Genomic DNA, 144,179 nt, shown 5'->3' on the forward strand with positions numbered 1-144,179 from the left:
ATAAACTCTAGGTGCATTAGAACTCCAACCTCATTCGCTGACCTATATTATTTAACCAGAATAAAATCCCATTGTAGTGTTGTCATAAACTTATATAAGTAATAATTTTTAATCTACAATCAGTATCTGTTCAGTAGTGGCAATAAGTGACATTTATACACCAAAATATTGTATCAAATAAAATGATTCTAATATGGATCACTTGTGCCACCGTAGTGTTAGTATAAACCTGTGGAAAACACTGAGTTACGAGTGTTGTATCTGTGTCAGTCCTAAGTCCTGATAAATGGACAGCGTTTCAAAACAACTGTTATGTCTATTCTTAAAAAGCAAAGAAAAGTCAAACATGCCCTTTCACAAATCATAAAGGTTAACCTCAAACTATTTATTGTTCTAAACTTAAATTGGGCACAAAACCTCAGAGGGTTATTTGCAGCCATGTCTTACCTGATTATATGTACACTGCTAAGCAACCCCCACACTCTGCCCCACTCACCGAGGCCTGAGCGGAAACCACTTATTACAGTGAGGAGGGTGGACAGTGTGTTTTAGACCAAATCTGGCTGTGGCTGCTACAAAAATGACATGACTGTTAACAGCACACCTGGCTTACACACTCTGTAACAAATCTGTTTACAAGAAAAAGGGGCTTGTGCAATAGCCCCGGAGTTTCAGAAACAAAAATATTTGGCTGTAATTCTGACACAGCTTGAATAACATAGCAATTTAATTTTTTTTTTACATATAGAGCTCAGAATTGTGTCACAAATAAGATAAACCAAATGGAGATTTTAAAATGCTAAATACAAGAGTAATAGAGATGTATTTACTAATAGTTACAGGGTTGTTCCACTGCTCTTTTAAATGCTGCTTAAGTTAATGCATTTCAAGGTTTTACACTCTTTATAAAAATGGTGGATTCAGTCAATAAAGGTTGCTCTATTGTTCATTTTTATATCCATACAAAAACTTTAAAAAAAAATTGTAAAAAAAAAATGTAAACTGTGACTTCAAAATTGTCTTAAAACATGTATCTGCACTGAAAAGTCAGTGAATACACCATGTGGATCTGTAAGCAACAACAGAGAAATATCATGAAAATAAAGATCCATAAAAGGACTTCCTGCCAAGGTCAGGCCCTTGAGTGTGTCCTGTGGGAGGAGCAGAGAAGAGGGCACTAATGGATGCCACTGCCTGGTAATTGGATCTAAGGCCCGTGGATCCATTGGTAGCCACTAGAGTCCCAACCAAATATCAAATGGACAAACGGTTTGAGTTTCCCTAATAAATAATGTTTATTAAAAGTATTTAAATGTGTTAGTTGTATTTACAAATCATATTACAATGTTGTTGTTGTATAAATATGACATATGTGTGTGAAGAGTGAGTTACTCTTTGTCAGTCTCTGTGAGCAGGCCCATGCTTTTTAGGATGCTCTTCTGCATGTCCAGGGAGGCAGCGTACACCTTCATGGCCTCCTCCTCACTCTCCTCCAGGACTTTAAGTGACTCCTTCAAACAACAAAATGTATATAAAAATAAATTATTACCAATATTATATTGTGTAAGTCTCATGTATAGCCTGAAACATTACATACATTTAACTGGAGACTAGACAAACTAACAGGTCTAACATTATTGGAACTTTCCAAGACTGAAATCATATTACACTGTGTGTGAATAAAACATGATGAGAATTAGACAGTCTGTCCAGTGAACAGTAATCTATTTTAAACTTTTAACTCAATATAATGTAATATATTTTATTACAGAGGCACCTGCTGTCAGAGCATACTGTCAATCAAAGCTATATAATGGGAAATTGCAAGGTAAAACTGTCAAGCACGTTTCTTGACTTTATTCCCCAGGACAGTTTCAAAATGAAATCGTTTGACTTTCTGAAATAACTCATCTTACCGTCTTCTTCTTGGGTTCGTCCCCTCCCATGTGGTGTGTCTCTTCCTTTTTCATCAGATCCTTTATCCTGTTTTGTTCTAACTCAAAGTATTTCCGCATACTCACACTCTGTCAATACATAACAGCTAAAGTGAGGCATTACACTAATCTTTCATTGGCCTCTGTAGAATTCAAACTATGTTATCTGTGGTACAGTGTGTTACCTCGTTCTTTATTGGTACATAGAAAGCCCTTGGGATTTCAAACACACGAATCATTCCCAGGTCGTCACACACTGCCAGGAAGTGCTGTTTAGCTGTGGAGAAAAAAAATAAATGATGAACCCAAAACAAAATAGTTAAACAAGAATTGATGAACAATATGTCCTTCATAGAGTTTGGAGGCACTCAAGCAATAATCAGATAGTTTTAAGCATAGAGTTATACAATTATAGAAGTCTTAAAGCTAGAGCATTTATCCTAAAATAAAAAAAAAAAAAAACATAAAATTTGAGGCAGACACTTTTTCAACAAAACAACAACTAAAAACAAAATAAGAACAAAAACTAGAATTGCACTTGCACACTTTATATAACTTAAAGGTCCTATACTGTACACATTTTTTTCTTGTGAACTTTAAGTCATGTATTAATGCCATTATCTCCTCAAAGTTGTGTTTGTATGTATTTGATGAGAGAACAACATTATAACAGATCAGCAAATATAATATGTATGTGTAATATGGACCCTTTAATTCATATAAGTGAATGGATACTATTGTAGTCTATACAATATCAATGTCCACTCACATCCACCCGCCTTCACTCATACAGAAAATTCTTACTGGCATGACTTATTTCCTTTAAGAGGTTAATGACGTACATGATGCCTTCCAGGGTTTGATGCAGCTGATCTTGGCGTTGATGACATGAGCCAGAATCTGTGTGGGCTCACTGGTCTGCTCCAGCAGGTTCCACAGCTCAATGCTGCCATCATCTCTCCCCAAGAAGAAGACAGCTGGTCGAGACAGAGACCAGCACCCCACTGTGTAAAGCTGTTCTGAACAGGCCGACTCGAAGATAGGCATATCCTGGAGATAAAATAATAATAATGATTTTTAAAAAGGGTTGTAATTTGAATTGGCCCAAATGATCACAAATGTCATAATTAAGGTAATAGAATGTCCTATGCAAACAACACAGTTACATCTATGCCACCCTTTGCTTTGTAGAAAAATATTTAGACTTATTTAAAATATAGTAGTAGTAGTTATGAAACATGTCAAGTGGCACGTGTCCCTACCATGACTCCCTCCTTCCAGATGGCAAAGTTCCAGCCCCCTATCGTCAAAATAATATCCCTGAAGAATGGTGAGCGTTGTACGGTGTTTACCAACCAGTGATGAATGCTCAGGCAGTGAAGCGGCTTACCACCTGGGACGAGAAGAGACATCAGCTCAACACTGATACACATCCTATAATTTAACAGCAATTAAGTGATAAAAATGACTGAATAATTAACATGCTTGCTTGTATTTTTCATCCAATGTTTTTGGTAACAGGTGTTCACAACATAACAACCCAGGAAATAGTGGAAGTCTTGCAATTGGTATCAAGGTCACGAATTGTAGTAATTATTTTCTATATATTTTGGATTCAGTAGACAGTGGTGGAAGAAGTACTCAGTTTTATTACTTAAGTAAAAGTACAGATACAGAGGCAAAACATAAAAGTCAAAGTACTGCATGAAAAAATCTACCTAAGTATTAAAGTACCCATTTAATAAGTATTTCTCACAGATTTCAAAGTGTTGTTAATTTAAAATGTTAAGTTTAAATGTTGTGATATTAATAAAAAATGAATTAATAAATTGTATGAATTAGTAAATTATACAGATTTTGGTCAGCAGTGCCAATATGAATCTGTTTCATAATTATTGTTATGAATTTTGTGTATTCATTTTTATTTGCTCAAAGCCGGAGCTTGAACTCAAAACCTTTAGTCAGGATGTTACAAAAAAAAATAATAAATAAAAATAATATCCATCATGTGAAAAGTACTATTTACTTTTCAGTCCTGTTAAAAAATATGTAGTACAGTAGAAAGTGCAGACACCTGCTCTCAAATACAGTGAAGTAAAAGTAAAAAGTAAAATTTGTAAATGTACTGTGTGTACTGTACTGTAAAATTTATAGTACAACAGATACCTCAAAAATTTTACTCAAGGACAGTACTTTACTACATGTACTTTGTTACCTTCCACCTCTGTTAGTAGAATAGCAGATTTGGTTGAGGTAACTCTAGCTATAAGGTCAGCATGGTGCCTCACAGCAAGAGTGCATTTGTGGTTCATTTATATCACTCCAACTTGTTATTTTGACAGTACTGAGGTTATGAATAATAGATTTAAAGACTGATTTGGACTGACTTTGAAGAAGTTTGGTACAGGCTACAAGGTTATGTGTCTTTCTTGTTTTTACTGAACAAAGTAACTTACTCTGTGGTCGACCTGAGTCATCCTTTTCCATTTTCCAGTCAGTATAAACTATTTCTCCATCCTAGCAATGAGCAAAACAAAATAGAACAAATGTTTATTAATTGGGCAATATATTCTGCGGTATTATCATTTGAAAGCCACAAAGTTCACCTCTGTTCCAACGTAAAGTTTGGTGTTAACATCTTTAAGTGCAGTGAGTGCTTTAGCTGAAGGTATTCTGAGTTCACTGTAGTCTGGAATGACCTTTGAACTTTCATCTTCATCTTCATCTGCGACAGAAAAGCAAAAACAATGCAGGATTTTGCCTGTATTTTGGGTCTACAGTTTGAAGCTTTCATTGGAAAATAATTATAACACAAATTTCCAAATTTTTCCAAAAGTATTTTTATGATGGAGCATATTGTTAGATGAATTTTCCAGTAGATACATGTTTGTATGCAGTTGTCTAATTGTAGCTCTACTGATCTTACTGCCTGCTTGAGAAAAAACTGAACTTATTCCTCAACTTTTCCTTTATGTACCAGATCTTTATTACAAAAAAATAAATTACTGAGAGAAAAGGTGGACATTAGATCAAATTATCAATATAATAGTATGTTTCTCAAAATGCTGCATTTTAAAAATAAAAACCAAACAAACTTTAAAATTAGCATTACTGTACTTTTTGTGTATTTTTTTTGCTGTGCTTCTGTTTTTGCTGTTTAAGTCTGAAACTTAAACCTCAACTAATTCATAACCCTCCCACCCATGCTGCGAAGTGAAGAATACAAATAAAGACTTTGAATTTTAGTAAGTGCGAAGACTGAGGAGAAGAAGCCTTTCCCACACAAAAGGCTGCCCGTCTGACTCTGATAGAGACACTGCAGCTCTATCTGTCCGCAGCCTCTTATCAGCAGGCCGCTCCCATTCAAGCCTGTGTCCCTGTTAAATTAACTTGGAAAGGGCAGTTCACACATCCTGCAACTTTTCCTGTTAAGATGGATGTAAAGATAGCCAACCAAATGGATAACATGGCTTCTTATATGGATTCAGCAAGTGTTAATGATTGGAAAGGATGACCAAAAGTACCGAATTTATCAGAAAGTGTACGTTATGCTATTTGTTGTAAGCTGAATTCTCAACTGATTACAGTGAATAATAAGGTAAGTGAGGAATAACTTTAGACCACTGCAAACTGTTTAAAGTGAACTAGTTCTGTTGTTCACGTTTTTAAGACCATAAAAGTCAAGGTACTGCGCCTTATTGGAAAAAATTAAGATTGGCAATAATAAATTAGCAATATTGGATACTACTCATACACGTATTTTCTTTCACTAGGGTGATAAAGAATAATAAAACAATATAAAAATACAACAGCACTAAAAAATGACAGCACAAAAAAAGACTAGTAATTTCCTCCTCATCAGGACCCACCCATTAGCCGAACCATATTAAACCGCATGGGGACTTCATTAAACCATAATAACAGTGTGCCTATGGGCTAGTGAAAAAAACAAGCAGTGGATTTATTGCCTTAGTTAGCGAGCGTATTAATTCTACAACCCCCAGTGGCCAAAGCTATGTTTACAGAGAGCGCCCTTTCACTGCACAAAGACAGGCTTCTTCTTGACCAGTCAGGACACACGCCGTCATCTTCTGAAGCACAGAGAGAAGGAGCAGCATATTGCAAAGAGCTGACAGTCAGTAAGGCTAATGCGCCGCCACTATGAGGGCCTTGTTTTGGACGTATCACTTAATATAGGCCTATGAAACTGGAGGAGAGATCAGGAAGACACAGGAGAGAGAGTATGTGGGTATGGTATAAAGACATTGAGTGAAGGCCTAATGAAATTAAATGAGCAGTCCACTTGAATAATCACAGCTTAAACTGGACAAACAAAAATAAATAGTGATAAAAAATAAATCGTATTACTATTATGTGTAACCGCTGGTGGGATTAGCAATACAAGAATTAGAATAGCCATTAAAACAAAAACTGACAAAGCAAGATATTAAACATGATAGGTAGTTTTAATTCCTGTTTAAGTTTAGACTTTTTATTTTTATATTACATTGCTTTGCCTGGAGTGTTTCACAGTATGGATTAATCTTTTTTTTTTATCTCCATGGAGACAAGTAGGTGGCACCATCAGGCGAATCTGCAGAGAGACGATTCTGTTCACAATAAGAATGCATGTTTTCAAGGTGTTTCTGTGCAATAAGAACACTTTTAATTGAATAAATGAAGATACAAGTTTAATGTCATACTGTGGAACATTTCAGGCAAAGCTGTAAGATTTAAGGTGGTGAATCTGCACGAGTTTTTGTAATATTTACATTGTTGGTATTATGCAATCATATATTTGGTCATGATTTAAATATTGTAAAATAGTGACCTCTTGATGCTTACTATCATGAAATTTAAATAATAATTTTCTCATTGACTCTCTGAGGCATGGAGGATCTGAGAGCATGAAAACTGCAGCTACAGCTATCTTCAGGTCAGAACTCCTCACCTGCGTTCTTTCCTCTCTTACTGGTACAGGTGTAGTCTTCAAAGCTCAACTTCAAAGGTGCGTATCCTCCAGTGGCTTCGATCTTTGGCACAGACACCTGACACATGACAGAGCAGAGGAAGGGCCGCTATCAAATCTAAAGGCCAGGCAGCTTTTATTAAAAATCTAATTAAGTAACAAGCATCTTTGTGTTGTGGTTTGATATCATAGGCTGTAATCAGGAGGAATTACCCGGAACAGTGGAGTCCATGTCCGGTCCAGGTGTTTGAATGTTTGAGGGGCACTGTAGGGAGACGTCTGATCCACTTTCTGCTTTTTGTCCGTCACAGATTGAGCTGGCAAGGTTGCTACCCTGATGTCCCAGAATAAAATGGAACTGGACAAGTAGAATATAAAGAATCACACTGATAAGCATTTTAACACAATATATGCATTAAAGTGTTTCTACAGAGGGTACCTGTCAGGGGAGCAAGTGACAATCTGAACTGCCATGTTATACTTGTTCTCTATGGGAAGTCCTGCTTTGGTCACCTAATTAGAAAGAAAGAGGGGCACGGAGCGAATAACCTTCCATCAGGTTTAAGGCCGCCACACACTACAAGATTTGCTGGTCTTAAACCATTTTTAAATGTGCAACAAAAAGCGCACACCACAGAAATCTCTGAGAGCAGGCTTCTGCCGGATATGGCTGCATACCACATGCTAGTCTTTGTGAGCTATGAGCGTGATCGCGTCAGCTGTTTCCAGTCTAGAGTAAAACGACTCGCTTTGGGACTCTTAAGTGTTCAAAAGGTCAGAGCACTGCACTTCTAGTTTAGATACAAGTCAGACTGTGTTATTATTATTTGTGAAATGCGGTGCAATACTTCAGACATATGATTTTTAATGCACAGAAGGCTGGTGATAAAGTACACAGGAAGTAGAGTCACTATTACTAATCTGCAGCTTCATCTCAATCTATGCATGTAAACAGACACGTGAGGAACTACTCTCACCTTTTTACTTTAAAAGAACACTTTAAACTATATTAACAGCGCTGTTTTGTGGACTGGGTGTCATTATTTATGGAGGACAAATTCTATTCATAATGTGGATGAGATGCAGCACTTGAAATTTACAATTTCATGAGGGGTGAATAATTTTCACTCTTTACTGAGTTTGTATCTTATGCCTCTGTGTCTGTCACTGTTATTGGCTGTTACCGTAGTGTAGCTGATGTTTGGTGACAAAGCAGCTCAGAGTCACACTGACATCACACACATGAGGAGCACAGCGGCTTCAAAATCATACACAAAGACACAAAGTCGGGTCACATCTCCCTGGACTCAGGGAGAAGCAAATTGCAGCCTAAATCTGGCAAATTCTCCTGTAATGTGTGGCGGCCTTTATCAATACTTAAAATAGAGGCATTTGTTTATGTTATAATAAAAAAAACAGTATTTTCCTAGGAGCACTTTGCTAATTGGCTGAATCTTCTAATTCAAATTCACATTTTGAAAATCATCATGGTAAGTAGCCAAATCAATTCTCTCAAAAAATTTGACATTGACATTATCAAAAGTATGTCGACCTGATGAAAGACTAGATGAAGTGTGCTTCTGTCAATCAATATAAGTAAAGTAAAATCACTATGTAAAGTATCAACTCTATGACACTGGCTCAAGTCACATGTGCAGTAGATCCTTCCTGCAGTCCCTCAGCTTATATCTACCTCAAATGTTGTTGGCAGCCACTGGACATCAGTAATTGGGCCTTTGTATCTCTTCTTTAAGGCAGACATAGCACAGTGCTGCACAGACATCATATTCTCTTTGCTGTCGTCCAGGCCCTGGAGGGAGACACACATACACAGAGTACAGGGAGTTGGATTTTACCATTGAGTTTGGTGCTTTGAGAAAACCTGACATGCTTTTAAAATGTGTTATTATAATCAAAGATGTGATATGAAGAATTTGTAGACATCATTATCATGTTACATAAATGTGAGATCTACACTTCTGCATCATTCATTCAGTTGAATTAGGCCAATTTGCATAAAAAGTTGCATCTGCTGCAAATGTTTTGCAGCAAATATGTCCTTCTGTGAAGTCTCTGGTTGTACAAAACAACCCATTTGTCAAATGTAAGTAATACAATACATAATTTATGTTAAATACAATTATTCAACCTTTAACCAGATATATTTCAACTACTGCTTTAATATTATGACCCACTGTACTCATGTGAACACAGCCCAAATCTGCAGAGAAAGATTGTAATTGCGTGCTTCACTGATAAGCTTGCAACAGGTGCTTGGCGAGCAGGGTTTTCTCAGCTCGATGCATCAATGTAAAAAGCTTTTAGCCGATAGCATTGGCTGATGTTTACAGCGCAAACACAAAGCTGAACTGATTTCCATGTGTGCTATGGAGGGTTTGTGTAACAGCTGGACCGTGTGAGCCCATGCTGTTGACTCTGGAGAATGAAGCGCAAACAAGGACAAAGAGAATAAAGGGAGGTCCGAGGGGTGGGAGAGGAAGAGGCAATAGAGGAGGAAGTATAGAGCAGAGTGGGAGCAGGACAGCTGCTCCACTGTAGAGCCCATAAAACACACAAAGCAAATGAGGGCTGCATGATAGGGGCATATGTGCCCATTTCAATTAGTCAGCCCAGTGGAGGATGTCATGGAGGGTCAGGCTTTATAAGGGGTAATATAACACTAAAGACTGGTGCTCTGGAGATGGGCACTAAAAAGTTTTTAATGTTTTGATTTTAGAACAATGTGTATTTGTACTTGGCCTTGTTGTGAGGTTGTAAATAACATCTACAAAATTAGTTCTGCATCTTCATTAATAAATGGTATTCACCTGGTAAGTTAGGATCATGTTAGACAAATTTCTTTGGGTTAGGAAGTACACTTGTCATATTCAAATGAAATATGTGATTTACTTTTTTTTTTTTTTTTTTTTGCTGTAGCTTTCCTGACACAGAGTGCTTTGATGTGTAATGATCGTGATTGGTAAAGTAAATTCTGGTGCACACTTAACTTTCCCCTTGGTTTGAAAGGGTGGGCAGTAAAACCAAAATGGATGGTAATGGGTAATGTGTTATTCCTTAATGAAAATCATATTTTCAAGTTTGAACTGACAAGTGCCTTTGTTATTATTGCTGTAATGTGTTACCTTTAGCTAGTTCTGCTATTAGGTCTCAACATCTTGCTTTCATATGCGCACTACATTATAAGACCATTTATGGGTTTACATTTGACAGTTTATTACAGCTTGTGGATGATTAAAAAGCAGCATTAGGGTCTCATATTCATATTTAATGACAGAGTAGACATGCAAAAGAATCCAGTGAACATATGATCATCTCTAAATATGCCTGTCTTTTTTGAATGAACCACAGTGACATCATCAGCTGCCCCCAAAGGACTTCAGGAGTAACTGAGAACACATGTACAGTTTAAAATGATACAAAATACTAGACTTTTGTACTTGGATACTTCTACTTACAAAAGCTTTAGTGTTGACAGACTCCTTTCTCCCACCAGGCTGTATTCCTTGTAAATGAGTGACGTACGCAGAGATGTCCCATAAAACTAACTGAAAAGAAAGCGCGTAGTTCAGACAAATACCGGATACATCATGACATAACAGTGTAACATAATAGCGGTTGTAAACTATGACTGCAATGTACATACAAGGGAAAAGTAACAGTTGAATCATTACCTGGCCATTTGCGCAGCCACCCACAATAATGTTAGGATCAGACGGGGAAAATTCAAATACTAAAACGTCATTAGGGCATTTTAGTAACAACTGTAAAACAAAATACAAAACTAAAATGACAACAATTAAAAAACATCTGATTTGTTAAAAATAGAAATGTAATAAAGAACATACTATTACTGTTTCATTAAAGGTGCACTGTGTAACTTTTTGATTGTTTGTCACCTGCTTATTTCTATGAAGATGTCATTTCCCTGCCTGAAATGTTGCACAGTATGACATTAAACACCTCTACTTTACATTTATTCAATTACAGGTGGTTTTTATAGCCTCACAAAATCATTAAAAAAAAACAAGAATTCTGACTGTGAGCAGGGTTGCCTCTCCACAGATCTAGCATCTAACTTGGCCTGGTTTGGTACTGATAAAGATATAATGGTTGAATACCATACTGGGAAACATTCCAGACAAAGCAATCTCCACGGAGAAAAGGATTTGACAAACCCTCGAGCAGAAAAGTTACACAATGCACCTTTAACATTACCTGTGGCTTATGAAGTATATGATATGATCAAATGTTATAAGGTTTTATTCACAATTACAGAAAAAAGGTACATAATCTGGTATCTCGGGGTCTTGTTCACGAGTGAGGGGAGGATGGAGCGTGAGATTGACAGGCGGATCGGTGCGGCGTCTGCAGTGATGCGGTCGCTGTATCGAACCGTTGTGGTGAAGAGGAAGCTGAGTCGAAAGGCAAAGCTCTCGATTTACCGGTCAATCTACGTTCCTACCCTCACCTATGGTCATGAGCTCTGGATAATGACCGAAAGGACAAGATCGCGGATACAAGCGGTCGAAATGAGTTTCCTTCGCAGGTTGGTTGGGTGCTTCCTTAGAGATAGGGTGAGGAGCTCAGTCACACGGTAGGAGCTCGGAGTAGAGCCACTGCTCCTCCACATTAAGAGGACCCAGTTGAAGTGGCTCGGGCATCTGTTTCGGATGCCTCTTGGACGCCTCCCTCGGGAGGTGTTCCGGGCACGTCACATCGGGAGGAGGCCCCGGGGAAGACCCAGGACACGCTGGAGGGACTATGTCTCTCGGTTGGACTGGGAACGCCTCGGGATCCCCCTGGAAGAGCTGGAGCAAGTGTATGTGGAGAGGGAAGTCTGGGAGGCCCTTCTCAGACTGTTGCCCCCGCAACCCGACCCCGGATAAGCGGAAGAAAATGAATGGATGGATGGATGTACATAATCTAAAAACGTTTTATATTTACATTTGTTCATTTTGTTCACCTGCCAATTATCGAATAATAAAGCAAATTGAGCTTCGTACTAGGTTGCCACATCCAACTACTAAAACCAGTTTGTAATATATCTAAAAAGTCTCTCTGTGATATGATATGTCGACCATACATTATAGCTAACGTCATCCCAGGTCACCACTTTGACACCAGTATTTTGCAGCTGTTACTTTTAAGATTTATTGTATTGCTACTAAAATTTCACTAGCGTGCTCTGGATAGTATTTTATTTTGTTAGACGACTCCAGCAGACAGCAGTGAAACCAAAGCATGACTAATAAGCCCTACGTCATTCAGAACTCACGTTACCTCTGGGAGATTTAGAAGATCAGTTTTATTGATTAAGTGTCTGGGTTAAATCAATTCAGTGTCTCAAATTCCTCTTCAGCAAATAGTGCTATCAAATGACAATGCACAATTCTCAGTAAAGATGGATGATAATTAACTTTAGTAATTATAGTAAAATAGTCTTGTATTCCCTCACAAAATCATAACCTTTGGTTCTTAGTTGCTTATGTAGTAAGTGTGCTGCTATATTTTATACTTCCAACACACTTAAATCTTTGTATTGAATTCTATCAAAGGTACATAAAAAGTAACTTCAATCTGATTTGATGTTTAATAATAAAACTGTTAGATGCAGATAGTGACGCAACTTGTCCATAACTATTACAACACTGGTTTTGTCAAACCTAACAGGGTAGAACATTAAAAGTCTTATATTACACAAAATTGACCATGTTATAATGCTTTTTTACCTTATCAAAAACACACAAACGTGTGTTTTATTCACACATTTGAGTAACCCTTTATTATTAGTTTCTCTACATATGTGAAGCGCAAAATTCTCTGTATCCACCTTGTGATGTCATAACAGCTACCTTTTACCTTTAGTTCACCAGAGATGGGTAATTCCAGGACTGAAATCATCCAAATGATTCTAGTGAAGATGCTATGGAATTTAAAAACACGATGGAGCACGTCCTGTATTACCACATGAAATCACATGGTGGAAAAGAGTGTTTTCTGTTTAAGAGAAGAACTCAGCCAAAAAAAGGATTTATGTGATAAACATGTGTGAATGAAACAAAACACAAGTTATGCTTGTGATGAGGAAACAACATTATAAGAGAGATCAGAAAATAGCATAAAATGGGCCCTTTAAACTGTATTTGAATCATCTTTGTACCTGAGGTGTACAAGGATCGGCAAAGCTGTAGAAAAGGATGAAGGAGGGCGTCACTGGTTTTTGGAACTTCTTCTCTGCACTTTTTGTTGTGGAGACAGCTAGAACACCTAAAAAGGAAAAAGTATAGAGTATAGAGTATATCAGCAAAATAAAAAGTAAAAACTAAGCAACTATGAGACAGTTTGCCGTTTACCATAGATAGCTGGGTGCCAGTTTATGCAGCTAATCTTTTTATCTTTAATGTACTTCTGGTCGGTAAAGGTCTGATGTAGCACTAATCCTTCTGTAGCCTTCACGGGGAAGTCACCCTCGTCGTGGTCCGTGCCCTGAGCTTTCCAATCATCACAGAACACATTTGCAATAGTTTCCTGTTGAAGCACATGCATGACCCTGAAAGAACATACAAATTTTACTAGTACTCAAATATACAGTTCTTTAAAGCTAATTATATTTACTCCAACCTACCTTGGAGTGACTAAATCCAAGAAGTTCTTCATACTTTCCGACTGGAGGAGCTGTTTGCTTTCCCCACACTCTAAACGTTCAGGCTCATACTGTATGCACATGTTTTTCTGATGCTTCCTGTAGAAATAAGTAAGGGGGTTTGTTATGAATAAATATTGACCTAGGCACACATTTTAGAACATTACAAATCCATAAATACATTAAATATATGAATAAGAATCTGTATCTATGTGTTTTTGTAGTGTTTATATATACATAAATACAGATAGATATATACATACATACATATATATATGGGGATGTTGTTGCTTTGACTGGAATGATTCATACTAAAGCATTGAACATCGCATTTTTATTTAATTACAGGCACCTTGAAATTTTGCATTCTTACTGTGAATTGGTGCCTCCACACAGACTTGTAACTTGGCCTGGTGGCTCTCTACATGGAGATAAGTAAGTACAATGCCATACTAAGGAAATTTCAGGCACAACAACAATAACATTTCCATAATGTTGTTTGCTTTTCTGGTGGAGGGTGTACCATCTGCTTGTTTTTATGGTAACTGTACTATTCAACAATATTCAGATTGATTGTTGCATTGACGTAACCTCTAACCCTATATTTTATCAATATGTGTCCTGCAGTGTTCTAACAAGCTACTATGCAAACAACAGCTCATACATATTTGAACATTACAACACAAGTTATATTCTCTCTATTATAGCCATACATTGATATAGTTAGCCCCAGGAGACACATTAGCGGTATTTAGCTTGTACATTCTGATCTGGCAGCCTACCACAGTGTCTGAGTGCTGCTGCCGTGGAGCTGGGGCACTGCCTGCATCCCTGCGTCCCTCTGCAGCTGTTTAATGCTGAATCTGCTGTCCTGGTACGAAGCACACTCCAGGAAGCCATCTTTAACATCTGCAGCTCTGCGGTCAGAGAAGCGCACGGCTGCGCCAAACTTGTGTCGCACTCGGGAGAACTTGAAACAGACCTACCAATAAAAAACAGGAAATGTGAATGACAGAGGCCATTTTCTATTATTTAAAGATGCACTATGTAACTTTTCTGGTGGTTTTCTGGTTGCTTGCCTAATGGAGATGTTACAGCTTTGCCTGAATGTTCTAGAGTATGGCATTCAACTTATGTTTCATGAAGACAAGTTACAGGTCAGATCTGTGGAGAGGCAACCCTGCTCACAGTAAGAATGCATATTTTTTAAGGTATTTTTAAGAGATAAAGAGACATGTAACTGAATAAATGCAAGATATATTTAAGAACACACCAGGCAAAGCAATAACATCTCCATGGAGACCAACAGTTAGTGGACCCTCAACAATAGAAGTTACATAGTGCACCTTTAATAATACATGTAAATCGAGGTATGCAGTACCTTTTCTTTCGTATCTCTGACAGACTCTTCTTCTATCTCTAACTCGCTGCCAAGAGAGACCCAGGGCTTAGGTTCTGGGGTTTTACATATTTCAATAACAGACTCCACTGGTGTAGGAGGTTTTGGAGGCTGTAGAGGACAAAAAGGGATGATTCATTTCACATGGTTTATCTTTTTCAGGACAGGATTTGTTTAAAACATGAATGAAAATAAACTTGTACAAAATAAACAAAACACCACAATAAAACAAAAACTCACATTGAGTAATTTGTCCTTGGCTTCTGGTGTGAGAACCAGATAGAAGCTCTGACCGTAGGTGAAGTCTCTGTCATACACCAGCAACAGTTCATCTTCTGGGTAGTCCTAACAACAGAAATAATAGTTTATATGTTGAATGTGACAATATCTTTTGGGTTTATTCCAAAAAGTACTTCCTTCCAGTGGATAGTGATTTGCTTATTGTTTTGTAATGGGTTTTGCATTCCTTCCTGTTACATCCTGTTTACCACTTATAACAAAATTAATTCATTCACTGCTGAAAAAACTTTTGTTTAATCTAAGTCACTGAATCTGAGTTGATATTAAGGATAATACCTCATATTTGACACTCAAGAACACTGGTTTTATTTATTCAAGACAAAATATTAGTAGTTTATTTAATATTATCACATGGTCTTATTCTAGTTTTGATATAGATCACAATCATACAGAACTATTCAAGAGTCTAAATTTGTCCGATTCATGAATTGTTGTTGTTGTTTTTTTTTAATTATTATTATTATTATTATAAAGAATTTGTTGAATGGAAGACTATCAGTAGGCTTTGTTATTGGTTTAACTAGTCACTGTTCCCACAATTAACTCAAAGTGGTGGTCTAAGCAGTGATGTCAGAGTATCCTGAGATCATTGTCTGACAGGTGCACATGACAAAAGCCCACCCTCACCTGAACGCTTTTCTTCACGAGGCTGAAATCAGACAGGGCTGCTCGGTTCTTGATATCCTGCAGGATGTCGTCCTTTAGCAGCAGCTTGTAGGGACTGTCTCCTGTCACATCCTCGTCGGCTACACAGTAAAACAGCTCCTGGGTCACGGAGGTCAGGTCCAGCGGAAAAAAATCTTCAGGGTGTTCTTAGTCAGGAATAGTAGAGTTAGAAGAAATACAATAACAAGGGTTGTGTCTCTTTATTGCAAATAGTGCTACTAAGTTTTTATTATTTAGCAAGGTCATAGCATAGGAGCAATGCATTTAGTACGATAGCAAAAACAACTTAAGAAATGCAAAATGTGCTTTTATATATTATTATACAAAGTTGCTTAAAACCAAAAATTATGCTTAATTAATCTAAAATTTTGTGTTTTTCTGTATTCATTCTAATATGATATAGGTTAAACTTTACCAACATAGCAAGAAAAAATGCTGATGAAAAGTATTGGTAAAAATAAAATAAAAAGTAAAAGTGTTTAAATATGTTATACCAAGTTGTTTTAAACCAAAAATCAAATCTAAAAATATGTGTGTTTCTGTTCTAATAAACATCTCTATTCCACTAGGATACAGGTTTGGCATGAACTGTCAAAGTGAAATTTAGTAAGATTACAAATGTGTGACATACACATATATTGTAAAAAGTATGAAAGGAGGGTAAGAGAGGGGAGAGACATTCAGTAAATTACCAGAGCCAGGTATCAAATTCATAAGATACAGACACAGCGCTCGTCATATTTATTACAGTCTAGACCATTGCTATTAGACAGCATTGTTTATGGTCAGATTGTGTTAAACAAAACTCAGATTAAAGTCTAACTTAAGTATCAGAGCTTCAGACAGAGCAGTGCCTACACTTAGCAACACATGATCAGCTGAAAAGTATCAATACATTTTATTCAATGTTTTTGCTAGCATATCCTATGAGACACAATTATGCCCCCGCTGTCTGATCATCAAACGCAGTGCACCTCTGATCTTTCGAAACCCCTCCCTGAAGTCTGGACCACCCCACATCAGTCTCACAAGATAAAACGCTCTCCCAAAGTACATACTGTCCAAAATGTGCGGAAGTGGCTCTGTTATAGTCTGGCATGCAAAAACACAAATCTAGGATGCTCGGTTACTTGGCATACTGTATTTCTGCCACCCAACCCACAACAACACAACAATGAGTCTATACGCCATAACATAGGTTCTTTCATGAATACTCTTTAGTAAACATTAGCTTGTACATAATGAGTGCTTGTGGTCTAGCTCTTCAAAGCCTCTTCACCAGGTTGCACAGGGGACTGGGCAGACTCAAGTACAGTTTAAGTAATCACTTCCAACTGGGTGTGTCAACGTTCCCTGGTCACACCATTCAGGCCCTATGCCAGTTCATTGTAGTGGAAAATCACACCCTTCATTTAACCCAGGCTATGTGTCAGTGGTACATGCCACTCACATTCAAGTGAAGGATTTGCTTGAGAGACAAATAGTGATGTTCAATGTCCCATAGCCCTCAAGAATGTAATTAGCAGAGAGCGTGCTGAATGACATTTTTATTCTGTGTCGGGATGTTTTCCGTTTGAGAGGGTCTTTAAAGCTTGGCATTTTGACCACTTGTTTATGGTAGATATTTTCAAGCATATTTTATTCTGAAAAAAAAAAAAAAAAAAAAAAAAAAAAACCTCCCACACCATACACCATACCCCTCTCTCTACCTGCAAAACATACACAAACTACATTAAAAAAACACACTAACTAGATACACAAACATCAAATATCAGTCAAGTCCAGTTATGTCAAAAACTTAAAAAAAAAAGGTAGCACTTCAAAATAATAGCAAATTTTGAAATACTGTTTTGAATGTATATATATATATATATATATATATATATATATAATATATATATATATATATATATATATATATATATATATATATATATATATATATAATAAATATATAAGTAGGCTATACTGTTCAGAACAAAAAGTGCTGCAAAAGTGAGCTGAGACTTGATGCAACATTTTAATGGAAAAATACTTAACCAAAACCATTCTTTCTCCTGATGGTTTAACAAAAGATCGTGTTAATATCGTTATCAGGATATATATATATATATATATATATATATATATATATATATATATATATATATATATATATATATATATATATTTTTTTTTTTTTTTGTCAGTATCATCTACCATTGCTACTACTATTTTGTTTTGTTTTTTTGCTGATATGATTATACATTACAGTAAATCATCCTTGTAGTCTAAGAATATGCCTTAACAATCCTGTGTGATCAGTTTCTTTGTCAATGCAACTTTACCATTATATAACAGAGAAGAATTCGGGAAAATAAAGCACTAATCGACTTCACTGCCATTTAAGTAACTCTAAGCGATGCCTGAATAAAACAATGTGTTAACCTACCATGTTTCTCAACTGCTTCTGGCACCTTAGCTTTTTTTCCTAAACGCAAATGCCATTGGGTTAGCTTACCTTCACTACACTCACATGCAGAATCACATTAGCTGAGTGCTTTTATCATCACTAACCTTTCCCTTTCACCTTACTGCCTGCTTTAGCCTTGGCTTTCTTGGGAGACATGCTGAATCAAATCAAGTGGAAAAGGAGAGGAGGAGCTGTCTATGGTAGCCTACCTGAAAACAAATGAGCTTACACAGATCACCGTCAGAGCTGTTCAGAGAAAAACATCGCCTATGCAGGTGGCGACATCTCTTGGACAATTAGAGAAATGCAAGAAATGTATAGTTATTTGCAAACACTTTTACTTCTTATCTGAGGACATTTAAATACGTAAAAAAAAATTTGCATCATATAAAAGTATGCGACAATAACGTTAGCTAGAGAAAAGTGACTAATTGTGCTAACTTAAAGACACCAAACATATTTAAATACAGCATGAAAAATATTTGGGTTGATTTAACCTGTTATTAAGTTAATCTAATGTCAAATCTGCAAAAAACATAATCATATAATGCAGTTTTACCGGTTTCTTCGACCATAGTAGTTTGTTGAACTCCACGCTTCCTACTCCACCAGACGGCAGCACGTTTGTTTGGTTGCCACGGGTTACGAGGGTGGTGTTAAAATTGACTGACAGATTTAACAGCCAATCAGGAGCCAGCAATAAAGTGACGTAGCAATAGTCACCTGCCAGAGCTGTCTCCTGTGTTGAGAAGTTTTCAGAGAGAACAAAACAACGCTGTAAAGTTTTGAAGTGTTGAATTGATAAACGATGCAAGGAAAAATTAGGAGTTAAGGCGTGGGATATGCTTTACAATTAAACTACAGCAATCTGACAGGTAGACAGGTAGTTAGTAACAATTTCATCTACAAGTTGGAGAGTTCATTCTAAGTAAGTGACCTTTTGCTTTTTACTTTGTTTCATCAAAATTGTGAAATCTGTTTATTTAAGTAACTTGAATATGTGATAATCTGCAGTTTTGCTTGCTTTTATGGGAATTTAGGCTATAGGGTTTCAAGATCTTTCAGGTAAATAATTAAACACAATAGTCACACACCTGACTTCCTTGTTCAGCCAAGTCATCATTCTTTAAAACATCTACTGGTTTTAAACATGTTTCCTATAAATCACATAAAACAAGGAAGGCAGTTTCAAATTATAGTGCAGTTATGGAAAAGGCTATGCATATGCTCTGTCAAACCAGGTGCTTAAGAACACACCCAAAGCAAATCCTGTCTGTTGAAAGAGACTACATTTTCCAAATCTTGTGACCACACAGGCTGTTTTGTCATGTTTCCCCTTTTCCACAGTCTGAAAATACAACTTTTTCCATTTGCTCTGGAAAGTATGGGTATAATGCAGTAATGACATTATTATTATTATTATTATTATTATTGAATTTCTCACACAACCTGGCTGTTATGCAAAATCATAACTACTGCAGATAAACCAAACTCACTTGTAAGAAATTGTTAAGGTGTGACTCACAAAAAAACCAAAACAGACCAGCTAACCTGTAGAGTGACATTCTTCTATTTCTAGCAATCTCCAGTTTATGTAATCTTACAGTGTCATAAATAATTTTCTGATGCAGGGAAGTTCACCAGATCATCAGATTTGCTGCTATGGAGGAATCTACAGACCCATATGAAGACTATGGGGTCAACGGTGACGCATTTGTACAAGAGAAGCAACAAAATCTCAGAAGAAAAATCAAATATTATTTCATGAACCCTTGTGAAAAGTTCTACGCTCGTGGACGGAAACCCTGGAAACTGTTGCTACAGCTTATCAAAATTGTCATAATTACAGTTCAGGTCAGTTATCATAAAAATTATTAACAAAATATTATGTTTTAAAGGTTGCTTATCACAGGAAGCTAAAACCAATGAAAGGGTTAGGTTATTGTCACATTAAATTTCTCCAGAGGTTTTTAACAGGCCTTGTTCTTGTTTTCTAGTTGGTCTCATTCGGCCTCAGTAATCAGATGGTTGTTACTTTCAAAGAAGAAAACCTGCAAACGTTCAAGCACCTTTTCCTTAAGAATTATGAAGATGGAAGCATGGACACCTACGCTGTTTACCGACAGGCAGATACATATGAGCACATTGATTATATTATTGAACAGGTATTTCATCTTCATGTAGTTTAAATATAGGGTGTGTTCACACTTGAACTTAGATGACATAAAAACTGTGACTAAACTGAGAGTAAACTCACAACTAAACCTGGACTAGACCAGCAAATAAACCATGACTAGAACAGGATCAAATCAGGTCTACATCAGGACTAAACTGGACTCAGACCAGGACCAATTCAGGATAAGTTTGAACCTATGTACCCCTATGTAAGCATGTGCATTAGCTCTTACTTGAACAGTATATTAAAGTATAATAACTTTGTTTTTGTAGTATAAACTGTTGCATAACACAACAGTTGGAAACCATGAGTATGAGAAAAATGGAACGCAATACACCCCATTGGAATTATGTCAAGCCTATTACAGGAATGGCACTATATACCCTGGGAACGAGACCTTTGAAATAGATGCAGATGTGCAAAACGGTAAGAACATTTCATTTCTTGTACCTGTTGTAATCCAGTCTTCACAGTTGAAGGAGAAATTCAATTCTGTCAACTGGACGACTGAGAGATTACACAAACATCTTCACACTTAGGCATGTTATGATATTATTATGGTATTACAGTTATCATCGTCAAAATAATTGCAATGAACAATAATTTCTCAACAATTATTATAACTGTTGACCGTAAAATGTTAAGGGAATATACTCAAATGACAATATTATAGTTGCATTGCATTTGTAGTGAAGCTTGTTTCCATGGAAATAGTATTGCATTGTCTAGAATGTTCCACAGTAAAGACTGAATCTATGACGAGGGAGACAAGCAGGTTACAGCACTACCCTACATTACAATTCAGATCTGTGGAGAGTCGCCCCATTCACAGAAGGAATTATTGTGTTTTTGAGCAATAAACAACAACAACAACAAAAAAAGCTAGATGCTAGACAGATACATGTAATGTCATATCATGGAACATTCCAGGGAAAGGAAAAACATCTCCATGGAGACAAGTGGGTAGTGGACCGTCACTCAGAAAAGTAGCGCAGTGCTCCTTTAAGTAAAAAAAGCACAAAATTGTATTGAATTGTATTGGATAAGTAGCTTTATCTTCACAGTGTGGTGGTGTAATGAAGTTATAGTTGTTGCAGATTTTTACAATTATACAAAACCACAAATACCATACCCAACTATTTGCTTCCTTTTTTTATTACATTTAGTAATCTTGTTGTTTATTATTCCATTCCTTCTCTCACACCACTGTGAAAAAGGGTAATTGATTCTCATAATGAGTTCATGTTTTTTGTTGCTTTTACAGACTGTCATAACTTTTATCCAATGTATCCAAAATTGCATGACCATCTCCCTAATTTTGAACTGTATTTTAAAAGGTAAGTAAAGCAGCTCTGTAAATATTTAAATTTCATACCCAGAAATATATTTTTGTATGCTATGTTTCTTTCAGAATGCTCACGGTCAGCATAAAATTTGTTCTAAAGGCCATAAATTTACAGACTGTACGACACAGGGAGCTGCCAGACTGCTATGATTTCACTGTTGAGGTAGGTGACATTCTTTTGTTTGTGTGCATGGGAACGTGCTGTTACTGTTATTTTTAATTTAATTTAAAATGTATTTTAATCAATTACATTTTCTCTTTTTCTTATCTTACATAGCCATCTGCATATTTAAATCTTTCCTAGATTCCTAGATTTCCAGATGACATGGCTATTATGCAAAATCATATCTACAACAGATCAACCAAATTCGTTTGTCCCCTTTTTCCCATTTTGCATAGTGGTCTGCATTTAAATCGTAAAAAGTTAAAGTTCTTAAAGATAATAGTTCTTTTCCATTGTCTGAAAGTTAACTTAATATTTTCACTGTAAATACATTATTATTTGCAGATTATTTTTGACAACCAAGCTCACAGTGGAAGGATAAAGATAGATCTTGATACAGATGTAGAAATCAAAGAATGCAAAGACTGGAAAGTCACCGGAGCAAGTAAGTTTGCATCAGGATTTGCTTCTATACTCTTGCTCTATATTCAAAGTTAATGTTATGTTCTTTCCTCAGCCGCAAGAAACATGACCCTGACCGTGCTGTTTGACTGCCTCATTATTATTACATGCCTTACTTCCTTGAGTCTGTGTCTCCGCTCGGTTCTCTCTGGGATTCGACTACAAAAGGTATAAGATCACTTTTTAAAAAATATTGCACTTTAAAATCATAACAATATCACGTTTTCAAACACTGCTAGTGTTACTGTGCAATCATTATTGTCATATTAACACTAAACAAATACATTTGCACATCAGCTAAACTGAAAAGAAAACAATTGTGGTCCATGTAGTTGTATGCAACAATCAAAATTAAAATTGTGATTTCAGTTATTACTGTATTCAATTACAAATGATGGCTAAAATGTGATGCATGTCTCCAAGCAGCAAAACCATGAAAAGCTATGAAAGGAAGTGGACAGAATTTTTCATTTGGAATTATTTAATAATAATATAATTAACATCAGTCTGTAAATCAGATATTTTTTTAGACCAGCCAAGAAGGCCTTGCAGGCCCTGACAGCCCACCACTGAATAAAACATAATTAGGTTTATAATTTCTCTGCAGGTTAATTCTGACAGTGTAGAAGAAATCATTTGAAATAACTTTCAATTATGAGCCAAATAATTAATGTTATTAAATTATTTATATATATATATATATATATATATATATATATATATATATATATATATATATATATATATATATATATATATATATATGTATATGTATATATGTATATGTATATGTATATATATATATATATATATATATATATATATATATATATGTATATATATATATATATATATATATATATATATATATATATATATATATATATATATATATATATATATATATATATATATATATATGTTTTTATTAGTTAATATTATTTATTTTTGCCATTACGAGGCACCCGTTTAGTTGCCTATTCATGTCACCTCTGCAACACTGCGTTTTAAGCCCCTTCCATTACAGTCTTCTTAACCCTCTATCTTAATTTCTTAATACTTACTACTGCTCCTTCTGAATTTACACAGGAGTACAATCAGTACTGCAAGAGCTACACCCTGAGAGAGGTCCCCTGGTCTGAAAAGATGGAGTTTGTAAATGGATGGTACATTCTCATCATTACCAGTGATACGTTGGTGATAATTGGTTCCATTCTTAAAATTGAGATACAAACCAAGGTAAATGGTAAAAACGTAAAAATAATATTGTAAATAATATCGTACATCATGACACCTGATTTTCCATATGTTGTTTTTGTAGGTCCTTACAAGCTATGACGTCTGCAGCATCTTCCTCGGAACAGGAACCATGTTTGTTTGGATCGGTGTGATCCGTTACCTGGGATACTTCAGAAAGTATAATGTAAGCAGCCAAGCACTAATACAGTAGATTAGGTGATGTTATTTAAATCTTTATATTGTTGACGTATGCTTAGGCTGAAACGAGTAGTACTGATTCACTGCATTTGTTTGCATAATTGTTTGATTAACAAATTAGTTGACGATTATTTAAAGTTTTGCTATCTTGTCTATGCAAAACATGCCCTGACTTGAGAGAGGTGCTAAAAGCTTTTATGACACAAAGAACTACTTGTATCAAAATTACACAGGAGCATGCACAAAATAAGCTTTTTTGATGAAAAGCCTATTTTGACTAATCCATTTGCTCTTTATTTATGTCTTTTTCAGATTCTCATCTTGACACTACGGGCAGCCTTTCCTAATGTAATCCGCTTCATCTGTTGCGCTGGCATTATCTATATTAGTTACTGTTTTTGTGGTTGGATTGTCATCGGTCCATATCATGAAAAGGTACTACTTACTTCCAAATTTGTTTTTTTAAATCAAATGTAACTTTTCTGGAGGATAGTCTTCCACTTGTTTGTCTCCATGGAGTTATTCCTTTGCCTGGAATGTTCTACAGTTTTTGACAAACTTCTCCATCATACGCTTCGATTACAGATGTATTGTTGTTAACTGAAATACCTTGAAAAACCTGCATTCTTACTGCAAGCAGGGTCAGCTATCCATAAATCTGATCTGTAAGTTGTCCAGGTGTTTCTCTCCTAGGATATAGCTAGTAGGTTTAATGCTCCAGGCAAAGGAATCACCCCAGAGACAAGCAAATGGCACACCATCCATCAAAAAGTTAACATAGTGCACCTAAAATGCAAAAACTCACTTGTACTTGTACTTTCAGTTTCGTACGTTGAACACGGTATCCGAGTGTCTGTTTTCTTTGATCAATGGAGATGACATGTTCCCCACATTTAAAGACATGGGGCAGAAGAGCAGCCTGGTGTGGGTCTTCAGCAGAGTTTACCTGTATACCTTTGTGTCTCTCTTCATCTACATGGTGCTCAGCCTCTTCATCACCATCATCACCGACACATATGACACCATCAAGGTAGATATATTTACACTGACAACATGTAGTGTGGGCCCACTATGATAATTTGTACCCAAGGCCCAGAGCTCAACAGTAGCACCAACTTTAAAATCTGTTGTGGTTTCTGGAAATTTCCCATAAATTTTTCCTATTAATATATCAGAGTTTAGAGGCATGACACAGGCTTACCAGCTGTGGTAACCAATATCTGTAGCAGAGTTATTTTCTGTCTAAAAATAAATGTAATGCTTAAAATTTGGGGAAATGTTTTAATAACTTGGCAGTTTATAAAGTAAAGAGAATTATTGTGGGGTCTATATGTGGTAGCTGGTTCAGAGCAAACTTCTAAACTTTTAATATTAAATATATTTGTATTTATTTAAAATTTTGGGTGAATTCTATGGGAAAAATGAATGTGGAGCTGCTTCTTGAACAAACCACCATGGCCACTGTTGAGCTCCAGTGGGGCTGTACCACTTTAGTTCAGTTTAGTCTAGAAAATATACTGAACTGAAATAGAAAAAGTAATTTGTTAAATGATAAGATACCGGGGTGACAATTTACACTATACCATATTGTATATACTACCCTTGTCCATTCTAACGCCCTGTAGTAGGCTGTAAGACACAAATGCTTACTATAGATAGAGTCAGATAATTTCCTGTTTAAATTTCTTTCTCTCTAAAACTGTACAAATAAAATTATGCCTGTTATGTAATTTCTATTTTCAGCAACAGCAGAATGGAATTCCAACCTCGGCTCTTCAAAAGTTTTTGTCCGAGTGCAACGATTTACCAAACTCGGGTGTATACAGACTTGAAGAGGACAAAAACTGCTTTGTAAAATGCTGCATTGATCCAAGACTATGGTAATGCATAATTAGATCTTTCTTAGCCATTTTTTTTTTAATAAGTTGTAAATGCGTGGGTTTGATCTGGGTTAAATTTTACAAAATGTTATGCATACTGGGCCCAATAATCTCTTTCACATTGACACTTGAGTATTTTGAATATTTAGTTTTCTCAGCTGCTGAAAAATATATTTATTTGAAAGAATAACATAACTAAAAAAATTTTCTTCCTATTTTCCCCCTTTCTAGGTTCAGAAATCCTGACGAGTCACTGGTGTCAGATGCATGATTTTGTTGCCGTGGAAACAATTTGCACAGTATGTTATGTTGCATAGTGAACCTGATTACCTCAATATGATCATATGTATTACTCAATTTATGTCTCAATAATCTGGAGTTAAAGCAGAATAAAGTAACATGTTTACCTTATTAAACACCTTTGTAAGTCCCAGTGATTGTTAAATATGATGGGACTTATATAGTAGTGTAAATATTTTCTGTGTATTTGGGGGTGCAGAGGGAGTTGTCGGCAATGTTAAATGTTTGTGTTTGCTGTGTTTCAGTATCATACTCAGTCTTATTTGATGAAAAAACAAAAAAAAGTTCTGTTGAGTCTGTATCCTGACAGAATTCTCCCTACAACTCCCTTATGATAATGCACTATTGCTGAAAGTTGCTTAGTACTAATAGTGTTCGATGGTTTGATGCACTGACTTATTTCTTATTGTGTATATAGAATGCTCATGTCACTTAAAATGTTCAGAACACTGTATGTATTTAAATAAATGAAATGTAAACAAATGAGTTTTATTTCTCCAAACTGTGGAGAAGTAATTCAATATAAAAGCTAGAATAAACTCTTTTTAAACACTAGTTGTTCTTTAAAATCTTACATAGAAAAATCCCATCATTGTTGAAGGCATTTACAAATACTATTAAACTGAATATTGAACAGTTTAAAAAGTCCATAGGCAGACAGTTTCACAGGGAGAGTTTCCCACTGACTGTCAACATGAGATGAGTCATATATTTCCAGTCAAAATGTAGCTTGGGTCACTCCTCCATTTGGATGATCCAGTGGAGTATTAAGTATAAAGTGACTATAATTATAAAACAGAAACATCTTTGGTTTGGTTTGGCTCCTGGTCCTGGGTTTTACTGTATGGCTGTGCGCATCACGTACCACCCACAGTCTGAGAGGCTGATTTCCGGAGAAGGCAGACTGCAACCACAGCTACAAAAAGCTATCCATTCTCAGAGGAGATTATGTAAACAAATAAAAATAAATTCAAAAATCTCTGGACTGAACAAAAGGAAAAACTGTCATTGTTTTCTTGTAGCACAGTCAATAAATTGTTCCATTTTGTCCAGTACATCCTGTTATTTTAGGTCCAAAAATAGTGAGTAGTGTTCTTCATACTTTATCCATATGGGGTCAACATGCCACTCCATTCAGTCAGTCTGGTTTTGGTTGTGTGACAGCAGGGGGCGCCATAACACGTTGTTCTTCCATTCGGTTGGACTGAGAGCGCATAATCAGACTGAAAAAGTCCTCATCTGGTACAGTGGGGCCCTTGTTTGAGGAGGAGGGAGCGGCACATCTCTGGTCATTCAGCCTAGATCCCTGAACACAGAATAGTACTGTAAACATTGACTGTACTTTATAAATGTACATTTGAGAAGTTAAGTTGTAGTTGTAGCACATGACCAGAATGACCAAACCGAAATAGATACTGAGACTTGAGAGTTCCTCATATGACTCATTAAAGGCTCCATGTTATGCAATGATATGATCCATGACAAAACATATACAGAAGACACAGAAGTCAAATAATGTTCTTTTATGAATATACTTATTAAAACATACTAACTAGTCCTGCAATCCCTGGACTCATTCAGATCTTAAAATGTATGTAGTGACAAACAGATTTCTTATAGTCCCATTATCCATAATAATAAATCATTTGACACATTTGGCACGTCACACCGTTACCAACAGAGGGTGACAGACTCCAAGTATTGTGTGCACCCAAAAGAAGATAGAGTGTAGAGATGTGTATATTTGGTATTTATAGATATGCAAGATATAATACAAATTAAAGCATGACCATGTATTTTTAAGACATAAAAAGCATGATATAAACATAAATACAGAATATATTTCTTACCTGGCACTTTACTAGCATGTCAAAGAAGACCTCGTCACCCTCCGGCTGATCAGCACTGGCCTCGAGTTGGTCGTAGAGAGAGTGTGTGTGAGGGGGATCTGTACTCGAGGTGGGGACTGAGGAGCACAACAGAACACAGGTCAATAGATGGTTACAAACTTTACATACAAAGGGAAAAACTTGACTAATTTTGATACCACAATAGTAGCATAGTAGCCTATACAGTGTACTCCCACTGTATATCCTTTAACAAGTGCATAATTTTCTCATAACTGTGATTTAGTTTAGTTTTATTTTAGTTGTTTGAGCAATATATTTGTACAAGGAACATAGACAATACATAAAAAGAAAATATGCTGGTACTGAGTAACCCAATAGAAATTCAAAGAGCTTATACAGTCCTAATCCTGTTGCATAGGTACAGTGCTGTGTAGTTAACACAACAATGCATTTTCAAAATAGATAAATAGCAGGCTCATGAATTTAACTTGTTTTATTTAAGATGTAGTTTTGATTGTTGACCAGCTCACTACGTAGAGGTTTGTGTTATAATTAATCACCTTGTGTTGGGGGTGGTTCTGCAGAGGTGTCCGGTGTATGAAGCGGGTTGGAGGTGCTGAGACGTAAGCCAGGAAAATGGCTCAGACTGGCTCGCTGGTCGTCTAGACGACGGGCCTGCGAGCTGGCCAGCAGCTCCAGGAAATGACCAGGATCCTGAGAGGGGGCTTCGCGATCCAAAATAGCTAGAAATATTCATAAGGTGCAACAGTAAGCTAACCTTACAAAACAACATCACATCAAACTAGAAGTGGGAATAGAGACCACAATAGACATGGGCACACTGTATTCACATCATAAAACTGGAGAAACCCAATTATGCAATAAAATGAATAAAACCAACTGATTTTGAATGGTGTGAACACAGACTAAACACAAGGGGGTGCACTCACATTTATTTTCTGCTATAGGTGGGGTGGACAGGGGGGAGGACTGGGCAGGGGGAGGGCTGTGGTCATCCAGGGTGCACCTTTGGTCATCCATTCTGCTGCCCTGGAAACGGTACAGCAGGTCAAAGAAGCCATCCTCACCAATCGTATCCCGTGAGCTCTATAACAGAAGAACTAGTCAGGTGACAACTAAACGCAAGATAATGAAAATAAAAATGAACAAGGATTTTAAATGATTTCTAATTCTTTATGGGGCATCTGGTAAATATTTATCACAGTTTTACATCAGTCAAGTTGCAGTTTGTGGGGAAAAGACCAAAATGAAAATTGAAAACTACAGGAGTCACAAACAAAATTTCATCCAAAATACAGGGACAATTTTTGCACATTTTATGATTGTCTGAACAATCAAGAAGAAAATGAAAAAGAAACTAAAAGATGTAATCCATAATATCTTCCAGACTAGGGAAAAACTAGGTAAGATTTAGAGATATAACTGTGCTAACTATGTTTTAATGAAATTTGTAGTCTACTCTGTCATACGTACAAATACATTAGGAAAATCAGAATACTATATAATAAGATTTTAAAGGTGCATTCTGTACCTTTTCTGGTGGAGGGTCCGTCAAAAGCTTTTTATTCATGGTATGATATTAAATCTATCTATATTTCTATATTCATGGACCTGGATATTTTTGAGCTATAAAACTATAAAATGTAATCATGTAAGTTAGAGCTTTTTAATGTCACACTGTGGTACCTTCTAAGCAAAGTAACGATATACCCACATAAAAAAGCAGGTAACAGACCCTCTACCAGAAAAGTTACATGATGGACCTTTAAGAAATACAAGTAAATGGTGTGTTTAATTTGGCAGGTCTCAAACAGAAACTAGTCCCGTTTTCATACCTTTGTTGTTATGACTGGTGTGTCCGTCTCAGGCGAGTGCTCGGCCCTGATTTCTGGGTGACCTTTAGCGGGAGTTTTGTTGTTTTTCTGCTTTTTGCTTTTTAACCGGTGAAAGAGGAACAGTTTTGTGGATGCTTTAATGGTGTTCGCTTTAGAAGGCTTTGAAAACACATCCTCATCCTGTAAATTTAAAAATTATAAGATGTTAACATGTTGGTAAGAGATTTATAACTATCATGTGAATACAAGATATGTGCCAAAGCAGGGTTGTGAACGCTATGAAGATTTTTAATACTTACGGCCTCCTGCCACAGATTGAAAATCAGGTACCAAAAGTAAACAACATTCATAAATACTTACCGAGTGTACAGATGAGTCCTCAGTTAAAGCTTTTTCAGGAGTATGACAAGAGTTTGAATTTTCCAAGTTGTCTTTACTTTTGTCAGGACTTTTCACCCCTTAAAAAAGGAAAGCATTTCAAGTTCAAATCTGAATGTATGTACTGTATATAATAAAACGGTATGAAATGCTATTTAAACTACTAGAATTGTGTAAAAATTAATAAAAAAGAATGAAATGCATAAATACCTGGAATGTTAGTGTAATCTGGGTAAAGTGGAGGTAGTGCAGAGCTATTTGTATTAGTATTGTGGTAGATGTTTAATCTATTATTGGAATTTGACTTGAGGCCCACAACTAGTCTCAGGTCAGACAAGTTCATTCTAGCCGTCACCTCACTGCTCTTGTCTCCAGTCTGCAAAATGAAATTACACAAAAGACATTAGTATATAGTATATTTTACGTAAGTTAACGTGATTTTGAGAGTTTGAAACAGAGAACTTCCTCGAACTAGGAAGTACGAGCACATAAGTCCTGTGCTCAGGTCTCTGCACTGGCTTCCTGTGCCTCAGAGAATACACTTTAAAGCAGCTCTGCTTGTGTACAAGTCTCTCCATGGCCGAGCACCAAAGTACATCTGTGACATGTTAGTGTCATATGAACCATCTCGCACTCTGAGGACCTCAGGGACCGGCCTCCTGCTGGTGCCCAGAGTCAGGACTAAACAAGGGGAGTCAGCGTTTCAGGTTCATGCAGCTAAAACCTGGAACAGTCTGAACATGTGAGACAGACTCTTCTGTGACGCTGTTTAAATGCAGGCTCAAAACATTTCTGTTTAACTGAGCATATAACTGAAAGGTTTTCATTCTGCACTCTTCTCTCCAATTTATGTCTCTATTTTTTAATTTTAATCTTCATGATTATTTATGTTTTGATTTGTTTTTATTATGATTTTAATGTATTTCTTATTCTGTAAAGCACTTTGAATTACTTTGTGTACAAATTGTCAGAATGAAATAAAACACCACTCTCAGTACATTTTTGATAAGGCTAACGTGGTTAAAAGCTCACAAGAGTAAATTTTGGACCTTTAAAGCTTAATTCTAATGTCAGTGTATGTTTTGCAATTCCTCTTGTGTCCAGTAGATGGCGGTGTCTCCTCATCAAAGTTTAATGTTTGAACATGCAGTCAAAGGTAAACATGTAAACAATCACCTCTTTGGCAATTTCCAAGTGCTTCTCTGCAAAATACATGGCTTGTTCGTGATTCCCCAGGGCCGTGTGGGCATTTCCTAGACTCCAGTAAGCTCTTCCTTCACCCACTCTGCACATACACACAGAAACAGGCTCAGCCGCTTCAGTTAAGACAGTTATGCAAGTGGTACTATCGCATTGAAAATAATACCAACATCTGGTTAGCATGAAACAAAATAGCTGTGAAAATTTTGCAACCCATACCTCATACAGCAGTGGTTCTCAAACTTTCACCCAAAAGTATCTAAGAAAATATTTGTATCGTAATCTAAACCAGGCTCATAACAGGATTGTATTAGGTTTAACATAGTCTAAAGTGGGATTAAATAATGAGCAGTTTTAAACCCTCTATTTGAGCTGTCTGGATAATGATTAATTAATGATTAAATAAAGGGGACGGCTTTAAAGATAGGACCTTTTGACTTTCTGTCATACTCAATCATGCTTCTACGTATTTTACTTATATAAACTTGTATTCATTATGTGAAAAATAAACACATACACTAAACCTGTCTTAACCTCGTATGAATGCAGCAACATGAACTGTAGAAATGTAAATAATATATGGATGTGGTGACTGATACTGAATGGGACTATAGTTTTACTTACTGAGAGACTGGACGAATTACTGCATTAATATACATTTCCAATTTTGCCGTAATGGGGCACATTACCGCCTCATAGTTTTTTGGGTTTTCTTTACATGCATTATCCCTGATAAATAAACAAATAAACTAAACTAAACTAAATACAAAACAGTGATATTCAAATTAGGACCAAAATATAAAATTAAAACATAAAATTAAAAACACTAGACTGGTAATAATGTGTACCACCAGAAGTAGCCCATGTACCACAGTTTGAGAACTACAGCCATGGAGAAAGTATATAAATTACTACGTGTAGTGGACCGTAGTAGTCATTAGTAAAAACAATATCCCTTTTCCTTAGATGCCTTTGTAATTCTGCTGTTCACTTAAGCCTGAGGGCACAAACTGCTAAAAACAGCCAGTCAAGTAATTTGGCTAAGGCCTGCCCCATTACTCCAACACACAAATACACACAGGCACACACACCCTCTCACACACAGGCACTCACACGCGCAAAGACACAAACACACACTTCAAAGCCACTTGAGGAAAAAAAGCTGACAACAAATGGCACATAGGCCAAGTTACCGGTCATTAAGGTCCTGTGCTATAACCAGATGCTTGAGGTGGTAGTCAATGGCTCTCTCATAGTCGTGTAGCAGAGTGTAGGTGTTGCCCAGGCTGTAACAGGCTTGGGCCTCCACAGCTCTGTCCTTCAGAAGTCTGGCCAACTGAAGTGTCCTCCTAGGGGTGAAAGAGCAAAGGAGGGACAGGGTCAAAGGAATAAGTGTCAAAGGACTAAGACTAGCAACATTTTAAAAAGGTGCTATACTGGATTTTTACTGATTTGAAAAGTTACAAAATACAACTAGTTTACAGAGGTTCAAAGTTATTCCTTATTTACCTTACGCATTCTGATCATCCTAATAATTCAATGCAATGAGTAACAGTAAATCTTGCAACAACTAGCATGCTAACGTACACTTGCACTTGCACCGATTATCAGATAAAATGCTTAGTCGACACGCAGCTGACTTATTTTGACCTCAAGAGCTGCTTATACAATATATCTGTACCAGGGCAAGACAAATTTTGCAGAAATAGATGGGAAAAGAAATCAAGCACAGGGCCTTTAATACACAAAGAGATACTTATTTTCAATTTTCTATCTGCATGACCCAGTGAAGCGCTCTACCACCACTTTAATTTGAGGGTCAAAGGAAGATTGTGAATGAATGTAGAACAAAGATAGGACTCTGTTTTCAACTTCTGATGCTATTCCAAAGATCCACGTAGCAGCATTTGAACAGTAATGAATGGTATTGCTTGTTTTTCCATTCCATCATGTGATAATGTACCAGGAGGTCTTAGAAGCCATTATTACTGTATATGTATATGGTAAAATGCTCAAAAGGCAATTTGACAAACACTTTTACAATTAAACGTCTATGATATTGCTACTTATTTTACTTTCAACAAGATAAGTTTCTCATCTTTAGTGAAATAGGGCTTGATCTATAGATGATCAGTCATTAATATACTCATATCAAAAAAGCAAGCAAGCAATTTAAGGTCTGTGTTTTACAAAATCACAAAATAGGCACACTAATACTATGTGATGTCATCAGGAAGTCAGACATTTTTAAAAGCTTCAAGTCAAGAAACATTTTAAATTTCAATTTGCATGTTAGGGCTGTGGGAATTAGTAACTGGATACACAAATAAATAGAGTTCAGTTCATGAGAAACACCAAATTCACAAGATACTTATGCAGTTTCTACAGAGAAGATTGATAATTACTTACTTGTAATGACTAGCTGCCACATCAAACTGGTTGAGAAATATGTGAGCATTGCCAAGATTACAGTGGGCCCTCCTCTCAGCAGACTTGTCTCCAAACTCCTTCGCAATGAGCAATCGCTATAAAAAAAGTAGTCAGAATTAATGGAAAAATTTTCATTGGTGAGTCTGGGTTCAGGAATTACTTTGGTCATTTACCTTTTCGTGTGCTGCTACTGCTGATTTGAAGTCTCCTAACAGATAGTAAGTGTTACCTAGGTTACCATAAGTCCGACCCTGGGCTGGTCGATCACCCAATTCCTTCACCATGGATAAATTTGCCCTGTGTTGAGTAGAGACACAAATTAATTCAGGAAGTACACATATATTTTTAAAAAAGGTATCAGTTTCTTTGTATATATTTTTTAAATATAATTTTTAAAATGTTTGGATCAATATTTAATCAGATTTGTTTTTTTTTATTAATTGTAAAATTCTTTCCCAGCATTTTAGTGTTATCACAAGTACAGTAACTTATTATTGGGTCATCTGCTTTTTTGGGTGCTTATATTTATTTTTACTTATATTTAGATGAAAAAGGGTGATTTATTATTTCAAAACATGTGAGAAACTCCTTATAAGCGGACATTAAAAGTGCACTGTGTAGCTTTTCTGGTGGAGAGTACGTCAAATGCTTTTCTCCATGGAGATGCTATTGCTTTGTCTGGAATGATTCATAGCACAGCATTAAGCCTTCTTCATGGAGACCAAACCAGGCCAAGTTACAGGTCAGATCTGTGAGGAGGCAATCCCGCTCACCATCAGAATGGCTATTTTTTGAGGTATTTCTGAGCTATAAAACCACATGTATTTGAATAAATGTAAGGTAGAGCAGCTTAATGTCACACTGTGGAGCATTCCAGGTAGATATATCTCCATAGAAACAAGCCAGTGACAGACCCGAACCAAAAAGTTACATAGTGCACCTTTCAGTTTCAGATGGTAATCCTAATGGGTAATCTGGGGGCAGGTCGATCCATAATTTACTGATCATGTAAACGGTATTATTGAAGCTAGTAAAACTGAAATTAAGTTATCATATCTATCAATGTGATGAGTGCATGAAAACACAGTGTATAGAAGTGACACTGAAAATGATGAGCTCACTCGTAGTACTGTGCAGCCTTCCTCAGAGCCACACGTGCCTCCTCTGGAAACTCTCCGGGCTCTGCTCCACTCCAGCAGATGCTCTTGCCTTTGGCGTGGTACACATTCCCAAAATTATACAGCGCCCGGGCCTGACCAACCTACGGCACGCACACAGACGGAAACCAGAGTGACCAGTGTGGTAATTATATGCTTAAAATACACTGACAGCAGACTTGTTTTCTTGTGGGCTGGCAAACTATTTCTAATGTTGGTGGTACATCTGTTTAGAACCAACTGCATGTGACCAAAGTGTGGTTTGAGAGCATGCTGTCAATATGTGACTGAAAATGCATTCAACTACAAACAAGAACAGATTATAGCTTTACTATAACGTACCTTGTCGTACATGGCTCTGGTAATGTCCAAATGTCGCTGGCAACAGACCACTGCTTCATCGTACCGCCCTAGAAGCTTTAGAGTGTTACCAAGGTTACCGCTGGCTTTGGCTTCACCGAGTTCATCTCCAATTGTCCTGAAAAGTAAAATAAACAGTACAAGTATAAACCAATGGAAACAAGTGTGCTTCCTCATAAAACACAAAGGATAACTGTGGAGTGCTACCTTGTGAGGGTGAGGTCATGGCGGTGATATTCCAGAGCTTTGTTATATTCCTGAAGGTGAAAGTAAGCGTTGCCCAGCTGACTGTAAATGGCACTGAGTATCTGAAGGTCCTCTGTTCCAACTTCAATGGCAGATTCAAAGAACGACACTCCGGCTCTGTAATCTCCGGATTTGCACAGCCGCTCTCCCTCTAGAGCCAGGTCCAAACACGACGTCTCCATTCTGTAGGAAGATGAATGAATATTAGCAAAACAAATAGGAGTGTGTATAAATCAACAACCCAAAAAGTAAGCACTCTTGTAATGGCAGAAAGCAGAGGTGGCTGAGCGGCTGTCTCATGCTTCACAGACTTTCAGTGCGGACTTTGCATATCCTTCCCGTGTTTGGTTTGCCTGACCAGCCAGTCCCTTCTGCATTCTGTTTAAATCCAGAAGGGACTGGAATCAGACCATAGAGCATAAAAAACCTCTGTCAAAACTTGAAAGACAGCAGCTTATTTGTATAAAATAAATTCTCCTATCATTAAATAACAAAATATCTTATTAGGCAAAAAAAAAAAGTAATATAAGTAATAGTTTGATTTGGGATTTCTGATTTTGTGAAAATCCATGCTGTTTCTCAGTCCTCTGTTTTATTTTTTTTCTCATTTTCTACGTGTAAGCAGAACAGGCCATGGAAACGGACCATGCATCTCTGATTGATTAGTTCGGCTGTCAATCACCCCCTCACAAACTGGGGAGATGGGATATGGCTCCAGATCCACTCATCTTTGTAAAGTTTTGTCAAAGTGTGTGGCTCTAGCTGACCAGACAAATGTTCGGGTGGGTTTCCTCTGAGCACAATGGTTTCCCCCGTCAACCCAAACAAGCACTATAGGTACAATCCGCCTACTAAGTTACTCCTCCTGACCAACAGCAACAGGACCACGGAGATAGGTAACCAGACGCTACACCACGGCACAAAATGTTTCTGATGAGGTGTCCCAGCAGCACTAAGGATGGGTCAAATACAGAGGACAAATTGATTACGGGGTCAACAAAGTGAACCCTTACGTTAAGACAGAGACAGATTTAGAAGAACCCTATGACAGGCCATGCACTGTCACAGCAGGTGCCAATCCAAACTGTGCTATCTTTGGTGTGTACGAGTCAATTAATCTGTGGACTACACCACACTACACTACTAAACTACTCCTCCAAAATGTACAGTCTATACAAGTAGACAAGCAGGTTTTGTATTATTTGTTGCCTGGTAACATGTAGTTTACACTTTAAGTTCTATAGTTCAGTGTACTATAAAAAACATTTTTTAAGGATTCTTTAAGGACACACTTCTATCGTTGCATCCAGCCTCTGCAATACTTCTAGTTTAGAGACATTATTCACAGGATACAAAAGAAAAGAAATTCAAAGTTCAGTAATGAGCAATCATAGAAGTATCCAACTTTGTAAGTTTCCATAGATTTCCAGAGATGTCATTTCTTTTGCCTGGAATGTTCCACAGTACAAAAAAAAAATCTATAACATCTCCGTGGAGACAAGCAGGCAAGCAAGTCATAGGGCCTCCATGAGGAAAAGTTACACAGCGTACCTTTTGAATGCACTGGAATAACATTTCCCAAACTGAAAACTCCCTTTACAAACAAAATGTGGGACCAAGAAAATCTCTCCAATGTGAAAACCCCAAATAAACCCCAGCATTTCCTGCCTGAGCACTGAGCCCTGGAACTCCAAAATTAGTCAGGAATGAAAATGTGTGCTGTGCATTTAACCATGAATACAGGGTTAACTCCTATGTGTCTGTGGTACAGTGGAGGATCTTATGCCACCAACATGCAGCAGTAGTTCATTCTAGACAGTTAATAAAAATTTTAAAAAGTTCTATTCTCTACATTAGTTATATTAAGTCACTGAACTTTAAGATAATAATGGCATGTTGACATTTTAAACTATAGTAACAGGACTCTTAAGAATGTATATTTCTTGTAGTTTCAGAAATAAGGAGGGTACATTTTGAAAAAACTTAACATAAAATAATTGACATGCAGTGGTTATTCCTTAAAAATAAAATACACAATGAAAGTATTTTATTATGTAAGAAACAAAGTAAAAACAGATACGCGTTCTAACCTTGCACTGCCCCCTCAGAGACACTTCTTGTCCCATGTCAGACCTCTCACGCACAGCACACTTCCTCTATCTACGGGCCTTAAACTTCACTAATGAGGAAGAGCTGAGGAGGAGTGGACCACTCCGTGTGCCATCATTACACAGAGGGGGGTCCATGTAATCACTGGACCAGATTTAGCCCAAGTAACTTAACCTGGTCTCTCTTAATTTCAAACAGAATAGTTTAAAAACACTGACATATAAGACACCAGTGCCCAAACTGTCCATGATAACATACCTGTTGCCTCTCCTCATTCGGATGCACTTGAGGCACTTGGACAAGTAGACAGACATTTTGAGCTTGTTGATGATTCTCTGAAGTAAACAGAGCTCCTTTAGCGTGGCAAACTTCACCCTGCGTTCCCTCTTGTACATACACATAACGCACAGTGCCACAGAGTCCAAGCCTGACAGAATAAAACGACGCCTCCTCTCGCGTCCAATGTGCTTTCCCTCACCGCCGCTAACAGCAAAACAAAGGTTTAATCCGCTCTGGTGACCTCGTCCTTAGCAGCCGGTGTCCAGGACGATTGTTCAGCTGAATGCAGCTTTAATCCAAGTGGTTACTGAGCAGAAACAGAGTAAACTCACAACAGAAATGTTGAAGCCCCCTGTTTACCTAATAGCTGCACTTCTATCCTCAGCCATTGGTCAACTATTTCTCTAAGCCACTTGATGGTGTGTCACTTCCAATTAGTCCAGGCCTCAGTGGTAATTATAGCCACTTTAAGTGGCTCCTGTGAAGTCTAAAGCTACTTGCTTAACACTCCATGAAATAATCATTTGGAAGCAGGTTCTATGGATAGCTAGGGTGACCCTTATTGAACCTATAGGAAAATGGACAGAGGCAAGGCATTTGTAACAACGCTTTCAAGTTCTATACTGTTATAATACAATAAAGACAGACACCTCGTTGTCAATATTTGGCCTTTGTGTAATTACTCATTTAGTTTAGTGGCTGATCCAGGCAAATCCACTTGTCTGAAATTAACTAAGAGTGGACTTGTCCCTGGTGAATGAGACACTGGCACAGGTCACATGACTTTAAATCTGCACCCTCTGCTGACCAAATCCCACTCAATAGTCATGAGATTAGCAAAACTAGGTATGCCAGGGACTGTATCTTTTCAGAGAAAGAGGGCAGCAAATTAGTAGCAGTAAATAGTATTTTATAGCTTCCCAGGAATGTCTGCCACATTTGTTAAGTCACATTCTTCACACACACCTGTCGTTTAACTTCCTGCCTGAAACAACAATGGACTGTTTATTGTAGTCTTTCTATGAACTAAGTGAAGACTTGACTGTTGGCTGTCACTGTGTGCACTGAAGACTTTCACCAACTTGAAGAGACTTGTACATGATGCGTCACATTACAATAAAGTGAAGCAATCTGTGCCTCATAATAACAGTATCCAGCAGCCTGCAATCAGCCTTATCCTCACGTGTGTTTTGGTTGTGATGTGAAATATTTACATGGGTGCTTGGACCTCCTGCACAGCATCATTAACCATGGGACAATATGGTTTCACATTACTGTTAGAAAGAGCTAAGGCCCAGTGTCAAGTCGATCATTTAGCAAGACATGTTAAATGCTCACTTATGAGGAAGCACATTGAGGAAGGAAACCGTCCCGTATCATCCCAAAGTTCAGCAAGTTGACTGAACTTAGTCATGTCAACAACAGAAAATGACATTCAGCAAATGAACAGAAATAATAATGCAAAAGAAAACACTGCCAGGAAGTACTGAGTTTTGAATCTTTTGTAGGTGCATAATTTGGACCATTTCTCTAAAATATAGCGATTTTTGTATCTAAGATTTTTGTAAAAACATAATTAAATGGTGCACTGTGTAACTTTTGTGGTGTGCTACCTGCTTGTCTCTATGGAGATGTTATTGCTTTGCCCTACGGTATTGCATAAGACTTGAATATCTTGCATATTACAATTGCTTACAAGTAATTACACTTGCTCAAAAACAGGTATCTGCTGCTTTATATCTTGAACTTCTACTTTCTATCACTATAGATAAAGTTAATATCATACAGGGGTATGTAGGGGTATTCTAGGCAACACAATAGCACTTCTTGGAAACAAGCAGACCAGCAGTAAACCACCATAACAACAATTACCTGCTACTGATTATTTTTGAGAGAACAGTACCACAATGTTCCACTGCAATATCCCATTATCAAATAGGGATATAACGATATCCAAATCCCTCCATAAATTTTCACGACATGCATCTCACGGTATGATATTTATTGTCATATTTTGAGGAGACTTAACAGAATTGTGAATATGCTATGTTTCTGTTGTAGTACAAATAATTCAGATTTAAATGTGCTTAATAACAGTTATTTTGTCATGTAGATTGGACTTAACAAAGCAAAGCATCATGGTATATGTAGTTCTCTCTGTTTTTAGCTGTTGCTGCACCATAACAATGAATTTAAGCAAAGAAACTTGTTATTTGATATATTGTGACAGACTTTTGACGATTTGATGAAACGATGTTCGGTTACTCTTACATCCCTGTTATAAAACATATTAAAATAGCAAGCCCTAACTGACAAATGTATACATGCATTGTGAGCCTACCTGCGTCTTATTCTCACTAAAAGCTCTTTGTCCAACGCACAGTGCAGCAAAACTATCCCAAACATGACTCCTCAGTCTACAGCTCCAGGACCACAGGGGAGAGCCGTTACCTGCCCCAGCCCAGGCAAAGCCAACATTTTCCAATAAGCGATAACTTTATCATCCCTATACGACGTTATCAGGAAACACTAAGCAAAGCCATGCCTGGATTGTGACTAACAATGAAGGAATCCAGCCGTTATGCTATCTGCGCCGCTCTTATCTGTGAAACTGGAGAAGCAGAGGGAGCGTAAACATGGATGCTCACTATCATATGTACACAAGAGGCATCCCATTCTCAGAGGCATAAAGGTGACAGGGAACAGTGCACACTTAAACATAAACCAGCATTTGAGGGTGAATTTTGATGTCAGTCTCAAAAATAAAATGCTTCAAAATCATATTGACAAGTATGAGCGAGGATATACATATTTTTACTGTGTCTGAATTAGGCGTGTCAAATCTTTCAAGAGTATCTAGTTTCGATATTTTGTAGAAGACAAAATTAAATATTGAATCATTTACCATTATTTTGTGTTAAAATGAGTTTATTGTAAAAAAAAAAAAAAAAAAAGAGGTTTGAAATTGAGTTTGATATTAAAGAACCGTAACAAAACTAACTCAAGGGTTTTTACAGATACTCAGGGGTTCAATTTATGATCAGTATTAGGAACTTAAAAATGTATGAGAAAAAACTATTACACACGGTTACCAAATAGTATCACAAGGACTGTAGGGTGGGAAATTTCTGTGGGAAAATCCAGACTTTCCACAGGAACTTTCTGGATTTGACAGCTGCTTGTGAAGTTATAAAACTGAACAGAACACTTCTAAATATAGTGTTATATGTTATGTGTTACTCAAACAAAACAAGAGTGAAAGTGAGTGAAATTAAAAATATTCAAAAACTGCGATTATTCAGATGACAGGTCATAATTTGGGAGAATTAAAATTCAAAGTAAAGCTAAAAGAATGTTGTTAACCTGTTTGTTTGCCACATTATGTCTACGTTATCATTAATACAATTTTACTTCATAAAGCTGGTCACATACTTGAGGAGAATGTTTATTTTTTTAAAGCAACTGTGAAGTGATTTCACTGGTCATGATGTCTATTGTAAATGATCATAAACTTGTTATGTTCCTTCTTGCAGTAATTGCAACTGTAACATTTGGTTTGATTTATTATGACATCCCTAATTTAAACAAATAGGGTGTTTCCTTTAATGAGAAAGTAATATTAGAAACCATTGGTGGGTAGTTGACTTGAATAACTTTTTAATATATGATATGAACTATTTCAGTGAAAAAAGTATGTAAATCAAGTATGAGGGATTTTTTTTTGTTTTGTTTTGTTTTGTTCTTTTCAAATGTTTTACAAATATATTTTTCTTTTTGATTTTGTGCATTATTTAATGTCATTTACTCCTCATTACATCAACCAGAAATTCTGAATTCTGAAGTCTGAAATTATGAATTTGTAATCAGATTACCTCCAGGCAAATTACTCATTTCCTCAAATGCGTTTTCATGGATGACTATATTATACTTCTACTTGAGTAACATGATACTGAAGTTATGCAATGGTGCTAGGGTACAACTTTTGGCTACTATCCACTTCAGTATCAGAACACCTTTCAAAACCTATTCAAATTCCCATGACAATACAGCATCAAAACAAACAGAAGACTTATCTCCTCACCAGATAAGACCGTCATCCCCTCATCCACACCTGCTGGAGCGTGTGTACAAGTCTGTCCTGTGATCTCTCCTTCTCATACCATTGCACTAAGCGGGCTTCCTTGTAAAGTTCACTTGAGTGACTGAGGATGAGGAGGATTTTCCGGTGACCTCACTCATAGCACTGACTAAGGGCCAGTCAGCTCTGTTTGTGTGATGTGGCTGGCTTGCTTCACACCGCATTTTAAAGAACAGAATGAGCACACCCCAAGGGAACAGCTGTTTATCAAGTTAGGACACCATCGTCTAGCAGCAGTCTCATTAACTCTGTACACATAGAACACAATCTAAAAAGGCAAGTTCAAACCACAAAACTTTTACAACCATCTCGGTAAACTGAACCACATTCTGAAGGTGCACTCTGTTTCACTACTGGTTTCTGCTCGTCTCTATAGAGATGTTATTGCTTTGCCTAATATTCCATAGTATTCCACATTTCTTCATGAAGACAAGTAACGTCACCAGGGCAAGCTACAGGTTGGATCTGTGGAGATCCCGCTCACATCATGTTTTTCAAGGTATTTTTATTTCCCAATAAAAACTCTGGTAAATGAATAAGGAGTTAAATTTAGGGCTGGGTGATATGGTGGTATTGAATTGTTATCGTTGTCATCCCTGTGACAATATGCTCGCTTTGTAATATCGTCATATAGTATATAGATATTTTTAAACTTCTTTTTTAAGCCGCTCTGATAGTATACTTATAGATACTTTTCACCATCCACTTCTCCTCCTATTTGTCAACCTTAGTGACAGGTGGATATAACCAATCACAGTGAAATGTAAACTTAAATAAACAGCAGATAGCTTTAGTTGCCTCTTAAAACTGAACAAAAAAACATGAATTGTGATAAAATCTAAATTGTGATGTGGCTGTTAAAAAATTGTAATATATATTTTCTGGCATATACTGGTAGCCTGCCTCTAGCTTAATGTCATACTGTGGAACATTCAAGGTAATCAGTAACATCTCCAGCATACAAGTAAGTAGCAGTACCCTCCTCTAAAGTTACATACTGCACCTTTAAAACTAATCAGGCAAAAAACTGCTAAAAAAGTACAAAAAATACCTGGTAATACACAATATAATGGCAATCCATCAGAACCTGTACATTTCGTGTTTGGAGTAATTATCCTAAAATCCACCTCTAGGCACTTTACAAGTTTAGCACTAATCTCACAATCTACAACTACATGTTCTAATTAGTCCTAATACTTGTGTCCTCAGCCTGAATTAAACCAGGAACATTCTGTCTGCCAGCCAAGCATGCACCATGACACCCACATCACCCACATCACATCACTACCCACATTACCCACAGAGGTGTAAGAAAATAAATCTGTATCCATTACTGAATAATTTAGTAACCTAAACCTATAGTGAAAGTTATACCATAAAACAAAACATAGTAATCTAATATCACTTATATTACTTTGTCTTAAATGCTCCAACCTCAGCTACTATATAAATACACATTCACATAGTTATTCTGAATGCATCCAATTCTAATTTTGTTTTGTTTAGTCTGTTCCCTTTAACATATGTACTGCCAATGTTGGGAAGTGAACTGAATACATACCGAAAATAAAATATATTCTGAATACTAACTGTTCCTCTTACAGTTCCTCTCATTTGGTGGTATATACAGCTATACAGTTACTTTCTAAAACCAAATGAATACTTGGCAGTACACAATTTAGGCTTCAAACTGCACATAATCAGAGAGAAAAATAAACACTGCTCTTGTGGTGAGCGCAGGTGTAATTCTCCCTTCTCTGGTTAGGAAATACATAAAAAATAGTGAAACAAATATAGATCTGTTTATAAACCAATGTCGCGTTTTTACATTATAATTTATATGCAATTCAAAGTATCTTGCAAGTATCACAAGTATTCAGAATTCAGTACAGTGACTGGGCCATGTAAAGGTGTATGTTACAAAATACATGTTAAAGCAGGTATTCAGTATTCTGTAACTAAATACATTTCCAAAGTATTCTTCCCATCATTGTACACCACATACAATCCTACTCTTACCCTGTTAAATAAAACAGATGAAAACAAACCCTTACAATTCTTTTATTATTAACAAAATTCTCAAACTCTCTTTAACAACACTAAATGAACTTGTGAAAAGCATAATTAAAAATCCCCAGCCTCGCCATTCTCTGCAAGAAAAGCGCTTTGAGCAAAAATTACAACATCTGGTCATCATAAAACCCTCGACATGGTGTCTGAACGCAGAGCTAACCCAGAATGTGAACGCCCTGCAGCCTATCCCTCCCAGCCCAATTAAATAATGCTCCAAAGAATCTGCATTTGAAAAGAAATGTCCAAGAAACCACCAAGAATTAAGACTTAATGGGAACACATTTAAAGAGATCTCCATGTGGAAAAACTATAAGAAAATGCAATGAATGAACAGTATTGTTGTCATTATACTCAGTGTCCAGTGTGTCCAGTATTGTGCAAAATACAATCTTGTTTGGGCATTTTGGCTCATTTAACTGAATAATGTAGAGGGGCAAACTATTATATCATTCCTCAGCTATTTCTTGTGACAGTCAAGACCTCACAGTGACCCCTCTCCAAATTGCCTGTAGCTTGGCATATTTCTCTTGCGCTGGCCTAAAATAGTTTACAGTAGGCAAGTTTTAGTTGAAGAAGTAGTCTCTGAAAACATAAAAATACTCTTAAAGCCAGTTAACCAATATCTTCTACGCCTGTTGGAACAACTCATTTTGAAAGAGATCTCAACAATTATTTGGCAACAATAACAAAAGTAATAGTGTTAGGTAATTCTATTCAAATGTCAGTACTTGCTTTCATGAAAGGAGCACTATAACTTTTTCGTTGGGAGTTGTCACCTGCTTCTTTCTATGGATAAGTCATTGCTCTGCCTGGAATGTTCCACAGTATGACATTAAACACTTCTACCTTGCATTTATTAAATACAGGTGGTTTTATAGCTCAAAAATGTCTACAAAAACAGTCATTCTGACTGTGAGCGTCATCGCCTCTGCACCGATCTGACCTGTAACTTGGTCTTCTTTGGTCTCCATGAAGATGGAAAGGTTAAATGCCATACTGTGAAACATTCCAGACAAAGCAATAACATCTCCACAGAGAAAAGCATTTGACAGACCCTCCACAAGAAAAGTTACAGAGTGCACCCTTAAGTAGGATTTAGGTGAACTACTGCTACTACAACTACCATCATTTGTTTTCTAAATTACCCCTTTTCAACATAGATCTCAAAATAGAAGACTTTGCTGTCTTAACGAGAACAGTTAAGTTCAAGAAATGGTCTTTCAACTCCTACTTACAAAACAGAAGAAACACACCTAAAGACAATTAACCCAAAATCTTGCCTTATGATACAAGACACTCTCATTCTGAAAAATACTCAAATAAAATCAACAATATTAGGTAATTATATTCAAATGTCAGTACTTGGTTTCATGAAGTAGGATACAGGTAAATCACTGTAGAAAATTACATCACTTTTTTTTTTTTTTTTTTTGGGATTGCCCGTTTTCAAACATAGATCCTAAAATAGGAGACTTTGTTGTTTTAAAGAGAACAGAGCTGGTGGAAAGTTTCATAACACCATAACAATGACGTTTACAGTAAGTCACTCTAGTCTACACATTTGCAAATGAGTAAAGAGATTGGGGCAAGCCATCACATGTCTTGCTCAACAGGATGCCAGATCCTGATGGGAAATATTAAATCTGTATTGGCACCTTTGTATTGTCGCATAAATAGCGTACACTATGGTCAACGATGCAAAAATCGTAGGAAAAGTGAAGAAAAGTTTATTTGAAATAGGCAAGAAGCGCAAAAAGCTTGGTTTGACAGGGTAGATTTACGCGTAAAATCAAGATCATCCAAAGTGAGGAAAAACAACAACGCGCCTGACAGACAAACTTTTGGGTAATTTTCAAACCTACCTCAAAAAACACGGGAATTCAGTCAATCCACAAACATGTCCGTGCTTTTTAAAATAAAGTAAATCGCTCCTAAAATCTTCCACACCCGTCGTCTTTGTTGCTGTCTTTTCCAGCTGTTGCTTCACGCTCGCTGCAGCTCAGTCGTCCATCTGGGAGGAAGATGAATGCGCCTGGCTCGGGAAGCAAAGAAGCCACTCCTCGCCCCGCTCCAAAAATCTGCCTCTAATTAGGACGCCACGGTTTGTGCCTTCAAAATACTGATATCAAAACTACGTCAGGAAAAGAGTTTTATTTGGTAAATAGAAGAGAAGAGACAGTATACAAATGAAGTTAAGTTTGTCTTGAAGAAGAAGAAATAAATCGTCTGGGAGAAATCTGTAACTTGTCCCGCTAGCCACATGTGCCAAATAGTGGAAAGTAACGCCACGCAACGCCATTAGTCGACCTCTAGCTCCCCCTGTTGGATGTATCACGTAAATGGAAGACTAGACCGATACACATGGGCTACAACTTTTTATTTATTTATCTATCGCTGATTGTTGGGAAAAAGTAGCAGTAGCGTTTTTACGTAGGCTACTCTGTCACCAGATGGAGAAAATAAACAAATTTTGGCATTAGACCTAGGCCTGTGGGTGCAAATTACCGTGGAAGTAGTACCTGATTTTATTAATAAGTATTGGCCTATACATATATTTAAAGTATCGCATGAAAAATCTTCTTAGGTATAAAAGTAATCAGGCATTTCACATGCATTGGCGTTCTTAATGAGTCTTCAAATTTAGTGATTTTGATACAGATTTGTGCTGAATTTTGTTCAGTAGAAACAACTGAATCAATTGTTTTTCTAGCTGTTTTTATTTGTATATTTTTGTTTGTTCAAATTATGAATGTGTTCAAAATAAACCCATCAGCAGGTGTCAAACTATCATAACGAATACTTTACTTTTCAGTCCAGTTCAAAAATGTAATGGAGTAAAGAGTACAGAAATGTGATAGAGTGGAAAGTACAGATATCTGCTCTTAAATGTAGTGAAGTAAAAGTAAAAAAGTACCAATTGTACAATCTACTGAAGTAAAGTACAAATACCTAAAACTTTTACTTAAACTCTGTGCTTTGTTACATTCCACCACTGGAGCTCACCACTCAGTCACATATCTCAATAATGTTTTAAATTTTCAATTGTTCCTTAAAAGGCTAACTTTGATAATATGTAATAAGCAATACAATAGAGGCAAATTGGACGTTTTATTGTGTAATATAAGCACATAAGTATGAGCTCAAGCCCTTTTTCAAGTGCACAAATGATTTCAACCAGCCTGATTTACATTGTTCAGACAATTGGACTACAAACCATTTAGAATCTCTATTATTACATTAGCACCAAGGAGGTAATTTTCTATGAAATCACCTTCCACTGATTAGTGAAGCTACATATTTCCACATGTAACTATTACACTGACTCCTATTAAACTGTGGTGTATCTTGAAGGGCCCGGACAAGAGCGGAAAGGAGAAGAACCATCAGGAAAGTCAGTGAGAAAGACTGGCGTGTGAGTAAATGGAGCCAGATTTAAAGCTTGACGTCTCCTCCTGCGATCATCACGTTTCTTGTACCAAAAGTTATGGGGCGGACGGAGAGCCACAGGACCACCTATCTCTTCAGAGGACGAGGCCATGTACACTGGACCAGCAGGGGGCACTGGAGCAGCGGGAGGTGGGAGTCGCGACACCAGGAATTCATAAGATTCGCTGGAGGAAGAGGTGAGGGGGTCGGAGGGTAGGACTACGGGGGGTACAGGTGGTGCAGGTGGTGCTGGAGGGGCAGGGGGAGCTGGTGGTGCTGGGGGCTCCTGCGTGGCGATGTCGACAGGTGGTAGGTCAATAATTGCGGCAAATGTAGGTTCTGCAGCAGGTTGGTCTTGGTCAGTGATAAAGGGGGCGTCAGAGGGGATTATGGGAAACTCTGGTGCCAGGTCATGACCCTGTGGTTGGACGGGTCTGAGGACGTCCACAGTCTGAAAGTGAAAAACACAAAACAAAGACTCTAAAGATCAATAAATGTTGTTCCATACCACTGTATACAAAATATGCATGACAGTAAAAGAAAAAAATTAAAAATAAAACAATATATACTTCATACTTCATACAACTGCTACTAATACTACTACTATCATTGCTACTTTGCTACTACTACGACTACTGCTGATGCTATTGCTGTTACTTCTAGTGCTACTACTACCGCTACTACTTTATGGGATATAGTTTACTTAAAAAAAAAAAAGTTCCTGCTGGATTTGTTTTTGTTGTTACATTATTAAAACTAGAAAAGCACTCAGAGAGCGCAGACCTCTGCCAAGGACTACCCCCATTTTTTATATAAATTGCGATAAAATCAGTCTTCTGGATCAGATCCGGATCAGCCTTTGGAATATGAAAGAGGATCCCATTGTCCATCCCTGAGTCAAATTTGATGGGGTTTGGTCAATAATTAACCGAGATATTGAGAAACAAAATTTTTGGCCCCATTTACCACAATGTTAACTAAAATTTCAAAGTGTTCCAGAATCCAGGATTTCTTCCGGATCACCCCCAAAATGAAATCAGTTCTTCCTTTTCACATTTCCAACAAATCCTGAAAATTTCATCAAAATCGGTCCATAACTTTTTGAGTTATGTTGTTAACAGACAAACAAACAAACAAACAAACAAACAAACAGACAAACGCCGGCAAAAACATAACCTCCTTGGCGGAGGTAACTAGCATAGAAACTAGATACTCATTTGAAAGTGTTGATACTGATACCATTAATAGGACAATATTTGAGTTTTAGAAGATCACAAGCACTATCAGAACTTGTTTCTTCTGTCAACATTCAGAGTATCAAAATCAAGTATGAATTTTTAATACCATGACAACACTAAGAGCAAAAAAACACACATGCTGTTCTTCTGGCCATGATATCTTTCCCATATTTTGAGTCCATATGTAGACTATTACTGTTCTATAAAAATACAACCAGTCGTGAGACGGTTGACAGCTCTCTCCCAGTCCCCATGTGTCGGCCTGTATTGCAGATGAGATTCAAAACAATATGGTGGCAGTGGCATTTTGTTTTATTCTTGATCTGTTGGCTGTTTCACAATATAGGTCAGGACTAGTTTGACTAGATTTTTATGATTCTTTATTTTTGACTTTGTTGAGTGGGATTATAACTATTGTTAATATAAATGATAGTTTTACACAAATCAAGAAGCAATTTGTGAAGAAAAGCTGAAAAATGTGTTGAAAATTACACTAAGTATAGAGTTCTAAATGCACTAAAAGTATCCACATTTTACACTTAAAAAACTGTTTTTTTCTGATACTGTAAACTTTAATTCAATAAAATAAATGTGTTTTCTTATTTGTATTTGCCAGATAATGATTTCTATGTACAAGAGAGGAGTTTTTCTAGGTAAAAGTAATGGAAGTCCCTAGTGTGATATCAGGATTTTCAACTATGAGGTTCAATTTTAAACCTAAGAAAATGTCAAAATTGGGAAAATGGGTGTGAATGTTTTTACCAAAATCTTAAATATAAATAGGCACTTTAAAGGTGCACTGTGTAACTTTTTGATTGGGGGTCCGTCACCTGCTTGTTTCTATGGAGATGCCATTCCTTTGCCTGAAATGTTCCGCAGTATGACATTAAACAGCTCTAACTTACATTTACTAAGTTACAGGTGATTTTATAGCCCAAAAATAGAAACATAGGCATTCTGATGGTAAGTGGGGTTGCCTCTCCACAGATCTGACCTGTAACTTGGTCTGATTTGGTCTTGAAGATAGAAAGGTTTAATACCATACTGTGAAACATTCCAGACAAAGCAATAACATCTCCACAGAGAAAAGAATTTGATGGACCCTTCACCAGGAAAGTTAGACAATACACCTTTAAGTGTAACTATGAGGATAATATAATCTAAATTTGAAAAAAGCTTGAGACATTTCCCTACACTGAAGAGCACCAAAAGGACAATTTTACACTACCGTATCTTTACATCTCCAAGTAGCACTCCTGCCTCCTATAGTTTTATAATGTAATCTAATATGCATTCTCTCATTACTTTTAATTTGCTCTATTTTCCTGCTGCTGCAAATCGTATCTATGCAACACTCATTTCATCGGTCCAGTACTTTTCCTCGGTCTATGGTTACAAATCCAATCAGCTTTGAGCTAAGAGAATTTCCATGATGTGACATTACACCCCGGATTCACAAAGAGAGAGGAGACAACTTAATTATAGTCATGGGTGAACCAAAAACACAAGCATGCAATTTGGAAAGTGACACATACCTTAGGCATACATAATAGTAATACACTGATGAAAACGCTGGCATGACACATAAAAGTGAAGGAGTAATTATATGAACAGTGACATTTATGCAAAGTGAAATTGTCATCTTAAAGGTCATCGCTTGCAAAATGTGGGAAAACAAAATCTCAAATGTGGATCAAATCAGTAGAAAGGCAAGATCATATTTATATGTTTTGTTTCAAGCTCACACTATATCTGTTGCCACCTGCTTGTCTCCATGGAAATGTTATTGCTTTGCTTGGCATATTCCACAGTATGGCATTGAGCTTAATGTCCAATACTTATTTAATTACAGATGTCTATTGCTCAAATATACCTTGAAATAAATGACATTCTAACTGTGAGTAATGTCACCTCTCCTCAAATCTGGCCTGTAACTTGGAGATATGGACATGGAGATAGATCACTTTAATGCCAAACTGTAGAACATTGCCGACAGAGCAATAACATCTCCACAGAGACAGGAAGATGGCTGACCTTCTATCAGAAAAGTTACATTGTGCAGCTTGAAATTTGGTCTGATTTAAGAGAAGAACAAGTTCTAAGTTTGTATACCACACCTGCACTTTGAACATCTCACAGGACACATGGACCTCAGGATGGACTCTCACATCACCATGCACCGATCCTGAGCAGAAGCCTGTAGTCTGAAAAAACAGGTAAGCATTGTAATTTATTTATTATATTTTGTTAATTTACTACATTTACTACGTTTTCTCAAGTTATTAGTCCACTTTCATTATATTAAATAGCACAGATTAGTTTATCGCCTCAACTAAAACATATATTTATGCAGATTTTGAATGGTATATATTTTCCAGTGCAATTAAATGCCTACTAATTCCTTTACACTCCTTAGTGCTTTATCCTTTTTATTTATTGAATATCTGTCTGGCTGTCTGATCGTCCGTCCCTCCCTCTGTAAGTTTCAAATTGTTGCAGTACTTACTTTAGTAATCATCATACAATTGTGCTGTCCAGATAGACTGCAGTTATTCAGAACACTGTTGCCAGGTGAGCAGTGGGCCTGACAGGTGCTGTATGTACTGTTTACCTCTGTGTCTGAGGCTGCGGTCAGTCTTTGGCAGGTGCCTGTTTCCGTGGTTCCCTCTGGACACTGCTGGACGGTGTACTCCACAAAGCTAGTTTTCACTGGCCTGGTCTAAAACATAACAGAAAGATTGGAATAAAAATGTAAGCATAAATTACGAAGACACTTCGTACGGCAAAATCCTAGTGTAGTTTCAGTTATTACCTGGAGGATGTCAGAGTGTGTAATGTAAGATCTTACATGTGTTAGGATTATAAAAGATAAGAATTTATGATTATTTATGACAGTTGATACCAAGTGGAATCGTTCATTTTCTTATATGTAATATGTTAAACCTCAGAGCTCAAAATGCTGTGTTCCACCATTCTGATGTCATGAAGCAGTTTAAGTTAACAGCTACCTTTTACCTTTTGCTCTGTAGAGATCAGCAATTCCAGGTCTGAAATCATCCAAATGATTCTGGTGAAGGTGTATGGACTTTAAAAACACAGTGGAGTGCTTCTTGTATTACCACATAACATTAGGTGAAGTTTTTTTCAGTTTCAGAGAAGAACTCAGCTTAAATATGGAGGATTCACATGTGTGAATGAAACAAATAACTCTTGGTATTGTTCACAAAAAGAAAAAAGCTACTTGAATGCTGCATGAATGTGTTTTCAAATATGTTTCAGGCTTATGCTTCAGACTTGGTCTCAAAGTCATTGTAAAGTAAAAAAAAAAAAAAGGGTGAGGCACTCTAGGGATTGACAAGTTCATGATCTCAGTTGATACTACACAATCATAAAGATAAAACTGTTCACAAAAAGTGAGTAAAATCTAAACCATCATATAGACAAGGGACCTTTGTTGCTTTCAGGGTATACATTTAGAAGGATTCTCTTTGTAACTGTTGGGGCCAGGCCTCCAGCTCATCCTTTAGCCATATACGTTAAAGTCCCTGCTGCTGACTCTTCTGTTTCTGTGTGCAAGCCTTGGTCTGACTGACCTCTCCCGTGATTGGTGCCTTGGAAGCAATGGAATTCCATGGTCTAAATGATGATTTAGACTTGACTCCTTTTTTGTGAACAGTTTTAAGCTACTATTTGTGGTTGTGTAGTGTGAATTTACATAATGAACATCTTAATTTAATGTATGGCGATTTTGATTTGTTGTTATCTTGTTCACTGTTGACTCTTTGATTCAGTCATGTGATGGACCACATGACTTCCTGTTATAAAAGTGCCCATTTTGTTCTTTAAACATGCCCTGAAGAATGTGCAGTAAGGCCAAAACACTTTGATGTTTTTTCTTCTTTTTTTAAATTAAAAGAAGTTATTAAAAGACCTTATTATTATTTGTTATTCTAGTTTTTATGAAAGCGCAAGGTTAGACCAACATATACCTGCTGGGCTGCTCTCAGTATCTTTTTCACCCCCAGTCCAGCCCCGAGCAGGGATTTCCTCTTATATGACTCTAGTGTGACTTGAGCAGCAGTGATGGCCTGTGGACTGTCTACAGGAAGCAGGAGGGGACAAGTGGGACAGGTCTGCTGCAGCTTCTCTGGTGGATCTAAAAAAATATAAGGTAATAGTTAGGAGGAGTTAGGAACTGCTAAACAACATTAAAGGTGAACTATGTAACTTTCTGATGTGATGTTGACCCCTATTTGTAGTCATGGAGATGATATTGTTGTGTCTGAAATATTTTGCAGTATGGCACTTAATGTATCTATCTCCATGGAGACAATCAGGTTGTCTGCTGCTGAGCCAAGTTACAAATCAAATCTGTGGCGATGTGAATCCACTTACAGTAAGAATACATGTTTATTAGGGCCCATATTACACTGTTTTCTTATCTCTGTTATAGAGTTGTTTCCTCATTTGCATAATTTCATCTCTAATGAACAAAAGGTAAAAAGGTAGCTGTTACCTTGAAAACTACCACTTCATGACCTCACAAGGTGGAACAGAGCATTTTGAGCTTTGAAGATGTAGACCTACTAATAAAACATGTGCGACTGAAACTGAACACCTCCAAGTATGTTTTTGATGAGGTAACAACATTCTAACATGGATTAAAGCTTAACAATTTTGAGTATTATATATCAATACAAACATCCAGACTTGAATAAATGCAAGAGAGACCCTCACCAGAAAAGTTTCACAGTGCACCTAAGTAGAGTAATGTCTAGATGATTGTAAAACTATTAATAATCCCTCTGTTATGGGCAGCGTGGGAGTAAGAGGAAGAGATATTTTGGAAGTTGTAAGTGTGCAGGTGGGACTTGCTGTTATTCATATTCTTGGTGCTTTTATATCATACCAAGCGTAAAGTGTTTATACTGCCAAGAGACGCTAAGCTGTGAGAATACATTTTCTATAGCGCCTTTTTCATCCAACGCTTGTTTAATTCAGTTTAAAAGATAGATTATATATTTATGCTTATTTTTAATGGTTGAATTACAACTTTTGCCTTAAAATCCTTGACTGTTGTACAAGTGGGTTAGGGCTGTGCCATTAATCAACTTTAAATTGTGATTACAATTATTATATTACCTCATTTTAAACCACTTTTAAAAACCTGTACCCATACTGCTTCTTTTATTTACGTGATAACCATTTTGAGTTAGTGGATTAACCTGAACCACAAAGGTTTATTCAAAAAGACAGTACATTTAAATGATCTCAGAATATTATTAGGTACATTTTTACAGTACGTTTATTTTTATATGGCTTATTTGTAATTTCAATTATGAAAAAGAAGAAAGAGATCTGCACTGCAGTTCTTTGAAGCTCCCAAACCTTTATTACAACGACATCACAATGTGACATTTCGGGTCAAGCCCTTCTTCAGACATGGCTTGGCATTGTAATAAAAGTTTGGAAACTTCAAAGGACTGCTGTCGGATTTCTTAAATTCTTTTGCACAATTTTTGACTTTTGACCTAGCGCACAGTCGCAATTTTTGTTGAATGTGCATGTTTCTATCTATCAGTGTAATTTCGATTATGACCCATATAATTTTATTTATTTATTTATTTTTTCAAATTTTTTTTTTTACATTTTGGTTGGAGGGGTCCATGACCTGCTTGTTTCTATGGATCTGCCATTGCTCTGCATGACATTAAACAGCTCTCTTACAGTTATTCAATTACATGTGGTTTTTATATAGCTCAAAAATACTTCGAAAAACAGGCATTCTGACTGTCAGCGGGATTGCATTTAAACCGATTTGACATGTAACTTGGTCTCCATGAAACTTTGGTCTCCATGAAGATAGAAAGGTTTAATACCATACTTTCAAACATTCCAGAAACCAAAGCAATAACCTCTCCATGAAGAAAAGCATTTGATGGACCCTCCACCAGAAAAGTTACACAATGCACAAGTAGTTCTTTAGTTGGCGCAATTGTTCTGTCACATCCAATCTAGACCAGAGTTTAGTTCAAAATTACAGTAGAAGATGCACTAGCAGTCCTGTCTACAGTAAATTAGTAATAATACTGTTGATAGTAATAGTATTATAGCAGTAATTGGAGCTCTGTACTATAGTAGCAATAAAAAATAATAATCATCATCTCTACATTAACTTAACTACAAAACTGAAGTATGTTTTCATTACCTGGGACCAGAGTGCAGTCATAGCTGTACAGGTAGGAGTAACCCTCTTGTGTGTGGAGGATGGTGGTATTGCAGTTTCCAGAGATTTGCTAAACAAGATGTAAACGTTTAAAAGTACTCATGAATAAGTGTTATGTTTTTAGTAAGTCATTAAAATGTTGAAGTAATTAAAGTTGTGTGTATTTTGACCAGGAGGAAGATTGACACACTGTTTCCATGAAGGGCCTGACATCACAGCGTTTCCATGGTTTCGGGCTGCCTGTGTGACATTTGGTCTCGAGGACGTCCAAATCCAGGTAATAGACATTGCCTGCTGGACCCTGAGTACACAACGCAATACACACAATACACACAAACCCAATGAATACATACATTTCAAATCAAGAATGTAGAAGGTTAAAAAAAAACATTTGTTGGCATTTTTACATTTTACTTGATTGAGGATAAATAGTTTTCCTCTACTAGATGAATCGTAGACAATTTTTGCACACTCTATTTCACTATTTAGTTTTTTAAATCTGTTATAATCTTGTTTCCACATCAAAAACATACTTCTTTTTCATTTCATTCACACTTTTAAAACACAAATCCTGCATATTTAGGCTGAGCTCTTTTCTCAAACAGAAAACTCTCTTCCACAGTGATGTCATGTGGTAATACAGGAAATGCTCCACTATGTTTTTAAAGGCCCTACACCTTCACTAGAATCATATGGAAGTCATATGGATAATTTCAACCCTGGAATTGCCTATCTCTACTGAGCTAAAAGGTAAAAAGTAGTTGTTAAATTTAAAAAATACCACTACATGACATCACAAGGTGGAAGCGAGCATTTTGAGCTTTAGAGATGTAGACAGACTAACGATAAAGATTATTCAAACATGTATGAATGAAACAAAGCAGAAAGCAGATATGTTTTTGAGGAAGTAACACCATTCGAACATGATTAAAAGGTCATAATATAGAATCTTTAATGGAACAATTTGGCAGCCAGATATTTCTATGTTGGGTATTAATTTGGCTGGAAGCACTTTGGCTAGAAGCATATGTTGGTGCCACTTTTTCACAGGACTATTTTAAATGCTGATGTATGCCGTGATGGCCTTCATTTAAAGCCACAGAGTTCATAATGTGCATTGTGCAAGTTCTGTCTCTGCAGCCTTGCACTGAAATGACCTGAGCTTTAATAACAGTATCTCTGGTCCTTGTTGGAACATTGATGACTCACGATATAAAGTAATGAGTTTGAGCCTTTATGGTATCATTAATAAGAGTTTATTGATTGTCTAGCTGTCCCATTTATTGCAATTTTTAACTTGCATGTTGTCCAGCTGCTTGCCAAGGGGATTATGAGACAATATTAAGGCACAGCATTATATGAAAAGTAAATTAAACTGGACTAAACCTGGAACTAAACCTGAAACTAGACCTTGATTAGACCAGAACTAAACCAGATTTAAAACAGGACACAACCAAGTTTACATCAGGATTGTACCTTAAGAAGTTAAATAATGATCCACGCATGCAGTGTGTACAGTGTAACTTGAATCTTACAGGCAGTGTTCAAGGGTATGATGTAACCTTTATGATATAGCATTTGGCACCTGCTTCTTTCCATGTATATGTATATTATTCTGTTAGAATATTCCACAATAGCGCATTAAAGTAATCCATTTTACATTTACCCATTTAAGTATTTTTATTGCTGGAAAAATACCTTAAAACCTTAAAACATGGTTTCTTACTGTGAGTGAGCTAGCCTCTCAAAAGACCTGACCTGCAAATTGCTGTGTGATATTAACAGCTTGTCTTCATGAAGATATAGAAGTTTAATGCCATACTGTGGAACATTCTAGGGGAAGCAAAAGCATCTCCATGATAAAGACAACTGGTGGCAGACCCTCCACCAAAAAAGTTATATATTGCACCTTTAACTTTGTATTCTGCCTGTAGAGGCATTTTAGTAAACAAGGCAACCATTTCCAGGCACCTGATAAAATAATAATAATTATTATTATTATTTAATGAATTAATAATAATAACAGCAACAACAACAACAATAATAAACTCTTTCCTCTTTTGAAACAAGATTATTCATTCAGTTTTTTAAAAATAAATAAATATTAAACTTTTCATCCAATTTGTGTGTTTTTTGGTAGCATAATTAACACACAGTACATAGCACATTGTAGTAATTAGCAGTCATACTTTTTCATGTTGTGGCAGTAATCTACTTGAGAAATTTCATAATTATTTTTTCATGGGTAAATCCAATCACCTGTCGTGTCTCACCTTAATATGATTACTATTTCCCAGCAGTTACCAAATTGTGACATTGGTTTTTGATTAGATGATTCTGTGTACACAATCTAAGCCCAAATCTTATCAAACAGATTCCCACTGACAGCAAGATTGGTCACAGCTGGTCAACCTCGCCACTGTGTTTCTCTCCTGCCAGGAATGTTTTGATTTTTCCACAACCACAGATGAGAAAATAAGCTTTCCAGACCACTTCTCCAGTTAATCACAAATAAATCTCCCACCGATACAATATTGCAGTGGTTTCAGTCTGCCTAGAGACCCACCTGGGTACAGGGAAATCACGATATCAGATTTTAGTGTTACGATTATTAAAGGGCTATGTCATAATGTTGCTTCCTTGTGTTTTGTTTCATTCACACATGTAACACTCAAACTGTACATATTTAGACTTAGGTCCTCTCTCAAACAGTAAACACTGTTCCACCTTGTGATGTTATGTGATAATACAGAAAGTACACCACTGTGTTTTTAAACTCCATACACCTTCACTAGAATCATTTTGATGATTTCAGACCTCCATAGCTAATCTTGACTGAACAAAAGGTAAAAGGTAGGTGTTAACGTGAAAACTACCACTGCATGACATCACACATTTGAACAAAACACAACTCCAGGTATGGCTTAAATCTCACAAGAGTTAGTTTAATGATTTACTGTTACTGAAGATTATTGACACTGTGACCAAACAACAGTGAAAATGTCTTTAATTTGCTTTTATCTAACATCTATACAGTATGTGACCTGGTTTATGAAATAACATTTTCAGAAAATTAAGTAAGTTAATGTTAAGTAAAGTTTAAGGGATATAAGAGATTAAGAAAAAGACAACAATATACGTAACTTAGAATAGGCATCACTTATTTTTGCTTCTAAAATGGTCAGATCTTATGGCGTGAATAAACACAATTTGCAAATAACCTAACCTTCTTACCTGAGCATGAAGGTGGACATTGGCGATTCGGTTAAGGGCAAACTTGTACCCGTCCGATCTATCCTCATTGATATAAGTGACAGCCAGCCGGGATAGCTTTTCCACTGCTTTGTCATTACACGGTATAGGGGCAAGTTCAATAGGCATCATATCCAAGGCTTCTCCATATACAAGTAATATATGGGATAATAGCAGTAATAGTGCACTCATTTGTCCGTCCATGTTAGCAGAGGTGTAGGCAGCGGCAGGGGAACTTAGTTGGTTTAAAAGTCAAAGTTTGTTCTTTCTTGTTTGCATACAGGCATGTCAATGACTTTTGGAATCAAAACAGGGCCCAATGTTGAAATGTAGCCAAGGACAAAGTGTTTGATGGGAGAGCGCTGGCTGGCTGCAATATTTGTGAATGAAATTTACTTAGTGAATTGACAAAGGGAGTGCTTATTCACAAACAGAACCAATCACATATTTAAAATTTGAGGTTGCAATGTTGTATCTTTTGCACAAGGTTTCCAGGATATTGCATTAGTTTTATAGATGTAACATGTATAGATGGACACTAGGGGTCACTGTGGCTCTGAGCTGCTCGACTGGAGTCAAGTCAGGTTGCTTCTGGTCCATCAGGCACCGTGAACTGGGTTAATGATTCGTCATAATTACATTGAGATTTCACTTACTTTCCCAGAACACTGAGTTGTTTCATAGATTTCACATTTCTGGCTTGACGCTGTAGAAACAAGTAAAACAGACAAAGGTACATTGGCCTTTCAGAAAAACATTAGCTGATGGTATGGTAATTAGTGGCACAGCTGCTCCACACCAAGGTCTCATTAAAAATAGATGCATAATTTAGAGGTTTTCATCAGAAATGGGGTGTTCCTTTTGATGTGGGGGAGAATAGCGACGTGTCAGCTCTGTGGAAGGGAGGGGCTCTCACTTTTGAAGCAACATCAGTTTCTATTGTTCATGACAGGATCGATTAAGTCCATGGTGGATACTGACTACAACACGGGAACAACTGTGACATAGTGTTCTGAAGTAACTCAGTTTTTGACAAGTCACACATTAAAATCAAACTAGTATTGTACACCATAAGAATAAAAACGGCAAAACAACCACTGCTTTTTAAGGCTATTGTGGGATACACTTTTGTATTTTCGTTGTCGCACCTGCACATTGCACCTGTCAGAACTCCGGTGGTTTCCAGCTAGATTAATTGTAAAATCTGTATCCAAGCGTTTGAGCAGCACTGTCTGCATCTTATCTACTGCTAACCACACCATATGTTCTCATTAGTGTAAGTCACTACCTAATTGAAGGTAACTGGAAAATGGATTTCAGTCTTATTTTATGCCAGTCACTTTTTTATTTATACTTCATGATATGACCGGGAATCACAGGGTCCTTCATGATTCAATACGATACACAATACATGGCTCACAATACGATCTTATCACAATCTAGCAATACATGAAAAAAAATAAAATAAAATATATATATATAGATTATATATTATATATAATAAAAAAATATATTCCACATTATATATTGCTGTTTTTTTAAGAACCAAATACATTTTAGCAACAACATTTCTTTGTTAAACCACTATTGTGTTACTGTGTGCAAAGTTCATATGAAATACATCTCTTTTAATTTATCAAAATAGAGAATATGTAAAATTTCCTTACACTAAATACTGTAAGCAAGAAAATTGTCATGCTTAAAGAACCAAAAAATACTTGGTGAAGTATCGATGCAGTAGCCCACGATAAAGATACTGTCCCACTAAATTTAGTATCATGATATATCAATATTTCAATATTTTTGCACACCATTACGTCACAACTAATAGTTTTGAAATGATGGGCTGTTGGAGAGAAGCATTTATAATTAGGCCTGTCACAATAACACATTTTGAAGAGCTATATTACTGAAGTAAATGTAAAATTATAATACTTAAACAAATTAATGCTACTGACACAACAACCCAAGAGCAGATGTAAAAAAAAAAAAAGTATTCTAAATGCATAATATTGTAAAAAAAAAAAAAAAAAATCATGAGCTGCAATAAATAAATAGCAGAATGAACCACTTTAGTTCTTAGTTTGCATCTGTAATGAGTCATAGTTATTAAGTTATAAGATATTAATTCAACCTTTTACATCTTAAATCTTATCATATAGACAGAAAATAACCAAGGATTTCCCAGTATGGTACTAAGAAAATGTACACACGATAATGATTGACCCCCAAAAATATTTTTCTGGCTTTCATATGTTGAAGTTGATGTAGTAATTATCATGACAGGCCTAATTACAATGGAAATGTTACCTATATAGTGCGTATTATTATTACTTGATTTGATTGATTGAAATTTCTCTCATGTCTACCATTTCTGCCTATACCAGCATGTGACTGCTTTTTCGTTTCCCTTTATTCTGCTAAAAAGGTGCCAAAAACATATGAGTGGTGTCTTCTATTTGCGAGCTTTATTCCAGGGATTATCATTTAATCCATTTCAAATATCCAGTGAGGCAGGTTGAGCTGTCGACAGAGGCTGTGCACACTCTTCTAGCAGAACCAATTCTCCTAATACCTCTCTGTTTGTGTGTCTCCAAACCAGACTCTGTGCTTGTACATTTGACCGCGCGTCGCCTGCTTCCTCTGTGTTAGTGGAGCCAGTGGTGTAGCAGTCTGCTGGGGGAGATAAGAATGGTGAATCTTGCAGCGTTGCCAGGCCCAAGTTAGAAAACCTTCTTTTGATGTGAAGAAGACACAGCTAATCTCCCCTTCTGCCATGCTGTAGCGATGGGCATGCGATAGCTCTGCAACCCGCTGCCATAGGAACTCCCCGCTGTTCACTTTGTACGCTCAGGCTTAATGGGCCCCCTGAAACTAGTGAAAAGAGGTGGATTTCAATGTGCCACACTTATACAACTGTTTCATTGGAGCGTATTGCAATAGGAAGTTAGGGTCTGACATGGTTTAAACTGTGTTGCAGCAAAATTACTATTGTTTTCAAAGCCAAATACGAGTCTCCTCTGTGCCAACATTTTTACGTTTCTGCAAGAAGAGCTGGCAGTAGTTTCCTCCAGTGTCACTTTTGTTGCCAGGGAGTTCGGTGAAATTGCTCAACAATGAAAAATATGTTGAGGAAGGCTATTTCTTGTATTGCTTTTGTGATTGGTGACTATTTTTTATTTTATTTTTTCGCTGTGAGGGTAGTTGGAAGGAATCCAAGAAGAAAATTAAGCTTGTAGTAGGTAAAGAAAGTATGGGATTTTAATAGGGTCTGTATATAGTCCAGCCCAATAGAGAGTTTTTAAAAAGGGTGCATTGTCTAACTTTTGTAGTAGAGACTAAAATACAACTTCCTTTGCTTGATATATCCCACAGTACAGCATTAAATTTATAGTATAGCATTAAATTTATTTAATCTGCATGGAGACAACATCGGTGCCACAGTTTCGGGTCAGGAGATAACACAATAAGAATCCATGGTATTTCTGAGCAATACCTAAATACCTGTAATGAAATGAATGTTACAGAAATGGTTTTAATACCATACTGTGAAATATTCCAAGCAAAGCAAACTCCATGGAAACAAGCTGATGGTGTACACATACCTTTAAGTGTTGTCCATGTTACAGTCTTATTCATGCACTACAGATGCGATTATACCTTGTTGTTCTTATTGTGTATTTACAACTACCTGAGCAGTTGAATCTCTCCATTGTCCGATCCATAAAGTAAACATTTGTGATAGAAAAATACAGCAGACAAAGCAGCAGTTTGACATGATGTTGCAGATATGATCTGAAAATGTAAGTTTTTTTATTTATATCACAGACATTTGTCACAAAGACACTTTACAGAGCATTATTTCATTCACTCTATACTCGGTGGTGGTAGGTTACTATTGTAGCCACAGCTGCCCTGGGGCAGACTGACTGAAGCACGGCTGCTATGCCAATTGGCGCCATCGGTCCCTCTGACTACCACCATCATTCAGACACACACCAATTTCATACTAGGCGATATAGGTGAACTGCCTTGCCTAAGGACACAATGACATTTTTTGTGATTGGCAACTCAATGTGACCCCTGATTTTCTCAGGTCTCCCATCCAAGGCCTAAGGTCTTGGCCTTGCTTAGCTTCTGACATCTTACTAACTTACTTACTTACTGAAAATGTGTAAATTAAGCGGACATACAAGGGGAACTTCTCACATCTGATGTTTGGGGACATTAAGTCAGAGGTGGTTAGAGAAGCCAAAAATTGTGTAATATAAGAGAAATAATATTACTTAAGTAGAAGTACAAAGTAATTCTGGAAAAGGTCAAGGTTACTATTCAAGTATAACTGTCTGTTCGCAACATCTGATTTATAACTTAAAGTTAATGTCACTGGAAGGTCAAACTAATATAAAAGTATTCAGAAAAGTCCAATTTCTTTAAAACGTTACTCAAGTAAAATTAATTGAATGAATGTAACTGAGTACTGCCCACCTTTACACTTAGTGAGACAAGATTTATATGTTTTTTGCATGTATAGAGGAAAGGTGGATGCAGAAGTTAACAAAGCAAAGGATATTGTGGAAAAAATGCATTTGAAGTTAATAGTTGCTGGGGGAGAAGAGGATTCAGAACATAGTTCAGGCATAAAATTGTAGAAGTTCATATAACATTTTTGTATTGAGGTAGTGGCAGACAAACTCTTTTCGCTACCACTATTTCTATTCTATAAGTTACTTTCAAACTTTTTACCATTGTTCCATAGCCCTATTTATCATAGCTCCTCTCTTATTCCCATCATGCTTTGCTGCTTGCTAATGTTACACTCTGGACATTGCAATGAGGTAGATTGGGTCATTCCTTCTTTGTAATTGGTTGCAGAGTTTTGCCCTGATCCTAAAGAGCTCATCACAGTTGTTTCCAAATTATGGACATCGAAGCTAAAGTCCATTAAAGTCCTGCTTGGGCTGGAGTCAGCAGAGGATTCACAGATGATTGACACCTTATGCAAAGCGCTCATAACACTGTGATTCGGTGCACACAAAATGGAAGCTTTAGCCTTCTAATTTGCACATAATCGTCTCAGTGTTGCTTAATGCCACAGACGAGAAATTACCAAGAGTTCCATCCTAGTTTCAAGTTGATGTTGGCCTTTTAAATTTTTGCATAAAACTGTTATTAGGGGTGGAACGAGACAGAACTTATGAATTTATGATAGTTAGGTTACCAGGCTATAACAGTTACTCATTGTCCTCACATGGAAATAGTTCATATGGTTTAATGTTAAACGTCTATTTAGAAGATGGGGGAGGGATGAAATAAGTTTTTCATCTTCCCAGTCCTTTTCGTGTGATTTTTGATGTTGTTCTTGTATCTGTTGCTTTGACTGTGGATGATTCTATGTTTCACTGTAAAAGCACGTAAAATGTTTACTTGCCCAAAATAAATAAAGAAATAAAAATTCCACAAGAAGAGATGATACATGAGATTGTGTTCGCAAGAAGATAAAACGAGATTTTCATTTGTCATTCTAGCATTTTGAATTTTGTAACTATGTCTTCTCAAAATGTTAACTCACCAGCATTTCACCCTTTTTTTTGTCCAAACTAAATGCAAGCTAGAACCAAGATATAGGAGAGATCAATCTTGGCAATTTGATCTCACGAGATTTTGTGGCATGAGATCTTGTCCCATTCATAACTATTATCAAGTTAGTATACTCCAATGACATAGGATATTTGTAGAGTCCTATTACTGCTTCAAACATGCATTATATGGCCAAGACAACAACGCAAAACCTTTTTTTATTATTTACAAAATGAATAAAGCAAACACATTTTTGCCTTCTTGGGACTTTGTTAAAACTGTTATCAGAACCTTATTAACTTTCTTTTACAACACATTAGGGCTGGACGATGTGACAAAAAATTCAAGATATTTTATTCATTTTTTTTTCTTTTTGCAACAATAGTCAAAGCAAATTTAACAATTTTTTCTAATTTCTTTCTCCAAAGTCTGAACTCTGCTCTGACAGAAAATTGGCTGTAGACCTCTCTATTTAAAAAGACCCAAGTGGATTTTTGATTATTAGAAATGACTAAATCTTCTAATATTTGATTAATTTCTGAGCCCTAACATGCATTCACAGTTTAGATAGCTGAAACAAAAGTATTTAGAAGAAAAGAAGACTAAATGAATCTCTTTGGACTAATTTTGTGTAGCCACCCAGCATCCCTCATCTTCCATCAGTGGTGGTCAGATTCTAAAACGTGATGATGTCATACTCCCAGATGGTAACAAGAGACAGATTTTCCATATTGATTACTTTGTACTTTGCCATGAAATATCCAAAAGGTAAATGTACAAATGCTGAATCAAACAATTTCTATCAGTGAGCTAAGAACTCACTGTATTATAACAAAAATCTCCAATTTAACACTTTTAATTTTAGCAGCCCCCGATCTTTATTAAATATTTTTGGCCTATAGAATGCAGTGATATCATCTGAAACCCAGTAATATGTTGTTGTTGAGAAGTTATGAATTTACCACAGAGAGAACTAGGGTATACAGGAGTGGTTGGGAATACTAGACTGCAAATAATATGACATAACATATTTCCATTCCTATATCCTGTAAACATGTCAAGTAAGCCAATGTATCTTGATATTTTACCTTAATGATGTTCAAAACGAGATTATGCTCTGAATCAAAGTATGCGTCTATAGCAATAGCTCTAATGTAAATGCGTTCCATATCGGGCCATGTGGGAGACAGCTAATGCATAGTGCTGCATACATGCATGCAAATGTGACAGCTTATTTATAGCATTTGGATTCTGACGTTCCCGATCCAGGCCCTGTCTCGGATTATAACCGTGTCAGGCCCGGGATGGTATCTACTCAAGTGGAAGAGAATCAGACAGGTAGGAGCCCAGGAGCCAAGCTGACGGCTCACACACACACACAGACACAGACCATATATATATATATACACACACACACACACACCTCTCACACACATACACACACACACATTCACGCACATACTTGTTGGTTTCTTCACTTTTGGGGACATTACATTGGTTCACATTGATTTCCTGGAAAGTGATCCTAACATTAACCATAATAACTACATGATTAAAATTAAAGGTGCGCTTTGTAACTTTTTGGATGTAGGGTCTGTCACCATGGAGATGTTGTTGCTTTGCCTGGATTCACAGTATGATATTAAACTTATCTATTTACTTATCAATTATCAATTTACTTATCCGTTTACAGCTCCAGTTGGTGTCCTGCTTACGGCAGAATGCATACTTTTCAAAATTTTGTTTTGTTAAAAAAAAAAAAAAAACTTACTTGTGATTCCCTGTTTGTTTGTTTGTTTGTTTTTTTTAATGTAGCTCTGTGCTAAAAAACACTTTGCCCCACTCTCACTTGCTATCGGTCAGTCTCCCTCTTGCTCTGAGTGAGTGACCGGTGGATATAACCACAGCGAAGAGTTAAATTTCAGAAACAGCATATAGCTTTAGTTACCTCTTGTATAAAAGACTGTATAAAAGATACTAAGGATATGTGAATTGTGATCTTAAGAAATCATTATATGAATTTGTTGGCGTATCTTTAAATTGCAACCCATATCTAAGGCCTTATCTTGCCCCGTTTTTAGCGCTAGCGTTAACAAGGGGGCAAGGTTGGGCTGTACTTTGCTGCTGAAAGCTGGAGTGGGACGTACAAGTACATATAGGGTGATGACATCTCAACCAGTCTGTGACCGCTGGAGCATTTAAAAGCACTGCCAGTGTGCATAATGTCTGCAATCTTTACCTCATTACCAAGCAGCAAAGAGGGGTGTGGGGAAAACTTATACAGTATAAGAGTGCAATGAAACAGCTCTGGAGCCCCACCATGCAAGTACACACCAGTAGAGGCACCAGGAATATAGAATTTAAGATTTCTGTGACAGAACTGACTGGGCTTGTGTTCCGAACACTCCGCATGCCCCTCTCACCCACGCGCACCCCTGTAAGCCCGTGCATGTGCACACACGTCAACCTTTTTATTTCTCTCTGCGTTCCTCCGTTGGTTTGCCTCCCGTTACCAGCAGACCAGTGTCTATCTCATGCGCTCCCCATCCCCTAGCAGACCTGCTGACCGCTGCTCTCCCCCTGGTCGCACCCGCTCCCTCCTGTCCTGGCAATCCTCTACTGCGTCTCTCACTGCTGCTAATGCTGACTCCTCATATTCTCGTTTCAAGGGTGTCCACTGCATTTGGTCCCACACAGATGGATGTCTCGCCGTTTATGGAATATGTTTATTGTCATATAAATATTTCTGACTTTACCTTTTTGCACACAGACATAGATTAAACCCTTAACACATGAGGAGAGTGACTGCACAACCTGTATTTGCCCCACACAAGTGACTGATATGCACCATGAGCGCACAGGTGTCTGTACAAAGCATGTGCACTATACCTCTCTTGAGCCACTGTACAAAGCTCTACTGTCAAGAGAGCAGCACGTACGAGATGTGCATCTGCTCTGATGTCACAGCCTCGAGCTGTCACAGCGCGCTGATCCCTGACAGAGTCCGACCGCTCCACGGCTCCATGCACAGTTTTCTACGATTCTGATGGTAGCCTGCCTACTGGCAACAAACTTTATAAACTAACCAAAGCGGCACAATGGGAATAAATTGGTCAGTAAATTAAATGGAGCTGATGACAGAAAGGGCATCAAGATGTGAGGAAATCCAACATCACAGCTTTATGACCACAGACAGGGTAAGAAAAACAGTTAAGGACATCGCTGTAAACAGCCTCATGTGAATGAGCAGCTTTTGTACAGATCCAGATCAAACCAAATTATAGAGTAGCGCTGGGCCAATACAGGGAGCAGTTGAGGGGCTGTGCTCTGCTACGAGAGGGCATCCGGATGGCGCACGAACATGTTATGGATGTTAAGCATCCTAATATATTTCCAAATTTAAAAAAAAAAGCCTTTTATTTGGACATATAAAGGACTAGTTTGATATTTATTTTTACGCCACACCACGCCCTCAGTCCGCTCCACTCCATCTGATATTCAGGCACGGCACACCTCTTCTTTAGAACTCCACGCCCCACACTTTTGCTAGCCCTAAGATCAGGGGCAAGGTAGGGCCCCTAATTTTTAAACCATGTTGTTGATCTAATAATAAAGCATTTATGTTAAAGGGATCAGATGTTGTCCTCATATAGGAGGCACATCCCCAAGCGTGTGTGTACAGAGTTGAGTCCCCACAGTGTGATAAATAGCTGCGCACACACACCTGTATGATCGGCTCAATCAGAGGCGTCGCTCCGTCTCTGTTCGTCTGTTTTTGTCAGGCTGTTCCTGGGGTCGCTCACACGGCGCACTGCTCTTCACACCTCCTCCTTCCCCCGCTCTGAACACCACTGATCTGATGTGCGAGAGAGAGAGAGGGAGGGATGGAGGGAGGGAGAGAGGGAAGGGGGTGAGGGGGGAAAGAGGGAGAAAGAGGGATTGACAGAGAAATAGTTACAGAGCTGAAAAGGAGAGAGAGGAGAGACAGAGAATGGGTGAGAGAGGGGTGGTGGATGGAGACAGAAGAGTGATAAAAGGAGGGGGAGGTGGATGAGGAAGAGAGAGCAAGAGGGAGAGGGTGATAAGGGGAAGAGAGAAGAGAGACAGGGAGGGAGAAGGAGGACACAGGGATTGGGGGGGGGGGGGGGGGTATTGACACAGTGAGAAAGAGTAGAGAGAAAGAAAAAGAGCAAGGGGGGCATGGAGGGAGAGTGAAGGGGAGAGACAGGGACCATGAGAGGTAGAAAGCGAAAGAGGGAGGGAGAGAACAAGGAGTGAGAAAGAAAGGAAGAGTAGAGGTGGAGAGAGTGAGTGAGACAGAAAAAGAAAGAGGCCAAGAGAGTGACGGGAGAGATTAGGGAGGACGGGAGAAAAAGATAAATGAAGAAAAGGAAGAGGAGGGAGGGAGAGAAGGATAGACACATGGAGAGAGAGAGTGGGATAAACAAGAGAGGAGTTGCGACAGGAGGAGAGAAGAAGAAGAAGAAGTGGGAGATAAAGAGACAGAATGAGAGACGGAGTAATGGAGAGACCGAGCAATCAGGAGGATAGTAGGTCAGAAGGCAGCCCGGCCCAGACTGGAGAGACAGGCAAAGAGACAGACTGTGTGGGAGTGGAGCTGGAAACTTTATTTTGTCCTGACTGCTTGTAATTCAGCCTTCAAAAGAGCTACGCAGATTCACAAAATTGAGTAGAAAACTTGATAATTGACGTGCACTATTAAACCTTTCTAGTGGAGGGTCCCATATTACACTATTTACTGATCTGTTGTAATGTTTCCTCATCACAAACATATCTGGAGTTGTGTTATGTTTCATTCAGACTCAGATTTAACACATAAATCCTGCATATTTAAGCTGAATTCTTCTCTGAAACAGAAAATATTCCACCCTGTGAAGTGGTCTACTGTTTTTTGTTTTTTGTTTTTAACTTCATACACACTCATTAGAATCATTTAGTTCATTTCAGCCCTGGAATTATCAGTCTCTACTCAACAAAAGGTAAAAGTCACATGACATCACAAGGTGGAGCAGAGCATTTTGTTCTTTGGAGATAAACAGTTACTCAAAGGGTTACAGTTAGGGTTTGTTCATCAATTTATGAATGAAACAAAACACAACACCAAGTATGTTTTTGAGGAGGCAACAAGTTAGATCTCACAAAGTCATTATTGTACAATATAGAACCTTTAAAGTTTACACAGTCTCAGTGATTAGTGTGAGATGAGTCTGGATCTTGATAGTGTCACTAATTATGAGTGAATACACTGCACTTTGGATATAGTAGAGAAACTTGGTTCAAGCACAATTACTTGCGATGATGTCAGTTTTTGCAAAGACTTTGTAAGTTAGTTAGGTATTTTTTGTTATTACTAGTAAATTGCTGTAGATAGGTCTCCTCAAATTACATGCTTGGATGTTTTCATGAAAGAGAAATTGACATTACATTTGTTGTTTTTTTGACTAATGCATCTCTATATATATCATTTTGTGAGATTGGACAAGAAATAAACTTTAAAAAAGACATACTATAGCAAGTTAACTATAGACTGCAACAAATCGCGTATTTCTTGCAAATTGTAGGCCTAGTATCAATTAAATTATAGAGACTCGATGTGATGTTAACAAGTGATAAACGTTCAGGTACAGGTTGGACTCTGTACATTGTGAAATTGCAGCGTTCCAAATGAAGTGGATTTCCTGATCCTTATAGCTTCTTCCATTTAATTAAGCACCTGTAATTAGTAAACTCAATAGTGAAGCCGGTGGAGTGCCTTGAGGTACATACTGACTTCAATCAAATGTTCGTCTTGTTAATCTTATACAACCCTTATATGATTTGTGCTTATTTCTGTACAACTTTTCTTTTGGTTTAGACATTCCCTTTTTCCTCCCCACATTGTATTATACAAGCAATATTTGTGGAAAAAAGAACTGGTAAATGATATTTCCTGTACATTCTGTCTGATACCTATTATAAATCACTGACCTTTTAAAGCTTGTAACATGTTATAGTTGTTTTCTCATCCTATTTACCCTCTTGATACAGTATTGTATTTATAACAATTTGTGCATGTTAATAATAATAATAATCTTTATTCTCCTGTTTTCAAGATGTCATTACTCAGAACACCATTTTCACTGCTACCGCTACATGCCCACTTCTCATTACTGACTTTCCAATTTGATTTTCTTAATTTGTGATACACGTAGAATTTGGCAGCCATTTTTGCACAAATGAAAAAAAAAAAAAAAAACAGCTGCTTGCTCGTGTGATCTGTGGCAATCCATAGGGAAGCAAATACCAAATTAAATGTAACAACTCACAGAAAAAACTGAAAAAGCTCACTACATAATCAAATTTCATATTATTCTATTTTGATATCAACAAGAACCATCTGAAAATGTGCAGGACCAAAACTGTGAGAAAACAACACCAACACTGCCACAGCATCCTGATGATTCACCCATTATCGCACAGCAGGGGGCACAGACAGAACTAGTAGCCTTGCCTTACATTTATACTTCCTACTCCGTCTTTCTCAAGTCTGCCGAAGAGTGGATGCTACAGACCCTGGGGAGAGACGCGTTGTAGCTAAAATGTCAGCCAGACTCAAGGGAAAGGCAAAAAAAACATGGTTGGGTTCAGTGAAGCATCCAGGTCACATGAGCAGCAGACAGAGCCCTCCCGGAGAATACTTCACAGACGGATATTTCAGGCTCTGGCACAAAGCAGCCTGCACAGTTTAAAACGGCTCCTGGCACATCTCACGAGGCAGATGCCAAAAACTTACCACGAGATACCAAGGCTTCAGGAATGCACTAACTAAAAGATTTTTGTATCACTTTCTTGTCTTCTCCTCTGTGACCAAGTATCTAAAAATCCCAGGTCTCAAGAGGCTGTTGTGTACCTCAGACTCAACTCAAAGAATTCAATTGTTTTCCCAAGTTAGCTAACCATTCTGCCACAGATGATCATAGTCAAAACATTTAGTTTGGTGTATTTTTGGAAGATTACATTATATGTTTTAAAGCAGACCTATTATGCAAAATCAACTTTTCAGAGCTTTTGAGTATGTTCATTTACCCTCTCGAGGTTGTAATGGGAGTGACTTGTGCATGTTTGAGCAATCTTTAATCGCATATTTTCAAGATGCCATTTTGCCAATCAACACCCTTTTTTCACCAGCATACACCCACTGCTATATACTAACTTTGATCTCTAATTTAATTTTTTTAAATTGGTGATATGTGTAGGATTCGGCAGTGTTGTCATTTTGATACAAATGAAAAAAAAATCTTTTACCCGCTAGTGTGATCTGGAGCTATCCATTGGCCGACTCTTGGTTTTGATAACATTTACTGTGGCATCTCCTCCCTCATTGTTTTAGATGAATATTGCAATTTAAAATGTGCAAAATATAATATAATGATCTACAGGTGTCATAGATTTTAACTGTATAACAGACTCAAGCACAGTAGGTGCTCTTGAAGACAGGTAGGTTTTATTACCTGACAAAAGTGCCTGACGCACCTCTGCCGGACCCAGGAATGATACATTCAACATTATACATTCCACAAGGACACAGCCCAAAAGTAGTAGACTGAAGCAAAGGCTCTTGTATACCTACCTTTAAATAATATATTTATACATGCTTTTTTTTTTTAAGTACATATTTTAAGTACATATTTTGCTTTTAAATCAAATCAAACACCAGATTTTCTATTGATTATCTACCTGCCTAATATAATTAGGACTTTAAAAATTATGCCTCTTGTAATTGTATGGTGGAAAAAGAGCTGTTTATCCTCCACATAAAGTATTATAAAGAAATTAGATATGACTATTAAGACAAAAAAGTAACCAAACAGCAAATTTCAATGGATTTGATTCTGCCACTTCCTGTTGCACAGACTCAACAGACTTTAAAATGCTAAGTGATTTTCAAAGCCTGGACTGGGACTAAGGTGGATCTCAGTGAGATTAAAAGATTACTCAGGAGAACGTGAAGGCGTGGAATAATTGAAATGGCCCATTGCCAAACCTCTACCAGACATGTGCTACAGCAGTCAATGTAGGAAACAGGGTATAAGCAGAGCAGAGTTAAACCGCACGCTTACACTACATCTGCTCTACATTAAAACAACTCATCGTATTAAACATTCGATTTGCCTATATGAAGAAGGTGAATACAAGCCAAAACCAATATTACACAGTGAAGGGGCTATATTATACAAATTATTTTATCATAGACATACAGGGAGTTGCTTTTGTTCAATTTGTGCATGTTCAGTAACTAATTAAATGTTCTATAATATGCAAATGTGATTATTTTGCCATGTTATAATGTTGTTACCTCAAAAACATACCTGGAGTTGTGTGTAGTTTCACTCACACATTATTGTATAATACATTATTAGTTTGTCTACATCTCCAAAGCTCAAAATGCTCTGTTCCACCTTGTGATCTCAAGAAGCGATAGGTTTTATGTTAACAGCTACTTTTTACCTTTTCAATTATTCATTCAGTCAATTTTTGCAAAACTCAAGGCGCTTTCCAATAAAATCCAATATAAAAGTTTACAACACATTCAAGTGTCACGGTGTTGAAATCCAGTATGAATAAATGTAAGTTTTGAGCTGAGATTTAAAAGGTCAAAGTCTGCGATGGTGTGCATATTGGGGGCAGCTTACTCCTGACTCTGGGGTCGGCAGCAGAAAAGGAGTTTTTTAAGTTTTAGGGAAGAACTGCTTAAAGATGCAGTGTTTTCTGTTAAACATGTATGAATGAAACAAAACACAACTCCAGGAATGTTTGTGATCAAGAAACAACATTATTACACAGATCAGAAAACAGTGTAATATGGGACCATTCATTATATAGCAAATGAAATGGACACAAGTATAAAACCTAAGACATCCCTTAAATTACAATGTTGTCCACTAAAATAGAAACATGGAACCCTCATATATTCACACTCCCAAACTGACTTGAACTGAATCAGGCGTTCCCAGCCACACTCTCACTAGCATGCAGACTGGAGCATCACAGAGTGCCAGGCTGCTCCTCTAGGGTTGGGAGTTAGTGGTGCTTTTAAGTGCCGACATCAAAGGGCCGTATAAAGAGGCTTAGGGGCTGAGGAGGAAAAAAAGTTTGGCTTGTCATGAGTTTGATACCCAGCCGGTTAGACAAGGTCACGCATTGACTCAGTGACTCCTCACTAACCCCTGTCTGCTCCGCTCGCTCACTACAGACACAAAATCAAATCTGCTGCTCAGCCATGGTGCAGCCAAAGATGGTAAAACAGAGATAGATAGAGTTACATGGATACTTGACACCAATGCAACCATCATAACATCTGTCAATTTAATACATGGATTACACATTAGAATGCACTGTGCAGAACTGTGTCTCTTATAAATGAAAATTGGCGAGTTTGCTGTGAAGTTTTAACAGTACTCTAGTTACTCTTTCCTTGTTTATTTTTGTGGGTTTATTACTATATTGACTTAATGTTCAATAATGAAAGCTGTAATATATTTTTAGGGTTAGTATTTATTGTGTTTGTAGTTTCTATGTACTGCTGGGAAATCTTTGATTATTTTTTGGCTATATGATCAGGTTTAGGCTGTATAAGGTTGAATTAATAACTTCTATGATTCATTACAAATACAGAGTAAGTACTAAAGTGTTTCATTCTGCTGTTTTATTTATTTCCACTTGTGTTTTACATTTAGAATTGTTGTAGTGGTTTGAATCTTCTCTTGGGTTTTTGCGTTAGTAGCAGTATTATCATTTTTTGTCCATATTTACTTCATCAATATATCGTACTTCAAAATTTGTTATCATGACAGACCTAGGTCTATTATACCTTATTTCTCTTTATTTATTTATCTCTATCCACTGTTTACTTCTGAATGCTACAAAGCGTCTCCTCCATTTGCATTGGCACTTCTCATCAATTTAAATGAAAAACTAGACAAAAGGTTTGCAGAAAAATATTACATTCATTAGCAAGGACCACGCCACAACAGTAATGAAGATATTTATTGATGATGTCTTGGCTGGGTGGAGACTGGGTGGAAGATGGTGCTCGGTCTCAGGTGGTCAGCCCAGTCGATTCAGGAGCCCACCCCCACTTCCTTTGTAGATGAAGAGGTTTATAGGCTGAAAGAGAGCAGAGACATACGGTGTTGTCGGGATAAGCCTGTATAAATAGGGCTTCTGGGTGATGAGAGGTGTGGCTGAGGTGAGCTGTGGGAGGAGTTTGAGGCGTGGTCCTGCTCTTGAATCTCAGTCAATCATATTAACTCCAGTTAACTTGGTTGATTTGTGTAAATGTTGAGCGTTCATGTCCAACAAAGTGTCCATTCTCTAGTAAGCTTGAATGCCGTATGCAAAATCGTACAACCGGATGACAACAGTTTCAAAAGGCTTCTTCTATATTTTAATCATAAATTCAGTTGGTCCTGGCCTTGTGATACTTTGGAGGCAGTTGACTGGTAGAGAGACACCAGTTGAGTTGTCTATAGTAAAAAATGAGAAGAGGAGTACGTACAGGAGCGGTTCATGTAGCACTTCAATCATAGGCAGTGATTGAAGCTCAGAGTGCGTCATCACCAGCCCTGCTCCATAATATCCTCTGACAGGACCACTCTGATTGTCTCTGAGATCTGAACCCCTACTCCACAGAATCATGAGGAGTTTCCCTGTTTGAGTTTGACACAGTGTTTTTTGGGGTCTTTTGGATGTTAATGTGGAAATTGCACTTCAAGTATGATTTTGTATTTGTGTTTTGAAGTTTATGACAATATTAACAATTGTATGCATGTTATTTCATTGGTATAATAATAATATTTTGTAGGCTTTAAAGGACCCATGTTACACAATTTTCTGATCTAAAGACCCATAGCCCTTCATTTAAAGGTCCTATATTGTGCAAAATTGACTCTTGTGAGGTTTAAGCCACGTTATAATGTTTTTACCTCCTCAAAAACATACCTGGAGTTCTGTTTTGTTTCATTCGTAGATGTTTAAGTGATCCTTTATTATTAGTCTTACATCTCCAAATTTCAAAATGCTCTTTTCCGCCTTGTGATGTCATGAAGCGGTAGTTGGCAATTCCAGGGTTAAAATCAGCCAAATTATTTTAATGAAGGTGTATGGAGTAATAATAGTAATAATATATATAAATGTAGGTATTATGCTATTTTCTGATCTATGTTATGATGTTTCATCTTAAAAAACATACATGGAGTTTCATTCACTCATGTTTAACACACAAAACCTGCATAATGGGTCTACGTTCTTCTCCCAAACTGAAAAAAAAAGCATCCATCTTGTGATATCACGAAGTAGTACTTAACAGTTACTTTTTGCTCAGAGTGTTTTGAGTGTTGCAAATTCCAGGGCTGAAACTGTCCAAATTGTTCTAGTGAAGGTGTATAGACTTCAGAGTTTTACAGTGAAGCACTTCCTGTAACACCACATGACATCACATGGTGGAACAGAGTGTTTTCTGATTCAGAATTCAGCCTAAATATGCAGGGTTTGTGTGTTAAACATGTGAATGAAATAGAACACAACTCCAGGAATGAATCTGATGAGGAAACAACATTATAATATATATCAGAAAATAGTGTAATATGGTTCCTTTAAACACAGATAACACAACAGGCCTAACTAGCACTAAACTATTCTTGGTACACAAGGAAATGTGTGAAAACCATGGCAGACTTTAGATGTTGTTTGCCTCTATTTTTTAATCTTTGCAAATAGCACAATTAATATTTTAAACCATTTGCGCGGTCAATGTTCCTCAAAATTATAATTATACTTTTTGTTCAGCAACAGCAAACTGCAATGATGGCGCCGTCATTCCAGCATGTTCACGGACAGACTTCTCGGCCTTCTGTCAGTGATATTGTGGATTTGTGGATAAGAAAATAAGCCTGCCCAAAACACACACACATGCACACACACGCACAAAGACATACACATATAAACAGGCTTCGGCACATTCTCTGAGGAAGGGCTTTATCAGGCAACAAACACACACACACGTACAAGTACACACACATATACACACACGTACACACACATAAACAGGCTTCAGTGCATTCTCTGAGGAACAGCTTTATCAGAGCACAGATAGGAGACATTCTGCAGTGTTTAGAAGAATTACGTTTGGGGTATGCTGGTCAGGAGATAGTGGGAGTGGTAGAAAAACAAGGGCAGTATCATCCTAATTAACCCTGTGCTTTCAACTTCCAACAGCCCCGTGCTTCAGAGGGTCGGCCCAGGACAGTTTTGGTTGATGTTGTTCCAAGGCTAAAGTGGAGGTGAACATAAAACACCCAGGAGCAAAGCAAAGGAGGCATTGATTGTTTGGCGTTGCTTTATAAATCAACATGAAAAACGCATTCAAACGGTTCATGACAATTGAAGTGCAAGCTCTGAGGCTTGTGTTGCTTGCAAAAATTGGAAATATGCAAGAAATATGGACAAAGCTAGCAAAAGTGAAAATTCATTCTGTCAACTGGACAAAAGTATTACATTTAACTTTTTTATTTATTATTTTGCTATGGGTCTTTCTTTTGCTATATTCCTACCTGGAAGAGTGAGGGATTACACAGACATGGATACTGATGTTGATTTTTACATAGTTTCTACCAACTCTCTGGAGTAGCTACACGTCTATCTACTTGAACTGTAAGTGCTGGGGTTTATGTAGAGCGGATTCAAATCACAGAGAGAGTTCTTTTAGGTTTTTAACAACTTGATTTGAGCCTTGAAACTGACAACCCAAATGAGAGACTCATGTTAGGCTCATTCTGCTTTCTGATTGGATATTCGTCTTGAGAACCAAAGCACCAGATTTGAACAAAAACAACTTGGCCATCGCGTTCAATGTTTTTTGGGCTGAGATGCATATTATCTATAACATAGCTTAGCAAACTTTTCAGGTTTGATTCCCAAAGTCTCATAACAATAGTAATAAGAAGAATGATAATGTAAAGTGTGGTCACAGTAAAACATTAATCCAATAGTATAGTCAGCAGGTAGTTTTCTTTACACCTTAAAGACCCATAGCCCTTCATTTAAAGGTCCTATATTGCGCAAAATTTACTCTTGGGAGCTTTAAGCCATGTTATAATGTTATTAAGTCCTCAAAAACATACCTGGAGTTGTGTTTTGTTTCATTCACACATGTTTGAGTGACCCTTTATTATTAGTCTACATATTATTAGTCTACATCCCTTATTTTTTACCTTTTGTTCAGCAGAGATTGGCAATTCCAGGGTTGAAATCAGCCAAATGATTCTAGTGAAGGCATATGGAGTTTAAAAATACAGTGGAGCACTTTGCATATTACCACATGACAAGTTGGAACAGAGTTTTTTCAGTTTGAAAGAAGAACTCCAGTTGAATATGCAGAGTTTGTGTGTAAATGAAACAAAACCAAACTCCAGGTATGTTTTTGATGAGGATACAACATTTCAACACAACATAGATCAAACATTTGCATAATATTGGCCTTTTGAGTAAGCCAGAAAGACCTCTAACCGTGTTTATTTTTAATCTGGTTATCATTTTCCTTTTCAAAATCATATTAAAAAATCTTCTGAATTTGTGAAGTTTTAAATACATTCTAATGCACCTCATGGCCTCCGCAAACTTTGCTGGCAGAAATTTCTTACAAGTTAGTCACAAATAAATTGATTTAACCACAGGCCCTGGAGACGGTCTGTTGCCATTCTTAAACAAAGTATGACTTTAATTTTCTCACAACCTCACCTGAGATTGCTAGAAGGACATTTTGGAGAATTACTTTTCTGGTAGAAGGCTGAGAGGTATTCCCATTGGATTGCACAAACCAAACCAGACCAAGTTTTACTACTTATTATTCACTGAAGCTAGCAAACTGGAGACTATTATGCTATTTTTGTTGTTAACGGTAAGGTACAAAATGTAATAGGTCTGTATCAGTACATTGCTGTAATGCGCTGTAACCATGTTGTTTGAGTGTTTGTACAAAGGAGAGAATAATGCAGTGAACCTTGTGTGCCCCTCCCACTGGGGGGCAGTGTTGGGCCCCTGGGCTCTTATATAGGAGGGCTTTGAAGTGGCAGGTGTTCCGCTGCTGCTTCACAAAGACAGACACATGTGTCGCTGACATGTGTGGACTCACGCATAATTACTGATTTTGTAAGTGGTAAATTAAAGGTGCACTATGCAACTTTCTGGTGCCTGGGGGGTCCATCTCCTGCTTGTTTTTATGAATATGTATTTTCTTTGCGTAGAATGTTCCACAGTAAGGAATTCAATCTGTCACTCAATGTATTCAATTACTGGTCTTTTTATTGTTAAAACCATATTAAAGAAGTGGACTAAGGGTATGTGATGTCACCCATAGCGTTTGGCTCCAGACAAAAGAAGATCACAATGTTAACTAGCCTGATTCATCAGCCGGTTTCACTACGTAGAAACTGTCTGACCTCACAGCATTAGAATTTGTTGCTCGACAGTAGGCGCATACTTTTTTTCATTTAACCAATCTCTGCTGTTTGGTCGTGACGTATGTAATGCGCCGCTAACAGGGCTAACTGGTATATTAAGCTTTTCCCAAATCCTGTAGGAAGAAGGGCAATAATGTCTTTCCCCTTGGTTAAATTCACCAAACATTCTCTTTGTTCCGGCTTTAAATCCTCGATCTGGGGAATCGTTAGCAACATAGAATATATGGCTCTTCGCTGATTGGCTGGTGCCCAAATTCGCACTTCCAGGGTTTTTGCAAACCGTCTAGTGTATTCTGATTCCTGACCTAGTCGGTGGAGAGAAATGAAATTGAGCGGAGGCACTAGGTGGCACCAGCCTGGCTAAATGTTAACAGCTATAGGGCTGGATTTGGAGTCAGGTCCATATTGAGATTGGGAATTTATTTATGACAAAATAGTGAAGAAAAAAAAAAACATCAGGAGAGCAGGTTAATACAGTACGAACATTTTAAGACCAAAATGACGAGGCTCAATGCAGCTGTTACAGAGGGAGGCATGACAGTCAATTGGAAACAGTCGAAGGGCCCCCATGTTCACTTCGTATTTGGAACGTAACGGCTAGCAGGTTAGCTATGTCTATTTATATCTTGTAAAACAGGTACTATGTGCAGACTCGCCTCCTCCACAGATCTGACTTGGCCTGCAGTGACGTTATCTGCTTGTCTCCATACAGGAAGAAAGGTTTAATACCATACTGTTGAATATTCCAAGGAGACAATCTGAAAGCAGATCACAGAGTGCACATTTAAAAATTACTTTTCGCTACAACTATAAAGCAAATTGCCATCATCATTTGTCAGTGTACACAGAATTTCAGTCATATTTTGAATTGAATATTGAATAGAATAGTCTGAATTCTACATGAAATGCAACAATTTGTCGACATTTTTGGATAATATTTGGGTGATACTAATCCACACCACTGTAGCAGATTATTAGGATTTGTCCTAGTTTTTGGAAATACGACACGACTGAACAAACAGATGTATTCAGGCAGGTCAGTGACAGTTCAAGGGAAATGATTGGTTCTTTATTTGATTTAGAGACACCATCTGTATCCTGCAGCTTTGACACCATTTTGGGATTTTTATTTACGAAATATTCACACAAAGCCTTGATAAAGACCTACAGTAATTACATTATTGGATCTTTTTATACAATTTTGGGTTTTAAGAGTTTTATTTTAGTACTCATTTTCCTTTACTATTGTGCGATCAGGCCAAAATAGGTAAGAGTTTGTTTTTTCCACTGGCCTTGGAAAGATGAAGATACTGCCTTTTTCAGATCAGTTTTATTTTTTCAGTTGCTTCATCTCATTTTATGTGTTGATGCACAAATTTGATCAAAATGGCTACTTTTCATTGTCTATACTGGACCAAAGCATGCTTAAAGGTGCACTGTGTAACCTTTCTGGTGGAGGGTTCACCACCTGATGTTAGATGTTATTGTTTTTTCCTGGAATGTTCTACAGTATTGCATTTAATGTAACTATGTCCATGGAGATAAGCAGGCCACATTACCAGGCCAAGTTACACATCAGATCTGTGGAGAAGTGGGCTCACTCAGTAAAGCATTTTTTGCAGTAGTTTTGAGAAATAAAAACACCCATAATTTAATAAATACAAGATATATATTTGTAATACCATAATGTGGAACAAGTATGGAGGTAAGGCAATGTGAGACTATGTGAGGTAAAGCAAAACACCACCGCTGAGACAAAGAGTGCACCTTTAAAATGATTAAGAATCCCTTTTTGTTGCCTACACACAGCCAATAAGACATTAATAACACCCATTCATTTTTAAAGACCCTAAACCACAGCACACTGACCTTATGTTGTTTATTTACATAATTCATATTAGCAGAACCACACAGCCCATAGATCTTACACTGACCAAAAATAAATACTGTACATTGTAAACATAATTGCTAATCCTGCGTATTGACAGTGGAGTCTTCATTATAGACAGTTTATAGTTATTGGGTTAAAGGTTACTACCAACATATTTTTCCCTTTGGCCTCTCAGTGACCCTATAGCAGATTCTATCAATTATTTATGACTAAACACTAAGGCTGAGAAGAGCTATCTCGATATATTTCAAGCTGAAACATTTTCATACAAGCAGTATTAAAGGGGAGGTTATATGTTTTTAGCCAAGGATACACTTTAAAAAAATATTATTTCTTGTTAAAGCCCTGATCTACTAGACTTTCTATCCCAGCAGCATGTCAGAGCTGCATCTGATATGAAAAGAAAATTTAAACACATTTACGAACCAGAGGAGACAAGCCATCAGTATTTGCTATATCACAAGCTGTTTACAGGAACATTACATCTCTAAAATTGTCTGCTGTATTTTGATAACAAAGGGTGTATGCTTTTTATCTGAGTAATGCACAAATAAAGCATTAAAGGTACTGTATCTGAATTTTTGCTGTTTCAAATGTGAAAAACAGAACTATTTAATTTTGTATGGTATTATTTGAAATATTTGGTGCAGGATTATAATGCAAAAGTAAGGGTAATGTTTTGTTTAATGTGTATGGTAGGGGGTGCTATAGAGTACACTTTTCATGTGCTTTAGAGCAGGGGTGCTCAATACTTCGATTGCGATCTACCAGTCGATCGCGATCTACCAGTCGATCGCCAAGGTCGTGTGGGTAGATCGCTGTGTCTCGTCTCCGACTCGCGTTTGGACTCAGTTTTGTCTCTCACTCAAGGTCTGACACTCAACAAGTGTGATCATATGTCTTTACGGCCGCTGCTGTTGGCAGTGAACTTGTGGAGTGTGTGGGGCGTCTCAGTGCAGCCTGTGTGCTCATTTGAAACCCGCGGAGACTCTACGGCACATCACAAATACACACGCTCCCTATGCACGGCTTGTCTGCCCTCGTGTACCAGCGTGCATCACAGGGCAGGTTAAACTTCCTAAACATCCTACCTGTCCATCTGCCTCACGTCAGCACGCCGTCCCTCACCTTTTCACGCTCTCGCTCCTTCCTGCGTACAGCGAACACAAGCCCCTTCCACAGTGCGTGCTGATTAGAAGAACAAGACCAAACGTGAAGCAAAAACAAGTCTGAATTTTTTTACAGTGTTGGCACAAAGCAGGCCTACAGCATAGAGCAGAACTACAGAACAGACCTACTGTGACTTTTGGCCGAAGTTTGCCTAACAAAAGTGCACAAATGCATCTGTGTTTGTCACGATGTGCGTTTGGTTTGGTAAATGTGCAGAGGCTGGTAAATATCACTGCAAAACCAGAAAAGAATGCAACTCCAGTTTGGAACTTCCTTCACTTTTTTCACAGTTTTGTGTAAAGTGCCAGAGGAAGTTCTCTTAAAGAAGGGATTCTCAAACTGTGGGTGAGGGTCCAAAAAAGGGGCACAGAGTGTTTCAGTGCAGTTTGCTTAGCTTTGTATTAGGTAGATCATTATGACTTGGTCATTTTGTAAGTAGCTCTCATGCTGAAAAAATGTGAGCACCCCTGCTTTAGAGTATATTATATTCAGGCTGAGATTATGCAGTAGTGATTCAAATTTCACCATGACCAGACTAAGCATGTGTGTGTAAGATTTATTAAAATATTTTTGGAGTGTGTCTTTGTGTCCCTGCTGGCCAATAGTGAAAAATGCCCCATATCTGTTATATATATTTTGCTTGTAGTCATGCATAGAATTTAATCTCCAAATTTGGTACAAATCTGATAATGTTTATGTTTCATGTCAATTGTAGTGGGCGATATAGTGTTCAGTTGTATTGGACTTCATGATCTGTTTCAGGCCGGGATCACGCAATTTTTATTTGAATTTGATCTCTCTAGTCTAGACCAGTGCCAGTGACCATGAGAAGGCTTCAAAGAAACAGGAAATTAAGGTGTTTTTCACCTGCCTGCTACAGGCAAACCATAAGGAATATCTACCCAAAAAAAAAGATAATTTTTGTGATCCTATGTGTCTAGATGTGACATGCCAAATCTGAGCTCATTTGGACCAAATATCAGGGACTAGATGCGCTTTACAAACACAGTCAAAGCTGTGGCAAAATTTTTGATCCAATATGGCCGTCTTTCTGTTCATCACAGAGCCATGCGCCAATTCATCTCTTGGCTTGTCTTACTGATCTCTCACTGTTCTGAATTTCACTTGCCTAGGCTAAACTTTGCTTGTCCCCATTCCCATAGGTGTCCACTTCTATTCGGCGCTGTTGAGTTGGGTCACTTTGGGCTTTGTCAAGATGCCTATTTTATTACATTTTTCAATCTCATATTCAGTTGGGGGACTTTTTGTTTATGTTTAGGCCCTCAAAATCTTGATTGTTTGCAAGGAAAAATAATACTAGTTACTTCATTACTGGCTCATGACAATAAAGCATTAAAGGTGCTGTATCTCAGTGTTTGCTTTTTTCTTTTAAAAATGTGAAAAACAGAACTAGTCCATTTTGTGTGCTATTATTTGAAATATTTGGTGCAGGATTGGTAGGAATTAGGTATATTGAGGTATTGATGTATGGTACAATAGACACGACAAAACAAAACATGACTTGTTCAAAATATGTCATGTTTATATATCATTGTCATTTTATTTTGCAGCAGAATTAGTTACAAGCAGTTACATTCACCAACTACGGAAACTTTGAATAGAAGGTTCTCAGCATTATGAATTGGAAGTGAATTTTCAACATTATTAGAAGATTGTAGCAGAATTCCTGTTATCTTTCTCGGTGGCAAGAGATTGTTAGCAGTTGATGGTTTTGAGTTTATTTATTCCAAATGATTTTTGAGCTTTGAAATTACTTTTTTCTCTTCCTCAATTTTGCTCAACAGTGTTGTTCCAGTAAAGAGTATTACAAAAATTCATTTAATTTTATTGGTCATATATTTGACCATAGGTGAGAGTAGGAACGAAGACTGACCGGTAAATCGAGAGCTTCGCCTTTCGACTCAGCTCCCTCTTCACCACAACGGTCCGATACAGCAACCGCATCACTGCCGAAGCTGCACCGATCCGCCTGTCAATCTCACGTTCCGTCCTTCCCTCACTCGTGAACAAGACCCCGAGATACTTGAACTCCTCCACTTGAGGCAGAGACTCCCCACCCACTCGGAGAGGGCAAGCCACCTTTTTCCGGTCGAGAACCATGGCCTCGGACTTGGAAGAGCTGATCTTCATCCCAGCCGCTTCACACTCGACTGCAAACCGCCCCAGTGCACACTGCAGGTCCTGGCTCGATGAAGCCAACAGAACAACATCGTCCGCAAACAGCAGAGATGAAATCCTGTGGTCCCCGAACCGGACCCCCTCCGGCCCCTGACTGCGCCTAGAAATTCTGTCCATAAATACAATGAACAGAACCAGTGACATAGGGCAGCCCTGGCGGAGTCCAACATGCACCGGGAACAGGTCTGACTTACTGCCGGCAATGCGAAGACAGCTCCTGCTCCGGTCATACAGGGACCGGACAGCCCTTAGCAAAGGGCCCCGGACCCCATACTCCCAGAGCACCCCCCACAGGACACCACGAGGGACACGGTCAAATGCCTTCTCCAGATCCACAAAACACATGTGGACTGGTTGGGCAAACTCCCATGAACCCTCGAGCACCCTATGGAGAGTGTAGAGCTGGTCCAGTGTTCCACGGCCAGGACGAAAACCACACTGCTCCTCCTGAATCCGAGGTTCGACTATCGGCCGGATTCTCCTCTCCACTACCCTGGCATAGACCTTACCGGGAAGGCTGAGAAGTGTGATCCCCCTATAGTTGGAACACACCCTCCGGTCCCCCTTCGTATACAGAGGGACCACCACCCCGGTTTGCCAGTCCAGAGGTACTGTCCCCCACGCGATGTTGAAGAGGCGTGTCAGCCAAGACAGCCCCACAACATCCAGAGACTTCAGGTACTCAGGACGGATCTCATCCAACCCCGAAGCCTTGCCACCAAGGAGCTTGCCAACCACCTCAGTGACTTCGGCCAGGGTGATGGATGAGTCCGCCTCCGAGTCCCCAGCCTCGGCCTCCTCCTCGGAGGACGTGACGGTGGGATTGAGGAGATCCTCAAAGTATTCCTTCCACCGCCGGACAACGTCCCCAGTCGAGGTCAGCAGCTCTCCCCCCGCACTGTAAACAGTGTTGGTGAAGAACTGCTTTCCCCTCCTGAGGCGCCACCAGAATCTCTTTGAGGCCGTCCGATAGTCCTTCTCCGGCCTCCCCGAACTCCGCTCCGAGCTGCCTCAGGAGTCCCCCGAGCCAGCAAGGCCCGATAGGACTCCTTCTTCAGCTTGACAGCATCCCTTACTTCCGGTGTCCACCACCGGGTTCTGGGGTTGCCGCCGCGACAGGCACCACAGACCTTACGCCCACAGCTCCGAGCAGCTGCATTGACAATAGAGGCCGAGAATGAAGCCCACTCGGACTCCATATCTCCAGCCTCCCCCGGAATCCGGGAGAAGTCCTCCCGGAGGTGCGAGTTGAAGGTCCCTCTGACAGAGGGCTCCGCCAGACGTTCCCAACAGACCCTCACTACACGCTTGGGCCTGCCAGGTCTTTCCGGCTTCCTCCTCCGCCAGCGAACCCAACTCACAACCAGGTGGTGATCAGTTGACAGCTCAGCCCCTCTCTTCACCCGAGTGTCCAAGACACGCGGCCGGAGATCAGATGACACGACGACAAAGTCGATCATCGACCTCCGGCCTAGGGTGTCCTGGTGCCACGTGCACTTATGGACACCCTTGTGCTCGAACATGGTGTTCGTTATGGACAAACTGTGACTAGCACAGAAGTCCAATAACAAAACACCGCTCGGGTTCAGATGGGGGAGGCCGTTCCTCCCAATCACCCCTCTCCAAGTGTCACTGTCGTTGCCCACGTGGGCGTTGAAGTCCCCCAGGAGAACAACGGAGTCCCCGGTCGGTGCACTGTCTAGTACCCCTCCCAAGGACTCCAAGAAGGCCGGGTACTCTGCACTGCTGTTCGGCCCGTAGGCCGACACCACAGTGAGAGACCTGTCCCCGACCCGAAGGCGCAGGGACGCGACCCTCTCGTTCACCGGGGTGAACTCCAACACACAGCGACTGAGCTGTGGGGCAATGAGCAGGCCCACACCAGCCCGCCGCCGCTCCCCGCGGCCAACGCCAGAGAAATGGAGAGTCCAGCCCCTCTCAAGGAGTTGGGTTCCACAGCCCAAACTGTGCGTGGAGGTGAGGCCGACTATATCTAGTCGGTAACGCTCAACCTCCCGCACAAGCTCAGGCTCCTTCCCCCCCAGCGAGGTGACATTCCATGTCCCCAGAGCTAGTCTCCATGTCCGGAGATCTGGTCGCCGAGGCCCCCGCCGTCGACTGCTGCCCAGATCTCTCTGCACCGGCCCCATATGGATCCTCCTGCGGGTGGTGGGCCCACGTGAGGACGGCCCCACGTCGCTCCTTCGGGCTGAGCCTGGCCGAGCCCCGTGGGGGGAGGCTCGGCCACCAGGCGCTGGCTGTCGAGCACCCACCCCAGGCCTGGCTCCAGGGTGAGGCCCCGGTGACGCCAATCCAAGGCAACAACTGGCCTTGTTGGTGTACTCATCATAGGGGCTTCTATGGTCATGAGCTCTGGGTAGTGACCGAAAGGACGAGATCGCGGATACAAGCGCTCGAAATGAGTTTCCTCCGCAGGGTGGCTGGGCGCTCCCTTAGAGATAGGGTGAGGAGCTCAGTCACACGGGAGGAGCTCGGAGTAGAGCCGCTGCTCCTCCACGTCGAGAGGAGCCAGTTGAGGTGGCTCGGGCATCTGTTCCGGATGCCTCCTGGGCGCCTCCCTCGGGAGGTGTTCCGGGCATGTCCCGCCGGGAGGAGGCCCCGGGGAAGACCCAGGACACGCTGGAGGGACTATGTCTCTCGGCTGGCCTGGGAACGCCTCGGGGTCCCCCCGGAGGAGCTGGAGGACGTGTCTGGGGTGAAGGAAGTCTGGGAGTCCCTGCTTAGGCTGCTCCCCCCGCGACCCGGCCCCGGATAAGCGGACGAAAATGGATGGATGGATGGATGGATGGTCATATATTTGTCAGAGATACACCTATATCACAGTTGGCCAATATTTGCACTTTTTTGTGGCCTTGAATCTCCAACATAGTCCAATATGTTGTTTCAGTTGCCTACCTGACAAAAGGTCAAATCATAAAATTTGGGTAGAAGGAAAACTCCGTCCAAACTTGAGCCAGTCCAACCACGGGGGCTAATTTGTATCCTTCAGAATAAAATATATAACTTCTTTTTCCTAAGATAAATAATAGCTTGGCGCTTCAATTGTTGATTCTGTAAAAATATGTGTTGTTTCTATGTCCTGTGTGTTGTTTCAATTATTATTATTTTTTTTACATGTAAACCACATAAAACCATGTTTAGAACAGACCATGTGTCTCTCTGATTGGTTACTCTGCTTGTCAATCATTCCCTGTAGTCTGAAGACAAACAGATTGAATTGAACTTTGTAAAGTTTTGTCAAACCATGTGATTCGAGCTGACCAGGTAAAGAAATGATCCAAATCTGCCTTATATACTGCCCCAAAAATATTGTCCCAAAATAACAGCAGAGCTTACTGGCCATTGGTTGCTCTGGTTTCTTAACAACCTGTATCTGCATTAGCCATAAAACCACATCAGTCAGTCTGTAATATTTATCATAATGTAGGTAGCTGTTGTTTTGTTCTTTCATTTCATTAACATTCAGTGTGTTGCTCCAAAGCCCTACCAGGACCTCACCAAAATACATTTCTGCTCTGCTTGTGTGATCTTTCCTGACTGGTCCCTGCTTTTATAATACCATATTTGGGTCACAAGTGAAAAACTCCTCCTCTCTATCAGTTTTCTCTCAAGTTTGTGACTAATTGACAAAAACATAATTTGAATGTTGTGCACAGGCAGCGGGAGCCCTCTCTTCTGGACTGTGAATTTGAAGCATCTAAACAACCCCAACAAACAGCGTCCGCAATCACTCCATAGGGGGCGCACATCATTACCCACTCTGTTGTCGGCCAAATCAAAGCATCTTCTGAAGCTTTGATAAAAAGGCTGACGGACCGGGCTGTGGGCGAGAGACTGGGTTACCCCGCGAGGAAATAGGCCAGAGATAAACTACACATGAACCCAGTGGGCAAAAATATCAAAAACAAGAAACTCTATTTGTACATTTTTCAATCTAAGTTATGCAAAAATATCTCATTATCCAAGTGATTTGAAATGTTTGGTGCAGGATTGGTACTTAGTCATTATCATTTTGAGAGTTATTATTTTGAGAGGAAGCAGAGCAAAGCAAAGTGTATCCTTTCAATTGTCGACACTAACCTTGTATACTGTGACTACGGATAAACTCAGTAAGCAAAATTATCAAAAACAAGTAACTCTGAGCTACATTTGGTCATTTTTGAATTTATGCAAAAATACTTTATTGTCCAAGTTATTAGACAAGTTTGGTGCAGGACTGGTAGGAGTTCATCATCATTTTGAGAGAACGCAAAGCAAAGTTTCTCTACGCTAACCTTGCATGCTAATGCTAATGTTTCTTTACTTTAGACTGTCAAAAGTTTATTTACATTTTCTTCAATATATTAGCATGAGCAACATTAGCAACATCTCTGTTACCTTGTGCCTCAAAGTGTCCTTCAGGTTTTGTATATGTTTTAGATTTGTATTTTTGCATGTTTGGTTAGGACAGTATAGTCCAGCTCCTGGGCCACATACGGCCCTTTGGTTGTCTCTGACTGTCCCATTTAAGCTCATCTGGAATTACAAAATAAAGAGGTATTTTTTATAAGGCAGCCTCACTTTTTCATAACATACACTCTTCCCAGTTTGGCCAGCATATCAAAACAATACCATTTACTGCTTTTTATAAAGAAATACAATAATATTATGTAGAATTGCGTTAGGCATTTTGGCCCAACCCTCCACAATATTTCCTGTTTCTCATGTGGCCCCATGGAAAAAAGAATTGCCCACCCATGGTATAGTCAGAAATGGGGGTGAAGAGCAGGGAGGGCATTCGGTAAGCTGTCAAAGTTGGGAATCGATCTCATTTTGAACATTATTTATATCTGCAACCCTTTGTTTAGGAAAACTATAGTGCTTGCCCTGTATCTACTGCCTACTTGAATTTAATTTAATTTCTCTCCATACCCCCATTTCTCCTTATCTGTCTGTGGACCAAAATATCTTGCAGAAATAATTATCTTTTTTCCACCTCAAAATTGGCCCATTACCTGTCTTGCAATTTTCAAACAAACAAACAAAAGCAAAAAAGCTCCCCTTTATGCAGTACTGTGGTTTACAAATCTGGTCTTAGCACAGCCCACCATAGAAAACAGACTGTGCTGGCTCAGATCTGGCTAATCAATAATCAATCAGTCATCCACACGGAGCAGAGCGCAGTGTGCAGCAGCAGCAGCAGGAGGCAGCGCCGAGCTGTCAGCCAGAGGGAAAACAATCATTGTGTTCAATTAAAAATCCCAAAATAAACCCCACCAGGTGAGAGGCGTCATATTCAATTATCATTATTGACTGTAAAATCAATTATCAATAACATCTTCAACAACAGGTGGATTATGGGAGATGAGGAAAGTCAACATTGTAATAAAGTAGTAAATAAGACCATCTTAATTAAACATACAGAGGATTGTCTGTTACCAAAATCAATAACTACTAGCACAGTGTTGAAACTCTTATGTAAATGCGTAGATTCAAGATTTACTTATTTATTCTTTCGTACAACTGCATTAAAAGTGCATTATGTAACTTTTTGGCCGTGGTCCATCACCTGTTTCTTTCTATGGATACATCAGTGCTCTGCCTGGAATGTTCCACAGGTGGTTTTACTGCAAAAAACAAAAAATACTTCAAAAACAGGCATTCTGACTGTGAGCGGGTTTGCCTTTCCACAGATCTGACCTGTAACTTGGTCTGTATTGGGTCTCCAAGAAGATACTGTGAAACATTCCAGACAAAACAATAACATCTCCATGTAAAAAAAGCATTTGATGGACCCTCCACCAGAAAAGTTACACAGTTTGCAGTTTTAAAAATGTATAAAACACAGCTAGTTCATTTTAAACTGTGAGCAGTGGTCCAAAGTGATTCCTAACCGACCTTATTCAGTCCGAGCATCCTAATTATTCACCACAATGAGTTTATAAGCACTTTTCACAACTCCCATAGACCAGAGTGGAGTTTTACAATCACGGGAAAGCTAACAACAACTAGCATTCAAATTTTTTGACCTCAAGAGCTGCTTATATCTGTTTTGGGGCAAGAAAAATTCTGCTCAAATACAAAAAATCTGGTAGTGGGCATTTGAGACAGTTGCCTATCACCTAAAAGAATTTTAAAAAGTAGACATTTATAATTGTTTTTAGTATCACTTTGTCAGACTAGGGCTGTCGCGGTTAGGGAATTTTTGTTGCAGTGCGGTATAGCGGCTCAACAGGTATGGGATGGGATATGGGATGCTATCGCACCCCCTCCCCCACCCCATATCTCCTGGAGTTATATTTTCTGCGGCACTGAAAACTCTCCGATGATGCACTTGTTGCGCAGATGCACATATACCTTGGTTGTCGTGTGGCTATAGCGTGTGTAGCATGGGAGAAGTAACAGTTGGCTTTGGAACAAGTGCTGCTGCTCTCCAGCTCTCACTGCGGCAGCTCGAGTCAGAGTCCTGCACCGGCTCGGGTACCCACAGACTTAAGAGAGAAAGAACCACAAGCACGTGAAGCAGGTGTCCAAAAAGCACAATTGGGCGACGGCCCCACTTAACTCCGTGCGGCGCGGAGCTCTGCACCGGGAACAGGGATAGAACCACCAGCTCTAGTTTGGTGAGTGAATGCTGTACCTGTGTTGGATCTTATTAACCTGGCAGTGGGCAATAGACTATTCTCGCTACAGGAAATTCTATTGCAGTATCTGAATTGGCATATTGAAATCTCATACTCATCAGAAATGAGAATAGAAAAAATGATTAGGCACGCACAGATTCAGACAATTTACTACCACCACATGATCATGACTCATAAGACCACCACGCTGTTGTCATCTGTAATGTCTTTTGTGTGAGAACAGAGCATCAAAACTTGTATTTCCTGGTTATATTCATCATCTTATAATCAGAAATTACAGTAAGAGCGATGGAGTGGTTTGAACAGGGAGAGCTAATTAGATGGACAAGAACAGTGTGTTAAGACCTATTAGACCATTATGTAACTGCACAGATGGAAACAGGCAGATTTGTTTGATCCATGACGCTGTTTATTTCATTTTTATAAACATTGTAGAGGCATAGAGTCATATCATTAGTAGAGTAGAATGTACAAAATATATATACTTTACCTGATTTTTATGCAAATGACTAGGTGCATATTTTAATTACTGTGTCCTCTGCAAATTGTTAAAGGGCCCATATTATGCCATTTTCTGATCTATGTTATAATGTTGTTTACTCATCAAAAACATGCCTGAAGGTGTATGTTGTTGTTGTTTTGTTTTTGTTTGTTTGTCTTGTTTTTTCAATCACACGTGTCTAATACACAAATCCTGCATATTTAAGCTGAGTTCACTGTTCTCTGTTCTATCTTATGGTGTCATGTGGTAATACAGGAAGAGCTCCATTGTGTTTTTAAACTCTGTATACCTTTTCTAGACTCATTTGGATAATTTCAGTCCAAAAATTGCCAATCTCTACTGGACAAAAGGTAAAAGATAGCTGTTAACTCAAACTACCACTACATGACGTGGAACAGAGCAATTTGAGAATCAAGAATCAGTTTTGCGTAATATAGGGATCTAAAGGGCTTAGAGAGCTTGTCTTTGATATGTTATTGTTATGCCTGGAATGTTCCACAGTATGGCATTAAACATTAAACATTAAACATTAAACATATCGCTTGTGCGCTTGTGTCTTTAGCGCTGTTGGCTGCTGCTGCTGTTACCTGAACTCAGAGCTTCTGCTCTGGGCTGAGTTGTAGTGACTTGCGTACAAAGTTCTACATGCTGCTGTTTTACGTGTTCATGGTGATAACTTGAAGATGAGGAAGGCCCACAGTTTTAACGGGGAATATTGATACTTTTCACAATTGTAGGAACATCAGGGACATCGGGCTGACCCTGTCCGGATGCGTATGGGATGGCGTCTGGACTTTTTTTTTTTTTAACCAAAATTTTAGCCCTCTTTTTAGGGGATGTGATGGATTTATCGGCGTATTTCGCACACTGATGACAAGCAAGTGGCCAACTCCCCATTAAAAAAGTTACAGAGTGCAGCTTTAAATGCTGGTATTTAGTTGCACAAAAAAGCAAAATTAACCCAGATTAAACTTTGTGTCTCTATAGCCCACTTCTTTTATATAGTCTCTTTTTAAAATAAGCAGGTCCGTACTCCTTGGGCTTGACTTTGGAAAACTCATTAAAACATTAGAATGGCGTGAAAATGCGAGGTGTCAGTGGGTAAAATGAACAAATCGCGTTCACTTTGTTTGAAATGTAACCTTTTGGACGGCGTGCTTCTGTTGGTGTTTTTGCAGACGATAATCAAACAGAGCTTTTGGTCGGGGACACACTTTCTCATTACTGACTTGGCATTTAGCGTTTAGTCATTTGAACATTCAGATCTGGGCCCGTCTGCTGAGTCAGAGTATGACGGGGGCAATGATTAGGAGACAAATGAGCTGATGGAGCAGTGTGTAAACAGACACATGCTTGTATGGCCATTACTGAGCAGTGGAGTTTTCTATTTAAATAATCACATAACTTGTTGTTTTTATTTGCGAATGATTTAGAGGGTCTATATACAAACTATAACTACTACTGGTATATACAAAATAAATTCTTGTGAGATTTAAGCCATGCTACAATGTTGTTATCGCATCAAAAACTTACTTAGAGTTGTGTTTTTTTCATTTACCCATCTTTAAGTAGTCTGTCAACATCTCTGTGGAAATGAGCACATTCTGGTGCCTTTATTGTCTTGTTTAAAGCTGCTGTGAGGGTCATATGTTTTGGTTTGGTGGTTAAAGTTCCTATATTACACAAAATGGAGGTTGTGAGCTTTATGACATGTTAGCCTCATCAAAAACACACTCAGAATTGTGCTTTGTTTCATCCACACACATGTCTGAATAATCCTGCATTATTAATATGTCTGCATCTCCAAAACTCAAAATGACCAGCTCCACCTTGTGATGTCATGAAGCAGTAGTTTTCAAGTTACTGGCTACTTTTTTACCTTTAGTTCAGTAGAGATTGGCAATCCCAGGTCTGAAATTACCTAATGTTTTTACTGCTCAATAATTCCTTGAAAAACACATATTACTACGGTGAACGATGTTGCCTCTCCATAGACCTGACCTGTAACTCTGCCTAATGTTGCAAACTTATAGTTATGGAGATAGATACATTTAATGCAATACTGTGGAACATTCCAGTCAAAGCAATAAGGCAAGGCAAGGCAAGTTTATTTGTATAGCACAATTCATACACAAAGTAATTCAAAAGCAATAACATCTCCATGGAGACAAGCAGGTGGTTTGTGCTGTACCTGAAATGGACGTACTGTTAATTTTTTTGTAATACTTCACACAGGATTCACAATTACTAGATGAACTGTGTTTGTGATTGTCAAATGCTAGAATTTAACACTGATGAAAAAATGAAAAGTAAAAATAATTGTGGTAAACAAATCCATAACAAAAATTACTCAAAAGTATTTCCAAAAATAGTAAATAAAATAAAAATGTGTTAAAGCGATTGAGGACCAATATTGTGTTTTTGATAAATGAATGAATGACAAATGAAGTAAAGTAAAGTTGACAGTTACAATAATAAACTGTCAACTCAATCAAATCTTCACACCTCCCTTTTGCCCTGCTCCCTGTGAGAAATTAAGTGTCAAGTGGCTTTGCAGCTTTTGTGTTTTCCAATGTCTTTTTACTGAAATCAGACTTGTCAAACTGAAGTGTTAGTATTTTAATTGTCACAAAATAAAAAGCAGTCTTTGAGACTTTGTGAATGCATATACAAATATATGTTTGTTTGTTTTTTATTTGTTTACTGTAGTGTTAGACATTTTATTTTATTTAATGACACATAGGTAGGTAGCTAGGTAAGTAATACTCCCATTTAACACTAATATTTTTTTGACATTTATATAAGCTGACTGTGTTTTGGCATCCACATGTTTGTAAGAGAATTCATATTTTAATAGCGTGTAGCTGGAGCTGGATTACAAGTTGAATCTGGAATGTAATGCCTTGGTGGAAGTCTTAACATCCACCGCTATTATGTTTGACTCTGGACTGTGGAAATTTTTGTCTTTGGACCCAGCACTTGTTATCATGGGCCACATACCAAGACTATATGTTATTTTTTTTACAGTACAGTTTAGTCAATAAATTTTGCGTAATATAACCTTTAGCTCTTGAAGTTGCACCATGTATCTGTGTAAGTCTTGTCTTTATAGAAATTTTAGACAAGTTTGGCATTAATATGAAGTCTCTCTCATTTATTCCAGTACAATCTTTGAACTTAAATTGCTAAAAAGTACCTTCACAAACACATTATTACTGTAAGCAGCGTTGCCTCTCCTAGAACTAACCTGGAACTTGGCCTGGTTTAGTTATTTGACCAAGGATGTCAAGATGAGTGAATTAAGTGATTAATTGATGATATTAATTCCATAACTTAATACAGACATGTCAGACTGAGGCCCATTGTCATTATTTGATATTGTACTTGTTCTAGATTCAATGTTTAAGCAAAACTATTATTGAACATTTATTTTAATAAGAAAAGGTTTAACATTACATATCTGAAAAGAAGAGAAAACATGCAGATGTTGTTGAAATTTTTCAGTTAATATTTAGTTTGGCCCGCAGTTTAGTCCCAGTTTTTAATTTTGGCCCTCTGTGAATTTGACTTTGACACCCCTGATTTAATACATTTGTAAGCAAAACATTTTCATTTTATTGAACTGTATTATTTGCCCCAAAAGTGTATGTATGTGTGTGTGTTTTTTTTAACAAACACTTTTTTCATTCCGACAATTTATCAAAAAGCTGCTCTTGTCCAGAATTCTGAATAATCATGATATTACAATGTTCCTTTCACTATAATCCTAGCATTACAACAATAAATAAAAAATAAATAAATAAATATTATAAAAAAAATATTCTTTGAATCCTTTGTATGGCTGTCACTTTATCACAACTTCCCAAAAAGCTATTAGCAGAACATGTGTGCTCTCCCCTCCCTCTCTCTCTTTGCACATGTCCTGCTGACTTTAAACCAGCCCTTCCTTATCTCAATCTGTGCCTAAAACTCACTGTAGTTAACCCATGCTGCTCCTCTGTGAAATAATTTGCAATCTCACCTTAATAATGCTGTCCGCTTTCAGGTAATGGGACTTTTTAAATGACTGCCTCGCTATACACAAAGCTCTATCTATGTCCACGTAATCCTCTGGCGTTGGTCTGTCCTTATCTCCATACTGCAGTTGGGATTTACTTTTTCCTGCCCGTACCTGTGGGATACCAGTGATGTAACGCTGAATTTGAATAGAATTGGATGCCACGGGTACTGTCACATGTTTTTTTTTGGTTCTTCTTTTTCGCTTTCCTGCCAGGCACATGCAAGTTCATCTGACAAATATTTTCAGAAAAGGTCAAATTTTGTTCTTTTGTGCACCAAAGCCGAGCGACTCAAAGAAATAGCATCACGCAATCAGGAGCAGCTCCAAGAAATCGCAGTATTGTGGCCCCACATCAGGCCCAGCGGGAGTCACTTCCAGTTAATTTCAACGGTTTGTATGTGCTGGCCAAATAAGCAATCACAAACATTCAATTGACTCCTCCAAACCTAATAGTGTGGTAGAATTAGGCGATTTGTCAAGCTGCATGTGTTTTGTCTGAATATGGTGGCGCTGTGTTGCTTTGAGGGGTTCCTTGGCTCCCAAAAGATATCATTATTTCTCACTTGAAATCTCTGATCTCAGCATGGGAGCAGAAGAGGTACTTTTATTATTCTGTGCATGTGTGTGGGTGTGTGCGTGTGTGTGACTCTGTGCATCTATATGTGTGTGTGTGTATTAGTATATCTGTTAGTATGTGTGTGTGTGCATGTGTAGTTCAGTGGAGGGTGAAAAAGGCATTGGTTCATATGGTGCCATCGCTTTTTACAGATACGGCTGGGTAATATTGAGTAAAATTAAACATTATTCAGTTGATATTTTAGTAGTTCATTACAAATGTGCTAAAACATGCAAATGTGGTTGAGGTTTAGTGCCATAAAAATGTACAAGCATGCTGGTAAAAAGACTACAAGACTGCAAAATTGGTGGCACAATCCCTGACATTGTGTCCTTAGGCAAGACTCTTCCCCCACTTCAATATCTGTACTCACTGCTGTATAAATATGTATGTGTATGGACAATCGAACCATGGATGAAAATGGTCCCTATAGGTTATGATCGGCATGTTAAAATGCTTATATCTCTTGTGTATTCATTAACATGCTCTGGCACCACTAAAGTAAACGTCTCATCTGGTTAATATAAAATATTTCATACATGCGTTAACCTACAGTAGCATTTCTCTTTGTCTAGATTTGACAGATTGGTTGCCTAATATTTGACAACAGAACATACTTGGAGCTTGTATGATGAGTTGGCCTTCAGGCTGATGGTATTGCAACACATGATCTGGTTCAATATTTATGTATGTGACTTCAGTGTTGCATCACGGACAGTCAGACTAAAGGGATCAAAGCCACTGAAAAGAATTACTCCCCTCCCTCCACAGACTAGATACAGTTCACTCAGTGTCCCCCAGTCAGACTCTCAAAATCCTGTAAGTACCTGCAAGGTACTTATGTGATTCTCTAGTGTTCTAGTGTTTTAAGGCTATTTGAACCATCTTCCTGGCAAAGCATATAGTAAACAAGATGGTTATGAAGCTTATTATTTAACTCAGTGCTGGAAAATCAGAGCTGGACTATTTCCTATTGCTAAATATTTAGTGAATAAGTAACTGTTTTTGAAGAGAAAAAATACATTTAGAGCATATATGTTAGAAATATTTATCAAGGATGGCAAAAGCCAAGGCATTTTTATTCACTGTACCACATATTTCATACACAAGGTAACTCAAGACAGAATTCAGTTTTAAAACATTACAGCAAGATCAAAGGTTTACATCGGGAATAAAAAAAAAAAAAAGTAAAATTCCAAAATGTATTTGCGTATAAGAACACTGCTTTGTACAACATTGTATCCTTCTTCACTGCTAAAGCTAAAGGTGGTGGAAAAATCACATTTCCTCTTAGATTCCTCCAACAGAAAAGGGAGGCTGCATCAGGTGTCGAGGGAACCGCTTCGAGTCTCTGGCACAAATACAATCTTTTCATCTCCTTCTTGGGCGCTGGCTTTTGAATTAACTGGCCGTGTGACAGGACCAAAGAGGGGCCCTTGGGTGCTGCCGCCTCACCCCGAGAGAAGAGACGTGACACCATCAATTACATCAGCAGAAAGGTTCGGCAAAGGTGCTAACTGGAGCTTTTGTGTGGCACCTGTAGAATGAGGCTCTGTCAGCACCTTGGACAGCTCCGCTCCTCTGCCGCTGCTTTTACCCACGGCGAGTTTAACAGTATGCTAACTCGGCACCAGGCGGCTTTGAGCTACATGGTATGAAATATGTTTTTAATAAATTGTATTTTTTATTTTATTTTATTTTTTTTGTGCAGTAATCTCATCAAAGGACCCATGTTGCACGATTTTCTAAGTTATGTTATAATTTTGTTTCCTATTCAGATACACACCTGAAATTGTGTTTTGTTTCATTTTAACGGCATTCTAACATGGCTTAAAGAAAACGAGAGTCAAATTAGCATAATATAGGACCTTTAATATACAGACAAAAAGAACAAAATGAGAAACACTTAATCCATTCACTTACATAGATACAGAGCTTTTGGTATGAAAAAAGACTTGTGAATATTATTACCAAAGAGTGTGGAATTTGTTTAATCTGGAAAACTGTATAATACCATAGGAATGTATGTCTGTCTGTCCGTTCTGTCTCATTGGAAAATGTCTTTAATCTATATATCTGTAATCCCTTATAGGCCTATATTTTTGCAATTATCCCCTTGATGAGTATTAAAGCCCATGTATAATATATGAAATATATTTTTAAAATGTATCAAATATTTTAAAATTTCTGTCATTTAAAAATGCATTAAAAATTCCTGCCCACTTCAAGCAGTACATTTTCCAGCAGTAGCTCAGTTGGTAAAACATTTGTCCATTGATCCGAAGGTTGGCGGTTGGAATCCCGCTCGCAACATAAAAACATCAATGGTTGAGCAGATTCACTAACCCACAGGTTGGAGGTGAGATTTCACCTTCCACAGATGAATGCTGTTGTTGTGTCCTTGGGCAAGACACATAGCTTGCTCACAGTGTCTGTGTACACTGGTGTGTGAGTGTGTGTGTGTGGTTCCTTGTTGTTAAGCGCTTTGAGTGTTTTGAAGATGGAAAAGCTCTGTATAAAAATGTGACCATTTTACCATTTCTATAAATTTTTTCCTTTTTAAAAATTCAAATATTAAGAGTTCAAAGACATCGTGGAGGCTAACCAGCTACATGCTAACTAATTGTGCTCATTAGTCACCACGTAGCTTATGCCTGAGCAAGCTTTCAAACTTTTAATATTAGTGTTTTTTCAGAATGTTTTTGGGAAAAAATTATGGAAAAAATTTACTTCCAGGGGTGGACCACCACTGTTGAGCTCCATTACTTAGCATATTTAGCAACATGATGCATTCAATTCAGATATCCACTAAAACAACAGTATGTCTTATGACTTTAATGGAATAATATGGTGTTTATGACAGGTCTGAATGATTCTCTAATCTTGACTTAATTTGGTGGAATAATACCTGTTGTAAATACAAATTATAGTTCAATAATATGCTTCTCTAATCAAGAAGCATATTGATGACGTCACACTAGTTTACACTAGGAAGAATTCTGTTCAAAAACTAGGCACAATTTATACTCAAGAAACACATTTTTTGATACTTTAAACATCATTTCAACAAAATAAAGGTGCTTTCTTAGATTTCCATTCATAAAATATGACTTTCTGTGTACATTAGAGGAGCTTTGGCCTACTGTACAGCATGGTTGCTATAGATAACAGGAATTCCCTAGTGTGATGTCATGATTTCCAACCAGGAAGTCTTTGAAAAACATGTCTTAAAACATGTCCAAACTGCACTTATGAGGTAAAAAAAAATAATAAAAAATAGCTGTATAAATGTAATAATCGTACGTGTCTTAATGAGTAGCAAAATTCTAAATGAGTAGTCTAACCTGTCATTGGCACTTTCAAAGAATCCACCACCCCCAAACAAGCCTTAAATGCCTTCAGACCCCTGTGAGCGCTCCACATGCCTGTGCTGTTATCTGGAGGCTTATACTGTAAAGCAGCAGTTTCAGCTCTTTGTTGTAGCATTGATCGGACGCCGGTTGACTGTGGAGCGTTTCCTGTTGTACGACCAGAGCAGTGGAACATATCCATCCAGTCTGAGCTCAATATTGATCTAAAATACTGGACTACTGTACCACGCACAATACAAAGGGATCTATGATTGAAAGACTCCTAGGGCTGGTATATTGTCCACTGTGGAGACACATAACACAAGACTTTGAGGAGTGAGGAATCATTTTAGAATGTAGGGTCATATAAGGTCTTGGGTATTATATATAAACAACATTAAAACACTTCTGGAATTATTGACATCTCATATAAAACATTCACAATCTTTGGAGTCAAAGGCCAGTGGAAACTACATAGACTGTAATCTCTTGCTCTGTTTTGTTGTGAACAACATGAAGAAATATTAAAAGTAACTTTTAGTGGAGAATCTGCTTGTCCTTTGGAAATGTTAATGCTTTACTCAGAATGTTCCACACACAAGTGATGTCACCAAGCCAAGTTACAAGTCAGATCAGTGGAGAGGCAACCCCAGAGATGCATATTTTTTGTCATTTTGAATTTAAAGGGCCCATAATACAATATTTTCTGATCAATGGTATACTGCTGTTTCCTTAAAAACATACCTGGAGTTGTGTTTTGTTTCATTCACACACATTTAACACCCAATTCCTGCTTATGTAGGCTGAGTTGTTCTTTCAAACAGAAAACACATGTAATACAGGAAGTGCTCCACACAGATTGCCAGTTGCCAATCTCCACCAAACAAAAAGTAAAATGTTTGTTGTCTATTTGACCAGTACATGACATCATAAGGTGAAAAAGAGCATTTTGGGCTTTGAAGATGTAGACAGACTAATAATAAAGGGTTAAGAAAACGTGTGAATGAAACAAAACACAGCTCCAGGTATATTTTTGATGAGGTAACTGCATTATAACATGGCCAAAACCATACAAGTCCGTTTTGCACAGTATAGAACTTTTAATAACACACAGTGGAACATTCCAGGAAAAGCAACATTCCCATGGAGACAAGTAACCCTCAACAGTTAAAAAGTGCCCTTTTACTGTTGAGATAAAACCTTCCTTACTTGTTTGTTGTATTATTTTATGTGTTTGAAAAGTCTTCTCTTGATAAAACTCTTCCTCCTTAATTGAACCCTTACCTCATTTTCTACTTTCGTAAAATACTGCATATTTATCTGAACCAAAGTCAAATCAGCTTCATTAGCGTCCTTGTTATTCCAATGGCTGAGAGGTAGGCTACAATCAGAGTGTTTTCATTGTTTTTTATAGAAAGGTGCTTCATTAGGCTGGATTATTACTGTGTTGTTTCCCAGGGCGCAGACAGGGGAGTTAACATTATTTCTTAGAGGAAGTTATTTTAAAACAGCTGATTAGGGGCACGAACCACTTTTTATTTGGTTTTCGAACACAACTTTTGGGAGAAATCGCACCCCCATTTGGAACAATAACAGTTGGAGTCACAGTGTGGAACAGGATTAGTATTCCTGGCCCATGGCGAGAAGGTCACTTGTCCGACTGTAAGGCTGGGACTTTCTATGTTGGTTTGCATATTCTCCTCGTGTCCCTGCCGTTGTCAAATTCTAGACTGTGCACACAAAACATGCACTATTGATACTTTCCATTCAACATCTACTGTGGAATATTCAGCCGTTACCATTTGCAAACGCTGTCAAACAAGATTTAAGATAGTCAGAAAACCATGAACAAATCTTCAGTTAGCATCATACCAAGGCGATGTTGATAATCAGCTGCAAATTATCAGTAGCCCAATAAACAATGAAGAATGGATCAAATGCGGGGACGACCTTAAAGACAATAAAAAGTACCTCCTATTTGCTACGCTAGCAAATCTGACCATCTCGAGCTTTTCACTGCAAAGGCTAAATTACTTGCTCACTTCAAAATATTCTTAAATCAAGTTTTTTTTTATATCTCAGATCCAGTCCATCCACTTTCTTTTTCGTCTTCAAAGCATCTCTCTCAAGTGCGCCCCGAGTCAGAAAGATGTGACGCTGGCGGGCTTGAGATCAGATGAAAAAGAGCCAGGAGAAAGGTACAAAGTTAGACAAAACCCAGGGAAAAGAGAGTGGATAATGAACAGAGAAAGAGCCGGACTCCTCACGCCTCATATTTCATCTCACTGTGAGATTGAAACCCTGGGCACGGACTGGCAGGCTCAGTATCAGGCATGTTTTCCTGGTCGGCTCCACTGTATACCTCACACTAAATGACTGCAATAAATCCTCTCTAAATCTTCAGCCTTCCTGCCAAACTGGACTTGACAACCGATTATTTGTGTGACTACAATGTATTAATCCACACTGCATAATCAGATCAGTGGATCTATTAGTCCTCTGTGGTCTGGTGTTTAAGTAAAGGGGACTGTGGCACAATTCAGGTCCTATGAGAGAGGAATTAGCCTAGCATTGTGTTTAAATTTGAGGCGCTCAATTTATAGTTTAAGTTCCCCCCTCTTTGCCCATGCAGGCTCTCTTGCTGTGAGGTTGTGCTAACCAATTACTGAATGAATTAAGTGAACTAAAGTAGCAAATGAGGAATCTGTTCACAAAGGAAACCAACAAACCCAGACATATCTCCATGGATATGCGTTTGGGTTTGCTTAGAATGTACCTTAGTATGGCATTAAACTCCCCATGGGCTCAGAGTTGGGAATATTAAACATAATTTAATTGTAAATCATGTTACTAAATAGATAATTGATCACAAAAAGTATGGCATTAAGCATATCTGTGTGTATTCAATTTCAGGTGATATGATTCCTAAACTTATGCTTTGTAAAACATGCATTTGTCACGTTTAGAGTAGAAGTAGAACCCAACTAGAAAGCAACCAGGAAGGTCCAGAGGCCATGAAGGCAGTACCAGTAAAGTCAGGAAAAAAATAAAAAATCCAACATTGGCAGGGGCTGGTTGGAAGCACCCAGAGACACCAGATGTAGAGGTGACATGTCAGAAGACTGCAGTGATGAGTCCGGAGAATTAGGGAACATGGAGGACCCCAACAAAGGCAAGACAGGGTGTAGTGAGGATCTCAGGTGAGGAGCAAAAAACTGCTTAATGGAGTCCAGGCGATGAGCAGGAAGCAGCTGTCTCTTGACATCACAGGGATTCTTGAGGAACAGGTAACCACCTCTGATGGAGAACTATGTCTAGCGGTGGCACGTAGGACATAGGATGGAGTCACTCTTGTGACAAACCAGGTGCAGGAGATGGTCTGAGAGTAAGATCCAGGTGTCAGAGGTGCAGTCTGCTGAGTCCAGTTTAGGTTGGTTCATTCTGTCACGTTTGGAGTAGAAGTAGGACCCAAAATGCAAGACTACATCTCCGAAGTTGTTTAATAAAACAAAGAATGACCAAACACAAAAATCGTAACAGACATGAAACTGATAATGATAGTGGGCAAAGGAGTTTACAAGGTATATATGCACACAAATGAATGAGATATATGTGAGACACATTAGGGCGGGGCAAACAGTAAAAAAAAAGAAGTAAAACTCAACACACACACACAGTTAGAGAAATCCAAAATAAAACCGAGTCAAGAATAGTAAAAATCTTCAGTGAATTATAACACCATGGCAGCATTGTTATAGTGGGGTCACCTCTCCACAGATCTGTACCTTGGCTTGGTTGCATCATCTGCTTGTCTACATGGAGATACATTAAAGATTAGAAAGAAAGAAAGAAAGAAAGAGAGCAAAATCAGTTTTAAACAGTTTGCAGAAGTCCAAAGTTATTCCTCACTTACCTTATGCATTTATCCTAATTATTCACCTCGATGAGCGCTTTTCACAACTTTCACGGAGCAGAGCATAGTTTAAAATAATGGTAAAAGCAACTAGCATGCTCACCCATACTTCCTGATTATCTGACAATAAAACACTAGCACATAGTGAATTATTTAGACCTCAAGATACAATATATCTGTACATGGGAAAATATGGTTACAGGGTCTTTGAATGCCATACTGTGGAAACATCCAAGGAGCCATAGCATTAAATGTTTAATCTAATCAGTTTTAGGTGGCCAGGCTCATTAAACTCATGTCTCCAAACCTGTAGATAAAAATCATCTCCATTTAGACATGTTCTAGGACTGTCAAAGTTAAATGTTAGCCCAATTGTTTCCTTATCGTTTTATATCTTCAGATTAATAGACTAGATGAATGAGATGCAAAAATGACTCAGAATCCTCACATTTCTAAACCATGATCATTAATAACAGTGCAGTGATTATGATGATGAGACCAGACCCACTGTAAGACCTTTGACCTCTGCTGTGCCGATCAGCTCCCCGGAGTCTTCATTAGACTTCACCGCAGCAGCACCTTTATGGACAAATGCCTCTTACACACTGCGCAGCTTTGTGTCTGCCACCGACCCTGTTTGGTTCACTCTTATGCAAACTAGGCTACGACATGATTTACAGTGGTCTGACTTTGCTTGTAAATAAGTTTGTAACATAGTTGAAATTAATGGTCCTCTGTTTTTGCTGGTGTGATAAGAATTATTTGTGTCCTTATAGCAGGTCTTCCTTGAATCCTCAAGGGCATATAAGTAAATATAGTTTGAGGTTTCACAGTCACTACATTTGTATTCATCCATCGTCCAGGAACATATAAATCCATCTTATATTCAAGGATATTATTATAGAGCCAAAATAAGTTCAAAATCATTTAAACTGAAAACTTAAATTGAGTGCAAAAAAACAAAACAAAACAAAAACCCCTCACACAAATCAGTCTCTAATGGTATTTTTCGAGCTTTAGTTTCCCCTAAAGTTCCTAAATTAATAAAAAAAAATATGGATCTTTTTGGTTACATATTTTGTAATAGTTTATCAGTAAGTAAGTTAATTTTGTGTTGAGATTTGACGAAAACTACATTTTAGGTAGAGTACGCTGAATATAATGTAGTGTAGTAAGCATAAGTAACTGTATTTTCTGGGCTGTAGGTTATGATTTCTTCTGTAATAATAAGACTGTCATTAATGTTATCCTTAATCAACCCTGCGTCTCATAAACCAATGCAGCCAAATCTATAACACAATACAACGTGTCATATAATAGAGGGGTGTTACTGCACTGTGTAATTATTCTCTCATCTCCTTCACTTCAGACAATCAACCACTAAGAAGCCATTTTCCATCTGTCTCTCCTCCTCCATCTGCTTTTGTCACAGTCAGTCTGGGCCAATCCTTCTCTCTCTGTTTAATGTCAAAAGCAGAATGTAAAGACCAAAAGACACTCCCCAGTGTTATGAGCTTACCTGTGTACAGTTTATCAGACTTTTTATCCATTTTAATTCTTTAGATTTGGATTTAACTGATGCCTGCCACTAACTTGTTCAAACAGGGGAAGCGTTGCACAGTTTACTACCATTCATTGATACACAAACATTATCTCTATTGCTTTTATAGACACTATCCTGTGGTCTTTTGCCATTGTCAGACTGTTCTCAGTTTTATATGGTAAAATGTGAAAGCAAGAACATTGTGGTTTTAATCTTTAAAGGTCCTATATTACTATATTTTCTGGACTATAAGTCGCTCCAGAGTATAAGTTACACCAACCAAAAAATGCGTAATGAAGAAGAAAAAAACATATATAAGTTGCACCAGACTACACTATGAATAGGCGTTAATATGTTAACGTAACATATCAACAGTTATTCAGATAATTACAGCATAAACAACATAACATAAATTTACCAAACTCATGATTTCACTCCAAATCACTAAATCCTTTGAATTCTTCATCCTCCGTGTCACTTCTGCACGACCTCCGGAGATAAACCGTAGATCCATGAGGTAAACAGCTTCCTCTCCTGTGTAGCTGTCGTCAGACTAAGCATCAATTCCAGTTAGAATTATTCCGGCCTTTCTGAATCCCAGCAGGGTTGGTTCGATTGTCACTGTTCAGGCTTTGTCGACCCATCCATTGACTTCCAGGAAAGTTGCATGGCACACCGGTCCGGTTGCCGTGAAGCTGTGTTCTCCATCTCCGCTTTACACCAGTCCCTCACAAGTTTCTCGCTCACTCCAAACTTTCTTTCTGCTGCTCGATTACCATTTTCGGCTGCATATTTCACTATTTGCAGCAGGGCATATGCAGGAGACATGTGCAGTAAGCCAGGTGACAGCGGTACAGGAATAATAGGAGTAGCAGATGACACACAAGCCTAGAGCGTCCTCTCGAGGCTGTCAGTGTGAAAATTTTAATATATAAGTCGCACTGGAGTATAAGTCGCAGGACCACCCAAACCATGAAAAAAAGTGTGACTTATAGTCCGAAAAATACGGCACACGCAATTGACTCTTGTGAGCTTTAAGTCATGTTACAATGGTGTTGCATGATCAGAAACATACCTGGAGATGTGTTTTATTTCATTTGTTTCATTCATTTTGTTTCATTTGAGTAATCCTGCACTGCCTGTCTACGTTTCCAAAGCTCAAAATGGTCTGTTCCATCTTGTGATGTCATGAAGCAGTAATATTCAATTTAACAGCTACCTTTTACCTTTACTTCAGCAGGTTTTGGAAATTCCAGTGCTGAAATTGAGATTGAGATTCTAGTGAAGTGGTTCACAAGGTGGAACAGAGTGTTTTCAGTTTGAGACAAGAACTCCAGCTAAATATGTGCAGTTTATGTTGTAGACAAAACAGTGTTTGAATGACAGAACACAACTCCAAGTATGTTTTAGAGGAGGAAACAACATTATAACATAGATCAGAAAATAGTGTAATATGCACCCTTTAATCTGTAATAAAATGTTTAATGTGTTTCTTCAATAAGTATTGGTTTTGGTGGTATTCAGAAGCAGAGATATTTTTCTTTGATTGTAGTTGGTGACTGTGAAAACTTTGAGCGCCAAAATATGCAATCACTGATGGATGGACCCGACCTGATGCGCTCATCTGGATTTGAAATGTTAGCCAGTTTAGGAATAAGAACTGTGGAACTTTTGAGCAAGTGGTTATAGAGAGAGAGAAAGAGAGTGAGGGAGAGAGGCTCTGCTTAGCGTCTGGCAGCCGCTCACACCTGGAGAAAGACCAGGGAGAACAAAGCAGGATGAGGATGGAATGAAGAGGAATGCCAAAAAACTCTGCCAAATTAGCACAACAAACACTAAATAGATAATGCAAAATGTATCTCACTTTGTATCTTATTTTACTCAAGTGTATTATTATATTCAAGTGTAATACAATATGCTTTTGAATTCAACATTGTATTGGATTTATTGAATTTATTTTTATGAATTCATTAAGAGGAGACCTATTGTGCAATGCAAACATCACTTTTATGAGCTGTAAAGCATGTTATAATGGTTTCTCCTCTGCATTATCTCACTCAGAGCTATTCAATTGGTTGATGTATGTTGACTAATCCTGTACTGCCCTGCATTTGAGACTTGAGTGTTCAGAAAATTTTATGTTTGATTGCAGTATATTTGAATCCTCGCTCAGGGGAGAAAAAAAAAAAGAAAACTGAAATAATTTAAAGGTCCTACATTATGCAAAATTGAGTCTTGTGAGCTTTATGCCATGTTAGAATGTTGTTATCTCATCATAAACATACCTGGAGTTGTGTTTTCTTTCATTCACACATGTTTGAGTGATCCTGTTTACACGAGAACGCTTGCGGATAAAAATGTCAAAATTGTTTATTGGAAATGCCTTTCATTTAGACAGGTGATGGTGTTTTCGGGACTTAAAAACGCAAAAATCTCAAACCACCCTCCAGAGTGGAAAAGTTGAACACGGTCCGCTGTAGCGTTTCCGTCTACACTGCCCAAGATGCAAAACTCTGGTCAGATCTGCTCACGTCGCATACGTGTTTACGTCACATACAAACATGTCAGATGGCTTGCATACCCAGTCGAATTCCACACACTTTTGCGTCACCATATGCACGCAGATTTTCTCCCAAAAACCGTGATCTAAATGTGGAATAAAAGGTGAAGACACGACACCACTTTTGCATCTTCTGTTCAGACCGTCATCATATAAACGTAGCCTTAGTCTGTTTACATCTCAAACTCAAAATGCTCTGTTCCACCTTCTGATGTCATGAAGCAGCACTTTTCAGGTTACAGGTTTACCTTTTGTTCAGTAGAGATTAGAAATTCCAGGCTTTAAAGTATTCAAATGATTCTAGTGAAGGTGTATGGGGTTTAAAAACACAGTGGAGCATGCCCTGTATTACCGCATGAAATCACAAGGAGTGTTTTCAGTTTGAGATAAAAACTCAACCTAAATATGCAGTGTTTGTTTGTTAAATGAATGAAACAAAACACAACTCCACGAATGTTTTTGATAAGGAAACAACATTATAACAGATCAGAACACAGGGTAATATGGGCACTTTAATGTATTTGCAGTGTTTCCAGATGGCCAGATACAATTGAATACTTTTAGATTCAAGATGAAACACACTAATCAAAGTATCAAAGGGCAAAACAGGCTCAGGTTATGACAATAATTTTGTGCATTATTATAACAACCTCCCATTACAGTTGCTTTTCTACCTAATTCCCATGTACTTAGTGGCTAGTTATGTGTGGCATTACTCAAAGTGTTGCTCCACACTTTCATTCCTTAATGTTGCCAGGGAGACTATTGTGTGATTTTATTGCAACTAATTTGTGCGACGTTTATTATTTTCGCATGGCAATGAGATGCGGAGAATCAGGCGCCGGGCGATGGGAGAGCTCCAGTCCAATCAGAGGAGCGTGCAGCTGACTGGTTAGTATGGAGATTGGGAGAAGGCTCCACTTTGTGCCTTGGCTTCGAACCATGTCAAATATTAATACGAATGAGGGCTGCATATGGCTTCCTGGATTACGCTGGTTTATATGAAATGGGAAGTATTTGATGTATGCTTTTCCTCTCCTCACATTTTTGTTTTTGTTTTGGGTATGTAAGTTGTTTGTTGTTGTTTGTTTGCACAATTTTCTAAGGTGAATAAATATTGTAAATGCCAAACTTGGTGAATTTAGGGAAGACAATAATATCAGCGAAAATTGAGCCATTATCCAATCTAAGCCGACATTTAACATTTGTAAGTACTTTCACCCCCTTATATTTGTTATTGATTTCTTGCCTGCACATACATAGTACCAATTGGATTACATAATTAAATTATTGACCCAAAATTGTCACCCTTTCCTGGGTTAAGGACCTAAAATATCATAAATTCCGGACTACTGAGTGCAGCTGAATATAAGCCTCACCAACAAAATTTTAAGAGAAAAAAACGTGTACATTTATAGGGCCCACTTATCTGTAAGCCGCAGGTGTTCACGTTGTAACTTGAGATATTTACACAGAAAGATGGTACACAGACAGATTTTTTAAATCTTTAATTAAATACCAGTACATGTCGTCTCTTTGCATTGAGTCAGTTCGTCACGCTGCCTTCGCCAACGTCTCACCATCGACTCATTGAGGCCGAGCATCATTGATGCAGCAGCTCTATTTCCTTCTTCTACAGCATGATCAATTGCCTTGAACTTAAAAGCTGCATCATGTGCATGAAGCACAAAATAACTGTTCAAAACACAATCATAAACTAGCATATTCCTCAGCACATCATCTCTTCCACCTGTCTGTCTTGCTCTTGCATCTCTCCGGGGGCCTTAGCCCATAAAAATCTATAGAGGGATTATCAGACTATGTCACTTGGTGCTTTACTGCACATGTCTCCTGCAGAAAGAGCTGCTGTCCTGTCTGGTATCGTGTCAGTGTCTTGTTGGATTTCAGCAGTTTTCAGGCTCTCTCTGGAGCTAGGCTAGTTGTATTGATCAGCTATGAGTGGATACCGAAGTTTGAGACATTTCTTCTCGACATTTACACACTCACCTGCATTTAACCCATACGGGTCATTAAGTCATATTACACTTCATTTAGCATCATATTTTATCACACAGTGATAAACTGTTTTAGTGTGCTGACAACATCGCTGACAACATGCTGACAGCATCATTGTTTAAGCTACAGGGTTTGAAGTGTGAGAAAAAGCAGCATCTTATAGTCCACAAATTACAGTATTCATACATTATAGAAACTAAACAACAACAATAATGCATTTTAGTTATCCCTGGCACCAATGACATGCTTTTGAGCTCCTTCTTGCCAATGAAGGCTGAGGGGCAAGTAAACTCTGGAGAAGCGGGTGCCACGTTTGGTCTTCCATGCTGAATTGACACTAGCTCCATTTTTAGTAGACACACTGGATCTAATCAGTGCACTGTTCTGTATTTACTGGTAGTGCTCCAAATGAAACTAATTACAAAGCAGTTGAATAATGAATGCTCTCACTATGAGGCTTTACATGGAAACCCAGCGATTTGAACCCACATTCACTTTGAACTGTGGAGGCTTTGCAGTGATATCACGCTGGGTCTGGCCTAACCAATAGAGAAGCATGTAGTAGCTACCATATGGCAAAAAAGTTTTAAGATTGCCTGAAAACTCAAGAAAAAACACAAACTGTTAAGACCTGTGAAACAGCACAAAACGGCTCACATGTTGAATATCCAACTAAACCAGCCCTTTCTGCTCAGATTGAGTTTAATAAACCTCAGATTAAAGTCTAACTTGAGTAACAGCTTCTGACAGAGTAGTGCTTAGTGCTAGCATCAACTGCAAAGTACTTCTCTTGCTTTTAAGGTCAGAGTAGTCTCCTGTTTGATGACGAACACAAAAGCATCATTCACATCCCTCCAAATGAACTGTAAATGAGTTTGAGAGGAGCTAATCAATGAGTAATTAAAAAATAAAAAGATGTTAACAGGGCGAGTGATGCTATCTTCTCTGAGTCACTGTGAACTCAGCACTTAACTTCATGATGCAATGTCCCGCAACCCACTCACACTGCTAGAATATGCAGAATACCCCATTATAGCGTGTATCCCTAGTAAATTTAAAACATTTCAGAATAATTTGACTGTGGGGTAGTTCTGTGTTTGGTGAAAAAGCATTGACTCACTCCTGATGTAGCAGAATGGGGGTCCCTTGGGTGCTCCTCGATGCTCATATCAGCAGAATGGGAGTTCTATCGACAAAGCACAAACTGAAATTCAGACTTGTGCTGGAACAAGATTACAAGAGATCTGTTTACAACACAGGGGAAATGGGGACATGAAGAGGAAGATCAGTCTGCATCAAACATGTCTTTTTACTTGTTTGTGATCTGAAAAAACGCATACACAAGTTAGATTTATTTAATTTTTTTTTTTATATATTTGCCCTAAAAGAGATGAAAAGTCCCACATAGAAGTATAGGATGGATCAGCCTGGCAAAAAAAAATAAAATGGCACAGTTGAGTCAGCCCACCGACTCAACTGCATCACCATAAATTGAACTCCATCAGGAGTGGGAACAGGCACATTTTGGCGTAGGCTCAGAAATTTCATGAAAGTTCCACAAGTTTGATTGATGACAAAAAATAAATGAAAATTCTTTGGCGTGAATTGTTAAAACTTTGCAGAAACTTCCTTTATGTGGACCGCATTTTAAATGTCAATGAGATAAGAGCCATGCCCTGTTTCCTACCATCTTTTCTCCACACCTTCCTTCAAAACAATGGCAGATAAATGGAAAGGATAAGACATAACTTCATTGGAAGTTTATGCAATTTAATACAAAAATTCTTACCAGAAAAGTCAGTTAAAAGCAGATTAGAATTACAAAGTCAATTATCAGAGCAGAAAAGTCAGTGACATCATAGCTGTATTATGTTCAGACTCGCTGGTTTAGTGCTATGGAAACTACTACTGCTTATATATCTATGTTTTCACTATGTATAATGTAGAATATATTGACTGTATAATGTATAATATATTGACTGTATAGTGTTTAATATATTGAGGCGCACACACACACGCATTTGGGGAAGTTCACTAAAATACATGAAACGCCAGGGGGTCAACCAGAATTAAAAGTGCTTTTTTTAATCATAATTTTTGCTTATCATTTTTCAATCAGAAAGTTTGATTTCATAAAGTTGGTTATAGAGAACTCAATAAAGGTAATATAGAACAGGATGTCAACATGGGTTCACTAAGTAATTTTAAAATCATGATGTCTCGAATTATACTTTAGTGGAAGTTCTTTGTAAATGAAAGTGACAGAACATTTTGAAATGAAAACTATCTGGATGACTAAGGGATTACACAGACGCCTACACACTTTATACTATTAAAACATTCCTTTCAGGTATAATGAACATCGGCGATAATACATTAGTGTTGACATTCTCTGCTTACTTGACTACTGTAACCTTGAACAGAATATATACACGGGATTATTTAGAAAAGGAGTTACTTTTGACTGCGTTGCTTCAGACAGGAGACAAATGCTGGCATCTGATTGCTGTTCTGAAGACTACCATTGTGTGAAGTGAAGACGAGGCTCAGAGCAGATCTATTCTCACAATTCAGCAATGCCACTATTACTGTAGTGTTTTGTCTCTCATGCAGCCACACACACTGCTTTTGTCACGGAGCGTACCATAATTTCAAAGATGATTTCAAAAGAGATTAAAAGGCAGGATCAGAGACAGCTCCACAGACCCCCGTCGCTATTGGAATGCAAAATAGTCTTTTTCATGTGAGTGATTCTTGTCTTTTCATAATGGTTAAATCAACCAATCAGCATGTGGGAGTTCTTAATTTTGAGGTTTTGTAATCACTTATTTTAGTTTAGTCCTACTTTTTATTTTATCTTTTTTTTTTTTTGGAAATGTGATAGTGGCTTTTTTCCTTTTAGCTCATCCATATTTATTTGGGGTTTAGGGCTGGAAAATCTGACTATTTGAAACAATTGGATCTTGATCATTGATTCAAAGATCAGCTTGATTTTTTTATTGAGAGGTCTACAGCTAATCCTGTCATTAAAAGCATGCGATTTAGAGAAGATTTCAGACTTTAGAGGGCATAAAGTAGACTGTTTTTTTGTCTTCTTTATGTTCAGGAAATTAACATTTTAAAATAACATTCGAAAATTACTTTTTTTTGGCATCTCACCCAGAACTAAGTGAACTAGTCATCCAGTGATTTTTACTGATACTTATACTGATACTGATACTGATACTCGCTGCTTGTGACGCCGTGGTGTCCTCCAATGCGCATGCTAGACACTTTTGGGGCGTTTAGAGATCACATACAAGTCGCATTTCTTTGGAAATCTGAACGACCTCGCAAAAAAATCTGATTTCACAAAAAAATCCGAATTGAGCATTAAGCCCTGAAGTCTGAACGCAGCCTAAGTCCCTTCTACATTCTTTTTGAATCCAGTCCCTAACCCTAACCCTAACCCAGAAGGGACTGGAACCGGGACCACAGAGCATGAAAAACCAATCCAACCACAGCTGCTAATTTGCTCATTTGTGTCTCGCAAAGACGTCACCTCTCCTAAATTCTCATAAAATTTAGAACATTCAGATGATTGATTCTGAGAACTGACTTCAGCTGAATAGCCTGTGAGCAGCTGACCTCAAATGAAATCCAAGATGTCAGAATGTACCAATCTAAAAATAAAAGCATGATCTTAACTGAACATGACAGATCACAAGATGGTAAAATGATTGACATCTGTCTTTATACTGTATGCTGCAGTAGCCATTTCAACTCAATTTATGCCCCAAAATTGAATTCCATTTGATCAAATTCTTTAGATCTGTATTGTATCATTGTCCAGCCCTGGTATGAGTCTACACAGTGTAAAAACTCCCCAACCACAGACACAGGCTAAGACCTTAAAATAAGATTAGAGAAAACTTGTAGGAACATTGAGTACATAAAAGTACACACACACAACAGAAGTCAGAATCACTGCTAAATATACACTTCACAGGCAAGGTCCTAGGATGCAACAAAGGAAACAGGAAACACAGGGGGAGAGAGAGGAAGGTAACCAGAAGAGGAAGAGAGAAAAATAGTCAACACAAAGAGTTATTGTTGACCCTAAAATTCAGAAAGTAAAGATTAGACAGAAGGAACAAAACCATGTATTCAAATGATTGTCTAGACATCTACATTATTGTTTAAAAAAAGAAATAAAGGCAACAAACTCAATTAAAAGATTATAAAAACAGAAGTAAAATTAAGAAATGAAATTAACTAAAAAATAATAATAAAAAAAACACGATGAGACACAAACAACCATATTCATCCATCCATTCCGGACATGCCCGGAACACCTCCCGAGGGAGGCGCCCAGGAGGCATCCGGAACAGATGCCCGAGCCACCTCAACTGGCTTCTCTTGACATGGAGGAGCAGCGACTCTACTCCGAGCTCCTCCCTTGTGACTGAGCTCCTCACCCTATCTCTAAGGGAGTGCCCAGCCACCCTGCAGAGGAAACTCATTTCAGTTGCTTGTATCTGCGATCTCATCCTTTTGGTCAATATCCAAAGCTCATGACCATAGGTGAAGGTAGGAACAAAGACTGACCAGTAAATGTGGAGGAGTTCAAGTATCTCAGGGTCTAAACATAGTCAGTTACTCAAAAAACCTTCTTATTGTGAGTGGGTTCACCTCTCCACAGATCTGACCTGTAAAAATTGGCCTGATAGAGACAAGTCATGTCCTCGTAAGTTACTTATTGCAGCTTTAACTTAAAAAAATCATGTTATCACTGATTAACACTTAATTAAATGAGAAAAACAACACAAGAGTTTATTGGCTAAGTTTGTTTAAGAAGTAAGAGAACATAATTAGAACCTAGACTGATTAGTAATTGCATGGTATGTTTGTGACCCCCATGGTAACAGGAATGACTGGAATGAGCCTGTGTGCTTTTTTCAGTCTGTTTGGCATTTCCTCACATATATTACAAGGTCGTTTTTGGACAAAGTTTTAAACAGATGTTATTTACCTTATTTCTATGCAAGCCACCTTCAACTCTAGTAAACTTTGGTTGTACTTGCTGAACAGATTTTGAATTCATGACAAATAAAACCCAGTGCTAACACAAAGCAGTGATTAAAGTTCACATTTAAATTGTGAACTTGGAATTTTTCATTCAATTAAAACTGTCAAATAAGGTTCCTTGAAATGCACTATGTAGGTCATTTTTCTATTCACCCGCCAACATTTTTCCTTGACATGTTATTGCTTTGAATGAAACGTTCGGTAGTAAGACAGTAAGACTGTGGCCCACTGGTCAAAAAGTTTGCCCACCCCTACTTTAGAGTCATTCTCTCAAACTGAAAACACATTCCTTCTTGTGATGTCATATGGTAATCCAGTGCTCAAGTGCTCCTCTTTGTTGTTAAACTCCATACAGATTCATTAAAAACTTTTGGATGACTTCCAACCTGTATTTCCCAATCTCTACTGAACCAAAGGTAAATCTTAGCTGTTAACTTGAAGACTACTGCTTCATGACATCACAAGGTGAGACAGAGCATTTTGAGCTTTGGAGATGTAGACAAACTAGTCATAAAGGGTTCCTCAAACATGTGTGAATGAAACAAAACACAACTCCAGGTATGTTTTTGGTGAAGTAACTGCATTCTAACATGGCTTGAAGCTCAGAAGAGTACATTTTTTCGTACCATAAGACCTTCAAGTATCTTGTACACAATAGCCATTTGCTGTTACCGTGACCATAGTGATGAGAGGATGAAGAGGTGAGGTGAGGTGAGCCCCGCTTCATGTGTGTGCTCCCAGGCTTCTGTTGTTGTTGAATCTCTCACCCAGATTTAGAAAGAGTCTACCTCCCACATGTCGACGAACAGAAAAGCACCCTCCAGGACCAACAGCAGAACCATGGCTTGTGTGCTCCAAACACTATAATGTGCACAGATCTGATGTAGTGGAATTGAAGCAAGAAAGAAAAGAAAAATACAGATTTCCCCAAACAGTCAGCCACTGCCACACGCTTTGACAAAACTTTAGAAAGGCGAGTGGATCTGGACCCATATTCTGTCGCTCTCATTTCAGATAGGAGTGACTGACAGGCGGGTTAGAGACACATGGTCTGTTTGTGTCAAACAAATGTCAAACATGGGTGCCTATATGTAAAAAAATTGGAAAAAATAATGCAGAGGAGTAAGAAACAGAGCAGATTAATGTGGAATCAACAACTGAAGCACCAAACTGTTAGATATTTCAGTTCTTATATATTGTTTTATTAGTATTTTTGCTCTTATTAGATTTTTTTATTGTCTTAGTTTGAAGTGGGACAAGTTAAATAGAGCTTTATTTTATATTTCCATTGCAGGGTCGTAGCAGCCGGTGCACCGGGGGGGCCATGGCACTCTGGGGGGCCATCATGCCCATTACACCTTCTCCCTAGCAACCCTTGCGTTGCGAGAATTTTTGAGAGGAGAGGTCTTCTTCATTTGTGAGACATGTGCTACAAATTAGGTTTGTCACCCTTTATGGTCCAGACTAGGGGGTGTAATGATTTCCAAGTCTCATGATATGACATCAGTATGAATCTCACCGTATGATATTTATTGCGATATCATGGGAAAGTTCATGATATGGTGGGGTGGCTCATGATATTACAATCATATACATAATAACAAGACTGACATTATAAAATGCTTTGACCAGTCATCTAGTACAACATTTATTGACAATCAATGACATTTTGAACAGCTTAAAAAGTCTTTGAAGTTGAAGTGCAAAATTCAAGTAACAACTAAACAATTGTAATAAAACTCTGGGTCGCTCTTCAGTGGTAAGTGAGATGCTCTCTGATGGCTCAAGGCTCTGTAGCACATCAGTCTTTGTCTGGCTGTAGACAGCAGGGAACACTGCTTGACTACCTTATTTTTCAGACTATGAGGTGCATTTAAAATCCTTTAATTTTCTCAAAAATGGACACAGCGTCTTATAGTCCGGTGCGACTTGTGTATTAATTCTGGTTTTGCTTACTGACCTCGAACCAATTTTATGTGGTACGCGGTGCTCAAAAATCTGTCAACATGTTTTAATACGACTTTGGTAAACTACGAAGCCACATTGCTTGATGGACTGAGCAATACAGCTGCTGTAATCAGGAGCCTTGTGGAGTAAGTCCGACAGAAGCTGACCGCATCAGTGCACAACGAGCGAGCTGTTTGTGTCAGAGCTTGAGCAATTTAGCCATGTGGCTTTAAGTTTCATTTCTGTAAAACGTAAACAAATGTGATGTATTTAATTATTTCTTGAGCGCTGTTGTGAGGCAACGCTGTTGTAAATGCTTCACATATAGGTTTTTGTCCTAATGTGATTTTTTGAACACCTTCTTGAAAATTTTCGGTGTGTTGGCTTATCAAGTGACTTCTCATGGTGCTAGTATTTCCCTAGGTGTACTGCATGGTGCATTGGCAGTGTTTGCATATTGTCTGTTGTATGTCCCTCACCTTTTCTTATTTCTCGTTTTGTGTCACGACAAACCCAAAATGCTTCAAGACCTCAGACTTAAAAGCCGATAACCCCGATATCATGGTAATTTCACTGCGACGATATCCTGATATCGCCAATATCATTACACACCTAGTCCAGACCCTTCTGGATTTGAACAAAATGTAGAAGGGAATGGCTGGTCAGGCAACAAAAACAGCAGTCATAAGTTTCCTTGCTTTTTTTTTTCTTTACAAATAGGTAGGTGTGAGATAGCTGCTAGCATATCCTACAGACATGCAATTTGCTGGTTTGGTGGTAGAGGTAGTCATTTTTTACCTTATAGTTTTGGAGTCTGTGTGAATCCGTGTATCATTCGTTCATTCGTTTTTCAATATAAAACCAAAAATAAGAAAATGAAAAAACAACAGTTTTCTTCGTTATTTGTCTCCAAAACCAAAATGAAAAAACGGATAACGATTCGTTTTTTCAGTTTTCGATTTTGTGTTTAAATGAAGAATGGAAAAAACGGATAACGGCCGTTTCCCGTTTATGTGACTTCCGTGACTGCGATGCCAAACTTTTGCACCGGGTACGGACTGAACTAGGACTGATCCAGGTCCGAGACCAGACCGGGACTAGAGTGGGACCAGAGCGAGACCAGAGCGGGACCAGAGCGGGACCAGACCAGGACCAGAGCGGGACTGGGGCGGACTCCAAGCTTTGACTCTGAGCTTCCTTCCTGACTCTGTTGTTTTTTCGTTTTCTAATTTTTGCTTTTATATTGAAAAATGAATGAACGAATGATACACGGATCTGTGTGTTCTTGTTTAGCCTTTTATGGGAAATACATTTGAAACCATGATTTTTAATCCGTGTATCATTCGTTTATAAGAAAACGAAAAAACAACAGTTTTCTTTGTTATTTGTCTCCAAAACCAAACTGAAAAAACGGATAACGATTCGTTTTTTCAGTTTTCGATTTTGTGTTTAAATGAAGAATGGAAAAAACGGATAACGGCCATTTCCCGTTTACGTGACTTCAGTGACTGCGATGCCGAACTTTTGCACCGCGTACGGACTGAATCAGGACTGATCCAGGTCCAAGACCAGACCGAGACCAGAGCGGGACTGAGACCGGGACCAGACCGGGACCAGAGCGGGACCAGGGCGGACTCCGAGCTTTGACTCCGGGCCTCCACAGGGTCCGAGCCTCAGCTTCGAGCTCCGGCCCTGCCGTGGGCTCTGAGCCTCCGGTCTGGTCCCGGTCTGGTCCTGGTCTTGTCTCGGTCTCGGTCTCAGGCCCGCTCTGGTCCGGGCTGGTCCTAGTCTCAGTAGCGCTTTGGTCCCGGTCTGGTCCCGGACCTGGTCCATTTGAACCAAAAGCTCTTAGTTCGATTCATTTTCATTGGTGTGAATGCGTCAGTCGGAGGCTTTGCACCACCTCGGAACCAGCCGCGGTTCTTGAGCGTTCTTGTGCCTTTTTACTATATATGTGACAATTATGGTTTTATGTCCTTTTAGGATAATGTTGTAAAAAGCTGCAGAAAGCAACCTAGCTTTATTGTGTTACCAGCAAAAAGGCTCAATAAGTTTCATGCACTGCACTATTGTCTATTATTGTGTTATCGGACACATTTTCAGTTTCCAAAGAACCTATGGCCATATGTCTCACAGCAAGTCAGTGAACCAAACTATATTAAAATTCTAGGTGTGGAGGGGCAAGGAAGATGTGTGCAGGGCCAAGCACAAATAACAGAGGAGTCATCTGGACTTGAGAATGAGACTTTATGCTTGATGGGAACTACAGGAAAAAAATGGGGCAAAAACTACAAAGTTTCTGAGTTTGGCAGAGTTGGAGTTCACTGGGTTTGACCTAAGGAGGTGTCCTCTGAATGAACTGGACGGGTACACCCATCTCACCAGAATATGTTTATGACTAAAAAGTTAACAAAAAAACACAACTGCCCAGTGGATAGGCAGAGCTCTTTTGTATTTCTGTAACAACCAGCACCAAGGCCCAGTGGGGTCCTCCTGGGATTTTTTGTGTGTGTGAAAGAGCTTTTGAGCAACTTTTAAAAATATTCTAGTCTGCCCATTAAATGCTAAAAACTAAAAATGTAGTCTACTCTGGCATCTCCCAATCGGAATATACAACTTCTCATTAAAATGTTGAACTTTTTAGAATAGGCAGTTTAATGCGATAGACTTCCAGACCAATCCTCTTTTAGTAAAAGCGTGCGGGAGTAGAGTTCAGACTTAAAGGGAAAAGTTTAAGCTGTCTTTATTTTATTTTCAGTAATTTAGTATTGAAAACCATAAAAAAGCAATATTAAATCAAATAGAAAACTGTGATTGATAGAGATGAGGGAAAAAGGTGATTTCTTTTTGTTATGTCTCCCAGCCATACATCCATATTTAATTATTATGTAGCCAATACGCAAGAATACAATGTCAATGTCAGTGTCAAATGAATTTATAAAGCACATTTAAAGCAGCCACAGGTGACCAAAGTACTGTACAAATAAGCGTATAGAAAACATATACACACAAAATACAGTACAATATTAAAGTGAAACTATAGCTTAATCTGCAGTACACTGAACTAAAAGCCAAAGCAAGATACAGTTAACACATGTAATATCAGCAAACACAACAGCAAGACTTGACTTACTGGTTTACACGAAATCACAAATCTTATTAAGCAGCAGCCGTGCATCTCCAGGGATGTGCCATTTGCCTGTTGGATGTTCCCTTTGCCAAATCCTCGGCTGCCTGAATCTGCCCCTTACAGATGGCAGCCCCGTACGATACTGCCCTGGGTCCTGGAACTCCCGTCAACTCAAAACTTCCTGTTAAAAATGGTCATTAGTTATTCATGAAAATCCAGTGTCGGTGAAGCAGCTCGTCTTTATGCATGTGACAGGTGTAAACATTGTGAAAACTGGACCCAATAGGATTCAGAACAGAAGAGGTGAGGATTTGGGAGTTAACTACAGACACAGCAGTACTTCACACTATAACACGGGCCCAGAGCTCCAGCTGGGATCTGGCAGGACACAGAGAACTCCACTTCACACCAGTCATAATATAGAAGCCAGTCAGAGGGATGATTTTGAGCAAAGACTGATGCAATATGGACAGGTGCAGTGTGTATTTAAATTCAGTGCATTTCAATTATTTAGCAAGGTTTGAAGAAGGAGGAGATGTAAAAATGTCTTTTATAGAACTATCACTACACATGTACAAATAAATCATATACATTTGTTTCTAACTGCTGATTTTGTAGTCATTGTTATTATTAATGGAAACCCTTAATGGTCCTATATTACACAAAAATGATTCTTATGATATTTAAGCCATTTTATAATATTACTTCGTCAAAACATACCTGGAGTTGTGTTTTCTTTCATTCACACATGTTTGAGTAATCCTTTAGTCTGTCTGCATCCCAAAGCTCAAAATGCTCTGTTCCACCTTGTCATGTCATGAAGTGACTAACTTGTAGCTTTTGTTTAGTAGAGATGATGAATGATTCTAGTGAAGGTGTATTGAGTTTAAAAACACATTCCAACACTTCATGTATTATCTATCACATGATGTCACAAGGTGAAACATGTGTTTTCTGTCTGAGAGAAGAACTCATCTTAAATACGCAGGCTCTGTGTGTTAAAACATGCAAATGAAACAAAGCACAACTCCAGGTCTATTTTTGTTGAGGAAACATTATAACATAGGGGTGTAATGATATCTAAGTCTCACGTTACGATATCATCATGGTATGAACCTCACTGTATAATATTTATTATGATATCGTGGAAAAGCTATGGTGGGGAGGCTCACAATTAGAGCTGTAACAAGATCCAAATCTGCTACTTTTTCCTCTTAAAATGCCTTGACAAGACTTAATCCAAAGAACTAAGATTTAAAAGTGCTTAGAACAGTTATTTCTTCATGTAGTCTACACTAAAATGGAGCAAAGGATCATGGTCTGATCTGGTCATCATTTTATGTAGTTCCCTTTTAGCCGTTGTTGCACCATAACCCTTAATTTAAGCAAAGAGACTTGTAATTTGATATATTGTGATGGTCCACGATATTATTGTGAGAGCTTTGATGATACGATATTGCAATATTTCGATTATTGTTACATCACTATAACGTAGGTAAATAAGTTGCGTAACTTCAAGAGGTTTGCCAGGGCACTGAACCTGTGTTGCAAACATACATTTAAAGTTAAGGAACAAGGAAATTTGTTCTTTGCATTTGGACCATTGTTCAGGGCCGCTGGGGCAACCTGAGGCCATGTGTGCCATAGTACAGGCCTGAGGACCTCCGTAAACTTGTTCAGGACCATCTTAGCTGGAGAATTTTACCTGTTGTGCATGTTTCAGGTTGATGGGGGAAACCAGAGCACCCAGAGAACACCCATCCAGACACAAAGAGAAACCCAGAAGCTTTTTACTGAGAGGTGAGATCGTCTATTTTTAAAAAAAAATGTCTGGCCTAACTAAGCACAAGTGGTGGTTTGACAAAGAAATATTGTTGCTAAAATGTGTTTAGATTATCATGCGCAATATATTGATTATCACATGTATCGCCGTATCGTGAGCCAAGTATCGAGTATCATATTGAATCGTGAGAGACACTGTGACTCCCAGCTTTAGCTTTAACACACCAGCTAGTCCAACTTACATCACCTTCCTGTCAAACTGAAAGAAATGTAATCTCAAAACAAAAAATACAAAATGTCAGGAAAAATTGTGCTTTACCGTATCAATTATTAATGCATATAAAGACTGCTGCTTTGTCTGAACTGTACTTTTGTCAGTAAACCTCACCTTGGTAAGCTCTAGTGGGCCTCCAATCCCTCCAGTGCTACGTCATATTTATTTTAACAGCCTGGGAGATGGTAGATAGAGATTGCCGCGATACTGCCCACTACTGATCAATAATAGATCACCACAAAAATTCCAGGCTCGCTCAGTACTGCATGGAACACTATGGTAAAGTCCAAAATGTCGTACACAACTGTACAACTGAAGTCAATTATTTATTTAGAGTCTACGTCAGGGAGGGGAGTGAGGTTACCCGAGGATGACTCATATAAAAGCATTTTATAGTTTTTCCAATTTCAAATCTCATGTCTTCTTTGCCGGCCCCTTTCTGTCAGTTAGACGGTGGTGATGTCATGCCCCCTCACCCACATGTCTGTCCAGGAGTAGTGAAGATTGGACCATATACAAGTGTTATCCTCATCTGACCTGTTTTAACTTTGACAGCGGTGTGAACAAATAATGAGCTCATGATACAAACAATGTCTACACCGTGCATAGGTTTTTAAAATAACAACAAAAATATGCTATGGTTTGCTATGGAGGCAATGTTTGACTTGACTTCTCCTTCTTGTTGTTTCTTGTTTATTAAGTACCGATTATCTGACTTGATATTAAAATTCGGTATCAAGACTGGGTCTGCCACCTGCTTGTCTCTGTGCAGATATTACTGCTTTGTATTGATTATATCACAGTATGGAAATAAACTTGGTAATTAGGAGACAGGTTAATGGTCAAATCTATGGAGAAGCAAGCCTGTACATGCTAAGAATTTATGTTTTTTAAGGTATTTTTGAGCTATAAAACACCTGTATTTGAACAAATGCAAAGGGGATATGTTTAATGCCCTACTGTGGAATATTCCATCCATCCATTTTCTTCTGCTTATCGAGGGCCGGGTCGCAGGAACAGCAGTCTAAGCAGGGACTCCCAGACTTCCTTCACCCCAGACACGTCCTCCAGCTCCTCCGGGGGGACCCCGAGGCGTTCCCAGGCCAGCCGAGAGACATAGTCCCTCCAGTGTGTCCTGGGTCTTCCCCGGGGCCTTCTTTTGGTGGGACATGCCCAGAACACCTCCCAAAGGAGGCGTCCAGGAGGCATCCGGAACAGATGCTCGAGCCACCTCAGCTGGTGATAAATGTATTCATCAGTTGACCCTGGACCTTCTATGACTCTTTTGTTAACTTTTTTTGCATTGTTTTTGCTTATGTGTTGATAATGGACATTTGGCACATCTGACCAGTCATTTAAAATGGGACTAAACACCTAAACCATAACCAAAACCTCATTTCAAATAGTGAAGTCAAAGTTAGACTTGGCCATACCTGAAGGACTAAAGGGAAAGTGAGGGGGGAGGAGTGGGGTCTGGACATACAGTATAAGGAGCACTGTGATTGGTCTAACAGGAATCCACATTTCAAACTTTATACCCCTGCAGTCAGATTTTTGTAATCAGAGACACCAGACTTTATACATTTGGGACCAGAAAGCTGAAAATATAGTACCTAGTTGGCACTAAAATTGCCCAAAAGGATTAGAAACAGTAGACAGTACTATTCAAACCCCGTATATACTGTTTAATAACAAAAGAAGTTGAGTTAGTGTTTAGTTCCACTTAAACGTTTTTGACATTCAGTCCCAAGTTCTATTTTGCTTCATTCTTTAAAGTGCAATTGGAATACTCCACAGGCAGGTATTTCTGGTTATAAAACAGTCTGAAATCACTGATGTAATTTTATACCAATGTATATATTTCCATTTTGAAAAGAAATTTCGTAGAGCTATACGTGTTTGACAGCCAGTGGCCATTATCTGTCTATCCTTTACCTTAAGAAGCCTGTCTATTCTCCTGAGGTAACCTCACTCTGATGCTACACACATATGCTGCTGCAGAACATGCACTTTCCTCTGTAATCTTGAAAAGCAGGGGGTATGTGTGCCCTTTGAACACCCTTTCAAAGAATAGACATTATGATCTTTTGTTTGGTCTTGTAAGATATTTCATCTTTTTTCAGACAGGCTAAAAGGGCTCTAGGTAACCTTTCTTGTACAATGAGCAACTACTGCAAGACCAAAGTTAAAATATAAACAGTAAACAATAATTCAGAAGCACTAATCTACTGAACCAGCCCATGATGTCCCATGTAAAATAAAAAGTTGTCCAAAGTCCAAGGACAGAGCCTTGTGGGACTCCTTGTTTTTAATTGAGCTTATTATGTTTAAATTGAAGTATGAATTGAAGTTTGAGGCAAAATTTATGAGAAGCAGTACTGAAATAATGTGGGGAACACAGTTATAATCCACAGAAAGAGGTAACTAATATTTTGAAGAAATTGTACTTTTGAGAGTAATTCCTCCAAACTTACACTGGCTACTTGCACTTGATTATGTAAAGGTACTTACTACAGAATAATATTAATCAACAACATACAAAGCAGATAAAAGTTATGATGATTACTTTTGTAGTTCCCATTTAAACCAGTAAGAGCCATTCTTACATAACCTATCTGGACTTCAGTTATCTTTGTGTCATCATTTCAAACATAGCGGCCTGGCTTGCTGGTCATTATGATATTCTAAAAATTGACACATGCTTTCATAAATGATTCATTTAGTTAAAGCTTATGGCATTTTATTACCTTTTAGTATGCAGCTGTCTTCTCTCATCTTTTGAAAGATTAATGGCACAGGGGGGGTAATTTGGGCCTTCTGTTTTCAGTGTCATGAATACTTGGCCTGAACCAACCTCAAATAACCCTTTTAAGAAAATGCATTTTTCCAAAGGTGACACTAGGTAAAAGAATATATACTATGTTTTATGCATTGTCTAACACCAGGTCAGTATTGGTATCTTAATATACTACAAGCACATAGATTTACCCCTGAACTAGGTATTGTGCACTCTCAAGCAGTCTAGTTTTATACAACTACCTAAATACAGGACCAGCACACATCTTAAAGGTGCACTACATAAAAATGCTGGCGGGAGGTCTGCTGCATTAGTCAGGCTGGCACCACCTAGTGCCTCTGCTCAATTTAATTTCTCTCCAGCAACTACGTCAGGAATCGGAACAAACTAGATGGATTGCAAGACCCTCGGAAGTGCGAGTCCAGGCACCAGCCAATCAGCGAAGAGCCTGTGTTAGCAACGATTCCCGAGATCGAGGATTTAAAGCCGGAACAAAGAGAATGTATGGTGAATTTTATCAAGGGGAAAGAAGTTATTGCCCTTCTTCCTACAGGATTTGGGAAAAGCTTAATATACCAGTTAACCATTACATACATCACGACTAAATGGCAGCGACTGGTTAAATAAAAAAATTCTAACGCTGCGAGGTCAGACAGTTTCCACAAAGTAAAACCGGCTGATGAATCAGGCTACAGCTGCATGCTTGTCGCTATGGAAATGTTACTGCTTTGCAAGGAAAGTTTCACAGTATTGCATTAAATATATTTTTAAAAAAGAAGCAGGGTTGTCTCTCTGCAGATCTGACCTGTAACACCACCTTGTCTCCATGGACATAGTATTACTATAATATGGAACATCCCAAGCAAAGCAATAGCATAAAGACATGTGTAGTGGACCTCCCACCAGAATAAATGGTTAGGCAGAACAAACCCTTATGTTTCATTCACAAAATCATTAGTCCATATGTTGAGTTTGATTTGTCATCTTTATTGACAAACAGTGCATTGTAAATGTAAGATTGAGAAAGATCACAGCTACAAACTCACCCACGCACATTGTACAAACATTTCACTGTACAGAAAACGCGACATACGCCATAGTAACACACTCACACACCCAGACAGACCAGCCATATTCACAATATATTACATCTTATTTACAATACAGAAACAGACCAGGCTGCTAATTCTTCTTTTGAGAAAAAAAACTAAACATACAATAAAAATATGGCAAGCAATAGGGGACAAAATAAATAAAAATACAAAATGTGCATGTCCGTAGAGTCAAACACTGAAAAATATTAGTTCATGTAATGTAAACAGTCCACATTTTTGAGAGTGACTGTAAGTTTCACAGTTCAGGGATAAAAGCTTGATTCCCCCTCAAAAAGCATGGCATTGTCATTTTTTTTCTTCCCTCAAATGCAACACTTAGCCATGCATCTTCAAATGACACCAGTTCAAAGTGTGGCTGAAGAAAGTGCATTGGAAAAGACGGGTTTTGATTGCTTTGCCTTGGAGCTGTCTCTTTGTAAAGGAGGAGACAGAGGAGAGGAAGAGGGCTGACTTTGGGTGTGGAGAGGTTGTGGGCAAAGACAAAAGACACAAATACAGTGATGTCCACAGCCCAAAGCTCATAGTTATTCTCCAGTCACATCTCTTGCTTTTCTCTATTCCTTTATCTCTCTCAGAGCTCGGTCCATTATATATTCCCTTTAACTTTTCCCTCTTTTTGGAGTTGCCTTGTATCTAACCACACCTCCAGCATCTTCTAGCAGAGCAACAGGAGGCCAGATAGAAGGCTCTGCAATTAAAAGATAAATCCACTCACAAGAATCGTACAGACTTGCGCCAGTTGTAATTTGAGTTTTCATCTGATACATGTGTGAACAATATCTGCTTTCAAATACTGTAATTGCTCCTGTCTGCAGCATGGTATTTGAAGAGCAACTAACACAGCTGCACAACTATCTTTACTTGTACACCTATATGTAATATTATGACAACAATGAGAACTGCAGTTTCCAATACAGATGTAACCAAATCTTAATCCAAAATCATAATCCAAATTGAATTGTATTTAGGATGCTTTGTGCTTTTAAAATAACTTGACAAATCATAATCCCAAGAATTAAATAAAAAATAATTAATTTCTTGAACTGAAATGAATTATGGTATATTTAGTTCCCCCCTATGTTTATTAGCCGTTACTACTATAACAGTGCATTTAAGCAAAGGAGCTTGAAATTTGATATATTGTGACACCTCACGATATTATTATGAGACCTTTGGTGACACAATGTCATGATATTTCTGTTATTGTTACATATCCTAGACAGGCTGGTGCCGCCTAGTGCCTCCGCTCAGTTTAATTTCTCTCTAGTGACTAGGTCAGGAATTGGAATACACTAGACTGTTCGCAAAAACCCCGGAAGTTGTACACCGCGCACTGGCCAATCAGAGAAGAGCTGTGAAGTCATGACATCAAACTCAAGCACCTGTCTGGGTCCCTTTTGTGGTACAACACAACAGTTAACAAAGCGGTCGAGATGGATGTACACGAAGCCATACATGCATTCTTTGTTGGCAACGATTCCCAAGATCGAGGATTTAAAGCCAGAACAGAATGTTTGGTGAATTTTATCAAGAGGAAAGATGTTATTGCCCTTCTTCCTACGGGATTTGGCGCATTACATACATCACGACCAAATAGCAGCAACTGGTTAAATAAAAAACGAATCCTAATGCTGCGAGGTCAGACGGTTTCCACAAAGTGAAACTGGCTGATGAATCAGGCTACACATATCCTAGTTTCCAATTCTCAATCAGAATCAGTTTAGACAGGCTTATTTGCTTTCTGTTGTTCGTCCAAAATATGGCATATAGGTTTATTCAGTCAGCATTGTTGTGTAGTTACTTTAAAAGGTATAGAACAGTTACAGAATACATTTGGATCAGTAAATTAAATGCAATGTCCAGTCTCTGTTATTGGTATTGGCTATCCGAGCTGAAAAAGCTGGATCAGACCGTGCACCTCTAATCCAAACATTTAGATGATTATTTCAGTTAGTATTTCATAATAAAAATACATATTGAAAAGTTAAGGGCACTTAATACAAGAAATTGGTTGTCATTTTTTCAGCATCCATTAAATACTGAAATAAATATAGTGTAAATTCCATTGTCAGATAGTGCTCAAGAACCAAGAATGTCGAGACAAAACCACCAAAATTTTGCTACTAATGTGATCTTTAATTGCTACATGAAAATTTAAATTTAGTGCAGAAGATAGATACTATAAAGAAGTATGTTTTTTAATTGTATTTTTTTTCATGTTCCATTATAGATGTCAACCTTCTCTGCAGTTAGATGACACAAAACGTGACTTATTGCTGTAGAAATGCTTCAAACTGCTGCGAAACCACAAATATAACTAGTGTCTTGGTGGTGATGGATGAAATTGACAGAATATAATCCATAGAGCAATAACAAAGGCCCTCCATCACTTGTGCTCTTGTAAAGGTTTATGGGGCCGCGGCTGCAGACAGGATATTTATGATAAGCCCTAATTCTCTCTTAGACCAAGTTCCTTCCATTTCACTCTTCACTAATTTTACAATCAGTTAATTTTACATGTGAACTGCTCGCTTTCTTCTGGTGCCAAAATGACAAACCGCCGTCCGCACAATGTTAGAACGAGACGCATGATTAAACTTGGGAATTTGCTTTTTTTTTTTTTTGGGGAGTAACAAAGCTTCTTACTTTAAGTGTTGATTTGAATGAAAAAGGCTAAAAATTCAACAATTATGAACATATTTAGGCAGCAATGAATTAAATAGCCTTAATAAAGCATCAGTAAAGCTTAAAGGTGCATTGTGTAACTTTTCTGGTGGAGGGTCCGTCAAATACTTTTCTTTATGGAAATGTTATTCCTTTGTTCGGAATCTTTCACAGTGTGGTATTAAAACTTTCTGTCTTCATGGAGACCAGACTGGGACAAATTACAAGTCAGATCTGAGAAGAGGCGACGCCGATCACAGTCCAAAGGCCTGTTTTTCTAGGTGTTTTTGAGCAGTAAATCCACCTTAAATTGAATAAATGTAAGGTAGAGCTGTTAAATGTCATACTGTGGAACATTCCAGACAGAGCAATATCCATAGAAACAAGCAGGTGATGGAACTGCAACAAAAAAGTTACATAGTGCACCTTTAATATAGTGAACAAACAGGTAAAATTTCATCTGTGGTTATGTGGACATTACAGCTCCTAACCAGAAACCATTTTCAGATTTCCATTTTTTTTAAATGACCCATAATGATGGTAGTAGTAAACAAGGGCAGGGCAGATTTACTCTAAAACCTCTCCCTTTGGGGTTGGACTTAGTTACTCAGAGTCGGATCAATTCTCAGTGCTTGAAGGCAGTTATATCAATTTAAAATGGTTTCTGAAAGGGAGATGAAATGTCTTGATCGCAAAATCAGAGTCCAATTTATTAAAAATGATTCAGGATTATTTTTGTTTTTAAACAACCCATAATAATGATAGCGGTAAATAAGAGCAGGGCAGTTTTAGTTACTTGGAGTAGGATAAATTCTTAGTGCTTCGAGACAGTTTTATCAATTGAAAGTGGACAAAGAGTCCAGATGGCCACTGATAAAACCTTCTCTACACTAAACCACTCCTAGACGCATGAAAGTCTCACAATAAATAGTTAAATACAAAAGATTCAGGTTTAGAAACAATAAAGATTGGGGTATTCATCAAGTATAGTTGCTAAGCCTTCTTAATAAACTTTGTTCATTATGAATGAAGTATTAGTAATGTAAAGCATTACCCATTTAACTGTGACGATTCATTGCATTTGGAGAGTGGATTTACCTTTAACATAAATAAAAATAACAAAATAATTATCTCAACTAACCTTCAAAAGCACTTCATTTAGCTGACCCTGTACAAGATCCCACCGAATGCATTTTCTATACACACTGAATATTCCTGAGAAATCCTCTTTTTGTGCTTGAACAAACAGCCACCACATTCAAATATACAAGATATGATTTTCACCTCCATTGGCTTTTCACGAACACAGTAAGGTGAAACGCTGACACAAGCCCACACCTAACCTTGTTGAACACACATTAAAAAGATAAATGAATTCTATATAGACATGGCGTGGCCTCAGTGTTACATAAAGTATTAAGATGCCTGGCCTGGCTGATAGCTTTCATTTCTCCATCATTCTCCTTTTTTAAGCTGCGTTCAATATGAGCTTTTGGACCCACTTGTCTCACTCGATATTAAGCCCCTAAAGCCAGAGCTGCCACTGTTTCCAGAGGCATCTATTTACAGCGAATTATGCCTGTGAAGCAGTGACTGAGGCTCCCAGTTGATCTCAATACGTCCTGATAAAATGTTCAATAAGCCCATTGTTGCCCCGGCAACTAATGCAATTGTGGTTGGGGGCTGAGGAGAACGCCTCGGTCAAGAGTGAAATGTTTGGTGGTTTATGAGGGGAAAAAAAACACACCAAAAAAACAATTGTGGTCCTTCTCAATGTCAACGCTTTTATCCGTGAAATATTATGGGATGTGAGAAAAATGCTGAATACTGATGTGTGTAATGGAGGAATTACTTAGCAGATGATATTTCTTATTCATAAACAGAAACCATACCGTTTATATAGGATCTACAAGACCCTGCATTGGCACATCTGCAATAATGTGTGAATTTGAATATTGTACACAAGTGAAATCTACAACTGCATTCAAAGTTTTATACACATTTAGGCCTGTCACGATAACAAATTGTGAAGTGTGACATATGGCTGAAGAAAATATAGACAATTAACAATGATATTAAAACTAATTTATGCTACTGACACAATATCAGAGAGCAGATTTAAACCACAAAAACTATTCTTAATCTAAAATATTGTTAAAAAAAAGATGAGGTGAATGAAACACTTCATCACTTCGTTTCTGTCTATAATAATTCAGTCAATCAATCAGTCATTAATTCAACCTTCTATGGTTCGAATATTGTATTGCCAAAAAATAGCCCAAAATGTTACACAATAATTATTGGCCCCCACAAAATATTGTTCCATCTGTCAAATACTGAACAATAATCTGATGGAGTAATTATCGTGACAGGCCTAAATAAATGATTTTCTAAAGTCCTGTGAGATGACTGCTTTTGTGATTTTGGGCTGTACAAAATATATATTGACTTGATTTAAGGGCAATGATATTTTGTGACAACCCCAGAAAGTAAAAATTTCACTCTATAACTGTATTACGTATTATCTCTTTAAAGGTGCACTGAGTAGCATTTCTAGTGGAGCATCCACCACCTGCTTTGCCAGGCTGGCACCACCTAGTGCCTCCGCTCAATTTCATTTCTCTCCAGCAACTAGGTTAGGAAGCGGAATACACTAGACGGTTTGCAAGAACCCCGTAGCTGTAGACCGCACACCGGCCAATCAGTGAAGAGCTGTGAAGCCATGGCATCAAACTTGTGGTACAGCAAAACAGTAAACTAAGCGGTCGAGATGGATGTAGATGAAGTCATACATTCTGTGTTGGCAACGATTCCCACGATCGAGGATTTTAAAGCCGGAACAAAGAGATTGTTTGGTGAATTTTAATAAGGGGAAAGACGTTATTGCCCTTCTTCATACGGGATTTGGCGGATTACATACGTCACGACCAAACAGCAGTGACTGGTTAAATTAAAGTGTCCGCCTACCGTCAAGGGAACGAATCCTAATGCTGCAATGTCAGACGGTTTCCACAAAGTGAAACCGGCTGATGAATCAGTCTACCACCTGCTTGTCTCCATGGAAACATTGTTGCTTCTTCTAGAATGTTCCACAGTATAGATTAAACTGATCTATCACAAAGGAGACAAGCAGGTTACAGCACTATGCAACATTACAGTACAGATCTGTGGAGAGTTGCCCCTATTCACAGAAAGTATTATTGTATTTTTAAGCAATAAAATCACCTGTAATGAATAAATTCTAGCTGGATGTTTAATGTCATACCTATAACATCACCATGGAGACAAGCAGTTGGCGGACCATTCACCAGAAAAGTTGCACAGTGCACCTTTAACGTGACTCCTTAATATTGCATTCTATAGTGAAAAAACCTGATTCAAATGGCACCTCTGTCTTCGTTGTAACACTGGGCTTTGACACACATCCTGAATTCTGGAGGGCACAGTTCTCCCTCATTTGAACGCATTAAATGACTGGAAGCAGATGACACACATATAGTCTCAGCTCGTCCAATCAGAGCGCAGGGCTAATCCTAGTGATGTTAGAGGCTGACAGAGGTGGGGGCCGCTCTTGTCTCACAGCTGGTAATCTGCCCAGCACATGATAAAAGACATCTCCCCATAGTGAGAGCCCTGCAGCCAAACCAGGCCTGAACCATACAATATACACCCTCTATGTAAAGACACCGACTCGAACAGCTTATTCAAATCCCCAAACCCTATTCACCTGGTCTCCTCTTTTTGTGATAGAGATTCTTGTAATACCTCGGGCGTTTTCATTGATTCGTAGTACCATAATGGGTTTGTTGAAGCTCATCAGATATGGATTTTAGATATTTATAGCCTTGACATTGGCCAGTTAGTTACAGAAGAACTACAGTAAAGAATGACATTAACAGAATAGCAATGAACTAGGCAAAATTACTGACCACATACTTGTCATTATACAGTATTGTAACCGCCATGACCTTGCAGTATGTATTTCAAATCCATCGTTAAATGAACCAGCAATCTGAGATATCACTGATGCCATAAATAAAGGCTTAAGTATATAACCAACAATCAAGACTATATTACAAGCTAAAAATCTAGGGATCTAAGGATGTAACAATATCCAAATCTCTCGTTGCAATATTATCACAATATGCATCTCACGGTACGATATTTATTGCGATATTTTGGAGAGGCTGATATAATTGTAGATAGGATGCTTTTTTGCTTTTAAAATACCCTGACAAGATTTTGGTGTGAATTATTGCCCTCATAATCCCAAGAATTCAAGTACAAACATATTTCTTCCTGTTGTCTGAAATGAATCATGGGATATGTAGTTCCCGATGTTATTGGCTATTGCTACTATAAACCAATGCATTTAAGCAAAGGATTTTGTAATGCGATATACTGTGACAGCCCACGATATTATTGTGAGACTTTTGACCATACGATATCACGATATTTCGGTTATTGTTACATCCCTACTTTTCACACACAATTTGGATCACATGTTGAGTGGTCATAATGATTTGCTGGAATAGTGTGTTTTTAGCTATGAACATGTTTAATTAACAAGATTATGTGCTAGAAATATATAGTCTGGGAGGAGTTGGTATTTGATTATAGTTAGGTCCAACCATAGACTGTATAAAGAAGTGGACTAAGGGAGTGTCACCCATAGTGTTTGGCTCCTGAAGACGGATTTATTTACTGATAATATCAAAAATTAAAACTCCAGGATCATGCAGAGCGGGTTTAAATGAACATACAAGACCAAAATGACGAAGCTCACAGCAGCAGTTACAGTTTTTCAATGTAAAGTCAATTGGAAACGGAGTTGATGGAGCCTGAAGCCCCCATGTTCACTTCCCATTTGGAACACAGCGGCTACCGGGTTTGCTATGTCCATTTATATACACAGTCTATGGTTCCAACCCACAATCTCTTTACTAAAATGCATTGAGGCTAACTACTCTGCCACTACGCACCATCGTACCAGTGACTGACCATTTCGAATTGTATGTAGCATTAAGCAAAATGCCCAAAAGTGATTCCCTAGATGTTAATTGGAGATGTCTCGTCATTTCATTTGCAAACAGTAATAATCTACCTTGTCAATCGGAAAATTCAACTGTCACAACAAACTGGTGATCACTGCGTGTCTGGTGGAGAAAAAGATAGGAGTAATTAACCAAAAAGGTCTGAGTCTGTTTACAGCTGTCACGGAAATTATATTTTGGCAAAACAAAACACACTTGATTTATGATTCTTGACAATTAAAAAACAAATATTATGCCTTCTTGTGGCTTTAATTATCTTTTAAACAGGCTTTTGGGTCACCTTGGGATAACTTTTTCACATTTTCTAACTTAACTGTGCATTGTGTAACTTTTTTGGTAGAGGGCTTGTCAAATTTTCTCCGTGGAGATGTTTTTGCTTTATTTGGAATGTTTCACAGTATGGCATTAAACTTTTCTGTCCTCATGGAGACCAAACCAGACCAAGTTACAGATCAGATCTGTGAAGAGGTGACCACACTCACAGTCAGAATGTCTGTTTTTCTAGGTATTTTTGAGCTATAAAACCACCTGTAATTGAATAAACGTAAGGTAGAGCTGTTTTATATCACACTGTGGGACATTCCAGGCAGAGCAATGACATATCCATAGAAACAAGCGAGTGACAGACCCCCAACCAAAAAGTTACATTGTGCAAGTTTAAAATGATCTATTTATATATGGTGAAAAAAACACTTCGTAGACTACACCTCAGTTTCCAATCAGCGATGAGAATGAACAATGGCAAAGTAATCAAATTAGGAAAGAAAGCTACAGGATTGCTATGCTAATAATGTGAAGAGGGCGATGCATTTGTTCTGAACACAATTTGACTGCCCAGTGAGTACGGTGATGACTTATGGACTTAAAAGTGTGGCAGGAAAAGTTTCGATTTTACCCAGATTGTTGTGACAGAGGTAAAAATACGACTTTAAATTAACGAAATGAAACAAGCATGAATGATTCAAAATACAACTCCATATATGTTTTTGATGAGGGTACGCCCGTCACGATTACTACTATATCGACTTACTGTTCAATATATGAAAGCTGGAACTATATATTTTGGGGCTCAATGTTTATCATGTGTACATTTTCTTTGCAATAATGATTTTTAAAGTTTTTAGAATGGTTGAATAAGTATCTTCTATGGCTAATTATTGGTTCATTCTGCTATATATTTGTTGCAGCCAGGGCAGTATACAGGTGAGGACAAAGGGGTCTGTTGTCTAGGGCCTCAGGACGGTTTTAGGGACCCAGAATTGGACCCTGTTCCTATTTATTTATATTACAGGGGGGCCCATGTGAGACTTCTTGCCCCGGGCCCCCAAATTTCTGTTGACGGGTCTGGTTGAAGCATGTCTTCAAATTATACAGTTTAAATCTAGTTAAGTCTATTTAAAACCGCTTTACTGGGATTATCCTGCTTTATTGTTATTGTGTCAGTGTCATAAAGTAGTTTCAGTATGATCATTTATCATTATATTTCTCTGTAGCAATGTATCATGCTTCAAAATTTGTTACCATGACAGGCCTAGATGAAGGGATAACAATATAACATGCTAAAAGCTGAAAAAAGTCAATTATGCGTAATATTTGTGCTTTAAAGTTAACCTTGTAAATCACAAAGATGAATGAGAATATATTTTAGGAGATTTTGTGCTCACAACTGATACGTCATAGCAGCTGGTACTAATACAATATAACCGTAGCTTACCATAGTATCTGAGCTTTGAAAATAACCTTTTTCCAGACATATTTTAAAATGTGTTGTGTCTCTGAACTATGAGTGGGCGTGCTTTTTGTGCTAAGAGTGCGTTAATTTGCTCTGATTGTGAAATACCCACTTTGAATGATTTGAAGTGTGAGTTACTTGAGAGATCTGTTGTGCACGCATGGAAACGTAGCTATTTACACATTTAAATTGGATCAGTGCGTTTGGTTAATTGTTTTTGTTTGATGAAGCAAGATAGAAAAAGAAATATTTCTGGCATATCTTGTTAACAGAGGCTCATCTAAATTGCTGGCTTGTGTCCATTCCTGTGCAGTCTATTGACTCCACAAGTTTCAATAAAGGCCTAATTGGCTACACAGCAAAGCAATTTCAATGGCGTTGTTGGAACAATATGCAAAATGTAGATGAAAACAGGCTGCAATGTTTTGTAAATCACATAACATTATATTTGTGTTCATTGGTGTGGATGGAGATTGACTATTATCCCATTTTCCATCTATGCTACTGTTTGTGCCAAATATGATCCTATGTTTTTTGTCATTTCAAGAGCAAAACAAACCAGTAACCCATTTCTATAATACTACTGTTTTAAGGATTTTGTTTTCATAATCATCTTTGCAAAAATTGTCATTTGTCAACTACAAAAAATGCTTTGTGATATGCAGCTGCCATATACACATTTTCATCGTAAAACAATAACAACAATATAATAATTTCATTCATGGTTTTGTTGTGTATTGATTGTAAATACATTCTCAGTGCTGCAACTGAAATTTTGTATATTTTGTGCTGTTTCGTTTATATTTGTTAATGGTGTAACACTTGTTTCTGTGGGCAAACTGACCCATATGAGAAAGACATACTACTCATTGGATAAGTGCTATTTTGAAACCTCACTGAATTTAAAGGTGCACTGTGTAACTTTTCTGGTAGAGGGGTCCGCCACCTGTTTGTCTCACAGTAAGAAACCAGGTTTTTCTATGTTTTTGGCAATTAAATCCCCTGTAATTCTGTAATACAATAAATGCAAGTTAGATTGGTTTATTGACATTTCAGATAAAGCAATAACATGGAGACAAGCAGATGGCAAAAACTCCACCAGAAACGTTAGAAAGTGCAGCTTTAACACTAAACTTTAACCCAGTAATATTAACATACCGCAAAGATGATCCACTCTCTGCACTGAAGTATTTTAAATATAGATTTTAAAACCGTCTTGTCCTTTAATTCACTACACTTCAAAGTTTGTTCCAGCGACAAGATGGAGATAATCACAGAGAGGTCACAAACGCTTCTGCGACAAATACTCAAGAAGGAAACATCCCATAATATATGTACAGGCTCTTCAATGTGAAGAAAGTACCAGCCAAGTGTTGGGTCTCTTTCTGAGTTCAACCATCGCAATTTTCCCCAACACAATGAAGGAGTCTCAACAAGATGTGCTTATGATTAGGCCTGCATGGATCCACATAGCAGGTTGTGTCCTTTATATACAGTGACTTTAAAAAAGCTGATTTTTTTGGAGTCTTGTAAACTGCACTGCGGAGCTCATTGTTGAAGTCAAGAGTTAGATTCAAGCGTCTTCATATTTTCGAACAGAAACATATTTTCTTCCATGTTTTGAACAGCAGCAGGCTTGACTTCAGATTCATTTTAAAAACAAATTGACAGATATACGATGCTGTGGTGACGTGACCGTACAATGAATGGCCACAGTGATTGTATTAGACTCTGGAAATGGTTGTAGATTTCAATTCTATGGGTGTAAAGTTTGTCAAAGTTTGTCTCCCTTGGGTGCTCAGACGGACTCGGTGGGAGATTGGTCATCCTGGTTCGGCCTCATGGACTGTACACTGGTCAGGATTTTCTTCTGGTGTCCGGCAAGCAGCACGCCAATCCTCTGCAGATCCCTAAAGAGACAATAAGGAGAAAATGCTCTGTTGTTTATGTTCATTATGTCATATAAAATCTAATTGTTTAAACTTGTAATTTTTGTGCAATTTAAAATCAGTAGCAGTTGCACTAGGGTATTACAGTACTCCAACTAGGCAATATTTCTGTGATATTTTGGCATTGAAAAAGGCTCAGCAGCTTTAGCCAGATGTATATTTGTAATCTATGACACCCGTGGATCATTATGTTTTAAATTGTTTAAAATCGCAATATAATAAGTCCACTAACTTCTGTATTAGAAAACTAGTGCCCAATGAGAGCCGAAGTCACCAAAAACATCACCACAACAGAGTCAGTGCGACTGACAGATAGCTGCAGATCTCACTAGTGAGCAGCAGATTTTTTTGTCATTTGTACCAAAATGAACACGCTGCACTGCCAAATCCTACTCCGATAATAAAAAATAAAATTCCAGAACACAGTAAGCACAGAGAAGTGGGCGTATACCGGGGACAGTGAAAACAGGAGTTAATCAGCAACATGGCAACTGAGAAAATAAGATAATAAAGATCGCTCAAGTGTGCACAAATCACTCCAAATACAACTTAGAGAGGTTAGATGGTGAGGGGAAACAACTATAGCATGGTTAAAAGCTCTAAAAAGTCAATTTAGCACAATAGGTCTGCTTTAAAAACATGTATAATTTATGGCAATGGTGATCTCTCTTAGATACGGTTAAAACCTTCCACTAAATAACATATAGTGGGCTACAGTCTGGGTCTGAAGAACAAGGCCTTGATGTATCTGACAATACACATTAACCGTGTTTATGAATGTGCCACTATTATCGGATTTACCGTATCCCTGAACCTGGAGATAATAACCACATTGCAAACAACTGCCATTTAAAAAGTAACAGTCATTTTCCTGTCAGTTTGATAATACTATTTTTCATGGTATAGTTACAGTTATAATGCCCACCTGACTGAATGTTTTGAAACCTATTATGAAAATGTACCCACTGTTCCAAATGCATTTATGATAAACGGCTTATTTTCAACCCAGCGCAGTATAATTTCATCTAAGCACTACTGAGTACATTTCAGATGGAAGTTCTCTGACAAAAAAGACTCTGCTTTCTGATTTTATTGTCCAGAGCATAGTTTATAGTGTGTTTTAAACCTACACAGACATTATGCAGTAAAGTTCCCTTATATAAAGTTAGCTGGGTCATGGCTTTCATGTGACTGTCTGGTCTATTCACCACGGCTCAAGTTAAAGAGCTTTTAATTAATCCCATTGGGCCAACATATACTCTTTATCTGACCTATGGAAATGAGCAGGAAGAGTGGGCTGACCACAAGTCCAGGGGATCAGTAATGGCTCTCAGGTGGACCAAGTAAAGCTCTGTGAAATGGGTGTGGGTGTGGGACTTAATGTACAGTGCAATGCCATAAAAAAACATGCAAAGTAAAAGGGATTGAAAGGACTGTTTAACATATCTACATATTTTTCCTAAAATGTTTCTACATAGTCACACCACTGCCTGTTTTCCACTGAATGTTGGAAATTGGGGTGTCAGAGGGATTACGGGTCCAAAATCAAGTCCGAACAATCCATACTGACATTGTGTCTTTTTGCAAAACACTTCATCCAACTATGTATGAATTATGTAAATGGTAATGGATTTGTAGCTTTCCTTATATAAAAAAAACTATTTCAAGTCAATATTCTAGTTAAAATATTATCATAACACAAGAATGGCCCTATATAAAAACAGTCCACAACTTTAGCTGGTCTAAGAAAGGGAAAAAACCCTATTTGGCAATTCTACTTAAAGGTGCATTGTGTAACTTTTCTGGTGGAGGGTCAATCAAATGCTTTTCTCCATGGAGATGTCATTCCTTTGTCTGGAATGTTTCACAGTATTATATTAAACTTTTCTATATTCACAGAAACCAAACCAGACCAAGTTAGAGGTCAGATCTGTGGAGAGGCAAGTCACAGTTGCTCACAGTCAGAATGTCTGTTTTTTTTTAAGTATTTTGAGCTATAAAACCACCTGTAAATGATTAAATCTAAGATAGAGCTGTTTAATCGAAAAGTTACACAGTGCACCTTTCAGCTTGGGGTAAACGATGGTCAAACTGTCTTAAATATTCCGATAACATTTTGAATTTATTTTCCAAGCCGTGTTCCATTTTCAGTGCCTAATTTTCCCTGAGAGCTCAAAAATCTGGAAGTTCTCACAGTGAGGACTCGGGAGCACAGACACCGCGCACAAATGGCGCAGCAGTCAGATAGCAGCTGTCCACCGCTCTGCCAAGCTAACAAGACGCCAAGTTGGCAGGTAATGGCATGAACGGGCGAGGGGGGCAGACACACTAAAGCGGAGGAGACTTACTCTGCCGTGATCTGAGTAACAAGCGGCAGGGAGGTGAAGCCTGAGCCCAGGAAAGAGTCTCGATACTGGGTCATCTTCAGCGCCGCCAGCCAGTCCTCCACAGAGCTCACCCGGCTCAGGTCTGGTCCACGGTCCAGTAAGGGGTGGATGCATGGGCTGGAGGCAAGAGGCAAGGATAGAAGTCTAGGTTAATATATTAAAATGTTCAAATGAATGTGGGAGGAAATGTAAAATTTGAAAATTACTCAAGTGTACAATGTATTCTGTGGAAAAAGTGACAATATTATTATTTATATTAAGGGATCCAATAAGGGGATTCGAAGTGGGAGCCACTATTATTTATATTATATTTGAAAGGTACTATGTAACGTTTCCGATGGAGGGTCTGTTGTCTGCTTGTGTCCATAAAGAGGTCATTGTTTAGCCTGGAAAGTTCCACAGTATGGCATTAAAAGTAATCTATCATGCCACATTATCTACCATGCCTTTATTCAATTACATATCTTTTTCTTGCTCAAAATAAGTGGTGTCACCAGGCAGATATGACCTATAACTTGGTCAGGTGGCATTGTAATAACTGTAGAAAACCAGTTGGACGCTCCACCGGAAAAGTTACATAGTACACCTTTAAATTATCTCTTTTAGCATTGAAGTAATATTATACTATGTAAATATGTACTAATAAATATATTTAAATATAAAATGCAACACACAAGTTATTGAGATGAAAAAATACAGGTAAAATTTTGAAGTCTGTATATATAGTGGTAGAAGTATAGCTACAAGTTGTATTGTATTTTATAATGACAATATTCATAGATGTCATCCTCTATCATAATACCTTATTGAATTATATTGAAATAATATAGTACGTAATAATATAACATTTCACCCACAGTTATAAACACAATGTTTTTGAGACCAAAATGCAGGTAAAACAATCGGTATAGTCACAAATTGTAGTATTTCATAATGACAATATTCAATGAGATGTAAATTAAAATGTGTTTCTACCATTCTCTGCAAACGGGGAATAATAAATAACGCATTTACATACAGTACAGTAATATGTCTTACCCTGGGGGGATGTTGTTGATGCCTGTTTTGAGAGAGGCGGGGTTGCGGATCATCTTGTCCAACATGCTGACGATATCGGGGAACTTTGGCCGAGCGTTCCTGTCCTTCTGCCAGCAGTCGAGCATCAGCTGGTGCAGCACCACGGGGCAGTCCATGGGCGCGGGCAGCCGGAAGTCTTGCTCTATGGCATTTATCACCTGGGAAACAGCGAGGGGGCAGAGCAGGGTGAGGAGAGGAGAAACAAACGAAAACACTGGTCTGAGCAAAAACAAGCAAGAACCGGGGCATTTTTTGAGGAATAATACTGATTTATCAATAATTTATGAATAAAAGTGAAAAAAGTTAATATGTTGAATAAAATGAAAACAGGATTGCATTCATGTTCTTGAATGTCAGAATTTCAGATGACGGGTAGCGGCCTGTACAACTCCAAAAATCCAAACTTGATCCACAAAAGTGAACCTTATCATTAACTGTCAAGGATTGCCTCCACAAACTTTTTTCTTTTCATCTGACAACAATCACAATTTTGGTTTTACTCAATAGCACCACTTCTGAAGCTTGTGACTGTACAAAAATATTTCTTATGTTTATTCATGCCAAGAGAAAAAATAGTGAACTTTGTTTTTGTTTCAAGTGGATAAGCCTAGTAATTACAGAGATATCTGTGTAACAGCAAATCCTACCACATCATTCTGACCTGCCCTCCAGCTCAAAAACAGATTCTGCAATGTTCTGATATCACTCAAACACATCATATAGAATCATTGCAATCACATGGTTGAAATCGCTTTTACATAACATACTGAAGTACACTGGTAAAACAACTATGCCGAATATAGGCTAAAAACACAAACTCTAGTAGTGTTGGGCGATACTGCATTAAAAAAAAATGAAGTCATGATCTTGACCCTGTGATGATTCAAGTGCATATGATTTTTGTGATTCTCTAAATTTGACTTAATTTGGTGGGATTGGAACTATTGTAAATATAAATTATAGTTTTACACAAATCAAGAAGTAATTTGCAAAGAAAAGATTAACAATGCAGTATGTTGAAAATGTATTCTGTCCCAAAGGTTTGCACAATTTCAGATAATAACTAATTTTTTCTGATAATTTAAACATGATTTTAGATTGTCAGATAATAATTTCTGTGTACATTAGAGGAGTTTTGCTTGGTACTGTAGTTATGGAATCCCCTAGTGTGAGGTCACAATTTCCAATGGAAGTAAAATTTTAAACCTAAAAAATAGCCAAATTGGGAAAACAAGGATGAATGTGTTTGCAAAAATCCTAACTATATTGAAGATATGGCTATACAGTGATTCAGTGCATCTCGGTTTAATGCAGCTGTATGTTTGAGACTTTGTGGATTTAACCTGTAACAATGAAGTATGAACTTTCAGACCAACTATATTACTTAATTTACCTCTTAAAGTCTGAAGAAACTTACACAGTATAATATTCTCTTCAGTCTATGCCGCAATGTTGTTTCATTTAGTATTTGAAAGGAGTGAGCCCAACCACAAAACACATTATAATGGATCAGTGCGACTAATTAGTGAATCTAACCATCCATTACATAAGCAAAGTGCCTTCTATCCCTGACGGCGCTTTCAAAGAGACAGTTACAGTATTTAAACACAATGAAGTGAAAATGTCATTGACACACTGTTGTAGAAGCAAGCTGACTCATTCACTGCAGGCAAAGTGAAGCCATATCACCATTAAGTTACAGTTATTACAAGATAAAATAAAACCAAGCAAAAAAAAAATGGATTTGGGTTTTGGGGAGCATATTCCAAATAAAAGCAGAAATAGTTTGGGTTTATATTGTGCATCTGCAGCATTCGCAAGTTATTAAAAAAAATACTGGAATATTCCAAGCAAAGAAATAATATATCCATGGAGGCAAGCCGGTGGCAGAAAAATTAAAGGGCCCATATTACGTTATTTTCTGATCTGTTATAATGTTGCTTCTTCATCAAAACATACCTGGAGTCATGTTTTGCTTCTTTCACACATGTAGGCTCAGTTCTTCTCTCAAACTGAAAGTTCTCTGTGCTTCACTGTGTTTTTAAACTCCAGTTTGGATAATTTTGGTTCTGGAATTGCCAATCTCTATTGAACAAAAGGTAAAATGTAACTTAACTTGAAAACTGCCATTTTATGACATCGTAAGGCGGAACAGAACATTTTAAGCTTTGGAGATGTAGACAGATTAAAAATAAATGATGACTCAGACATGTGAATTAAACAAAACACAACTTCAGGTATGTGTTTCATGAGGTAACAGCATTATAACATGGCTTAAAGCTCACAATTTTAAGTAATTTTATAAGACCTTTAAACAGTGCACCTTTAAAAGTGAACTGAGGTGACCTACCAACTGTACATATAGCAAGAGTAGGTTGCCATTGTGTAAAAGTTAAACCAATAAACACCCTCTAATAATGTATCAGGGCAAAAATACTGAAATAAATCACTATATAATCAAGTTACACCACAATAGGAGGAAATTATATTACTATGACCGCATACAACCCCCATTCTGTCTTTGGTTTGTGCCGCCCAAAATAGATGAAAGATGAGACAAATCCGATGCGGAGTCCATCTGTTTACAAAAAAGTTTAGAAATTTTCCTTCAATAACTTGCTCATTTCAAACGTACCCTCCTCCTCTCCTCTTTATAAAACCGCCTTTGATTCTGAAACAAGACAGGTGTATTTTGTACTGTGAAACTTGCCTCAATCAGCTTTATTTAAAACCACAGAAAGAGAGAGTGGTGTTAGTTAATAAGAGGATAGAGTTTCCAAGTGAGGAGAGGGGCTGGACACAGTGTGCAGTATCCAGCGGTGATATTCTGCTTTGCTGTGTAACACCGGTGCAGTGTCTGATGTGAGAGCCAGCTAGTCTTACACTGATCCACTCACCGGGGCTTCTGATTTCATTATGTCTGTGCAGGTATATCAGGTTCAATCAAAACTGTCTGCAAGATTCTCACACTTTAGCTGGAGTTTATCAGATGGGGAGACACAACCTTGAATGCCGAAGTAGAGTATTTTTATTGCAATACAATCCTGGCATGTTGGACCTATGATGACTTGAATGCCTTTTTGTCTTGTAGTAGGAAAAAGACAAAAATGTATTAATTCTACAAGTGCATATTAAAGCAGGAATCAGTGAGTCTCCTAATGGACTTTCGACTCTTCATGAGCACATACTTGGGGACAGCGAGACCTTCAAAATTTGTTTTAATTGAAATGGGTTAGTAGAACTTCCAAATCGGACCAAATCTCTCTATTTATGGGGCGCTACAGTAGGGCTGGGCAAAAAAATCTATATATCAAATCTGACTGAATTTTCCCACTTTCTTGCATAGGAACATTCAAGAAACGGTGCTCACTGGGACCAAAGTTTATCACTGGCAGCGCTGTTACTTTGAAATCCGTGACGTCAAATTAAATATTGGGGCTGCGTGCTTAATGCAATAGTTTATGTTAGCTCATTCAAAATATTTTCTTCAATGGCCAATGGGTTCTAGCCTGGCTGGCACGTGCCTCCGCTCAATTTCATTTATGTCCAGCGACTAGGTCAGGAACCAGAATATACAAGATGGTTCACAAAAACCCTAGAAGTGCAAGTTCGGGCACCAGCCAATCAGCAAAGAGTGATATATTCAGTGTTGTCAACAATTCCCGAGATTGAGGCTTTAAAGCCGGAATAAAGAGAATGTTTACTGAATTTCATCACAGGGAAAGACGTTACTGCCCTTCTTCCTACGGGATTTGGCGCATTACATACGTCACGACCAAACAGCAGCAATTGGTTAAATTAAAAAAGTGCCCGCCTACCGTTGAGCAAACAAAATCTAAGGCTGCAAGTAACACTGGCTTATGAATCAGGCTAAATGAGTTCAATATCATCACGGAATACAATTGTTTAAATTTTGACACTTTTCTGTAGTTTGTAGAACATTTTTAGTGGTGGTGTTGTGTGTGCGCTGTTTTTTTGGCACTGGCTTCCCACAATAAACTATTCTTTGTTGTCAAATTTTTGTTGAGAATGTCAAATTGCAAAACCATCAAACTGGAAATAACAAAACAACCAGCAGATAAAGCACCATTAGCATTAGACTGGTGATGCTTAACCTAATTTCACGGTCCCAGAAGTATTGAGTCTTTTCCTGTCCTTATCCGGTGTCCTCTCTCAGGTGTTGTCCCACGAGTGTCTCTAATGTTCTCCATCCTGACCTGCACACCTGCTCCTGTCCTCCTCTTTCTCTCTTTCTCTCTGTCTCTTCCCCCTCTCT

General features: G+C 38.1%; 5 protein-coding genes across 7 annotated transcripts in view; 1 reads left to right on the plus strand and 4 right to left on the minus strand.

Annotated features, from left to right (window-relative positions):
* Nucleotides 1–1,344: 1,344 nt before the first annotated feature.
* dnai3 (dynein axonemal intermediate chain 3) lies at nt 1,345–18,972 on the minus strand. The gene is made up of 21 exons (XM_055164996.1): nt 18,944–18,972; nt 15,894–16,078; nt 15,207–15,311; nt 14,949–15,077; nt 14,350–14,549; nt 13,550–13,666; nt 13,278–13,474; nt 13,085–13,191; nt 10,596–10,685; nt 10,380–10,469; nt 8,597–8,713; nt 7,343–7,416; nt 7,117–7,261; nt 6,886–6,982; nt 4,541–4,659; nt 4,391–4,451; nt 3,197–3,327; nt 2,777–2,984; nt 2,120–2,211; nt 1,917–2,024; nt 1,345–1,511 (listed from the first exon to the last, which is right to left on the minus strand). The coding sequence occupies exons 1-21, from the start codon at nt 18,957–18,959 to the stop codon at nt 1,389–1,391; spliced, it is 2,511 nt and encodes an 836-aa protein (XP_055020971.1). The 5' UTR covers nt 18,960–18,972; the 3' UTR covers nt 1,345–1,388.
* Nucleotides 18,973–19,171: 199 nt separating this feature from the next.
* mcoln3b (mucolipin TRP cation channel 3b) lies at nt 19,172–26,251 on the plus strand. Its single transcript, XM_020938115.2, has 14 exons — nt 19,172–19,312; nt 20,016–20,238; nt 20,382–20,549; nt 20,833–20,986; nt 21,825–21,897; nt 21,972–22,068; nt 22,414–22,513; nt 22,586–22,698; nt 23,620–23,769; nt 23,852–23,953; nt 24,280–24,402; nt 24,791–24,997; nt 25,711–25,847; nt 26,079–26,251. Exons 2-14 carry the CDS (start codon nt 20,047–20,049, stop codon nt 26,116–26,118), a joined length of 1,656 nt encoding a protein of 551 aa, XP_020793774.2. The 5' UTR covers nt 19,172–19,312; nt 20,016–20,046; the 3' UTR covers nt 26,119–26,251.
* A 336-nt stretch (nt 26,252–26,587) lies between these two features.
* On the minus strand, nt 26,588–46,384 carry LOC110172245 (G-protein-signaling modulator 2-like). 3 transcript variants are annotated; one of them, XM_020938078.2, is made up of 15 exons: nt 46,086–46,384; nt 35,586–35,807; nt 35,361–35,496; nt 34,983–35,122; nt 34,035–34,158; nt 33,841–33,956; nt 32,625–32,780; nt 31,408–31,516; nt 30,442–30,607; nt 30,214–30,311; nt 29,854–30,033; nt 28,948–29,047; nt 28,558–28,740; nt 27,998–28,113; nt 26,588–27,453 (listed from the first exon to the last, which is right to left on the minus strand). In XM_020938078.2, exons 2-15 carry the CDS (start codon nt 35,804–35,806, stop codon nt 27,286–27,288), a joined length of 2,013 nt encoding a protein of 670 aa, XP_020793737.1. In that variant the 5' UTR covers nt 35,807; nt 46,086–46,384; the 3' UTR covers nt 26,588–27,285. The 3 variants fall into 3 exon arrangements, with proteins under 3 accessions (XP_020793737.1, XP_020793738.1, XP_020793736.1); XM_020938079.2 differs by having other exon boundaries at nt 28,948–29,104; nt 46,086–46,380; XM_020938077.2 differs by lacking the exon at nt 46,086–46,384 and adding an exon at nt 42,094–42,224 and having other exon boundaries at nt 28,948–29,104.
* Nucleotides 46,385–47,322: 938 nt separating this feature from the next.
* si:ch211-262h13.5 (uncharacterized protein LOC571127 homolog) lies at nt 47,323–58,644 on the minus strand. The gene is made up of 7 exons (XM_020938117.2): nt 58,348–58,644; nt 55,304–55,414; nt 55,096–55,183; nt 52,877–53,043; nt 51,499–51,606; nt 51,005–51,091; nt 47,323–48,100 (listed from the first exon to the last, which is right to left on the minus strand). The coding sequence occupies exons 1-7, from the start codon at nt 58,567–58,569 to the stop codon at nt 47,552–47,554; spliced, it is 1,332 nt and encodes a 443-aa protein (XP_020793776.1). The 5' UTR covers nt 58,570–58,644; the 3' UTR covers nt 47,323–47,551.
* Nucleotides 58,645–136,130: 77,486 nt separating this feature from the next.
* LOC110172256 (ephrin type-B receptor 1-like) overlaps nt 136,131–144,179 on the minus strand; it is a 151,888-nt gene continuing 143,839 nt past the window's right edge. Inside the window, exons 18-20 of the mRNA XM_020938094.2 lie at nt 139,865–140,061; nt 138,788–138,943; nt 136,131–136,400 (exon numbers count right to left, since the gene is read on the minus strand). Coding sequence (XP_020793753.1) covers nt 136,289–136,400; nt 138,788–138,943; nt 139,865–140,061 — 465 coding nt within the window. The 3' untranslated portion in view covers nt 136,131–136,288. The remainder of the gene's footprint in view (nt 136,401–138,787; nt 138,944–139,864; nt 140,062–144,179) is intronic.

The sequence above is a fragment of the Boleophthalmus pectinirostris genome, unplaced genomic scaffold (assembly GCF_026225935.1).
Source record: "Boleophthalmus pectinirostris isolate CB_2022bp ecotype Guang Dong unplaced genomic scaffold, ASM2622593v1 HiC_scaffold_7, whole genome shotgun sequence".
Lineage (NCBI taxonomy): Eukaryota > Metazoa > Chordata > Actinopteri > Gobiiformes > Gobiidae > Boleophthalmus > Boleophthalmus pectinirostris.

What these genes read in the sequence shown, in the direction of transcription:
- LOC110172245 (XM_020938079.2), bottom strand. Translation starts at nt 35,806, where the DNA reads ATGGAGACGTCGTGTTTGGACCTGGCTCTAGAGGGAGAGCGGCTGTGC. An exon ending in AAGGCTGCACAGTACTACGA is followed by an intron (nt 34,159 to 34,982) that starts GTGAGCTCATCA and finishes TACTCAACACAG; the next exon opens with GGCAAATTTATCCATGGTGA. An exon ending in GCACAGGACCTTAATGACCG is followed by an intron (nt 31,517 to 32,624) that starts GTAACTTGGCCT and finishes GTGTATGTGCAG; the next exon opens with AGTGGGTGAAGGAAGAGCTT.
- si:ch211-262h13.5 (XM_020938117.2), bottom strand. Translation starts at nt 58,569, where the DNA reads ATGGACGGACAAATGAGTGCACTATTACTGCTATTATCCCATATATTA. An exon ending in ATGTCCACCTTCATGCTCAG is followed by an intron (nt 55,415 to 58,347) that starts GTAAGAAGGTTA and finishes TTGTGTACTCAG; the next exon opens with GGTCCAGCAGGCAATGTCTA. An exon ending in TCAGGCCCTTCATGGAAACA is followed by an intron (nt 55,184 to 55,303) that starts GTGTGTCAATCT and finishes CATCTTGTTTAG; the next exon opens with CAAATCTCTGGAAACTGCAA.
- dnai3 (XM_055164996.1), bottom strand. An exon ending in CATGGACTCCACTGTTCCGG is followed by an intron (nt 6,983 to 7,116) that starts GTAATTCCTCCT and finishes GTCATGTGTCAG; the next exon opens with GTGTCTGTGCCAAAGATCGA. An exon ending in TGACTCAGGTCGACCACAGA is followed by an intron (nt 3,328 to 4,390) that starts GTAAGTTACTTT and finishes TTCTCGTCCCAG; the next exon opens with GTGGTAAGCCGCTTCACTGC.
- mcoln3b (XM_020938115.2), top strand. Translation starts at nt 20,047, where the DNA reads ATGGAGGAATCTACAGACCCATATGAAGACTATGGGGTCAACGGTGAC. An exon ending in GATACTTCAGAAAGTATAAT is followed by an intron (nt 23,954 to 24,279) that starts GTAAGCAGCCAA and finishes TGTCTTTTTCAG; the next exon opens with ATTCTCATCTTGACACTACG. An exon ending in TGCATTGATCCAAGACTATG is followed by an intron (nt 25,848 to 26,078) that starts GTAATGCATAAT and finishes CCCCCTTTCTAG; the next exon opens with GTTCAGAAATCCTGACGAGT.